The sequence below is a fragment of the Heteronotia binoei genome, chromosome 1 (genome assembly GCF_032191835.1).
Source record: "Heteronotia binoei isolate CCM8104 ecotype False Entrance Well chromosome 1, APGP_CSIRO_Hbin_v1, whole genome shotgun sequence".
Classification (NCBI taxonomy): Eukaryota; Metazoa; Chordata; class Lepidosauria; order Squamata; family Gekkonidae; genus Heteronotia; species Heteronotia binoei.
The window spans coordinates 187,884,223-188,028,401 of record NC_083223.1 but is presented as its reverse complement, the minus strand read 5'-3'; the positions used below and the strand labels follow the sequence as shown (position 1 = coordinate 188,028,401).

Here is a 144,179-nt window from a genome sequence, read left to right as displayed (position 1 = left end):
TCCAGGGACCGGAGAGGGCGGGACAACGGTGGCAAGGGTAGCTGGGAGTTGTAGTTTGCTCTCTCCCTTGTGTGCTCAGCTCTCGTCTTTCCCCTTTTGGTGCCTTCAGTCCTCGGGCACTCTCTGAACTCGGAGAGCACCCAGGACTGTAAGGCGCCGCGTTGTTTCTGGGCGCGCAAGGGCTGGGAGAGTTCTTCCTGGCCCTGCATACCCAGAAACGCGCCCCCCAAGAGCCGGCGCCCGAGGCAACCACCGAATATTGCCTTATGGATGCGCCAGCTCTGACCACTACACCAAACTGGCTGTTACACTACACCTTTTGATAAATGAAGCAAAGCTGGCAATTCTGTTTTCTGTCTCCTGAACTCTAATTTTGGAGTACAGGAAATTTCTTAGTAAGGGTAAAGGTCTGAGGAAAAAATTTTTTGCGTGGTGATTAAAGAGCTGGCTTGTAGAACTTGACATCAGCAGCACACACTTCTTAAGAGGAAGAAGGCTTCTCATTTATCCTCCCCTTCTTTGTGTTGCAGAAGAGATGGGGAGGGGGAGGGGAACTAATGCCTTTCCAGTGTTTTTGGACACCCTTGTCTTTATGCAAGCAAACAGCCCATAGTGACCTAACTTTCAATTACCCAGTTCAATTTTTTTAAAGAAACCAAAGGCAGCCTCTACTTGCTGTCAAGCGAAATTATAATTAGAATCTAATAACGAATGGAAACACAGTACTACTTCAGAAAGGACTGCCTGAAAGTACTCTGGTTCATAGGAGATGCTTGGGATGCAATAACTTACGCCAGTAGCTACAGCTGTGGATATCCTGTAAGACAGAACAATGAACCCCACAGTAGATTCCTTTTTTGAAGGCTTTTGTGTGAGGATTAGGGCTGATTCCGCATTTGGCGTTTGCCTCCCTTTTGCTCTGTGGTTGTTCCATGCAGGTGTGATTTCCCGATTCCGCACTAGAGGATTTCTCCTGGATTCAATTCCCAATCTGTTCCATGTGTTCTGATTCCACATTACTGCTGCTCCCAGAGTTTCCCCCACAATCGTAGCAATTTCCCCCTTTTATGTTTCCCCTTTTTTTTTTAACACGCATGCGTGTTTGCGTTACAACGTAATGCCAGAGGCATTACTGGCAAAGTCACGTGTTTTCCTTTCGCCCTGCAATTGGGAGGTTATCTAAGCCCCGGGAAATCTGAGTTGGCGATCCACCATTTTTATGCCCACATGCTGAATGTTAAGCACACAGTTTTCCATTAAAAGCTATAACAAATTACAAATAGAAGCATGAAGGTGGGGGGGGGAGATTTATGTCAAGGGTTAAGGGAGAAAGTTTCCCCAACCTTTCAAAAATATAAACCTATAAACATAATCAAATGCCCGTTCCCGTTTGAGGCCATATGGGGGTGGGGGATCGCTAAAGGTGGCAATCGTGCATCTTTAAAGTAGTTCGTGTAACATCGCTATTTATTTAGTTGCATTGTAACGATCTTATTTGGGAAAAAATTATAATAGTCAGGAGTGATTTTAATCGGAGGGGGGAAGAAAGTAATCACAATGCAATGATACATTATCAAAATCACGTGATATACCATAAAGAATGGGGGCGGGTGGAAGCAAGGGATGTATTCAGTAAAAGAAAATCGCGTTACATCGTTATATATTTTTCGCGTTTTAACGCGAAACGTAATTTGTTTTTAAAAAGTTATTTCAGGAAAATATTGGAAAATTTTCAAAGGGAGTAAAATTAAGGAAGTATGATGAAATAACTGGGTGGAATCATGGGCGTGGAATTATGTGGGTATGTTCTACTGATGCGAGAAGTTTGACAGTGCATTGGCGTGAGTTCCGCACATAAATTTCGAGCCCTGAAACCGCATCAAAAATAAACTTCTCGCAAAATGACACTGAGATGAGAGGTTACACTGCTTTAGAGGTGGGTCAAACTGCTGCTCCGGGTCAAGAGATGTGGAAACAAAGCACCGAGGCCGGAGCGAAGGCTAATGCAGAATCACTCTAGGTTTCCACAGAGCGTATTCCAGTTGAGAGAGCAAAGGGGAAGCAGTGGCAGGAGGGCTCCTGACTGAAGGCTGCCTTGAAAAGGTCAAAGGACACCCCAGGCGAGCAACCACAGAAGGGCTCTTTACCTCAATGCAGCTAGGTGTTCACGTTTCTGGCATCCTTGTCACAGGGACTACCTTTGTGTAGTGTCACTAAGTAGGTCATGTCAAGCAGATTGTCGGGAGAGCTTTGGTTGCCAGGAGCCTCCTTAATGAGATATGGATAGGCTGGATTTGAGGCCTTATGTGGAAAACTGTCGTTGATGCTGGAGAGGTTGATTGTAGTTAGGCACACACATGTTTCTCATTAGATGAGGGCTTCTGCACAAATTACATTTCAGGCATTTCCACACTCTCTTGCCTTTGCACATGGTGACAGAAGTAATATCACCTTTGAAGTGGCCACGCATTTCAAAGTGTGCAGCAGGGAGCTACAATTGAAGCATCCTGGTACAAATGGATTTTGGTGGAACAGATGCAACAAGCTGCTCCAAACATGGCTTCAGACACATGTTTTAGATGTCTGATTAAATTTCTTGGATTCTGTTGTTCCTGCATAGAAAGAATATCATGAACCTGCTGGATACAGATTTGCTGTTTTGATGGGCTGACTGGTTCTGGAAAAAGGTACATGTGATGCAAATATGACGGTAGCAAGAGGCTGCTAAATCTATTATCTCTCCTCTACCCACCTGGATGATCCTTGCAAATGGAGCTGGATTCCAACTTGATAATTGAATCAGGTGCTGCCTCTCTGGGAATAAGGTACCAGACAGGACCAGACCTCCCACTAGGTGACTTATCGCTTAGGGTGCAGCCAGTTCAGGGGTAAAGAATTGGACCTGCTGGACTGGCGGGGCTTTCTTCCTGCTTTTGCACCCTGGGGTGAAAAAGCAGGAAAAAGATCTCCCCCCACCATGCCTCTTGGAGTCTCTGAGAGGTGCAGCAGCTGCCCAATCTCTCCATTCTATCCTGTGAGCCCATAGGGCAGAATGGAGAGATCGGGCTGCCTCTGTGGTGAGACCCTCCCACTAGGTGACTTAGGCAATCGCCTGGGGTGCAGCCAGTTCAGGAGTAAAGAATTGGATCCCTTGGACTGGTGGGGCTTTCTTCCTGCTTTTGCACCCTGGGGTGAAAAAGCAGGAAAAACATCTGAGTCTCTGAGAGGCACGAGTGGCAGTGCTTTCTTGTTGCTTTTGCACCCTGGGGTGCAAAAACAGGAAAAAGATCTCCCCCCACCATGTCCCTTGGAGTCTGAGAGGTGCAGGCTGGCAGGGTAACCCCTTCTCTAGGGTTGGGTTGCAGCAGCTGCCCGATCTCTCCATTCTATCCTATGGGCCCATTGGACAGAATGGAGAGATCGGGCTGCCTCTGTGGTGTGACCCTAGACTAGGGGTTTAGAAGAAAAATTGCAGATTTATACCCTGCCCTTCTTTCTGCATCAGAGACTCAGAGTGGCTTACAATCTCCTTTATCTTCTCCCCCCACAACAGACACCCTGTGAGGTGGGTGGGGCTGAGAGGACTCTCACAGCAGCTGCCCTTTCAAGGACAACCTCTGACAGAGCTATGGCTAACCCAAGGCAATTCCAGCAGATGCAAGTGGAGGAGTGGGGAATCAAACCCGGTTCTCCCAGATAAGAGTTGACGCACTTAACCACTACACCAAACTGGCTCTCTTTAAAGTTTAAAATCCCTCCTCTAGTTTTACGCCACAGCTGCCGCCCAATTTCTCCATTCTATCCTATGGGCTCATAGGATAGAATGGACTCCATAGGATAGAATAGGTTATCAGTGTGGGGTGGGGCCTTGCCTAGGGTGCCAAACAGTCTAGGTTTGGCCCTGGTACTAGAAAAACATTTCTGTCATTGCAATTCAATAAAATATACATTTTAACCAGTGCACAAATATCCTTTCCCATTTTTACCTGAGTTTGTGAAAGCCAGTGAAATTTGTATTATTAAGACTAGTCATGTACAGCATCTCTGCCACCAGCCTCACAGACTTTGGCCACGATCACATGAAATAATTTTACACAGTCCTGGGATGAAGCAGGAGAATCAGTTTCTGTTTAAACAATTGATACTGAACGCCCAGGATATAATTTCAGCTTTCAGAGCTGCTGTGTGTATAAATGTGTGTGCATGGATGTGTTTTCACAAAGGGGCAATGGAATCCTCTGCAAAGTTTAAAGACCCAGTTCTAGGTAGATCCAGGGCTTTAAGGGGGAACATGATGGAACAGAGTTCCAGAACCTCTTCATGGAAACTAAATTCTCAACAAATGTTTAAAAGTTCATAAGGGGCACCCATTTGTTTCTCCTTAATTTCCCTCTTGAGAGCTCCAGCACCTCTTTTTCCAGACCTGAGGCTGAAATGTATAAAACAAGTAATCATGAATCCACCAGAGTGGTCCCACAACTGGAAATCCTTCAATCCAAGCAAAAACTCTGTAGATACAAGCCTGTGTGTTTTAGCTATATTTTTATACTTCATAACTATAGCAATTTTATCAATATAAGCCGGAAAGAAAGCAGCAGCTCTCTAGAATATAGGAATGCGAGTCTTACCTGGTAACTCTACAGGGTAGACATCCAGTTTGCCTGACATTTGAGTGGCAATCAAGTGAACTTAATAGTGGAAGGGCCAATAATAACTGGGTTGAGATTGAATATTCGTGGATGCTGCTGTTGTAAATCATTACAAGGAGCGGTTTCTTCTCTAGAAAGCAGAATAGCAAACTCTGGGATGAGACAATAGAAGTAAACCTCCAAGTGATTCCACTGCTTGCAGTTTGAAGACTTGCTCTGCCACTGATTCGCAGTCTAGTCTTAGTAATTACATTTCTTCCTCTCTTTGCATGCAGTTTATTTCCTTCCAAGCGTGTGATAAATAATCCCAATTCACTCTGAGCTGTGTTGAGAAACATTATGGAAATATCAACGACATTTGCAAAGTGTTTTTGAGATCCTCTGACAAAGGCTAGATAGAAGGGCAAAATGTTATTAGATTGTTAATTGTTGAATGTAAACAAGAGGCAGCCTAAGGAATGTGGCTCAGCTACATGGCCTAATTGCCAGGCTGACTCATGTCATTATTTTGCAAGAATGATTGCTGGCAGTGACACAGTGGGGAAGGCATCATCTTACCCAGCTTTGAACTAAAGGGGGAAAGCAAATTCTTGGCCATTGAAGGAAGCGGCAGCAACAATTTAGCTCGTGCCACAAAACTATGGGAAGAGCAGTCATTAAACTGATCTTGCTGAAGCCTGAAGGGCCACTGGAGGCCCTGTCTGGCTGGAAAGTGTTGTTAGCAGTCCTTAGGATCATCTGAATTTGTTCTGCTGGCTCATTCGGAACCTGAAGATAGAGGGAAATATTAAATGCACTATTTTTAACTAATGGCAATTGAGGGCTATCTTGGGATTTAAATGCCTATGTTTTTGTGCAGGTTCATAGATTCCAACTAGAAATGTCAATAAGATGGACTTTTCTAAGATTGACCAGAGTAATACCTGCCTAATCAGTTGGCAGAATTAGAAGTTGTAAAAATACACAAGGGAAAAATGCTTCTGGCTAGATTGTGTTTTGCAGTTCATTAGAGTTACTAACTCCGGGTGGTGGCTGGAGATCTCCTGGAATTAAAACTGATTTCCAGACAGCAGAGATCATTTTCCCAAGAGGAAAAACAGCTTTCGAGCGTAGACTCTATGGAATTATGTCCCCACTGAGCTCCCTCTACTTGTCAAATTCCAACTTATTCAGGTTCCGTGCCCCCCAAAACTCAGAAAGTTTTCAGGTAAAATATTACTCCTATTTTTCTTAGATTTCTTTTTGTCACTTCTGGAGCTTCGATCTAAATCTGAGTTTTCCACGGCGTTAAAGTCTCCTATAATACAAACATTCTCATATTGAGCATTACTTACTTTTGAATGTAATTCTTTAAAAAACAATCTTTGATTCTCATTTGGTGCATACAGATTAACCAGGAGGAACTTTTTTGAGTCCTTTATTATTTCAATACCTTGCATTCTGGCCTCTTTGCCCTCAAAAATTAGTTCCGCTTGCACTCCTTCTTTGACATAGGTCACCAACCCTCTCTTTCTCTTATCCTCCTCCGAGGTGATTACAGCTTTGCCAAGTTTTTTATTATATAAAAGAGATTCATCTTTTTTCCTCATATGAGTCTCTTGGACACATACAATATCTGCCTTGAGTTTAATTAATTGTAAAAAAATTCGTTTCCTTTTTCTGGGCGAATTTAGACCATTTACATTAACCGAGATAATCTTTAAACTGTGTGACATGATATTTTCTTACTTAATCTCTTGAGTTCTTTTTTTTTTCTGCGACCTTGTCTCCCTTTTTGAGTCTTCCGCTTGTGGGACCTCTTCCCTTTCTTCTAAATCCAATAACTGATGTTCTTTTTGTGGGTCTATTAGTACTAACTGCGTCTCAGACTGGTTTAGATTTTCCCCCCTAAATTTCCCTTTTTGCCAATTGGTACTATACGTTCTAGTAAACTCCTCCAGTTTAGCAGATGAATCTATCCTGAATCTGTTATTTACATACGTGAATATCATACCCTCTGGCACCAACCACCTATAAGAAATTCCTTTTCTCTGTAAAGCCAGAGCCAAATGCCTGTACTCTTTTCTCTTCGATCTAATCAACCAAGGAATATCTTTCATCACCTTTATCTTAATTCCTTTTATAATTAACTGCTGGTCTCTGGTTTCCCGCCAAACTTTTTCTTTTACCATCCTGCGGACAAATCTCACATGAACCTCTCTGTTGAGACCATTCCTTCTAGCATGGGAGGTACTAACTCTATAAACCCAATCTATTTCTTTTTCGGTTTCAGTCTGATCCGTCGACAAGAGTTCCGCAAATGCCTCACTCATTAGTGCTACCAAATTTTCATTCTTTTCCTCCGGTATATTTAAGAACCTTAAAACATACTCAGCTTGGCCCATTTCCATTTGCATATTTTTTGTCTCTAATTTATCCTGATTTCCTTCAAGTTCTTCTATTTTGCCTTCCAGTAGTTTAAGTTTACCATCTATAGATTTAGTCACTTTTACTACTTCAGTTATATCTTTCCTTGTTTCTCCAAATTTATCGTCAAGGCTTTCCATTTTGACTACCACTCCCTCCATCTGTTGTGTTAAAGTTTTCTTCATTTGATTTAAAGCTTCTAAAAAGTTCACTTGCATATCTTTTAATGCATCCTGTGATAATGCTGCTCCAACCGCCTTAGGTTGTCCTGGCGAAAATTTTACCTTCCCTGCCTGAGACATTGTCTTTATAAATTTCACTAAGCAATTTTCCTTATTCTCTTGTATCTTATTTCTTATAACAATCCGTATATTCAAAATCTCTACAGCAATCTTCCACAGTTGCTAAGCTAAAGTTATTGTACCTCTTATGGTCTCATAAACTATTATCAAATCTGTAAACACAATGGGCACAGTCCCCCCTACACTTAGAACAGCCCCAGACCTCAAGCAGTTTCTCTAAACTTTCTTCCCGTCTTCCCCTCTTTCCCTCTTTCCACTCTACTGAGGCTTTCACTTCTAACACAATCAATCAGGAAAACCAGTCCGCGAGAAAAAACAAACAACAAACTTAAATGAGTCTTCAAGCCTCCAAGTCTTCAACTCTTTCAAATCTCATCAGTCAACAACTATCGTCCTTCGAGCACTCCCTCCAACTTGCCAGATATTTCTTGCAGTTCTCTGTCTTTAATCTGTCAAATTCTACGCAGCGCCATACCGTTTTGCGCCGTGTTATCAGTTTGCTGTTTTCACCGCACCAGCGTCAAATACGCCAGCGTAAGACGTCGCTTCTCCAACCGACTCTCTTAACCCTTTGTAATCAATATTCACGCCTCCTCGGGGGTTCCAACAATAGACGAATGTTCTCCCGTTCGATTCCCGGCACGCAGTAATAGCACCACTGTCGGCTCTCGGTAGCTCCTCTCGAGTTTCAGCCCTTTGGGACTTCAGCCGCACCTCCTCTCTGGCCCCCGAGCCGGTCGCCGCTGCCGCCCTCCTTCCACCCGCGCGTCCGCGTCACCTCGTCTGGGCTTGGCTCGGCTCTCCAACTCACCCCTCCTACTCTCGGAGCCCACGGACACAGCTTCCAGTGCACCAAAATGAAAAAAGTCCAGCAGAAAACAAGAAATCCCCTCCGGGTAAATACTTAAGTACAATTCTCGGCTCCATCAAACTCTCCTCAGTCGCCGTCCACAGTTCACCTCCGTAATCCGGTGGCTGGGGCTAACTCGCCTTACGCGCATTCCAACCTCGGTGTTTGAAGATAGGTAGAACACTTGGAGGCAGCCGATTCAAGCCCCCACTATTCACCACGCTCTTCTTACACACCCCCTCCTCCAACTGGAGGTCGTGCAGACCCTAAGGCCCCCCTAAAAGGTTGGAATCTCGGCTCGTCCTGAAGAGCTCTCTCAGAACGCTGCCGTACCGCCCCGCCGGAACCGGAACCCCCCCCCCCCCCAAATCTCTAGGAATTTCCCAAGCCAGAGTTGACAATCCTATGACTGAATGTTCTTGCATGAGCTAATTTAGTGTATATACACACATTTCTGGCATCACACTGGAGATGGCTGCCTGCATTTATCGTACTATATGCATATTTATTGGGTGTTTATTAAAAACATGAAAGATCACAATATTAAAAAGGAGTTTTAGAATAAAATCAAATATACTAAACATTAAAACAATTTACAAAACATGTAAACATACAGACACAAACAGAAAAGTTAGTGAGGAAATGCGAACATAACAAAAGTCTTCACACAATGGAGGAGGCCAATGATTAAGGGGGACAAGACAAATCTTTCTGGGGAGGGAATTTCACGGTTATGATGCCACACCTGAGAAGAGCCTTTCCTGACCCCTTGTCCAGCATCAGAGAAGGCCACTTGTCTGGCTTCAGATGATGAGGGCATCTGAAGCACAGTATCTGATGATGTCTGAAGTGATCAAGTAGGTTCATATATGAGTAGACAGTGTTTAAGGTATACTAGCCCAAAGCTGTATAGGGCTTTAAAGATCAAAATCAGTACCTTACATTGGGCCCATAAGTAAGTTTGAGAAGCCACTCTAAGTGGAACAAATCTGGAGTGATATGCTCTCTATGACCCACTCCAGGCAACATTGTTACTGCAGCATTCTGTACTAGGGATGGGCGCAAACCAATAAATAAATTGTGGTGGTTCATTTGCAAGACTGCCTGGTGGACCCTAATCTGTAGAACTGGACTTGATTCCCCACAAGAAGTCAGCTAGGTGACCTTGAGCCAGTCACAGTTCTCTCAGCCACACCTACATCAGAGGGTGTCTTTTGTGGGGACAGGAAGGAAAGGCAATTGTAAACTGCTCTGAGACTCCTTCAAGTAATGAAGGGTGGGGTATAAAACCAGCTCTACTTCTTCTTCCAAAATTGCCATTTACAGAATTATGGGAAGCAAATTGGCAGAAGAATAGATAGGAGTGGAGACACCAGCATGACTGTACAATAGCATGAAAGTCAAATGGCAGGGGCCTAGGGAAGCATTCGCTGGCAGTGTAACAAGCTGAGAGAGACCTTCCCTGGCACAAAGAAGCTCAGCAATAACTTTATCCAATCTTAGACCTTTCCTAAAGATATTTTGACTCTATTCCAATAATGTTTCACTCCAGGGTCCTGTTGCCCTGCCACATTCCTTTTAAACAAAAGACACCATAGTGACATCTAGGGTGGCCAGACCGTCCCGGTCTCCCGGGACATTCCCGGATCTGGCCACCCAATCCCGGATCCCGGGCTCCCTATACCGGGACCATTAAAGGTCCCGGTTTAGGCAGCCCAGGAGCCGGTGGGCCGTGGGCGCGGGCGGGGAAGGCGGGGAGTGAGGGAGGGAGCGTCCCTGCGCCTGCGCAGGGCCCCTGCGCACGCGCAGGGACGCTCCCTCCCTCACTCCCCGCCTTCCCCGCCCGCGCGCGGGGCCGGCAGCGGTGGGGGAGGCCTCTCCGCGGCCTCCGCTGGTCGCTGGGGGCCTTCCAGAGTGTCTGGAAGGCCCCCAGCGACCAGCGGAGGCCGCGGGGAGGCCGCGGAGCACCCGGCGCTGGTCCGGGAAGGCCTTCCAGAGCCTCTGGAAGGCCTTCCCGGGCCAGCGCCGGCCAGCGAAGGCCTCCCCGCGGCCTCCGCTGGTCGCTGGGGGCCTTCCAGAGTGTCTGGAAGGCCCCCAGCGACCAGCGGAGGCCGCGGGGAGGCCGCGGAGCACCCGGCGCTGGTCCGGGAAGGCCTTCCAGAGCCTCTGGAAGGCCTTCCCGGGCCAGCGCCGGCCAGCGAAGGCCTCCCCGCGGCCTCCGCTGGTCGCTGGGGGCCTTCCAGAGTGTCTGGAAGGCCCCCAGCGACCAGCGGAGGCCGCGGGGAGGCCGCGGAGCACCCGGCGCTGGTCCGGGAAGGCCTTCCAGAGCCTCTGGAAGGCCTTCCCGGGCCAGCGCCGGCCAGCGAAGGCCTCCCCGCGGCCTCCGCTGGTCGCTGGGGGCCTTCCAGAGTGTCTGGAAGGCCCCCAGCGACCAGCGGAGGCCGCGGGGAGGCCGCGGAGCACCCGGCGCTGGTCCGGGAAGGCCTTCCAGAGCCTCTGGAAGGCCTTCCCGGGCCAGCGCCGGCCAGCGAAGGCCTCCCCGCGGCCTCCGCTGGTCGCTGGGGGCCTTCCAGAGTGTCTGGAAGGCCCCCAGCGACCAGCGGAGGCCGCGGGGAGGCCGCGGAGCACCCGGCGCTGGTCCGGGAAGGCCTTCCAGAGCCTCTGGAAGGCCTTCCCGGGCCAGCGCCGGCCAGCGAAGGCCTCCCCGCGGCCTCCGCTGGTCGCTGGGGGCCTTCCAGAGTGTCTGGAAGGCCCCCAGCGACCAGCGGAGGCCGCGGGGAGGCCGCGGAGCACCCGGCGCTGGTCCGGGAAGGCCTTCCAGAGCCTCTGGAAGGCCTTCCCGGGCCAGCGCCGGCCAGCGAAGGCCTCCCCGCGGCCTCCGCTGGTCGCTGGGGGCCTTCCAGAGTGTCTGGAAGGCCCCCAGCGACCAGCGGAGGCCGCGGGGAGGCCGCGGAGCACCCGGCGCTGGTCCGGGAAGGCCTTCCAGAGCCTCTGGAAGGCCTTCCCGGACCAGCGCCGGCCAGCGAAGGCCTCCCCGCGGCCTCCGCTGGTCGCTGGGGGCCTTCCAGAGTGTCTGGAAGGCCCCCAGCGACCAGCGGAGGCCGCGGGGAGGCCGCGGAGCACCCGGCGCTGGTCCCGGAAGGCCTTCCAGAGCCTCTGGAAGGCCTTCCCGGACCAGCGCCGGCCAGCGAAGGCCTCCCCGCGGCCTCCGCTGGTCGCTGGGGGCCTTCCAGAGTGTCTGGAAGGCCCCCAGCGACCAGCGGAGGCCGCGGGGAGGCCGCGGAGCACCCGGCGCTGGTCCGGGAAGGCCTTCCAGAGCCTCTGGAAGGCCTTCCCGGGCCAGCGCCGGCCAAGGAAGGCCTCTCCGACGCCTCCCTGGCCTCGCCGCCGCCCCCGCCGCTGGACTCGCCGCCGCCGCCCGACCCGCCGCCGCCGCCCAACTCGCCGCCGACCGCCACCGCAGGTAAGGGGGCCGAAAGCGGGGGGGGGCGGCCTTCCTTTCTTCCCTCCCTCTTCCCTTCTTTCCTTTCTTCCTCCCTTCCTTCCCTCCCTTCCTTCCCTCCCTCCCTCCCCTTCTTTCCTTCCCTCCCTCCCTCCTCCCTTCCTTCCTTTCTTTCTTTCTTCCTTCCCTCCCTCCCTTCCTTCCTTCCTTCCTCCCTTCCCTTCCCTCCTCCCTTCCCTCCTCCCTTCCCTTCCCTTCCCTCCTCCCTTCCCTCCTCCCTTCCTTCCCTCCCTCCTCCCCTCCCTCCTCCCTCCCTTCCTTTCTTTCTTCCTTCCCTCCCTTCCCTTCCCTTCCTTCCTTCCTTCCTTCCTTCCTTCCTTCCTTCCTTCCTTCCTTCCTTCCTTCCTTCCTTCCTTCCTTCCTTCCTTCCTTCCTTCCTTCCTTCCTTCCTTCCTTCCTCCCTTCCCTTCCCTTCCCTTCCCTTCCGTTCCCTTCCCTTCCCTTCCCTTCCATTCCCTCCTCCCTTCCCTCCTCCCTTCCTTCCCTCCTTATGTTCTTATGTGGCGCAGAGTGTTGGACTGGAGGGGCCACTGGCCTGATGCAACAGGGCTTCTCTTATGTGACACAGAGTGTTGGGCTGGATGGGCCACTGGCCTGATCCAACAGGGCTTCTGTTATGTTCTTATGTGACGCAGAGTGTTGGACTGGATGGGCCACTGGCCTGATCCAACAGGGCTTCTGTTATGTTCTTATGTGACGCAGAGTGTTGGACTGGATGGGCCACTGGCCTGATCCAACAGGGCTTCTGTTATGTTCTTATGTGACGCAGAGTGTTGGACTGGATGGGCCACTGGCCTGATCCAACAGGGCTTCTCTTATGTTCTTATGTGACGCAGAGTGTTGGACTGGATGGGCCACTGGCCTGATCCAGCAGGGCTTCTGTTATGTTCTTATGTGACAATACTGACTTTGGTGGACCCAAGCACTGATTCAGTGTAAGGGAGCTTTGTGTTTGTGACTGGAGTGGACAATACTGACTTTGGTGGACCCAAGCACTGATTCAGTGTAAGGGAGCTTTGTGTTTGTGTCTTCTGGTGCAATTTTGTTCTCAGATCCTGTATTTACTTCATCAGTATATGGGATAAGGCACTTTCTCAACTGTGCTGCATAATGCAGCCTATTTATTTTGTCCTGTTGGCTCTGTTGGCTCTATCTGCGCCACCTTCATCACTTTCGGGGTGTGGATCCCCCAGTGGGGTGGGCTCCCGACTCCCTCCGCCGGCTGTTTCTGATAGCCCTGCGCCCCCTCTTTCATTTGATATGTGTCCCGTGCGGGTGCCACCCTCCTGCCGGGAGATGCCGCAAAATGAGCCCCCTTGAGGCTTATGGCGGCAGGGCTCGGGGGAAGCAAGCTAGACTGCTGTTCTTTTGAGGGGTTATAGAGTGTTTCGAGCCCCTCCCTGTGGCATCGGTCCCATCGTTGTGGGACCCAGGGGGCCGGCGCAGCGGCCCGCTGAAGCAGCCTGTCAGTCACTTCCGCATCTCGACCTGTGTTATTAGTGACAGGCTGCTTCGGCAGGCTGCTGCGCCGGCCCCCTGGGTCCCACGACGATGGGACCAATGCCACAGGGAGGGGCTCGAAACACTCTATAACCCCTCAAAAGAACAGCAGTCTAGCTTGCTTCCCCCGAGCCCTGCCGCCATAAGCCTCAAGGGGGCTCATTTTGCGGCATCTCCCGGCAGGAGGGTGGCACCCGCACGGGACACATATCAAATGAAAGAGGGGGCGCAGGGCTATCAGAAACAGCCGGCGGAGGGAGTCGGGAGCCCACCCCACTGGGGGATCCACACCCCGAAAGTGATGAAGGTGGCGCAGATAGAGCCAACAGAGCCAACAGGACAAAATAAATAGGCTGCATTATGCAGCACAGTTGAGAAAGTGCCTTATCCCATATACTGATGAAGTATATACAGGATTTGAGAACAAAATTGTTTCCGGCGGTGATATTTGGGGGATTTTTGGGGACGTCACAGGAAGTGCTGTGAAGTCACTTCCTGTTTCCGGCAGTGGCATTTGGGGGAAATGATGCCATTTGGGGGAAATGATGTCACAGGAAGTGATGTCACTTCCTGCTTCCGGCAGGTGGCGCGGGGGAAATGATGTCACAGGAAGTGATGTCACTTCCCGTTTCCGGCAGGTGGCGCGGGGGAAATGATGTCACAGGAAGTGATGTCACTTCCTGTTTCCGGCGGTGGTATGACGTCGCCGGAAGTGACGTCGCCGGAAGTGACGTCACTTCCTGTTTCCGGCGGCACGCACGCTTCGCGCGCGCGCACTCCTGCCTTCCCCCCCCCCAAGGTGTCCCTGGCTGGCCTTCAGACATTATGGCCACCCTAGTGACATCAGCCTTTAATGAAGTTCTGTGATTGGTATCATTTGCCTTCACTTAATACTGGGTTACATAACCAACTAAGGCTACCTTTCACACACTTCCTTTCCACTCCAAGCTTTCCTCCTAGGGGCCAGGAAGTCCCTCTGACACTCCCCTAAACTCATTAGCATTGTCCATCTTCTAACGAATAGGAAATAGGAATCATTGCTACTCTTATTTCTCATCTCCTGTATCTTGATGCAATAATTCTCTGAATCTCATCTATCTTTCTGTACTCAGTGTGTCCTCACCCTTGCATGGCAGCTTCCATATTCTTTTCTCCAAAACTTTTCCTGGATCTCACCTTGGGAGCTGATTTTTTGATGTTATTTTTAGCAGTCTGTGATATGTTTTTATGGTCTATGTTTTATGTTGGGCTGTGTGGAGAAACACCATTTTGGGCCTGTGTTTGTCTGGGAGTTGGCTGGAGGAGTCTGTCAAACTGGAGTCAGGCTTTGGCCTAGTCTCTTTCCCCTCCCCTCCTGTCTGGAACCAGTCATTCTGAAGGAAGCCTTCTACACGAAGTCCTTGAGGCCTGTCTCCCAGAATGCTGCAAGAGATAGACCAGTTCCTGGGTGGGAACTGCAATTTATATTGGAGATTTTGGGTGGGAAACCTTCAGTTAGAGTTGGCAGTCAGTCAGTTCAGTCTTTGAGTTCAATTAGCTCAGAAGGTATGGTCAGGCTTGCAACAGTCCAAGTAAGGTGCCTGCCCTGCATATAATCTAGTTAGAGCAAGTATTATAACAGAGAGCAGAAGGAGTGTTTTCTTCCCTACTATGATTTGTTTCTTCTATTCACTATTTTAAAATGCCTGCACATAGTTATATCCTGTAAATAAATATTTTGTCTGTTTAAAGTGGAGTCCCTCTGTACCACATAGTTCCCCCAACCGCTTGGAACGCTAGTAGTGGGTTGCGGAGTCCCTAGGGTGGAGAGAAGTGACACAGGCTGGTTGCCAACTTTCCAGGAGAGCCCCAAAGATTTCTAAGCAGCCCCAAGAAGTGTTCTTAGCGAGTCCAGAGGCAGGTTTAGGAGGCTGTCCCGCCTAACTAGAGCCCAGAGAGGGACTGGTGGCAGTGAATACCCTGAGACAGCAAAGTGGAACAGTTCTTTCAGGTCAGTATACCAGGAAGAGCTGGGCAGGGCTGGGGCCAGCTAGCAGATGCAGGACCAGTCCGCTACAGGCTGTGTTTGCAATGCTGGATTTAATTAGTATCTTAATGCTTCATTATTATCTTGTAAGCCACTTTGGGCAGGTTCCTGGAGAGGTGGCATGACATTTTTCTAAATAAATAAAATACAATAAATATTTTTAATTTGGGTCTTCATGTAGATCCCCTTCTCTGATCTCCCTATTTCACCCCCCCCCCCTTACCCAAATAAGCAGTCTCCTAATTAGTTGGGGGAATTAGCAACGGAGACAAGGTAAGAGATAGATAACTGGGATCTCTACCAATGTATACCAGGATTTTTCCCTTTTAGAGAAATTCAAATAAACCAGGCAGATGTTTAACCAGAAAGGTCTTTATTAAAATGAAAATAGAAATGCGCAAAACATACACACCACACACACACACACACACACACACAAACCATACAAGAGGTAACTAGAAAAACAGGAAGGAAATGGGAAAACTTTTAAGGGAAGGGTGATATTTACCAATCTTGAAAAGGTCCATGGAAGCAGGAGCGCAAGAGAGGAAAATGGCCAGCATTTTGTTCTATGAAGGAGAGAAAAGAAATCTACAAATTGCGAATGTGTATGGTCACACAGCAGACACACTACTGCTGTGGCAGCTGATTAACATATTTATAATGCAAAACGTATCCTCAGGCAGAGAAGACATGCTTACCAGAAAACAGTGACTTAATGTTTTTTTTGAAGGTAGACAAAAAGGTATGAAGGGTTGATGGCTCTACAAGTATTGAATGGGGAGGGCAATTGGAAAAGACAAAAAGATTTAAGCATTGATTGATTGTTGCTTAATCAAGAAGTAATGCATGATGAGAACAAAGCAGGAGTCAAGTTTCACCTTCAAGACCAACCAATTTTTATTTAGAATGTAAGCTTTCGTTCTAAATAAAAATTGGTTGGTTTTAAAGGTGAAACTTGACTCCTGCTTTGTTCAACTGCTTCAGACCAACACGGCTGCCCGCTTGGATCTATCTGCATGAGGGGAAGTGAGGCTGGGGTATTAATGTGATTAGACTGAGTAGGGTTGCCAAATCCAATTCAAGAAATATCTGAGGACTTTGGGGGTGGAGCCAGGAGACTTTGGGGGTGGAGCCAGGAACAAGGATGTGACAAGCATAATTGAACTCCAAGGGAATTCTGGCCATCACATTTAAAGGGACAGCACACCTTTTCAAATGCCTTTCTTCCATAGGAAATAATGAAGGATAGGGGCACCATATTTTAGGGCTCATAGAATTGGACCCCCTGGTCCAATCGTTTTGAAACTTGGGGAGTATTTTGGGGAGAGGAACTAGATGCTATACTAAAAATTTGGTGCCTCTACCTCAAAAAATAGCCCCCCCAGAGCCCCCAATACCCGCAGATCAATTCCCCATTATTCCCCATGGGAATCGTTCTTCATAGGGAATAATAGAGTGTCCAGTAGATATTTCCCTCCCCCTCATGCTTTCTAAAGCTGGGGGGGGGGGAGCACCTCCAAACCTTGGAATCCCCTGCCCCCTCCCTCTCTCTCACACACAAATACTTACTACATCTTATTCCTGCAGAATATTCCTGCTTGCTCTGAAAATGAAAGCAAAAGAAAGGGAGGGGCTATTCTCTGAGGAAACTTACTGATCCTTTCCCATGAAGCCCTTCCTGTTTCCTGCTCAGCCTTGTGTATATATATATATTCTGTTTTCTGCTGGTATGCTATGCTTATACACAAAGAATGATTGCAGATACAGTCATTGATTGCTTTATTTGTATGTTTACTAAATTCAATAAAAAAGTTTTTGGACATTAAAAAAAAAAAAAAAAGATACACATTTTAAAAACTGTTTGCAGGTTTCTAAACCTGCAGGAGCTCTAAAACTACAGGATGACTGTGGGGGTGGGGCTTCCCCCACCGGCCAGCTGGCTGGGGGTGGGGAGAAGCCTGTCAAAATGGGGATCCCCCGCTGGGACCTGGGGATTGGGAATCCTAAGACTGAGTGAAACAATAGGTCCTGGACATTGTTCTAATGTCATGTGTCTCTCCAGGGCAAGGAGGGAATATAGCCGGCCAGCTGCTCTGACTTGTGTTCTTCAGAACCAGATCTCCTACCACTGTAGGAAAAGGAATTCCAGACTGAAGATCATCTCTCTGTGGGTGCATCCCAAACCTCCCCAGCCACTCCACTTCTTCCTCTCAAACTACTTAATGCCTGCTGAAATCTCAACAGAATTTAGCACAGGATTTCAGTGCCGTAGCCTCCTCAGGACTCACAAAAGCAGAATACATTTTGCAAAAATACACACATTTCTGTCTTTTTTGTTTAATGCAGGCTGGACAAAGATTTCTGTTTTCCCCAGGCATTTTGAAATTGTTTTCCTATCTTAGTTCATTTTGGCCCAAGCACTACCCTGTGCTTCAAATATTGGGTTATATGGAGGAGTGTCATGGGTGATGGCAAAGGGGAGCTGCTGGTCATGACAGAGCCTGTAGCCGGCCCCTCTGAAGGCACAGAGACAGACAGTTGGCCACTGCCACCCACATTCCCTGTACCTGAGAAACTGCAAGCAGATAGTCCTCTCGACTCGCCCCTGTGGGTGGCTCGTGTAAGGGAATGACTCCGCCAAGACATGGCAACCTGGCGCCAAGATGCGCAGCTGTGAGTGAGGCACCCCCTCAACCCAGAATTCTAACAGGAGCCTGGCTGCTCGCTAATTAGGAACAGCGGTGGCAAGCCATTTAGCTCCTTGCTCCGGGCTGAGCCCTCTGTGGAAGCAACTAGTCTATTTTGTGACTCGCATCCACTTTGGTTTGCCTTTGAAACCGATCCCTTAGCTTCTTGACTCCTAGCTTCGAACGACCCTGCTCTTGGTTTGTGCTTTGGACTTGCCCTCTTGGTTCCAGTTTGGTGAAGTGGTTAAGTGTGCGGATTCTTATCTGGGAGAACCAGGCTTGATTCCCCACTCCTCCACTTGCACCTGCTGGAATGGCCTTGAGTCAGCCATAGCTTTCGTAGGAGTTGTCCTTGAAAGGGCAGCTGCTGTAAGAGCTCTCTTAGCCAACCTCACAGGGTGTCTGTTGTGGGGGGGGGGAGGTAAAGGAGATTGTGACCGCTCTGAGACTCTGAGATTCAGGGTATTGGGCAGGATATAAATCCAATATCTTCTCCTCCTCCTCCTCCTCTCCTTTTTGACTCAGACCCCAGCTTGGACTTGGTCTTTTCCCCTGCCTGTACCCCAGTGTGTGACAGAGCAGTGTTTGTTCCTATATAGCTATAAATTGCCCCTCTGCTAGAGGACGAGTCTGACTGCTTACACCTCCAGGTAACCCCAGCTCTTCAAGTTTGTTCAGGTCTAAGGTCCACTTGGGTCATTGTTCATCCAGATTATCCCATCTGATTTCCCCATGCACAGTCATACCAGGACAGGGAATATAATCTGTTTGTCTCTTTGCTTTCTCTCTATTTCCTCACCTCTTTGTCTTGGATTTGTATATTATATAGTGTATGTGGGAATTTGGAATATTTAAATTTATTTTGGGATTTCTAATATTTAGTATTTTAATGTTATTCTTTGTGAGTGAATTTTATAGCCTGCTCAATAAATGATCTGTTTTCCAATATACTTGAATTCCAGTGCTTTTTCAAGACTTGTCTTTATCTCTTTATTTTGTCCCTTTAGGATTGTCGGTGCATCACTGCCCCTTTTTATACCAGTGTGAAAACCTTAACTTGTAGCTTCTTCCCAGAAAAGATAGCGAGAGGTGCTGGAAGTGAGGTTTGTCTCTTGCACTTGGCTTTCCCAGAGTGAATTTAGACTCAACTGAAGAGTGGGTCTTATTCATGTAGATGTGTGTCTAGATGTGTATCTTCCTGACCACACATGCTAACAGTGCCTGAATAGTGTTCAGGCAGGGAGCATGCCTTTCCCAAGACTAAAGCTATGAATGTGCTGAAAAACCACAAAAGAGACCTATAATATATATTGCTTTGTTCTCTCCAAGAGATTATATTAATAAGCTTTGATTCTATTAAGAAAGGACTTTTAAATTAATTTCCTTATTTTTTTTCTGGATTGGATACCCATTGAATCAAGAGATACATCAAGCAGGGATGAGATGGTGCCACATTGAACTGTCAAAATGCTCAGACTCAGCAAGAAAGAGTTGCTGATGTTGCTGTGCAACTCCCTTTCACAGAACAGCATGGTGAATTCCTGTTTTCTAGTGGCTGCTGTAGCCTGAAGTTCCTTTCATTCCCTAAATCAGTAAGTTTATATTACAGAGTTAGTAGGCTTTAATATGAAGTATCTTCTTCCAACTTTGGTCTATACATCTATTGTGTATCTCCCCCACCCCCCCAGAAAGTAATTTAAAAGTGTATTTGCATATGATTGTTTTTCATACCCAAAGCTATCCTTTTATATAGGGCAGGGGTGGCCAACAGTAGCTCTCCAGATGTTTTTTGCCTACAACTCTCATCAGCCCCAGCTAGCATTCCCTGATATAGGGGATAGACTTAGCAGCAGTTTTAATGTAAGTTCTTTACTTTGCAATAAGCTTGTCAGACCAGCAAAGCCACAGTTTCATTCTTATGCATACACAAATTCAAGCCCAGCCTTAATGATTTCTAGGGATGTGCATGAACTGGCTCACAAACTAAAGTTCCTGGCAAATTTTGGCTGGTTTGTGAATGGAAATTTGTGGCAGGTCAACTGGCATGAACTTTCAAGTGTTCATAGTGGTTATTGAATGGATACGTTTCCAGACAGACTGTCTCCACTCAGTCGATTGGTGCATTCACACACACTAAATAACATGCTTTGCAGCTGGATTTTACTGTGTAAGAACAGCAACATCCACTTGCAACCAGTCACTGAGTGAACATACCCAATAGTTACCAAACGTCAAAGCAATGAAGGAGGAGGAATTCACCAGCCTGTGAATTTGGTGTATATAGCTTTGGCGGTGTGTGTGTGTGTGGTCAACTGGATACACTTTTGAACCTATGCCTGGCATTTCTCCCAAAAGTACTTTTCTGGGGGCATCTTCTTTGGAGAGTCATAACTTGGACCCCCTAAATCCAATCTGCACATAACTTGGAAGGCTTGTAGAGGAGCATCAGGGAGATAACTTTTGAGTTTGATGTCCCTAGCTTGCACAGGGTCCATTCTATACACTCCTGAACCTGCATCTGTCATTTTCCTAGAAAGCACTTTCCTAAGGGAGACCTTCTTTGTGAGGGCCATAACTTGGACCCTGTAAATCCAATCCTCACCAAACTTGGAGGGCAGGTAGGAGAGTCAGCCAGAGATTCCCTGTTTGTCTCTGGCATACTGGGGAGCTGTTCTACCATGTTATGAACTTCATGAACTGAACTGGTTTGGTGCTAAAATGTGCATGAAGATTTGTGACTCACAAACTGGGCACACCAGAAACCATTAACTGAAATAAATCACATTTTCCCTGTTTGTGCACATCCCTAATGATTGCTTGTTATAACTGAATCCACACTTTCCAAGAACATTAGGGCTTGCAACACTTCTGTGGGACAGATGCTGCGATCAAAGGAATAAGTCTCACTGAATAATTTGGGACTTCTAAGTAGACCTGATTAGGAGTGTCCCCTGTATAGGTCAGGAAACCATGGCTGTGGTCAGACAGTGTGCTATCTTTTTGTGACCACACCTTTTTTGATCCAGTTTTTTTTAATCCTGGGGATTTTTGATCAAACATCCAACTCTCTGCCCTCTTCATGTGCACTCACCCTGGTTGATGACTGTCCAAATCTCCACTGCACAGCATCCATGGAGTGGGCTGCCCACGACATTTTTTTTTTTTTAAAAAAATCAAAATCATGCATGCACAGAAGCAATCCAGGAAGTTAAGGCCGCCAATATCGGAGACAGGGACAGTTACCACCCCTTTCCCACCCCAAAAACAGGAGAGAGGGAGTCTTTGGTGGGAGTTGTCACCAAAACACAACTCCTGATACTGACAGAATAGCTCAGGATAAATGTGCACTTATGCGCACATCACTAACGGAAGTTTTTAAAGTGGTGACCAGATGGAACTGTGTGCACTGCTTCATTTCATGGTAGGGTAATCAAACATCCAGAAATGAAGGGTGAGTCCATAAAGACCCATAAAGACTGGACTTTCCCCAGTGCCTAAGAACTCTGGCTCAAAGACAGATGAGTACAAAGTGCCAGTTACTGGGGTATGGGAGGCAGATGTTGCTATTTGAACCTGCATTTTAAATTCTCAGGGCAATGGCAACAAAGGCTGTTTTTACACTCAGGGTTGATTCTGATTTTATGAACCTTGAATCTGCCTGCAGAAAACTCCTGTTCACTCTTGTAAAATGAGGAGCAACTCTGGAGTGAAACCACTTTCAGTGCCAATTCAAGAAAATGAGTTTAGATGATTTAAGATAATTCAAAGCAAGACAGAAGTGACTGTGGTATGAAATGTAGATGAACATTTTAAATGCACACCGAGAGAGGATCTTCTGTCAAGTGCAGAAACAGCCAAAGATGGATCTAATGTCTTACTTGACTGCAGCCTATGAATTGCTGAAGAAGATTGGGGTTAATAGCTGAGTCAAGATTCTGCAAATCCAAACCCCTCAGTAGAGCAAATGTGCTGTATTGGCTTTGAAATAGATCCAGGATGGTCAAACTTGATTAACATAAGAGCTACATAGAATAAATGTCAGGTGTTTTAGAGCTGCAAGACATGAACATCAGATATTTGAGGGAAGGAAGGAAAATAAATGGGATGGAGGAGGAAGGGAGAGGTAAAAAGAAAGCAACTTTAACTTTAAATGCATTCTGCAAGCCGCCGACTGGCTTGGTGAAGTGTTTTAAAGAGAGAAATGCTTTCTTTGAGTCAGCCAACAGGGTGGTGAGGGGTTTGAGAGCCACACAATATATGTGAAAGAGCCATATGTAGCTCTTGAGCCACAGTTTAGCCATCCCTGAAATAGATGGTCATGCAAAATCAACATCTTCCCCTACATGAGCTTTTTCTGTCATTGCTTCCACCTTGTGGAATGGCCTGCCTGAGGAGGTCATAGAATCATAGAGTTGAAAGGGATCTCCAGGGTCATTTAGTCCAACCCCTGCACAGTGCAGGAAATTCACAAATACCTCCCCAGTGACACCTGCTTCACACTCAGAAGATGGGGGGGGGAGACCCTCCAGGATCCCTGGCCAAACCATCCAGGAGAAAAATTGTTGCCTGACACCAAAGTGGTGAACTGCATTTCCCAGGGCGGGGCGGTGTAAGAAAGGTTATAGAACAATTAATAATGGGAGTTTAAATAGTTTGTGAAAAATCCCAATACTTATGCCTAAGTGTCAGGTTTTTTCACAAAGGGTGTAAGAAAGGGCTGCGAGAATTAAGCACTGATGCAGCTCTTCCTGCCCTCCTTCTCATGATCTACCGAAGTTCACAGAATCATGAGCAAGACCTTTTAAAGAGATACTTGGAAGCATTAGATGGTTCTTTGCATTCTTGCCATGAATCATAGAATCATAGAGTTGGAAGGGACCTCCAGGGTCATCTAGTCCAACCCCCTGCACAATGCAGGAAACCCACAAATACCTACCCCAAATTCACAGGATCTTCATCGCTGTCAGATGGCCATCTAGCCTCTGTTTAAAAACCTCCAAGGAAGGAGAGCCCACCACCTCCCGAGGAAGCCTGTTCCACTGAGGAATCTCTCTAACGGTCAGGAAGTTCTTCCTAATGTTGATTTGATTTCATTTCAACCCATTGGTTCTGGTCCTACCTTCCAGGGCCACAGAAAACAATTCCACACCATCGTCTATATGACAGCTCTTCAAGTACTTGAAGATGGTGATCATGCCCTGATAAATATTTTTGAAAAAGCTAGACAAAGCTAATAATAATAATAATAATAATAATAATAATAATAATAATAATAATAATAATAATAATAATAATAATAATAATTTTTTTATTTATACCCCGCCCTCCCCACCGAGGCAAAGCTGAAGTGAAATGAGGAATCAAAGTACTGCCTCGTCACTTTGAAGATTTTCATGCTTGTTGCACATTTTGGAGGATTTTACTGGCCTTAGTGGCTTACTGAAATTTGACTTGCCAACACAGCTTATAGGAAATTGATTTGGTCTCTTGTGGATATTACTAGCATGAGTTTGCTATTTGAATGTATGTAAAATTTATGGGTCCAATTTGTGCTGTTTCTATCTCTTGTACTATGTTGTGATTTAATTATTTGTAATTTATCATTTATTTTATAATTCCTTCTAAGTTCACAGGATCAGCATTACTATTAGATGCCTCCTAGAATCTCTTTACAAACCTCCAGGGAAGGAGAGCCCACCACCTCCCGAGGAAGCCTTTTCCACTGAGGAACCACTGTTAGGTTCTTCCTAATATTTAGCCTGGAAACTCTTTTGATTTAATTTCAACCCGTTGGTTCTGGTCTGACCCTCTGGGGCCACAGAAAACAATTCCACACCATCCTCTATATAACAGCCCTTCAAGTACTTGAAGATGGTGATCATATCACCTCTCAGTCATCTCCTCTCTAGGCTAAACATACCCAGCTCTTTCAACCTTTCCTTGTAGGACTTGGTCTCCAGACACCTCACAATCTTTATTGCCCTCCTCTGGATATGTTCCAGCTTGTCTATATTGTTCTTAAATTGTGGTGCCCAAAACTGAACATAATACCTGCACTCTCCTGGCCATCCTCAAACTATGCAAAACTGAACTATTCAAGAAGGTTTTCTGCACAGGTAATAAGGCTGCATATCACAAAATGGTTTCATAAACCCACCTGGATAAATGAACAGAACTTGTGGTCTTTTCTGCTATATATAGCATATTGTAAACAGGACGCTGTTATGTAATTTCTGTACTGGTTAATGTCATATTAACACTTACACTATGCTCCTGTTCTTTCTGGTGGTTTCTAGTCTTCTAATAATCTAATGATTCACTATAGCCCATTACTCATGCACATCTTGCTGCAGATTTTCAGAGCAGTAAGCCTTTAATCTTGACTTTGGATTCTTAAACACCATTCTTTTTCCTCTGGTGTATTTATTCTGCAGCTACAATTTTTAAAGCACACTTTTCTAAATCAGGGTGGAATGTTACTTGTGAATTGTGGGGGGTGGCATCCAAAGTTTTTTTTTAATTACACAATTGCCCTATTGCAGCTGTGCAGTAACATCGAGCAAGCACCTTCCATTTAAACCATTCCAGATTTTGCCTGTGCATTTTAGCATTAGTTGGTTGAATGAAAGAGAATGAAAGGGATGCAGGCAAAAGGGGGAAACCCACTGCTGAAGCTAACCAGATTTTTTTCTGAAACTGACAAGCAGCTGCAAAGCCCTGTTTTTCATATTGCACTTGGGGATTCTCTGCTGTGTTATCAGTCACTGTGAAAAATGGGAAAGAGTCACACAGTCTCATAATATGGGAAAACATGCTGGGTGTACAAAATACACAGTAGAACCCACTATCACTGGCATTGCAAGCTATGATCATAGCTTGCAATTTGTATAGGGGTAGAATCCTCTGGCACAAGTTCTGGAGGGCTTTTTTAGTCTTGTGCCACTAAATTAAAAGGGGGGAGTAGTTTTGGCAATGCTCTAACGCAGCTGCATAGTAATGCTAATTTCTTGCCCTTCCTTGCAAATTTGTGTGGTTTTCTCTTTGTGATTCTCTAATTTGACCCTGCAGGCTGGTTGTGATCTTTGCAGTTTTTAAAAGCCTGTCCTGTGCAGATTGCACTCTTCCTCCAAATGGATCAATCCTAAACCATTCTTAATTTCAGTGGTTCACACAAGGTCAATGTGGCTCAGCTGCCATTCCAATGTTAGGGTTCCAGAGATTGCCAAAATGGTTCCTCTCCAACTTTGTTCACTATAGCATTAAAGGGGAAAGTGTTTTCAAAAGCTTTAGGCCTTCCATCCCAGTGTCTCTCTCTATCTTTACATCTCATGTCAATTTAAATCTGCATTGATGAATCCCCTTTATTTTGTCTGCATGCAGCACTGAAATCCTTTTTTTTTTGCACTGGAGATGCTGCCATTTTTCTCCTCTCCAGTCCCCCTTTCAAGTCAATACCAACAGGGAACTGAACCTCACACAGCTCCTTTTAAATTTCCCCCTCTCATTTTTTAAAAAAAATTCAGTGACCAAGACTAGTCTCATATCACAAGACCCATGCCACTTGTAAAAAAAAATGAGGGAAAAATGGAGCTTGAAGGGGGGAAGATAGTGGAAAGGGCACAGTGGATGGAACGGCCTCTATGTGGGTGGAAAGTGACCTTTGAGAGATGGCAAAAGGCCAGGGAGGAATCCAAGGGGATCTGTAAGCTTTTGAATTCCCTTTGGCTGGGAATCAAACAAGGGAAAAATCATCACAAAAACACTCTCAGAAAACCTGGGGAAGCAGTGACCAGAAAGTGAACTGAGTGCTGAAGGGAGGAAAATCAATGCAGAATAACAAAGAAAACCCAATGGAAGTGCACAGTGAAAGCAAGGAAATAATAGGCCTATGTGCATAATAGGCTATTGTGCATAATATGTGCATAATAGACTCATGCATAATAAGCCTATGTGTAATCTGCCTTGAGTTCATGTGAGAAAGGTGGTCTACAATAATGTATTTTTTTTTAAGTTGCAGAATGATGAAAGCGGATGCCCACCTTCCAGCTTTGTTGCCATGCATGCTGTTGATCCTTCATGCTGCTGTTGCTTGGATTTCATAGCTTTCAGAACTTACCCCTTTAGGGTTACCCACCCTCTCTCATATTAGATTTATAACCACCCTCAGTTGGGCTCAAGGCAGTTTACATCAAAACACCACAAAGATCAGAAATACAAAAAAAACATTAAAACATTAACCTAAAAAAAATTAAGAATCCTAAAAAATTCTTAAAGATGGCATCAAAACCAGGGATATTGCTATCTCATAGTTTTCGAAAACAGGCAGAGTGTCTGCAAGGATAGAAGTCTGTGTGGTCTTTGCACAAAAGTCAAGTCTGCCAATGTTCAATGCCCCATGTGCGTTTGTTTGGATACAGGTGTGGGGAGGAGTGCAGCCCAGCATTCCAAATTGCAATACATGTGAAACTTGTGTTTCAGTGCTAGTGTACTGTGCCTGTTACGTTCCAGTGGTAGGTGTCATGCTCACTTAACCTACTGTTGCACAAACTAGTACAGCAAACCTGACTGTGTAAATATTTTGTGGGAAGGCAACATGGAAGCAACAGACCATTTAAGAACTGTAGAGAAACATTTTTTAATCTTGATATTTCCATTATAGTAGGCATATCTTATTTGTAATCAAGTAATGCTGATAAATTTGAAATATTTTTGCTTTAGTTTATAACATCCTTATATATAATCCGATACTTTAAACTCTGGTCTGTCATCAGTTTCTGAGATTTTGGCCAAGTAGGCATGGACTAATGTCTCTTCTACTTTCAGATGGAAACATTTGATTTAAAAATAGCCTGTGTAAAGCTGTAGCTAAGGTCTCATACTGCTCTCCTCATGTCACCAGAGGAAGATATTATGTTAGGGCTTCTTGCTGCTGGTGCGAATTTAAAATGATGTTGATTTCTCTTCAATTGCTGTGTTGCCTGCTTTTGGGTGTTTGCAGACTCGCTGAGCCATCAAAACCCAAACAATCAGGGAGCCTGCCAAGATTCCAGCTATGGCTGCCACAATCACAGCCCAGGAAGGGACCACAGCTCTGTTGTTCTCTGATGTGCTTCCTGAACTCTGCCATCCACTGTTCCTTGATGTAAAAAGAAAAGGGTGTTCCTGGAGCAGAAAGAGATGGTTTACAGAATATTTATGGGAGAAGCATTCAGTCTACATGCTACATGCTATTCATTCCATTAGTAATAATACCATCTCCCCCTAACATCCTCTGATCTTTTCCCACTGGTACAACTACAAGGCTCCCCTATCTTAACAGTTTCAAAAGCCATAAATATATCTATTCCTTTGAAGTCAGGCATCTGCTAGATAATCTGCTTTTAGCACATTTATTTTAACTCTTCAACTGAGAGCATGCAACTCTAACAAATTGTAGTGAAATAGAAGAGTTTCCCCCCAAAGAGAATGAATGATTTAGGAGCTAAATGCGAGTAAATAGCTTTCCCTTAAATATTGGCTTCTATACTTTTGCTTGTACAGCAAAAGAAAGAGCTGCTGTAAATACTTATGGGGTAAAGGGCTCCACTCCTCACCCTCACAAATATTTGCAGAATCTCTCATAATTTTCACCCATCAAAGCCCTACCTTGAGTTCTGCTGAGAAACAAAACTCACACCTTCTGTGGCTGGCTAGCTTCCCTCCTTCCTTTTAAGCCTCTCCTTAAAAACTATTTTTATAGTGTCTTCCTTCAACCTGTCTTCTAATCCTTACTCTTTAACTAGGTAAATATACATGTGATTATACTAGTTTACTTGCAGACATAGTTTGTAACTGTTCTATCTTATTACAAGAGGGAGGAGATGTGTGCTGCTGGGAATAGGAGTGGGGTGCTGACACACAGGGATTCAGGCCTATGGAGCAGGGTCAGTCAGCCAGCCAAGGAAGCTAACAGGAAGATTGGAGATTGATCAGCTCACTCAACAAAACCTACCTTTCAGGGTTATTGTATGAAATAATAATAATAGTATTGTGTTGTGTGTAGAATAGCCAGGAGAACCTAAGATTGTCTGACAGCCTGAAGTCCCAGCTCTTTTAATATTATGCACCACTAGGTAGCAAGCTAGACTTATTTTGGGGGCTGAGATAGCTCTGATAGAGCTGTGACTGACCCAAGGTCACCCAGCTGACTTCATGTGGAAAAGTGTGGAATCAAACCTAGTTCTCAAGATTAGTCCATCGCTCTCAACCACTACACCATGCTGGCTCTCACTGTATGGATAACACAAAGGAAGAGTCATGTATGCTGCACTGATTTCTTTAGAGGAAAGATGGCATAAAAATGTGATAGACATTATAACAGGCAGGCATTCTCCTTGCATCTGTAGGACTGCCCAGCTTAATATTGCCTTCTGGGATCCTGCCCCTCCCCTTGCTAAGTCACCTCAAGAATGGGACCGGGTTTTCTGTGTTACAGTGAAGTTTCTACAATTTTCTTCATAGCTATAATCTATAGAGCATGCTATGCCCAAGAATCTGGGTGCATCCTTATCAGATAACCCACAGGTGGACTAACTGAGGGGGAATCAATATTGCACAGGGCCTCCTTTGATCCAAAAGGCACAGAATAGTAGATGCATGCAAAATGATGGATTAATCATAAGAATGCACATTTCTACTAATGGCACACTAACATGTTCAGACATAATTTGGGAACTACAGAATTGGTGTATCCATTATGGTAGGTTATGGTTCTCAAGGCACACTCCAGCTCCCTCTTGTGGCACACTAGACTGTCTAAGTACCCGATTCAGGAATCATTGACCCAGGCAATAGGAACACCAATACAACTGAAAAAAGGAGATGGAGGCATGGGAAGTATGTGGCAAGAAACTGAAGTGAGCAGGGTGGGGAACTGACTTTTATATAGTTATCTGAAATACTGAACCCAACCCCTGCCTGATGTTTGGAATCATATTTTGACAGTGTACTGTTGCTTACTGAGGTTGGACATGTGAGCATTGACCTTTCATAAGTAAAGTTATTGTAGGACTGCTTCTGTCCAACTGGCTCCAGCTGAAAGAGAGCAAGAGAGAGAGAGAGAGAGAGAGAGAGAGAGAGAGAGAGGGTTTACCATTGCAGTGTACTTCTCATAACCATCACACAAAAATTTACAATCATATCACACTTCTAAAAATACATGTCCCTGCTATTATTGAACTATTTTATCACTACATTTACAGTCTTATAATATTCTCTTTATTACTGTATCCTAAAATAATGCCTTAGAAAACATTAGAAACGAAGTAACTTTTCAAGGGTCAACAAACTAGCTTCATATTTGTATAACCTTATGTTGACTTAATAAAATCTTGAAGTAACAACATATGTATTTGATAGTATGGATTGGCTAATTCTATGTATTTTTACTGCTTCCCTATTGAATTAATTATATATGTATCACCAAACGGAGAGGGGGGGGGTCAAGCCCACTTTCAGTTCCAGTGCAGTTCTGCATTATATGCCCCTCCCCTATGACTGGTGAGAAGTTCAAGGAGTTCTATCTGAGTTTGGTTTTCTTTTGGTGAGAAACCATTGGAGACATGTAGCATCACTGGTATTAACATATGTACAAGTAGTGCTTGGGTGGAGACAAAGAGGAAATTCTATACGGCAGCAGTTCTACTATCCCATATCTAACTTCCAGAGACAGAGGGACCCGGAATCACAAGGTACTCCCTGTCAGCAATTCACTGCTCTATTTACTTCTCCACCCATGCTCACATACCTGCTGCCCAACCTCCTGGTGGTGCCTCGAGTTTTCCCAGAATTAGAACCAGGGCTTTTTTTTAAGCAGGAACACAGTTCCAGCTGGCTTGACATCAGTGTGTATGTGTGACCTAATAAGCAAATGAGCTCCTGCTGGGCTTTTTCTACAAAAAAAGCCCTGATTAGAACTGATTTCCAGACTGTGGTGGTGTGTTCAGAGTGGGAATCCCTTGGAGAACACCTTCTCTCTCCTCAGATAGGTCCTTGAATGAGAAGGCTAATTTGGAAGGCCACTTCATGCCAGTTGTCACGAGCTGGGGCCAGGCCAGGCAAAGTCCAGGGGCAGTCCAAGGTCTGTAGCTGGTGAGCAAAGAGGGTTCAAAGCGCCAAAACCAAATCACAGTCCAGGTATCGCAGGTCAGAGGTTCAGAAGCCGAAGTCAGGGGGTCCATAAGTCAAAGCCAGAAGCCGAAGTGGATGCTAGAACGTCAGGTAAGTGACTAGTTGCTTCCACAAAGCCTTCTCCCAAAGCCCACAGCTATATAGCCCTCTGCTGTCTGTTGCCCATTTGGACTAATTGCTGACTCAGAGGGCGGCCAGGATCCTGCTGAGACTCAAGCATCCTCACTCCTAGAGGGGCCAGGATCCTTTTAGAACTCAGGGCGCGTCTTGCTCGTGAGCATGCCGCCCTCCTCCGATCCCTCAGGTCCTGACGAAGGCGGTCACGCACACAAGCCACCCGAGAGGGCGAGGCAGGGGGCTTGGATCTTCTCCAGTAGGAGGCAGGGGCACTGGTGCCGGTGGCAGGGGCACAGTTTCTTCTTTGGAACACCCTTCCAGAAGCCATAAGGGCCCTGCGGGATTTGTCTGCGTTCTGCAGGGCCTGTAAGACCGAACTGTTTAAACAGGCCTTTGCTGTTTGACCGAAAAAGGGCTGCCACCGGACATCTTATAGAATGCTGGCGATCACAGTCGAGAATTCAATACCGCCTATACTGTACTGAAACAGCGCTATAGAATGGCTTTAAAATTGATATAAGTAAATTATGGTTTTATATGTTTTATTGGATTGATTGTATTTTATGATGTTGTAAGCCGCCCTGAGTCCACTTGCGGAGAGGGCGGGATATAAATTGAAAGTAATAAATAAATAAATAAATAAATAAATAAATAAATAAATAAATAAATAAATTCTGCAGGCTGAGCTTCTTCTGCAGGGTCCCCAGCACCCATGACACTAGTTAGCTCCTCCTGAGGAACTATATATACAGTAATCAATAAATGTTAACATTCTTTTTCTCACTGGCCCTAACTTCCCTGAGCTGTGTCACTTTTGACCAAATCACAGTGATAGACTCCTTCACAGTAATTAGACAGCAAACCCATAACCCTGCCATCTGTGGGGTGGCATAAACAGGGCAGAACAGCAACAAAGTATGCTGGAGGGACAGAATATAGCAAATACCCTCAAACATTCTTGAATCTTGGATGGAAAAATGTGTGCAGGCTGAAGGAGAATTACACTTGTGCAACCTGAACTTATCCAAGTTTACTTAGGAAAAAAATCCCCAATTACAATGGGAGTTAATCAGTGTATGGAGACTTGCAGTCTTTTTCTTAACTCCCCAGAGCTAGCCCATAAGGCAGGAAAGAGCTGGCTGCTTTCCAGAAGGTGATTCAGCATCCCATTTTATTCTCTGTACAAGCCATGAGGCTTAGGAAGTCCCTCCTCCAAAACAGGGTCAAAGTGTAAACAAGGAATGAAATAAACTCTGCCAGCTGGCAATATGGCCATTTTTATCAGCCCTTATAAGGATGCAGTTTCAGCAGCCTGAGTAGAATCCCTGACAGGGAACAGCCAGGATGCCTGTAAGTGCACACACAGGGAGGTGGGAAATGTCTGCCACAGGAACTACAGAATGCCTGCGGGACATTCATGGCGCAGCTCTTCTCCCTCCCTCCATGCTAAGGAAATCTGAGCTAGGTTTCATCTTGGAAAGGTCTATGAGATGTTTCAAAGCAAGCTGAAGAACTGCTGCTGTCCCCTTCTACTCCACAAGCTGTGGAATTGCTGCTCTATCTACCTGCTTGTCACTTCAAATAGGAAAGAACAGGAGATCTTTTGTGGGGCTATTTGGCACAGGCCTGCGGTCACTTTGAACAAGGAGTGTGCCCCCCCACCTCAAACCAAACAAGCACTCCCAGTTCCTGATTTGGGATATATAGTTAAGCAAGTCATTACAGAATTCTGTATTGCAATATTTAGCACCACGTACAAAACAGTTCTAAGGGCTTTTTTAGATGATCTACTGGTCTTATCCATGGTGAGGAACAGGAGGGTGGAGAAGTATGTCTTACTTCCCTAACAACTGAGCACACTCATCCCACCTCTGAAGTCAGTGAGCACCTATGCATTTGCACCCAAGCAAGGCCAAATTCAATGTTAATAAATTCCATAACTGCAAATGAAACCCTCCATTTAATCTGGGATTTTGACCATATATACAAAGCCTATATATATTGTTTTTGCGAAGTAACATGCATGGTTGTCTGCTCACATTGGAGGGTGGGTGAGCACACAGGGTCACGGGCAGGGAGGTAAGGCATACTTCTTCCTCATTCTCTTTCTTTCTCTGTGTAGGGCTGGCATATTCCCAGTTTCAAACATCTGCCAGTCTTCACTTTTGCATCATTGCACCAGTTTATGAGAAGTAGAGCAGAAGATAAGCAGAAGTGTTTGATTTGCATTTTACTTGGCCTTGTTTTCTTCCCTTTTATCCCATCATTCCCATTTTACAGGTCACAGGCTGAGGAACAGCCACTTGCCCAAAGCCAGTTGAATAAGTCCATTGCTAGGTTAGGACATTGAATCCAGGTTCTATCTCACAGTTTTCTTTAAATACTACTAACCAAGACAGGCTGTCATGTAGCCTACATCTTTGGCTAACAAGACTCCTGCATGCACAGACTTTTCTCATGAGGCATGACATGGTACACTGACAGAGAACAGAACAGCTTAAAAATCCTGGGAAGGACAGAAAAGTGGCTGGCTGGAACAGCTGAGAATGTGCTGATTTGACATACTCCCTCTGCAGCCTTGGCTGGCAGAGCTCCGGACGGAATTCCACTAGAGTCTCCAGCGTTGCCTGACCCAGAAGAAGCTCAGGAGAGAGTGGGGAAGGGGGGGGGAGGGGGCTCCCATTGGTCTCTTTCTTTTACTCCTTGTCTAAGAAAGTGTAGTTTAAAATTACTCCAGCAAATCAAGAAAAAACAGAAAAACAAGAATGTGAATTCTGAAATATACAGAGAACAGAATAGTTCTTCCCACCCAAGCAGAGAACTGTAGAACACACAGCTTGTTAGATCCAAGGCAATGCTATGTTTTGTCCAGTGACTACAGATACAATTTTGTTATTTCAGATTTGATTGAAAAGTAAATTCAGTTTCTGGCAGTGTGACTATAATGTGCATCAGCTAGGAAAACAAATTTGACAACCTGTGATTATGCATTATTTTAAGGGCAGAATGTGACTTTACCAATAATGTATTCATTTGCTTATTTTGTTATATTCTGACATGCTGCTTTTGAAATGTACATGAAAGCATGTTAAAGTAAAAAAAAAATCTTTACATTATTTTTTGAAACATATCCCTAAGAAATAAACAATACCACAATCATGTTAAAAGACTTCATAGTTGTCCTGTCTTAATAGTGACAACAGCAGGTTTGCCATTTTTCTAAAAACCATCAGCATTTAACCGATGAGACTGACCCATAACGAAGATCCAGTTCTGTACACCAGCGGTGGCCAACGGTAGCGCTCCGGATGTTTTTTTGCCTACAACTCCCATCAGCCCCAGTCATTGGCCACGCTGGCTGGGGCTGATGGGAGTTGTAGGCAAAAAACATCTGGAGAGCTACCGTTGGCCACCCCTGCTGTACACTATTCATTCTAACAGAATGAAAAGATGGCAATGGAAATGGGGTCTCCACGCTGTACCATAGTATGCTGGCCTAGCAATGAGAATGCACACTTTTTAGTGTCAAAATTGCCCATGGTAGAGAGGTTTGTTTCACTGACCATCAAAAATGTACACCAGCCACATTACTTGTCATCAGGAATCCATGACCGTGCATGTTATATGGTGAGTGATTGTGCTCAGTAGCATAAAGCAGTAAAATTAGAGAAGTTACTCTTTTCATTGCTACACTTGAAGGCTCTTCCAGTGGGAGGTGTTTCTAAGGCCCACCTAGCTTTGAGCAGGGGAGGGGCATTCTCTCCCATTTAGTCAGAAACTTTCCTCACTCTAACTGCCATGAAGCTCACTGGAAAGTTGTGCCTCATCTCCTGCCATTATTATGCAGGTCATCACTGCTGCCCTTAATTTAAAATGACAGGCACCCCAAGTCTCCCTTCTTTAAATATTTTATATATACCTAATTTTATATGCTTCTTGAATGTTATAAATGTTTTACTGTTTTGGTGTTCACTGCCTTGGGGACTCAATTTGGGTGGAAAGGCAGCATAGAAATGTTTTTGAAAAATGTAATTGAAAGAGCTAGAACTTCCCCCTCCCCAAGCTAGTGGGCAGCCAGATACTGTCTGTAGCTAAGGTATTTAGGTCCCATTTACGCTCATTTTTGATTTCGTGAGCTTCCCTCTCATTTTATGAGTGGGGGGATCTGCAAAATTTAATAGCTCTCTATTCTTTATTGGTGTATCTGTTATGCAAAGCAGACCCTGTTTCACATCATCCTTAATGGCTCATCTAACTTTTAAGGGATTCAGAGCTCTTCAAAGCCATCAGTCTCTGCATTTAACCTCATAGGGGTTTTGCCACCGAGTTCAGGCAAAGAGAAAAGGTAGATTGAGACCCCACTTTTCTGTTTACATAGCCCCACTGCATGGATGTCACATGCAAATACAATTATGGTGTCCTGATATGCAGCAGTTCCATAGCATTATCAGCTGTTCTGTGATATATCTGCTGTGTGCTTGGACTGATTCGCCATATTTGTGTTGGAGTGAGTGACTCAGCATGCCTGGACATTGGGGGATGCGACATCGCTCTGTGTGTATATAGAAGATATTTCCTTGAATGGGATGCCTCTCTTTGTCTTAACCTGGGAGCTGCCCTCTGGCCCTCCTTCCCCTCTCACTTTGTCCTCTCACTCTTTTCACATGGCCTTCCATGCAGACATCTTGTAGAGACTGTGCCCTCATATTCCCATACACATGATGCTGGCCAAACTGGCCATTTGTGATAGGGAAAGTACTCTTTTGATTTGGCTTCTTTCTCTTCTTTTGACTGCATCTTTCTCTTCTTTTGACTGCAACCTGAAAGTGAACTGAATCAACTTTAATAAATGTAAGTTTACCTTTTTCACAATATACTTCTTGGGAGATTTATTTACTCAACTCAGTATTATGTTTTTATCATTGGACAAAATACTATATTAACCAAACATCCCAATAATACCCACCTCTGGGAAGAAAACAATTAATCATAGTAATGAACGAAGAGAATATGGAACTGAGCTGTTGCTGTTACCTACTAGAATTGCTGAGGAAGGTGGAAGTTGCTGCCACCCTCAGGAGAGCCCAAGAGGATTATCATCTGCTACACAGGACTTTAAATAAGTGGATCTTTCCTTCTGTTCTTTTATTGTTCTGGATTTTTGTCTCTGTGTTGAATTTCACTCCTCCTTAATTCCAGTTTAACTAAGAAAATTGATTTGTGAATTGGCTCATGTGCTATTTTCATTTTCTTTACAACTTTTGCGTCTTTTTAAACCTCTGCAATATCTATGCATATATGCATGTTTATAAAACACCACCAAAAAAGCCAGCCATGCTGCAATCATATGATTGCACTAAGATTTTTCACAGCTGACATGGTGACCCTCATGGGGTTTTCAAGGTAGGAGACATTCAGAGGTGGTTGCCTGCCTCTGCATCACACCCCTGGTATTCCTTGGAGTTTCCCATCCAAATACTGGCCATGGCTGACCTTGCTTAGCTTCTGAGCTCTGATGAGATCAGGCTAGCTGGGGCTATCAGTGTGTTTAGGAGTCATTTCATAGAAAAAGAGGTGTCAGAGCTCATTAGCACAATTCATTTGCATATGCCATGCACCCCTGACATCACTGGAAAGTGTACAAAATTATATCAGCTCAGCATCTACCTTAAAATGCTTCTTGAATTATAATTGTCATAATAAAACCTTACCCCCATTACACATTTCAAATTACTTTCTCCTATGTGGCATGATGAAGATTTCCATCTGTCTGCTCTGTATGTTTTGGTTATTTTCCCATTTTTTGTGGGGGAAAATATTAGAAAGTTTGTCAAATCTTAGAGTTCAGCAAAATTCTCACAGGGAGGTTGAACAATGGAGCCCAGAAGCAAGTATTTGGGGGTGGGGCTAAGAAAGAAAGAAAGCACAATAAAATTTAGAGGTTCTGGAGCTCCACTCCTTTGAACTCCTGCCCAAAATGAGGCATGAGTGTGTTACATGCTCATAAAATCCCATGCACTGGTGAAAACCACAAGGAAAAAGAATTTTGATACAACTGCATATGCAATCACATCAATAATGGAGATGTTGGCATTATTTCATCAATATGCATTTACATATCAGTAGCACAGTTTGAATTCGGAAATGTGGAGAAACCTCTCCTCCACTTTGAGTTTTAAAAGTGTTCCTCTCCCCCCTCCTCTGAATAGCAGGAAGCCTCTCTCAATAACTTGCTAAATTCCAGCTATAGAAATGCTAATGCCTGGCTGTGGGAGTTCACTGAGGAATCTCCAGGAGGCTCCTAGAGATTTCCCAGAATGCCTTCCAGGAGGGCTTCCAGGATGCCCCTGGGTGGACCAAGTCAAAAGAAGTGGAGATAGTGAAGTAAAATGGGTGGAATCAGAGGTTCAATAAAAGTGCTTGTTCCCAGAAGGAAGTCTAAAACCGTTTTCCCACACAGCTTACCTCGGAGTGATGTCCCTCTTCACTGTGCAGCGTCTGCTTGGATTTCCCACCATCTGCTCCGCAGAAGCAGGAAGAGCTGCGGCTTTTGCGTCGCTAACGTAAACTGGGTTTTAGCGATTTACATTTGCGACGCAGAAGCCCCAGCACTTCCTGCTTCTGCAGAGCAGATGGTGGGAAATCCAAGCAGACGCTGCGCGGTGAAGAGGGACGTCACTCCGAGGTAAGCTGTGTGAGAAAACGGTTTATATGTTGGTGCTGGGCCTCAAAAGAGAACAGACTACTAAGCTCTGGTCTGCAGGTCAACAATCATCTTGGATCTTGGGGTTTGGCTGGCTGGGCTGCAGAGAGCCTGAGGCAATGAAACATCTTTAGAACATTCTGTGAGTACCTACTCGAATTGTGACATCTAGTTAGAGCAAGTTTCAGAACCAGGAAAAAAGGATGCATTTATGACCAAATTTTCTTTGTTCTTCTGGTAGCTGTACTAAAAGTATACTTTTTCTCTTTTTAATAAATATTTTACTCTTTGATGCTGGTAGTGTTCTCTGAACCTCATGTTTTCCCCAATCGCCTTAGACTGCACTGCTTTAAGGGGGGGGAGTGAGTGGGATGGGGGAAACCAAGCAGCTGGCAACTGGCTATTCCCCCAGTGGCACCCAAAGCTGTGTAAAGTGTCCCTATGGTGACCTGGCACAGGGCAGCAGGAGACAAAGAGGTATAAGGCCTCAGACTGGTAAGGGAAGTTGTGCAAGCAATTCTTTGCAAACCGGGAGGTGATGGTAGCAGCAGCTATCCTCAAGAGTCCACAAAGGATCAGGCAGGATATATGTGCAGTAAAAAATAAATAAATAAAAGGAATAGTCCCCTCCAGGAGGTGGCAACCCAAGGGAGGGGGTTGGCAGAACAGGGCCATGCACAGTCAGGCAGGTCTGTTCCATCTCAGGAAGTCACAAACAAATTCAAGACTGTTTGTGATGAGCTCAAGGCCGAGGTCAGACGCACATAAACTGACGAGATGGGCATGGATGAAAACCGGATGCATGTCGGATTTTATGCGGTTGTCTGCACTGCCACGACTGGGACTCAGACTTTTTTGATAGTGCATTAAATCCGGACCAATAATGCTTCCAATGATTCCCGCACGTACTTTCAATGTTTGAACGCTCCATCATAGCCGACTTATTGCGAGCGCACATCCGCTTCCCTGCGAGAGCCCACTGCAAATGACATCATTGCACCAGCGATTGTGTGATCATTAAATCTGGTAACTGCTTCTATGCCCGGTAACACGATCAAATTATGTTTTAATTCCTGTGCAATATTTCCACTTTTCCCTGCACGCGTTGTGCTTGGATTTGGAGGTGCTTAAATGGGAAGGGGGGGGGAGGAAGATCATCTGTCTTTGCTGTCTCCCCGCCAGGTGGGGAGATGGCAAAGGCAGTTCCCAGGCTTCCCCCCTTCCTTTAAACACCCAGGCGGGGTGAAGGCAGATCGCCCACCTTTGCCTTCTCCCCGCCAGGCAGAGAGGGGATGTACTAAAACGAATGTCAAGATTGCCCACAGGAAACAATGGGAGAGCCTGGATTTTCCATTGGATATAATGGGAGGGAAGATTGCCAATTGACTTACATGGGCTCCATTGAAATACATTGAAGCACAGAAATGGCTGCAACAAAAATATGGAATGGATCTTCCAGGAAAGTCAACACAATGAACAAGTGTCCTGGAGATGGGCAGAGGACTTTTCCCTTGACAATCCAGTCTTGGAGGTGGGCAGAGGATATTTTCCCTTGAAAATCCAGTCCTTGAGGTTAGCAAAGCACCTTTTCACTTGACAGTGCAGTCCTAGAGATGGGCAGAGTAGCTTTTCCCCTGGCAATCCAGTCCTGGAGGCTGGCAAACTACCTTTCCCCTGGCAATCCTGTCCCAGAGGCTGGCATTGTGCTCTGTCCCCTTGCAATTCAGTTCCAGAGGTTGGCAACCCTCCTAGCAATTCAAATCAAGAACACCTGTGCCAGTTCCAGGGTCTGGAAATCTGGCCTTCCCCTGGCAATCTGTGCCCAGGACACTTGTAGCTTGACTTTCCTGGAAGTGCCCAGGGCACTAGTTGACTTTCCTGGAAGATCCATTCTGGATTTTTGTTGCAGCCATTTCTGTGCTTCAATGTATTTCAATGGAGCCCATGCAAGTCTATTGGCAATCTTCCCTCCCATTATATCCAATGGGCAATCCAGGCTCTCCCATTGTTTCCTATGGGAAATCTTGTCATTCATTTTAGTACATCCCGGTGAAGAGACAGCAAAGAGAGTTCCTGTGCTTCTTCTCCCCATTTAAATATTCAGGTGGGGTGTTTAAATGGGGGGAAGGAAGATGACACGCCTTTGCCGTCTCCCCACCAGGAGGAGAGATGGCAAAGAGAGTTCCTGTGCTCCCCCCCATTTAAACACCACCGGGTGTTTAAATGGGGGGGAGGGGCAAATCGCCCACCTTTGCTGGCACTTTTTTTTTTTTTTAAAGCCAAGCACTATATCATACAGTACTGCGCTTGTGCGAGTGCGGAACGCCATCTCATAAAACGAGGTCCAGTTGAGACCTCTGATCAACCAACAACAGGACCAATGTGGCTTAGAATGGAAGGATGGAGGGATGTCTGATCAGGAAATTCATTGTAAAAAAGCTGTGGAGTATAATAGCAACGCGTTAGGGATGGATTTAATGGTGAGTGTGACCACGGCCCAAGTCTGGTTTATTCTTGGGCTCACCTGCCCTTTCCTCCTTCCTTCTCCCCTCACATGCAGAGCTGAGACTGAAGATTTCCTAAACCAGGAAATGTAAACCCAGTTGTGACATCTGGATTGGGGCACTTGAGCAACCTGGATTTTGCTTCTTGCATGCAAACTGGGATCCCAAACCAAAGTACCCATATTATACCTCCACATTTTTTCTGCAGGCAATTAATAGTTCTGAAGGCAACTGGCGTCAGGAAAACAGCACATAAGAGAAAATTAATTATACTTGATAGGCTGTTTTAGTTGACTTTAGTTATCAACTGCCTTTCGATGCAAAGGTGCTTAAGACAGTGCACCAAAATAAAACCAATCTGTATTAAATATATAAAATCCCCACAGACTGATACAAATAACCAAACAATACACCAAAGGATGAACCCATAAGGTAACCAGCAAGCAGCAGATACTGTTCTTATTAATCTAATCCAAAGACCTTTAGGAAAAGTTAAAATCATGAAAGCCTGAAGGATGGTGCCACTCTTGGCTCCTTGGGGAGGTACTTCTATAACTTGGGGTGGAGAAGGCAGCTAAAAAAGCCCTCCCTTGGGTCTTGGCCAACCTAATCTCAGTTAAAGCTGGTTCCACAGAAAAGCACAAGGCTGGCAGATACCCAGGGCACTTGGGGCAGGGGTCCTCTGTCCTGGTGCCTGCCAAGTATTTCAGACAGGGGAGTAAGGTGGAGCTCTTGCCAAGCAGGGCTTCTGATTGGTCACAGGAGATCTGATTGGCCATGAAGATTAAAATACTGGTGGGGTTATTTTGCAGCAGTTGTCGCCACAGTTTTAGTTTTACTCTCTTTCTCTCACTCCTCTTTCTCAGTGTTTTTTTTTTTAAATTATTCTTCTTGTTCTCTGCACTTGGGTTTCCTCTGTGTGTATATGACTGGTTGATTCTGCCTCCCCTTGGTGGCCATTTTATGGTTGTGTCCACCAATCTGTATGAGAATCCCACAGTGCCCACAAGCTCAAAAAGATTGGAGACCCTTGGTTTAGTGTGTTAAAGCTGTTAAATCTTTCAAAAAGTGGGAGGTCACTTCCCAGTGCCATGTCTAAAGTGGCCCTTCAATTTCTAAACTCTCTCCAGTACACTCTGCCAGGAGAAATGCTTTCCAAGGCAGCTAATAATATTATTGATGTTTCCAAGTTTCTGTGTGATAACAAATTAGAACTGGGCCCTTTTTTGCCACCACACCCACTGCAAGCATTAAATATGTAACAGTTTTTAAAGAGCTTAATGTGAGCCAAAACCTCAAACCTCAAATCGCTTTTGAATGGCAGGGTTCAGCCCTGGAAGCCGTGAAATCATAATACAATTATAGTAACTGTTTGCAGAGTACTTTCCATCATCATTAAGTAATCCTAGCCAGTCCCTTCCTATAATGATTCAGTGCTAGGCTTCCACGCAGAAGGTATAGCTCTCCATAGGCTTGAACTCTTGACAGCTGTTCTTACCATATTATTCCAGAGTGCTGTGGCCATGCTGGCATAGCCTCTTGCAGAGAAATGGAAGCAGTCCACAGCGAAGAAACTCAGATCTGGTTTTCCATCCTGTGATTTAACACAAAATGCCTCAATCATATGAGCTCTAGGAGATCCTTCATTAGCAAGGTTCTGGCATTTCTCATTTATATTTTTAGCTCATTGTCTCTTGGTGCTCAGCCAATAACCAGTCAACTCCTGTCACATAATTATTCAGCATAAAACCACTCCTGTAGCAACCACCATTTAGGCATAGCACTCTTTTCTGGTATAATGTCAGTTTTAGACTAGTAAGGGTGATGAGTTGTGGTGGAGTTAGACTGAGAGAGCCACAACTTTTTCCAGCTGGCATATATGACAAATGGTTACCTTTATTCTTCATATGAGCTGTGCAATTACCCTGTGGCCAATGGCCCTATACCCTCCAGGGATACCATAGTGTAGCAACATTGTCAAAGATGAGGCAACACTCAAGAGATGCCATTTTTATTGATTACCTCAGTTCCAACCAGCAGTTTCCAAGGTTAATATTTGCTCTGCAGCCTGGCTGGTTTGTTAATCTAAATGATCACCAAAATTGCAGCAGAGCTGCTGGTGCCTGTCCATTAAACAACCACCAATGTTTCAAGTTAACTGGACCAAGGTGAACAACAAATGTAACCTACAAGAATCTAACCCAATGTTGAACAAGAGAATCCTCCATGCCAAAGCCAATGTACAACCCGTGAAACAAAGGCTAGGTTGAACCTGCTTGAACAATGTTGCAAGACCAACAAAACCAATTTCAAAGGACAGAATCAACATGTAACCCAAATGACAAGCTGATTACCAAGCCCTGGGAAGACAGAAACTTAAAGGAAATAAAGCGGGGGGGGGGGGGGAACTAGTTCTGGGAGCCTTAAAATGCTGGCTCCTGATAGTCCAGTAATTCTCAGGACTCCCCAGGATTTTGGAGGACCCATTTCCCAGTATCCCATAAAATCCTGGATACCATCTGGAGACCTGAATATATCAGGAAAATGATGATAAGGTATTTTTTAGAAATATATGCAGATGATATACCCAAATGCACATCTTTAATTGTAAATACAGAATCACTGGTTTAAAGAAGACATGGGGTGTGCTTCATTGTGTGCTTTTCTTATTCACTTGCCATTGGGGTAGCCTTGGTCTATCTCCCTTTCATAGATTGGCTCGTCTGAGAGAGTGTGAGTGCACACCTTGCCACTGGACTAAAAATTTGTTCTACTGCTTCAGACCAACACGTCTGCCCACCTGAACAAGAGTGCCAAACGCTAGAAAGAGTAATAGAATCATAGAGTTGGAAGGGATCTCCAGGATCATCTAGTCCAACTGTTGCACAATGCAGGAAATTAACAAATACCTCTCCCCCGCCCCCCACAAGTCATTTGCTGCATTCAGCAATCAGGGACAGAAATGCCTATGGAAGACAACTTTTTATTCTCTTGACTTGAATGGGCAAGGAAGAAACAGCACACTTCTTTCACCCACTCACCCACCCCCTTCTCCATTTCTCCCTGGGCTGGATTGTGACTGTGAAGTTAGTGCCCCTGTGAGGAAAAGAGAGAGGCAGTTTCCAAGCAAGACTCAGCCATTCAGCTTGCATTCATGATCTGACTATGGAAACAGAGGTAGTAAAATCCAGTCTGAGTTGCCAGATGGCCCTCTGTAGTCTATGGAGTTAAACGGCAAGCCATAGATCTAACAATTCAAATGTTAACGCTGACATTTATTTTAAGACACAGATGTTACATTTTATGATGATCTGAATATCCAAAATGTGCCTTGAATTTTTAGCATATGTTTCAGACATTTCCTTATGTGCACATTTTTCTGACCAAGTCAAGCTACATCAGATCAGTCAAACAAGTTTCTGGACCTGCTTTTGAGAACAAGACACTGAGCTCTTCGTGAATTGCTTTTTATGAACGGTGTCTACTGACTAGGCTGCTGTAGCCCAAACCACCTTGATCTGGATTGAACAAAATACAACCATAAACTGTAACTGTTGCTGGAACGATCCAGGGCTAGTGACAGCCGCCATCCCTCCCCAATTTCCTTTGGGGACCCAGGAAATTGGGGCTGGGGGCAAGTGAAGGGAGGCTTACCTTTATAGACCAGTAGTCTGACTCAGTACAGGGTAGCTGCATGTGTACCCTTGTTTCCTGAGCAGTGGAAAAATAAAATTGGTTCTTCCCCCAGTATGGTCGCCAAGTGCAATCCACTTAATTTGTCTTATAGAGCAAAATGAGAGTCACTGACAACTGGTCATGTTTGTATCTACACTTGACCTTAGCCAAAAGGCTAAGTGCTGTATCTGCAGCACTCTATTTCATAATTTAACTAGTCATAGCATGCATTTCTTGTGTAGTCATGCTTGGGTGTGACAAAGAGACAGACATTTGGGGACTGACTATTCTACCTAGAGACAGAGAGGTATTTTGCAGAATCCCTTTCATACAAGTTAATGCACAATGTCATAATGATGATGCAATCCTTATCCTGTATATTTTATACCGTAGGTAGCAAATGATGACTTACTCTATCCAATGGCATGTTGGTATTTTGGAAAAATGGCTGCACAACAATGGCAAAATCTTCCCGCTTGTCATAGCGACTGCCATTGATCATCATCATGCTTCTCTCCTGTTTGTGAATGGGAGGAACAACATGAAAATGTCTCTCTCCTCAAGTGCAAAACAGTCCTTGTATGCAATAACATGGTGGCCTTTCTCCACTTTTCTCTTCAATGTATAACTGTTAATTTAAAGCAATCAGACTAAAGGAAGGTAGTGACAAGGGTCAGGAAGATGGCCATGGAGTGAAGAAAAGGAGAGTAGGCCAAGAATAACTCAACCACCTCTGTTGTTGATTCAATGTTGTTAGCCACCCTGAGCCTGTTCCAGCGGGGAGGGTGGGATATAAATATGAAAAATAAATAAACAGGCATCAGTGTGGGAATTGTGTTGTCTAAGTATTTGTAATACAAGAATTACTTACCCAGGGTTTTTGCAAGGATCAAGAAGGAAAGGAGATGATATTTATTAGGTCCTTGCAGATCTACAAGGTAGCCTATAAATCTAACTCCCTCACTGTCATCATCACCACATCTCAGATTTCTACACTGCTTCTCTGCAAGGCATTTGAAGCACTTAACCATAAAACCACTGAATGCATATAAAAATACCATCAATGAGTAAGACTAATTTTAAAAACTTTAATAATATAATAAAACAATTCCAGTTCTGCTCAGTAGTGGTTGTGTTCAGCTGCAGTCACAATCAAGGCAAATGCCTTCCAGAAGAGCTTTGTCTTCATCATTTTTATAAGACAGAAAGAGTCAAAAGAGGTCATACTGGTAGCGTTACCAGATGTCTTCTTTTTAGAGGACACATCCTCTTTTTTTGGCATCTGTCCTCTTTTGGTTTCTTTTTAAAAAACTGATGAAAATATTCTCTTTTTAGGCTGGAAGGCTAGGGACATCCCTAGTTTTAGTAGCAATGATCACAGCTTAAGTAATGTGGTATTTAAAATTAGGTTTGTCATAGTGATCATTTATTTGAAATAGTCATTTGGGAAATAAGTCCTCTTTTTTGCTTTTCAAACGGGGTTCCACTGCCAAGAAGACTCAAGGTGTCATCACTTCCTACTGTGCCTCAAAAAATAGCCATGAAATTAAAAGACGTTTGCTCCTTGGGAGGACAGCTATGGCAAACCTGGGCAGTATAATAAAAAGTAGAGACATCACCCTGCCAACAAAAGTCCGTGTAGCCAAAGCGACGGTATTCCCAGTAGTAATGTATGGCTGTGAGAGCTGGACCATAAGGAAGGCTGAGTGCAGAAGAATAGATGCTTTTGAGCTGTGGTGCTGGAGAAGAATCTTGAGAGTCCCTTGGACTGCAAGAAGATCAAATCACTCAGTCCTAAGGGAAATCAACCTAGACTGTTCCCTGGAAGGTCAGTTGCTAAAGCTAAAGCTCAAATACTTTGGTCACCAAATGAGAAGGGAGCACTCACTGGAGAAGATCCTGATGCTGGGAAAGACAGAAGGCAAAAGAAGAAGATGAAGAAGAAGATATTGGATTTATATCCCGCCCTCCACTCCGAAGAGTCTCAGAGCGGCTCACAATCTCCTTTACCTTCCTCCCCCACAACAGACACCCTGTGAGGTGGGTGGGGCTGGAGAGGGCTCTCACAGCAGCTGCCCTTTCAAGGACAACCTCTGCCAGGGCTATGGCTGACCCAAGGCCATGCTAGCAGGTGCAAGTGGAGGAGTGGGGAATCAAACCCGGTTCTCCCAGATAAGAGTCCACACACTTAACCACTACACCAAACTGGCTTCCCCTGAAGAAGGGGACGGCAAAAGATGAGATGGCTGGACAGTGTTACTGATGTAACAAACACGAATTTGAGCAGACTTTGGAGGATGATGGAAGACAGGAGAGCCTGGCGTGACTTTGTCCATGGGGTCACAAAGAGTCGGACTCGACTGTGCGACTGAACAACAAAAAACTTAACAGGTATCTGCTTTCCATGCAGAAGATTCCTGGTTCAATTCTTGGCATATCTAGTTAGAATAAGAATCACGTAGTACAGGGGTGGCCAATGGTAGCTCTCCAGATGTTTTTTGTCTACAACTCCCATCAGCCCCAGCCAGCATGGCCAATGGCTGGGGCTGATGGAAGTTGTAGGCAAAAAAACCCAACTGGAGTGCTACCGTTGGCCACCCCTGACGTAGTAGGTTTTATGGAAGACCTCTAGATCCTAAAAGCTGATGCCGGTTAAAGTAGGTACTATTGATCATAATAGACCAATGTTTTAACTGAGAATAAGTTGGTTTAATGTTTTCACATGAGGTCATACTACCAGTCTCTGTTGAAACCTGAATTCAAAACTCAAGTACTTTCACTATGGTGACACACAGACTTCCCATGGGGGATACAAAGGTCTAAATAATTAGGTCCTTACTTTACCTGAAAATCTCTGTTCACTTTTTGCATTTCTTGCAGTTGTGAGGAATTTTCCCAAGGGTTTAGAAAGCATGGACACAGGCTTCTGAAAGACAGCAATGTCCAAATCAACAGCTGTCCAAGATAGTTGGCACAGTTCAGTTAACAAGAGCTTAATAAGAAAATAAAAACTAGATAATCTATGTCCCAAAATCAGATGCTGTGCTTGTGCAACAACTGTGTAAACTTGAAATACACAGAGTTTTTAAATTTTTAAATTTACTATGGCGTAATAATGAACTCATCAGAAGCATGTGTTTAGGACTAATTTCATCCTGTTTCATCTGTGCAATTGCATTTTTTCAATTTTCAAGGCAGGTGAGATTGAGCTTTGGTAATTCTTCACCTCCTGTTACCGACTCCCATTTCCTCACCCCACTGGGTACCTGGTGGTCCACTACCCTTCAGGAACACTGTTTCAGGGGCACAGAAGGATACAGTAGGGGGGGGGGGTGATGGAGAAATTGGTGGATGAGCTCATGATGTGCTTACTGCAATCAAATTTTACATAAAGGAGATACTGCAGCCAGGACTCCACATGCTTCTCATACAGGCAAATGTGCAAAGATCCAGCAGTGTTCAGTCACTGTGGATGAGACTTTACCTTGTTACTAATATCTGGACAAAAAAAAGGGAACCCAAAACTAATCTCACTTAAATGGCTGCAGCTCTAATGGAAATCAATGCTAACTGCTCCTATATGAGTAAAAGAAAAACTGAACCCAAAATCCTCATTATAATTAGAGCATCAGCTGCTTCACAGCTCCAAAATTCAATAATATCTGACAAGGGACAAGTTTTTAAGTCTGTAGCGGCTGCTTTATGAGTAGCAAGGATATTGATTAGCCCTAAAAATAGCATTCAGTAGAGACCAACATATGATCTGTTCACTTACTCCCCTGAAAGAACACATCCGGATGTTTCCCTTTCTATCTGACGCAGTCCAGTGAGCTCCATTATCTCTACCACGTTGACAAAGGCCCGAGGCAGCTACAGGGATTATAAGAACCAGGTATATTGATGCACAGATCACAGGACAACACAGAGAGGTTATGCACAGAAAACACCAGTCTTCATGCAGTGGGCAAGGAACCATGGAAAGGCTAGTGACAACTGACCAATGTACTTCATTGGCATAATATAAAACAAAGAAATACTCTGAGCTTAGTCACAAACTTCTAGAATTAAGTCTTGACCAGTTGTTGTTTTTGCCATAGATGTTCATGCTACAACAGACAAAACCAGAACAGGGTGCATCCATATAATTTGGTTTTGAGTTCTAAATATGATATGAGGTTTGCATTATTATCTAGAGTCCAGACAATTATCATTTTCAGAATTTTACAGTTCAAACTTCCTTTGCTGCAGTTTCATAAACAACTCAGCTGATTTCCTCCAGCATTACAATGCCAGAAAGCTACTTGAGACATGTGAAAAACTAGTATTGTCATTGAAAGAAAAGATGCCCAGTGGTAGAACATATGCTTTTCATGCAGAAAGTTCCTAGTTCAGCCCTCACCATTTACAGTTAAGGGAACACAATATGGAAGATCTCCAGCTGAGACTCTGGAGAGCCATTGCCAGCCAAAACATACATGAATGAACTTGATATAATAATGGTTTGCCTCACTTTAAGGCATCATCATCTGATTTTTGTCCTTATTGAGCCTGAGAGAATAGCTGAGGAAGGGGAGGGGGAAACCATCCAGCCATACTTGCTTTTGCAAGTGGTAATGAGGACTGATGGCTCTAAGGCATGTGGGTGTTACTCAGAGAAAATCCTCTCCCAGCACCCAGAAACCCAGGAGGGCTTCCTCTCTTAAGATAAACAACAAACATTTCTCTCAAGGAAACCTAGTATATACACATATTTTAATAGCTATCATCCTGCCCCCCCCAAAGCAATACAGCACTGAAATAATTACCTAGAAATGCTATACTACTTTGAAGAAAAACAGTTTGAGGATTGTTTATGGTGTGTGTGCAAGAGAGACATACCAAGAATCAAACATAACAGATTTTTTTTTCTCAGAAGGCATCACATCAAACTTTCTGTCCTCCAAATAATCTGATTTCTTAGATTCTGATTTAAATGGAGTTGATTGCCTATGTTTTTCAAATATAGCCTCAGTTCCACTGGTTTGTTTTCTTTATCACCTCCCTCCCTTAAAAAGTCCTTAATGTGAGGCATCCTGTCCAGTAAAGTCTGGCATACTGCTTCTTGTTATCTGTCTATTCACCCTCTGGCTTTATGGCATGTAGGGAGATTTCAAGTTGGATTGCATGACTGGTAGAATCTGAGATTGTAAATTTATTTTAGCTTGTTCATTGTTTTAATGCACACAAGTCTAAAATTTATAGTTGAGTACAGGGATCCCTAGTGTGGTGACCACTTCCTTCATCCCCAAAACCAAAGAGCCAGTCCTGACTTCCCTCCACCTCAATGGAGTAGAAGGTGCTCCAGAGCAGCCCAGAAGGCAATATTTTTGTGTTTGCAGACAGCACCAATTTAAAAACTTTGTCTCCATGATAGGGGGGATGCTTAGCTTGGAACTTGCCAATATTTTGCATGGCCATCCCTGTTTTCAAAGTTCCGAAAGCATCTAAGGTTTGGGGCTCTTGCTTTAAAGACTGAAGATGGATGAAAGGGCATAAATGGAGATCAGCACGATTAGAGCTGCTCCAGCCATCTGTTTCTCACAAGCAAGCAGGCCATTGTTTTGCATCAGAATCTTTGGAACAAGTAATCATTATTAGTTAACATATCCCAGGGACTGAACTCTGATTCTAATTAAGCCCTGAAGAGTGTAAATGTGTCAATTAAATTGCTAATCAGTATTGCAGAATTATTAATTATCCTGTTGATGGAAGAAAGTATCTTACAGTATAGTGTGTGAGGTAAGACAGCAAAGGCACAGTGGGTGAGGAACGTCAATGTCTTGATTTGACACTGACTGTATCACTTTTCATGCTGCCTGTAATGACCATTTACATGTGAAGAGATTACAGAGGAACTAGTTACCCACATAATTTTTTTCCTGGATGCAACATTATGGCTGAGAATTTAGATTCCCACTGTGTCCTGCCCACATAATTGCCCGCAGTTCTAACACAAGTAAAAGTGATCCTATGGATCTCATGAATGTACACCATTATGTCAAATTGATCCTCATTAAGATTATATATGACTGGTTTTTGCTAAGCAACATACATTTAATTTCACTAGAAGAAACTTGAGACAAAAACAAGGAATTAACAGAACTTTTTGAAATGAGCATGGCAGGAGCAGCATCTGAGACATATGTTCTTAGGGTATCCAGATATTATCTTGTGCAGGGGTTCAAGTGCCAGACAAGTGCCAGATCTTCTCCTGTCCCAAGCCACAGTTCCTGCTCCCTTTTTGCTTCCCACTGTTGCCACAACCAGTACATTTATTTATTTATTTATTTAGAATTTATATCCCGCCCTTCCCACAAGTGGCTCAGGGCGGCTTCCAGCATTAGATCCAACATAAATTAAACAATATTTAAACATGTAAGGGAATAACTTTAAAACAGATAAAACAGATAAAACCATAAAAATTAATAAATATTCCAATATATACAGAGATCTGTCAGGTTGCATTAAAATTCTCAAGCTAGGTGTAGGCTAACCGGAAGAGGGTTGTTTTACAGGCCCTGCGGAACTGAACAAGGTCCCGCAGGGCCCTCACCTCTTCCGGTAGCTGATTCCACCATGTAGGGGCCATAACAGAGAAGGCCCTTTCTCTTGTAGCTTTCAAGCGGGCTTCTTTCGGCCCAGGGACAGTAAGGAAGTTTTGTGATCCCGACCTCAGTACTCTCTGGGGAACATGCGGGGAGAGACGGTCCTTCAGGTAGACAGGTCCCAAGCCATATAGGGCTTTAAAGGTGATGACCAGCACCTTGTACCGCACTCGGTATATCACTGGAAGCCAGTGCAGAGTCCGAAGACCCGGCTGAATGTGCTCCCACTTTGGGAGGCCCAATAACAGCCGGGCTGCGGCATTCTGCACCAGCTGCAATTTCCGAGTTCGGGACAGGGGCAGCCCCATGTAGAGGGCATTACAGTAGTCCAACCTCGAGGTGACCATAGCATGGATCACTGTTGCTAGGTCGTCGCGCTCCAGGAAGGGGGCCAACTGCCTTGCCCGCCTAAGGTGAAAAAACGCAGACTTGGCAGCGGCTGCTATCTGAGCCTCCATCTTTAAGGAAGGCTCCAATAACACCCCCAAGCTCCTGACCTTGTCCGCCGCTATCAGCGGCGCACCGTCAAAGGCTGGTAGGGGGATTCCCCCTCCCGGGCCGAGGCGACCCAAGCAAAGGACCTCTGTCTTCTCAGGGTTAAGCTTCAGCCCGCTCAGTCTGAGCCACTCAGCCACGGCATGCAATGCCCAATCTAGATTTTCCGGGGCGTAGGTCGGCTGGCCGTCCATCAGTAGATAGAGCTGGGTGTCATCAGCATACTGATGACACCCTAGCCCGTACCTTCGGGCAATCTGGGCAAGAGGCCGCATGTAGATGTTAAATAACATCGGGGAGAGAACCGCCCCTTGTGGTACACCACAATCAAGTGTGCACCTCCGGGACAGCTCCCCCCCAACTGCGACCCTTTGTCCCCGACCGTCAAGGAAAGAGAAAAGCCACTGTAAGGCCAACCCCTGAATCCCTGCGTTGGCGAGGCGACCCTTCAGTAGCCGGTGGTCGACCGTGTCGAACGCAGCCGACAGGTCTAACAACATCAGCACTGCCGAGCCGCCCCGATCCAGATGCCGTTGAAGGTCATCCACTAGGGCGACCAGCACCGTCTCCGTCCCATGTCCCGGGCGAAAGCCGGACTGAAATGGGTCAAGGATGGAAGCATCCTCCAGGAAGGTCTGTAGCTGCATCGCCACTGCCCTCTCAATAAGTTTGCCCAGAAAAGGCAAATTTGAGACCGGCCGATAGTGTGCCAATTGGGCCGGATCTAAAGATGGTTTCTTTAAGAGGGGGCGGACCACAGCCTCTTTGAGCGGCGTCAGAAAATGCCCTTCCGTCAGGGATCTATTTATGATATCCCGTATAGGATATCTAAGGTCACCCTGGCAAGATTTAATAAGCCAGGAAGGGCATGGGTCCAGTTTACAAGTAGTTGGGCGAGCAGATAAGAGAATCCTGTCAACTTCCTCCAGGCTGAGGGGGCTAAAGCCGTCCAGCATATAATCCGAAGACAGACTCGGGGCCTCGATTTCGCTAACTGTCTCAAAATTGGCAGGGGGGTCGGGACGGAGTGACGCGATTTTATCCACAAAAAATTTCGCAAAAGCCTCACAGCCTATTTCCAATTCAGTAGAATTTAGTCTGCCTTGCGGCAGCGTTGTAAGTCCTCTAATTATGTCGAACAATTGTGCCGGGCGCGAAGTTGCGGACACAATCTTAGCCGCAAAGAACACTTTCTTTGCAGCTTTGATTGCCATCTCATAGGCCTTCAAACTCTCTCTATAAGATGTTCAGGTCACTTCGTCTCGAGTATGCCGCCATTGCCTCTCCAGTTGTCTGAGTCCTCGCTTTTGTTGCCGCAGCTCCTGGTTGAACCAGGGCGACGGCTTCGAGCGGGGACACAGAGGGCGCTTGGGTGCGACCTCCTCGATGGCCCTGGAGAGCCCATCATTCCAGGACTCTACCAGATCATCCAGGGAGTCGCCAGCGGGCCAGGTGTCCCGAAGGGCCGTTAGGAACCGTTCCGGGTCCATCAGGCTCCGCGGGTGAGCAAAAATACGCTCTCCGCCTAAACAGGTTTTGGGTGACACCCCCATACGAGCCTTAAGGGCAAAGTGATCTGACCATGGCACTGCTTCCATTGCAATATCAGTCACTGATATTCCGGCCGCAAAGACCAGGTCCAACATGTGTCCCGCCTGATGAGTGGGCGTTGTAATAACCTGGGAGAGTCCTAGTGTCGCCATGGATGACACCAGGTCCGTCGCCTGGCTGGAGGCCGCGTCGTCAGCATGGACATTGAAGTCACCCAAGACCAAAAGCCTTGGGTGCTCCAACTCCCAGCCCGCCACGGCCTCCACCAGGGACGGTAAGGCGCTGGCCGGTGCGTTAGGCGGTCGGTACACTAGCCAGATCGCCAACCCCTCCCCAACATCCCACATCAGGCCAACACATTCTATGCCTGGAATCTCTGGGGCCGGAAGAGCCCTAAAGGAGTAAGCCTCTCTTATGAGAAGTGCCACCCCTTCTCTTTCTACATCTACTCTCTTTCCTCAACTGCTGTACAAGAAGGCACAATTAAAGTATAGAAGAGAATGGACACTATGCAGAACCAGTCACCTGCTATCTAACTGCCATTTGCTGCCAGAGGAAGAAGCTTTCAGCTACACAGAGATCTTGAAGATACCAGCAGTGGAATCCTACAAGCTCTTCCTTTGGAGAAAGCCACACTGAGTAGACTACAGCAGGATTCTGAGTTGGTCTGTTAATATTGCTCTCCAAGTTATTTGAGATGAAGATAATCCTGCATTAGATCCTCACAACTTTCCTGATCACAACTTATCAAAGTCATTTGATTACCCTTCATATGTGACTGCACCAGTGCCAGCTATCTGAAAGAAGGGCTTGAATGAAACATGACCGTGGAAACTCTGTCAAGGGTGAGAAATATGTAAGTATGGTTGCCAAGGTCTCAACCTTCTAGAGTGTCTTAAAATCTTACCTCTTCGTAAAGGATATCAAGGGAGTCTTGGAGGTGTTGTACATATTTTTCCACTGAATAAGTCTCCTGCAGAAAAAGAACACCGGATTATCTATTTCCAGCAGCACATGAAAAGCTGTAAATGACAGCTACCCATTCCTCCAAAGAAACCAGATGGGTCCATTGCATAGCATCTGACTCAAAAGTACTACACGAAGACATGCCTTCTACTCTGGGTGATATTTTTGGAACAAGGTATTCCTAAAGTATTTTCTAGTTACAGCATTACATTCCCTTTCTTGCACAACTATATTTTAAAAATACACAGTCTGATATCTGAATCAGTTGAATCAGCAATATTTTACTTGTACTCAATTATGTGAAGAGAACTAAATCCTCTCTACACTGAGACACTGGCTCTGGTTACAAGAACTGATATCAACTTCACAGTATAAAACATTACTCAAAATTCTCCTTATTGGTGGTGAATTGGAGACAGTGGCAGATTTGAGTCAGTAGAGTGAGCCTTCCCAGGTCAAAGAGCCAGTCTGGTGTAGCGGTTAAGTGTGCGGACTCTTATTTGGGAGAACTGGGTTTGATTCCCCAATCCTCCACTTGCACCTGCTGGAATAGCCTTGTGTTAGCCATAGCTCTCATAGAGGTTGTCCTTGAAAGGGCAGCTGCTGTGATAGCCCTCTCAGCCCCACCCACCTCATATGGTGTCTGTTGTGGGGGGAGAAGATATGGGAGATTGTAAGCCGCTCTGAGTCTCTGTTTCGGAAAGAAGGGTGGGGTATAAATCTGCAATTCTTCTTCTTCTTCCTCCTCACTTCCATTATTACCTACCTGTCTTTTCACTCTACCTTCGCTCACAACCATGCCAACCTTGAGCAATGAGTAAGAACAACTGAGTTCTGCTTACTATGAGTAGGCCCAGGGTACAGTGACCTAGTGTGGTTTGTCTGATGACTGAGTTTCTTGGCATGCTATGCACACAAACACATACACGGTCTCTCTTAACCAAATACAGATACAGGTGCAATGCACACATGTTCAAAATAAACACAATGTGAAAAAATGAAATAGAACAAGAAAGATCATACAGGAGGTGGCCCTCCATGACTGTCACTCCTGGCTGGCCATTGAAATGGTCTTAAAATCACCATAGCAACAGAAGTATCATTGAACAATATTGGAAGAATGTTCATTTCCAATGGTCAAATAAAAAGTGAAGCTGAAACTTATTACTTGCATACTAAGCCAACTATACTTCCAGGGGAATGGTACATACCCTGTCTAAGCAATACTGACACAGATCATTGCGTCCAATTAAAATGGTGACTAGCTTCCAGTCTTCCTTGTAGTTGATATCCTAGTGAGACACAAGAGAAATACAGCACAATATTGTAGAGCACTTGCTTGGAAGAGCTAAGAAAGGAATGAGTGATATGGTTAAACGGGTTTCAGTCAGACTTTATAGATTCTGCTGCCTGGACCTGCCTGGAACTGTCTTGCAGCTGAATTATTACAAACTATAATTAAATTCATACAGAACACAACATTATGGTTTAATTTTTGATTAGTGCAATTGTCTGAACACAGATCACTACTATAGTTAATTAAAGAATTTTAAAACCAGGATCTGAAATCACAATTTGAAATTGGTTTATTAAACATAGTGAGTTTCATCTACTGTTTAGTGAAATGTACAAATGTACACTCCCCAGCTTAGCTCTGGATTATTTCTTGGCGGTATTCCCACATACTCCCAGGCTAAGGCAATAAAGCTAGCACTTATCAAGGCAAACCAAGATTTGAGTGCTTGTCTTGAGTGCCCCAAACCTGGCATCATAGAGTATCTACAGTTAAAATAAACCATGGTTTCACATTCTGTCCACCAATATCTAGAATACCAGGCAGAAGCACTTGCATACACAAATAATTCCCACTAAAGGGAAAAACTTTGAGCATGGATCCACAAGTCAATGTTTCTCATGTGACATATGGCCATTTAAGTTACAAGCATTGTCTGAAATGCCATAACATCTTCCTTTTCTTTGCAATAGCTTTTTCAAGGATATATTTCAAACAAGGGAACTGCTATATGCTTGTTTGCATGATTATTGCCAGTCTGAAAGAAGGAGTCAGTCTGAAAGAAGAAGCAGCCTGGCCCCTGATTTTTGTTTGTTTTTACAATTTTTAGTTGTATTAAAGGGAGAAAACTAGAAGACATACAAAGAAAGTAAAACTTCCAAACCAGATACCATAAAATAAAGGGAAAGGGAAAGGGAAAAGTTAAGGGGAGGGGGATATAAAAGGCTTCCAATTTTCTCTATAGCAAATATAATTTTGATTGCAAAATTTTCCTTGCTTATAATTTCAAACATGAAATCTCTCTCTTTTCATTCCCCTTAGGCATATTTCTTATTCCACCTCCTTTTACTCTCCACCCCCTCTTGGGGGGATCCCCTCACCCCTGATGTGATGTAATGACACTTTAAAGACGCCATCAGGGTTTGTAATTTTTAATGTTGTACATCACCCTGGTGATTCATCAATTCATCAACTGTAAATAATAAGTAGTAGTAGTAGTAGTAGTAGTAGTAGTAGTAATAATAATAATAATAATAATAATAATAATAATAATAATAATAATAATAATAATAATAATAATAATAATAATAATCCTTTTCATGCAAAAAGTCAATGAGGGGTTTCCAGTCTCTAATAAATGGCATAATTGTCTTTCACCTAACCGGTATTGTAAGTTCAGCCATAGCTGTATAGTCCAACATCCTCTCTAATCATTCTTCTACTGTAGGTATTGCTGAAAATTTCCATTTTTGTCCTGGTTTTGTTCATCATCCCCTCCCTTTTCCAGATTTCCTTCATTTAGTCAGACAGCATCTGGATTGCTTTCCTTGTACTACCCGCAACCAAGTCTTTGGCAAACCCTCCCAATGATCTAATAAAGCAACATAGCCTATGCAAATCAAACAAATCTGCAACATTTAATTAATATTACACAATGTAGATTGGTTGTGAAATTTGTGGCAGAATTAGTAAGCCAGGGACAGAGAAAACACTGGGCTCTGGTTACAGCAATAGTACCTGAACCACTCAAAGAAATCACTCACATGTAGACAAACATTCAGGGACTGAGAGTGGCTGTATTCAGCAGATTAAAAAGTGAGGCGTTTGCATTGTCTGCAATGGAAAGAAAGAGGACTGAAAGCAAATTCTTCTATTCTGGCAGGGTACTGGGGGCTGCAGTGAGGAGCAGTATAGGAAGAGCCACAGTAAAAGCTAGGTTTTATTTGTCTATGACAATGCAAACTGCTCCTCATCTGAAGGGAGAACATTTACAGCTGCTCTGGGCTTGGTTAGCATAAGCTCTTCCTGCAGGGCTCTATTACATAGAAGGCTTCAGTTCCAAAAGGATTTTGGAGCAGGCAGCTGAGGACTGGACAGAAAGCATGGAGCTCTCCATTTGCACTGGGACAGAGGCAAGCGGTCGCAGGATGTACTAGTCATAATTTACTGAGAATTCCTGCCAACTGACCAAGAATGCTGAAAGGAAATGGGATGCCCAAAGGAGTGGACCCTGGGATAAAATCAAAAGTCCCAAGATAGGTGACTGAGCTTAATGAATGCCAGCAGCTGCTGAACCTACGTCATTGCCAGCCAACAATAGGGGCTGCTGAGAGCCATAGCTCAGTGGAAAACATTCTGTAACATGCAGTACAAAGAGAGGAATGGGTAGGCAGCTATTTTTAGAAGAGTGAGTTTACATAACAACCATCATCTTCGTTGTTGGTGAATGTGTCCTGAAGAAACCGAAGGCCTGGGGATCACTAACGGGGCTGCATTCTTGCCTCATTAATAGGATTTGTTTCCCTGGACCTTGACTTCATTTCACATTCACTTCAAAGGGGTGCCTGAGGTGTGACGGCATAATTCCCCTCTGTTTCAGAAGGCCGGGATCAGGGTCACCTAAACCTGAGAGCCATTCTGGCTTTTGTTCAAATGTCAGCTTTTCCAGTCAGCTGATCCCTGAGAAAGGGGAAAATGCAGAGAGGAAAACAGATTGCTAATCCTCATATTAACAGAGATGACTAATAATACACAAGAATCGACACCCAAGGTCAGCTCTTGGCACCTGTTGCCAGATTTGAGGTTCTGATTGTTTTAGGGTCACAGAAAATGATCTTTCTGTACTCTGAGGCCCTAGGAACTCTGACTACTTTTCTAGACCTTGGGCCAAAGGATTGTTTTATCATGCTCTATTTTGAGAAGGGGTAATAACATAATGCCTCTTCCACTTCCTCTGCAACTCAGGCAACAAATCTTACCTAAATAAAAAGGTGCTTCTGAAAGATGCTCAGACATTTCTCCCCAGGAAACTGACTCCTGCAAATGTGGGTCAGTCTGCTGACAACACATGCCTTGCTGCACAGGCAACATTACTAAGACAATGTTGCCTATCAAAGTCAGAAATCAAGACAGATCCATTCTGCTAGCAGAGGCATTTTCATCTAGGAACCTCTGTCTATGCAAGATGCTCTGAACATCTTGTGAAGGTGCCTTCAGCTACAGGGAAGTGCTTCTACTAGTGGAACAGATCAGTGGGTTCTAACCCAAGGACAATCTCATCATAGATTTCTTGGACTGTAGCCATGAAGGGTTTTACATCATGAACAATAGCTTGATTTGCACATAGGGTTCACTCCTTATGTTAGGGAAACAATAGGCCTTTTAGATTGCTGTGCCAGAAACTGCTGTACCAGAGACTGCTGGATATTGAGAGACAAGTTTTGGACTCTTGTGAGGAAAAACCCCTTACAGAACATCGTAGTCACCAACTTGGTTGCCAGAGCACCTGGAGAAGTAGCTCACACACGCTAGCCAGAGAATGTGAGTAAACCTATCCAGGAGCGAAAGGGACTTATGCAGTACTAGCAGCCACATCGCTACGGAGGCACTTGAGACTGGTACAAGACTGCGCTGTCAGGAGCTATCCAGGCGAACGGTTTTGAAGCACTGACCATGGAATCCACCGTGGAGGGCTAACACCACACGCAGCCATCTTCCTACCAGGCCAGGCTCCATTCCAGCGAAGCGACCGGCTCACATACTCGCCAGATGTCACCTGTGATTGTAGGCAATCAACCCATCCCAGGCGTGGCTAATCGCCCAACCGCCACTGTCTTTGTCCAGTGGAACTCAAGACAAAGACTGGCACCAAGAAGAAGACAGAAGAAGAGGAAGATCATCTTCAGCCAGAGCCAATTTCCTTTGTGTAAACCGGGTGTTACCTTAGATAACAATTTGGCCCTCTATTGTCATCCTTTTAGATAAGCATACCTCCACCCAGTGATTTCCCCCATTCTTCTCTTTATTATCCCCTTGGAGCATCCCCATCCTGGTCCATTTCAACCTGAAAGTTCACTCAGGTATCCAGGATCCAAGTCTGTTCATTGGTCAGAAATGGACACCCAATTAAGTGACACCAATGAACTTTCTATTGGTTCTCGCAGTAGTCCAGCCCTTATGGTCACTGCAAAGCCTCCCCTTTTTGGGAGGTCATGCATCAGCTGACCACCTCCCTCCTCCCTTGTACCTCCCATCCCCTAAGGGCTCAAAATAGTCCTTATAACCTGTGGACTAGCTACCCACAGATGTGCTTCTAGCAGTATCCCAATTCCGCTGTCTAGATCCATCCCCGATTCCTGATCAGTTTTGGGCCCCCTCTCCCACTTCCTCGCTTGTCGCCATTGGAGCCTTTTTAAAAGACTACGATCGGTAAATATCACCCTGTTCGTCTACCCATGTGTTCCTCTATAACTCTATCTATTTTTCTTAGGACTGTATGTATGATTTTATGAGTATTTTATCTTGTATGAAAGCCTATATTTTTCTGGAATAAATTTTAATTGTTTTACTTAATTAGAGTCCCTAATATTTTTAAGCATTAATTTCTGGACGTGGAATCCTGTAAACACAGGTAAAAGATCCTGATGAAGCCAGGTGCCCACCTGACAATTCCCCAACCTCGTTTTGAGGGCATTTTGGCTTACACTCTCTTGCAAATAGTGTAGTACCAGCTTATTGGCTCCAGCTCCCTATTCATTCCACTGAGTTCAGTATTCTTCCTTCAGCAAGCCTTCATGACAGATTTTTGAGAACTCCTCATCAGGAAAGATAATGTCCATGTAGGGCTCCTGAATTTTTATCTCATGTCTTGCTATACTGTAGCTTTTATTGGGATTCACTTTAGTGTAGTGGTTAAGAGTGGAGAACTCTAATCTATAGAACTGGGTTTGATTCCCCATTCCTCCACATGCAGCCAGCAACTATTTCTCCTGGTAAAGATACTGAGGCATCCTTCCACACCACTTTTGCTATCCCAAATCAACAGCCTCACCTCCATGTACACAAACTGCAGTTATTACTGTCTAGATGGTTGACACTGGATCCATGTTCTGTTAGTGAGCTCACATTTTAAGAGGGCAGGTTCTTGGGAAATTATGTGTGAGAAAAACTAGATAGATATGTTTAAGGATCATCTACATTTCCTGTCCTGAGGGTTCAATTTGTGCAGCACTGGGGATTTAACTCTTCTCCTAACTTCAATCTCCCCCTGACCTCTGATTACAATTTGCCTCAGCTGATCTCATGGCTGCAAAGATCAGTTCTTTTGGAAAAAATAGCTACCTTTCTAATGCCTATATAGTTAATCACAGGATATATACCAGCTATGAGGAGACTGTGAGAGACTGAGTAGTACAAAAATGGTGATGGTGGTGGGGAAATTGTCAAGTCCAGTGCTAGCCCTGCTACTAGGCAAACTAGGCAATTGCCTAGGGTGCCAGCCTTCTGGGATCACTGAATTGGGCACCCCCCATGTGACTCGGTGAGGTTATCAGTGCAGGGAGAGGGCATCAGAAGTTAGCCTTGCCTAGGGTGCCAGAGAGTCTAGGGCTGACCCTGGTCAAGTCTCATGAAAGAGCTTCAATCTGACTGAGCTCCCTTTCTTCTATCTAATGCATGTTTGTCCTGCCCTTCTTCCAAGGTGTTCAGCATGCATGATTCTCTCCTCCTCAGTTTTATCTTGACAACAGCCCTATGAGGTAGGTCAGGTTGTGAATCCCCCGAAGTCAACCAGTGGGTTTCATGGTTGAGTGGGGATATGAGCCTGAACCTCCCCACAGTGAGGATCTCACTTTTTAATTTAAAAAGTAGGAAATCCTTTTGTCACAGAATCACTCCTTGGGCTTGTGAGGTGGAAGGAGGAGCAGGAGCCCTCTTGATGGATTGATCCTAGGAAACTTCTTGTGAGAGAAAATGACACTTTCACTTGAAAGGTGAATAGTTTTATTCTCTACCTCACCCCCCTTCCAGTGCAGCCTCCTACATTTCTCCAAAGTTATCCTGGAGCCAATTTTGGAAGGAGGGAACATGAGGAGTTGCAGATGGTAAAAATCAGCACACACACAACTCCCATCATGTGAGTGGAAATGCCTTCCTCTCATATGGATCCAAGTCATGCTGCTGCATAGATGGGTTTTGTTCATGAAATATTACACTGATGTTGATATTTCAGGTTTGGAAAAATTTTGCCTGTAGCAAGTGACTTGCCTGATTTGCTTATGCTATTGCAGCTTTCTGCAGTACTCCTGACCTCTGCTTTTTGCACACTGTAGTGTAGATCAAATGAGATTATCTTGATAGGAAGGACTGACTCTCTCTCTCCTTTTGCTATCTTCCAGCTTCAAGATGTTAAAATTTATTATACATAGCAAAGTCGAAAATGTAGCCCAACTCGTATCTATAAAAACAGCAACAATAGCTGGTTATGCAAATCATTCAGGCATACAGTAGCTTAATCTTGTCTCCTTCACCCTTTGCACAAACACATATAATGCAATAAATCAACCAGAAGAACACCACCAACTTCTTGTAATGACCTGAGATCTTAACCCCATTATCAATTTATGCATTCTGCAAGTTTAAGAAATATAGAACATGCCTTTCCTCTTTTAAAATGCTAATAGTAAAGATGAACCCATTTCAGACAGCAAAACCAAGTAGTGGTTGAAGGGTTAAACTTCCTCTTCTTTCCTCTCCTTGCATGGCCCTGAGACAAACTGAGATCACATGAGTCTCTGAAGGGACCCAGACTGTCATTTTTATTTTGTTGGTTTAAGTTACTCATAGCGTGAACTGCAGTTTTTCTCACCAGTTTTCCATAAGTTTTGCACTTACCGGACTGCTTTTCATTAGCTCTACCAGTTCAAATGCTTGGGCTGAGAGATTCCTATGGAGACAGGAAAGGACACCATGCATGAATAGAGTTGCCAACTTGGCTTGAGAAATTCCTGGACATTTAGGGGTGGAGCCTGGGAAAGATGGGGCTGGGGGCAAGGAGGGATCTTAGCAGAGGTAGTGCCTCAGATGCCACTTTCCAATGTAGCTATTTTTTCCAGAAGAACTGATCTTTGTAGCCATGAGATCAGTTGCAGTAGAAAAGAGCAAGAGTCCAGTAGCACCTTAACGACTAACAAAATTTGTGACAAGGTATGAGCTTCTGTGAGTCACTGCTCATTTCTTCAGATACAGCTAGAATATGAGTCCATCTGTCCTTATACCTGAGAGTAGAGTGATTTCAGATGCCAAATGATAATGGCAAGTGAAGGCATGATTGAATTAGGTGTGATAATCAGAGGGGTAGTAAGCGTTGGTAATGAGACAGGAAACCTAGGTTTTGATTCACCCCAGAAAGATGCATTGTCTTGAGCTTAATTACCAGTTGCAATTCAGCAGTCTCTCTTTCTAATCTCTTTGAATCTCCTTTGTACAAGAACATCTTCTCTTAGATCAGCAACTGAATACCCTAGAAGGTTAAAATGTTCCCCCACTTTTGAATGCTGTTTTCTAATGTCAAACTTATGTCTATTTATTCTTTGTCATAGGGACTGGCCTGTTTGTCTGATGTGCTGACACATGATGGTATAAATCACATTGGAGGATGTGATTTCACATCAGAAGCATGAACTTGAGATGGTATGGGTGATGCTGCTGAGCCCAGTGATGGTGTTTCCAGGATCTATACGAGAGCAAAGCTGGCATCTTGGTTTGATGCAGGCCTTGGTATCAGAGTCCATGTTACTGTTAAATAGTTTCTCATTGCAGGTGAGAAGCTGTTTTAGGTTAGCAGGCTGTCTGTAAGCAAGAAAAGTTCATCTCCCAGTGCCTATGTGAGGGAAGTGTCCAGCATGGGTTGTAGGCAGTGTTCCTTCTAAGCTGAGTTAGTATGAGCTAGCTCACAGTTTTTTAGCCTCTGGCTCACACATTTTTGTCTTAGCTCAGGAAGAATGGCCCCAGAGCAAACTAATTTTTATAGTAGCCAAATCACTCACTCACAATTTTAATGCTCACAAAACTTCACAGCTTAGAGGAAGCACTGGTTGTAGGTTGTTAATAATACATTGAACTGGCTTGAGTTGTGAGCTGTATGCAGAAGAAGAGTTGGTTTTATACTCTACCCTTCTCTACCCAAAGGAGTCTCAGAGCAGCTTACGATCACCTTCCCTTCTGTGAGGTATGTGGGGGGGAAAGAGCTCTGAGAGAGCTGTGACTGGCCCAAGGTCACCCAGCTGGCTTCATGTGGAAGAGTAGGGAATCAAACCCAGTTCTCCAGATTAGAATCCACTGCTCTTAACCACTACACCAAACTGACTCTCACCACCAGTGGTGTTCTGTTGTCATTTTCTTTGGGCTTGGCTTGTAGCAAGCTGTCCTTGGATGTCATTCTGGCCTTTCCAATCATGTTTCTTACCAAATCAGGATGATATTGTAGTTGCAAAAATGTCTGCTGTAGATCCTTCAAGTGAGTATCTCTGTCTGAGGGGTTGAAGCAGATGTGACTATAGTGTAGGGCTTGGCTATAGACAATGGATTGTTTGGTGTGGTGGTCAGGGTGGTAGCTGAAGGCATGTAGATATGTTTGCTGATCTGTTGGTTTCCAGTATAATGTGGTGCTTACGTGTCCCTCATGTATCAGTCCTGTGGTGTCCAGGAAGCTTATTTCTTGTGCAGAGTAATTCACAGTTAGATTGATGGTGGAGTGGAAGTTGTTGAAATCCTGGTGAAATGTCTCAAGGACTCCCCCCCCCCCCCAAGCATCCAGACACTGAAAATGTCATCAACAAATCTTAAGTATTGGAGAGGTGACAATGGTTATTCAGAAAACACTATTCTAGATCTGCTATGAAAATGTTGACATGCTGTGAAGCCATGCGAGTGCCCATGGCTGTGCCACTGACTTGAAGGTATAAGTCCTCACCAAACCTGAAGTAGTTGTGGGTGAGAAAAAGCATGCAGAGTTCAGAGGCAAGATCTGGTGTGGTGTTGTCAGGGATGATGTTTCTAATGGCTTGCAGTCCATTCTGGGTTTCTTGGCCACTGTGTGACACAGAGTGTTGGACTGGATGGGCCATTGGCCTGATCCTTCATGGCTTCGCTTATGTTCTTATTCTTATGGGGGATGTTGGTGTACAGAGACTCAACATCCATGGTGGCTAGAATGCTATTTTCTGGGAGATCATGATGGGCTGCAGTTTCCTCAGGATGTCTATGGTATCATGGGCATAGCTGGGGGTATTTATAATACATGGTCTCAGGATCGAGTCCATATATCCTCATGTTCCTACAGTGATGGTACCTATGCTCAAGACAATGGGACATCCAGAGTTGCCAGTTTTATGTATCTTTGGCAGGAGGTAGAAAATGTCTGGTTGAGGTTCTCGGGGTATATCCATATAAATTTATTCCTGCATGCGTATTGGTAATTTCTTCATGATTTTGTTGACTTCTTGCTGGTTTTCATGTGTGGGGTCTGAGGAAAGAAGCCTGTAAAAACTTATATTTGAGAGTTGTCACTTAGTTTCTTGTGTATAGTTTGTCTTGTCCATTATGACAATGGCTCTTTCCTTGTCAGCTTGTTTTATTATAATATCTGGATTATTTTTCAGGCTGCTTATGGCAGTCAGTCAGTCAGTCAATTATTAATGCCTGAAGACCAAAAGGTTGTAAGCATACAAAAGGATTATGTTAATATACAGACAGCCACTTATGGCAGCTGAGATTGGATCTTTACCAGTGTTTTTTGTTGATTATTTCAGCTTAGGCCTGGTGGTGGAAACCTTTATACAGGTCCAGTGTGGTGTTGTGGCTTTCAAGGGGAGTCCACATGGAGTCCTTCTTTCTATACTGTCAAGTGGGAGCTAACTGGTCAGTCAATCTTCATGGAAGGGTGAGGAGATAGCTGTTTGGCAGCAGATTGCCTGTCCCAGCATGTTCTCTTCTGTGCTGCAGTGACAGTATTCCTCAAGCATAAAAGGCAGAAGGCCTCCAAGTCTCCACAGAGCTGCATTGTCTGTGTGGATTTAGTGGGGCAGGAGGCTAATCCTCTTGAAAGGACAGATTCCTCTGCTAAACTGAGAGTATGCTGGGAAAGGTTAACAATATTGCTGGTAGGGCTGTTGTTGTGACTACTTGTGGCTTGTAATTATAAGGACAGATGGACTCACATTCAGCTGTATCTGAAGAAGTAAGCAGTGACTCATGAAAGCTCGTACCATGCCACAAATTATGTTAAGTCTTTAAGGTGCTACTGGACGCTTGCTCTTTCTCACTGTTAGTTACAGACTTACACAGCTACTCATCTTGATCTGTCTCCATTGAAGGAGATCAATTGTAACTCTGTGAGTTATCCAGGTCTCACCTGGAGGTTGGCAACCCAGTCTGATCAATCATGAAACAAGAGACATTTTTCTTAAAAGGAAAATGAGTCATGATCTCACACAAATTCTGAGCTGCAGTGTCACACTACTCACATAAGTGGATCTATTGCACAAACAGTTCTTTGTCCTTGTCTGCTAGCATTTTGTGGGTAAAAAAAATCTGCCCAGTTCTATCTTATATTCCCTATAAGCAGACCTTCTCCCTATCAGGCAACAGCAGTGATGCTAATAATGTCAAAACCACCAGCAGCACTCAATTTCACTAGGCAATGGTGTCATTTCATGCACATTCTAGATTAGCTGTTATATTCGACCAGCTTTTCCACTCTTAAAAAGGAGAGGGGAGACGTCCTTTTGACCCCCAAACAGGCCATGCTTGGGATCATAGCATCTGCATGGACAAAAGCTCAGGGAACAGGGGCTGCAGTAAAGAAGGAGAATTATGTGAGATGGAGTGAAAAAACTGGCTGGATCCAACCCACTGGCTGGAGGTGTTTATACTGAATCAGACCGGCAGTCCATCAAGGTCAGTATTCTCTATTCAAACTAGCAGAGGCTTTCCAGGGTCTCAGGCAGAGGTATTTAACCTCACCTATTCCCCCTGTTCTTTCAACTGGGGATACCGGAGACTGAACCTGGGATCTTCTGCATGCCAAGCAGATGCTCTACCACTGAGCCTCCAACTCAATGTTAATTGGAATGCATTTTCTTCATGTTTGCTCTCAGCTTCATTTTATGAACTATAGGACTTTAAAAGTCAATGCTAGCACCCTGAATAGAGCCTGGAAGCAAATTGGGAATCAGTGTAGCTGGAACAAGACTGGAGTAATACGGTTGTAGGAACATCCAACCACTACAATCATCTTGCTTTGGTGCACCCACTATCTGAGTAGACAACCAAAGAACAGGCCTTCTTAGTCATGGCACTGAAACTTTGGAACTCCCTTTCCAGGAAGACTTGTGAGTCTCTATCATTGACTTCCATCCGGAGGTGAAGGATTTTTTTTGTTCGGCATCCCCCTTCTAACTCCTATTAGCCCTCCTTCCTGTTTGTGTGTCCCTGTTTCTGCATTTGGCTATCGCTTACAGAAATTATTATTTTTTTCCTTGTTAAGTCTTGTTGGCCATGGAGTCATAAATTTATTGATATATTTATTTAAATCAATTCTATGCTGCCTTCCCACCCATTTCAGGAAACTCATGTCAGTAATCATTAAAACATTTCAGGCATTAAAAGCACTAAAAATATAAATACCACTTTGGAGCCAACAAAACTCTACAAGGAAGGAAGGAAGGAAGGAAGGCAAATAGATGTGGGAGGGAGGATAGAGGGAGAGGTGGAAAGAAGCAACTTTAACTTTAAATGCATTCTCCAAGCCATCATTTAGCTTGGCTTGGAGAATTGATTTAAAGAGAGAAATGTTTTCTCCAAGTCAGCTGATGGGGCAATGGGGGCTTTTAGAGCCACACAATATGTGTGAAGGAGCCACATGTGGCTCCCAAGCTGCAGTTTGGCCATCCCTGGGCTAGGACAATCTGCAAAGCACCAGCCTGCCAGCCCTCCAGTCTGCCTGCCAGAGCAAAGAAGTTCAGATCAATTATAGTTGCTGAAAGATTGGTTCTGACAGACCACATTTGAAGGGAAAGCTTTAAATTCTCAAGGCTGTGCTTAGAAGTACTGTGCTATTTCACAGCCACGCTGCCTAAGCTGTAACTCCCTCCGCAGTCAATTTAGTGCTTGGCGAAAGGTGATCGATTGAGGAGCTCAGCCTCTAGGGCTGCTAAATGCATTCAGACAGGTACAGCATTGTAAAGGACTTTCTGGTGAGGGTTTATCCTTGGATCCTAAGGTCATGCTTATATCCCAGAAGGAAATGAAGTGAAAAACAGAGGAATCGAACCAGAGAATTATCTATGAAAACCTCAAGTGAAAAATGCAGTTAACTGAGCATGAGTCATTTTTAAAGTTGTGCTCCATGGAAATTCATGAGGCATGGGTGCATGAGGTTGGTTAAAAATGAATCACACTTTCATGGGCAGTTCATGGCAGTTACTAGCCTGCTCTTCAGAGATCTTTCTCACCCTTTTCTGAAGCATATGAGGCAGAGCTCGCTGCAGCCCATTCTCATACAAACTGGCATTTCATTTTCCACCATCAGGGGGGCCAAATGGAGGAAAATTATAACTGAGTAGAGTTACCCTGTTTTAGCTGTAAAGAAAAAAGTGCCCCCCCCATACAGCAGCCCCCTCCTTGCCAAGCAGAAGTAGTACTATATCCACATTCTGGAATAGTGTTCTTTGTAGGTAGGATTGCCAGTCTTCAAGTGGAGCCAGGATATCTCCTGGAGTTACACTCCTCTCCAGATGACAGAGAGCAGATCCCCTGGAGGAAAAGGTCCCTTTGGAGGATGCTTTCTATGACATTATGCCCTGCTGAGGTTCCTCCTCTCTCCAAACTCCTAATGAGGAAGACTGGTACCAGGACTAAGCCCCAAAACGTCTTTCTTTTCCCCAGCAGACCTAGGCAGATCCCCTGTACAGAAGAGGAGAGTGTACTTAGATTCAGCAGAGACTCCCACACTGCTATTGAGCAGGGATAGCACAAGTTATCTCTTTTCCAAGAGTGGGATTAACTCAGAACACCAGCTATAATCATTGTCTGAGCCAAGCTTTTGCCAGAGGAACAGGTTTGTGAAAATAACTAATTGGGAGCAGAAATATAATGGAAGGGAAAGCACAGACATATTAATGGGAAAAAATCCACAGAGATGGGAATTAACTGTGTGTGTGTGGGGGGGGGGGGGGTTGCTTGGAAGGGCCTAGGGTCCTGATGGCCCACAGCATGGGGCTTCTTTTTCCCGAACCCTGCCAATTAGTGTGTGTGTATTCACACCCAAACAAACAACATACATACAAGATTCAGAAAACCCTTCCATTTAGAGACCATGTTAAAGAATGGATTTTAAATAATGGGGATGCCCTTGGTATGGCGAGGCAGTTAACAGAGCAGATGGCATGCTGGGTGAATGGAAGCTGAACTTCTTTGTAAAGAGCCAGATTAAAAATCTTACAAATGTGATCCTATTGGTACAAGAAGGGAACACAATGAGGCCCCATAATAGGCTCTGCAAGAGCAGTTAATACAATGAACAACTCATATAACAATTAACTGAGGCCCTCTGCTTAACATGAAGGCTCACTGGTTCTTCATTCCCCTGCCCAGGAAACGATGCTTACTGTGCTGTGGCTTCTCCCACTGCTCTGTTGAATCCTGCAGTTTCCTTCTCGGTGCCAGTAGAGAAGCCAGAGAGGTTTGGATTAAACTTTTTCAGAATATCTGGCAGAGAAGGAGAAATTCAAGGTAAGTCTCTGTGCAACGAGCAAGAGCTGCTGTTGACTCCCATAAGTCATTTTGCAGTTAAGGCACAAAGACCCTGAACTCTGCAGCCAAGTAACCAACAGCCAACTTGTGCTTAATAAGTTTGCCCATTGTTGCAGTGGAAGAAATATTGCCTGACGGGACAGAATCATCTCTACCAGTTTTCTTGGTCATTTATCCCCTATTACTCGCTGCAGAGCAGCTGTTAAACTCTAAAATGTCATGTTGAAGGTTTGGAATACATTTTTACATTTGAGATGCTTTCTGTAAAATGTAACTGGTCGAAATCAATGTATTATATTATTTATCCAAATGTTTCTACCCCACCTTTCATCTTGGCTCAAGGCGAAGCCTCAGGGTTTCCAAATGGCACAGTGACTATATGTACTGTGGCTGTATGTTTGCAGTCAGTAGCACACACAGGACGATGTGATGGTTACAATGTTAGACTAGGACCAGGGTTCAGATCCCTGCTAACTAGAAAGCCTTGGACCAGTTCCTTTCTCATTTTGACCTACTTAGCAGGAGAGAATGAAGGAGAATGGAACCATGTATGCCACACTGAGGTCTTTGGTGGAAAGATGGGATAAAAATGCGATAGACAGATATTCACCCTGGGGACAGGTTCAGACATTAGATTCTTTTTACGTATTACAGTTTTACTACACAGACTTCCTTTTTGGATATAAAAAAGAGCACCATCTCTTTTTTAAAAAAAACGTGTTTATATTGATCAGGCAGCCACTGATCAGATCAGCAGCCTGATCAATGAATTGCTATGCTCACATTGCCTTTCAAAGGGTACAAAGCACACATTTTCTTACAGAATGAAGGAAGAATGTAATGTGTGAAGCAATTCTAATTCAACTAGAGATCCAAGCTGACCCAAGGATTTCAGCTGCCCAGGGCAAATTCAAATCCATTCTCTGAATTTCACTGTGTGCAAAGCAGATTAAATGAAAATAAGATGAACAAGAATTCACCAGAATGTAATATTTTAGTTGTAATTTCAGCAATTTCCCTATCACTTTACCATGCTCCAAATCAGTTAATTAGGATGATATGCTGGCCCCAGATTCCTGGACATTAGAATCCCAATTTCACCTGTAAGTATATACGGGAAAAAATGGATCGATCCCAACATAGAGGAGTGACACTTTCATTAATGTACCTAAATATCTGCGGCATATTCCTCTAGAATTCAGCCAGATAAGGTGGTCATCAATTTGTTCCTCTTTGTTGGTTGCCCTGCTGTGATTTCTTAACACTTGCTCCAATACAAGATCTTTACTCTTTCACACTTTGGTACATCTTGGGATACTTACTAGGTAAAGTAGTATGACTCTCCAAGGTCCCGTCACTTCCAGCACTACAGAAAGGGGCATACATCAGTCAGTGGCATTAACACCAAATCAAAGACACCCCCTTTGTCCTAGAATCACAGCATGGTGCTGCTGTATTAGCAAGGGAGGGGGGAGCAGAAGAATTCAGAAAGGAAACAAAAAAAACAAATCTGTGAAAAAGTCTCAAATTAAAGGAAAGCATAGAAGTAGGACAGCAGCTAAAATAGAACAGGCTCTGAACAAAATACATCATTAGAAAAGTTGTTCTGCAAGGTGAAGCATGTAGCACACACATACATCTGATCCTACTCATCTGATCTTGCCTATAAAAAAGCCCCCCCCCCCACTCCCAGATGTTCATTCAGTGAAATCAAAGTGCTTCTATGCTTTCCAATACATACCTGGAGTGCAATTGTTGGGTTTAGGAAAGTGAACCAATACATTTAGGACATGAACTGACCCATATTCCCACCCTAAACTCTTAATGAATTCCACTGTGCCACATGTGCATGCCTACATTCAACAATAATTTCTGTGCAATTTCTGATTCATTTCCTACATACAATTGACTTGAGATCTAAACCCCACAATTGACTTGAGATCTAAACAGTTGAAGTGCTCCCAATTCACAATGGTATCCTAATAATTTTCTTGGTCTTAGTTTTCCACTTAGAACTAATGTTTGCCCCACAGGTGCCAGTATGTTCCCCTGTCCAAGGCAAATAGTAGTTACAGAGGGGAACATGCATTGTGGGAAACAGTGTGGAGGGCAAAAAGGGTCTCCAGAGCTCTGAGACTTGCTCCTCTCTCACAACTGCTTTTCACCTTCAAAAAAACTGTAGATCCTAATTACTCTATAGATAGACATCACCAGACATAAGAGTTAAGCAAACTGCCTATTACCATTTCATAACCCCCCATACCATACTACCATTCCTCCTGGACTTTTCATAGCCTCAGAATAACTTCTAACCCAGTGGCGTAGCTAGGGCTTTTGGGGCCCGGGGCCCAAGATTTATGTGGGCCCCCCTATGTGTGTGCACGCCTCCAGAAACAGGATATGATGTCACTTCCGGTGATGTCACTTCCACAAGATGGCCACCACTTGCGAGGGATCCCTGCTGGAAACAGGAAGTGATGTAACTTCCCCAAAATGGCCACCACTTGTGGGGGGGGAACAGAAAGTGGTGTCACTTTGGGGGCGGCACCCCCCCCCCCAAGATGGCATACAGTGTCTCATTCACACATATTGTGTGGCTCTCAAAGCCCCCACTGACCTATTGGCTGGCTTGGAGAAGGCATTTGTCTCTTTAAATCACATCTCCAAGCCAAGCCAGCAGGCAGCTTGGACTTGGGAGAATTCATCCAAAGTCAAAGTTGCTTTCTTTCCACTTCTCCCTCCCTCTCTCCATCGATTTGCCTTCCTTCCTTCCTTCCTTCCTTCCTTCCTTCCTTCCTTCCTTCCTTCCTTCCTTCCTTCCTTCCTTCCTTCCTTCCTTCCTTCCTTCCTTCCTTCCTTCCTTCCCATTGCTGAAGAGCTACAGAGCATGACATGTGAGAGCCTTGGTCAATGTCTTAAACTCCTTCAAGAACTAATTCTGGTGGTAACAGCCTTCTGTAGTCAGTTAATGCAGGCATTTTGCAACAAGCTTTTAAGAGCCAGTGTAGTGTAGGGATTAGAGTTTCAGACTAGGTTTAGGAAGGAAAAGGAAAGGTCCCCTGTGCAAGCACCAGTCGTTTCCAACTCTGGGGTGACGTTGCTTTCACAACGTTTTCACGGCAGACTTTTTTTACGGGGTGGTTTGCCATTGCAAAGGTTTAGGAAGACTCTGATTCAAATCCTTCCTCTGCCATCAAGGTCACTATGTAACCTTGGGCCAAATATACTCGCTCAGTCTAGCCTCCTTCAGAGGGTTGCTGAGAGGCTGCATTCCAAAGAAGACCAATGCAATTTGTCCTGAGCTCCTTGGAGGAAAACAAGATAACACAGTAGGTAGATCGTGTGATGGCCTTGGCTTCTTTTTCTGTCAGCATCTCATTTAGAGCCTTTCCATCCTTAAACTATCAAGGGTGTTCCAAGTTGGAGGGAATTCCAAACGGGAGGAGCCACTACTAAGACAACCCTATCTCTAATTGGCCACCCACTTCACCTCTGCAGGTGAGGATAGAGCAGGGTTTGGGCAGAGGATCTTAATTAGCAGACTGGACAGTGCAAGATAAACCTTGACCACATAGAAAATCAGAAAGGGAAGCTCTGTGGCAGCATTCAAACCCTGCTCCTTTCTCATGCATATTGCCCTTAGGATAGGCTCTCAAAACTTTGACTTTCCAGCCTAATTGTTTAAAGGGAGGGGACATGATTCATTTAGACATTTAGGGTGTCTTAGAGCTGTAGAAAAGCTGCCTGTTCTTTATTATTATTTTCAACCTTTGTTTGTATCTTGCCTTTTTCCCCAGTGGGGACCTGAAGGGGCTTATATTATTCTCCTCCCCTCCAATTTATCCTCACACCCGCTTGCGTGAGAGAGAGGGGGGAAAAAGGGGGAGGGGGGGGAAGGGAAGGGAACAAGGAGCCCCGACGTGCGCCCGCGTGCCCCTCCCCACCACACCCCCTTCCAAGTTCCTCTGCCGTGCGCCGTGTGCACCCCCTCGCTGTCGCCGTCCACTCCCCTCCCCCCGCCGCGGGAGATGCCCGAGAAGGAGGCTGGTGCACACGCGCGCCTTCTGAGGCGAGGGAGCGAGGGAGGAGAAAAAGCGACGCGCCTTTCAGCCGCTTGCGTGAGAGAGAGGGGGGGAAAGGGGGAGGGGGGGAAGGGAACGAGGAGCCCCAACGTGCGCGCGCGCGCCCCTCCCCGCCACACCCCCTTCCTCCGCTATGCGCGCACGCTCCCTCTCGCTGTCGGGCGCCTCCATTCTTTTTCTCCCCTCCTCGCAGCGCAGCAACACCAACACGGCCATTGTTTGGGGGCCCCCCTTGCCAATGCGGGGACCCCCAGACCTGGGGCGACCCGCCCTTCCCGCCCCCCCCTCCCTACGCCACTGTTCTAACCTTGATCAATTTAGATATTATTTGAGATAGAAGTGTGCTCATTAAATAGATAAAATACTCATTACAGACAGGAAGATTTCTTGGATGGGTTAGGGTTAATAACTTTGCTTCTTGGAGAAGAACAAGTGACTTAGGTATGAGGATGGGCTCAGAGATGTGGCCTTCTTATATATGTTCTGCTCTCAATTTCATCTCATTCTCAGTCCATAAACGAGATACATGTAAATTCAGTGGAGCTAAGGATAAAATCTAGCAGAAGTTCTACCTCCAGGAAAATCCTCTCCAAGGTGTTTTTAGATCACTCAGTCCAGTTGCTTGGGCTCCTACTGCAGTCTGTAAGGGACAAAGAGACAGAATATTTACAAGCCATACAATGGTGAACAACAGGAAGCAGTGATGTAGGAAAAGCATTTATCTCTCCCAAGAGTTAATGCTGAACATCTGGAGGGCTCTTGTTTAACACCAAAATTTCTTAAGAACAAAAATTGTCAAAGAGGTGCAATCTGGACTTCATTCACACAGGCTTCCACTGCACCTGTCTACAACTGTCCCCAGTTGTTCTTTTTTTAAACTCTGAAGACTAAAGGTCAGCATTAAATTGCAATCAACCTGATACTGATTTGCAGTAAGCCGTCCTTGTAGACAAACCATTAGGATGAAATTCTTTCCTTCAAGCCTGGCTCAGTTCATTAGTAGGTCATGGGGATGCTTCATCTTGGTGAATGAGGGAGATGCTAACTTTTGGAAGCAGCTCGTGGATTCCAGCATCTAACCATGGTGCTCATAGTATATTCTGTGCATCCCTACACATATCTATATATTATTATATTACTACATATGATAAAAGCCAGTGTGATACAGAGGACTGAGCATTGTTCTAGGACAGGGTTGCCAAACATGCAGTTCGGGGGCCAAATTAGGCCCCCAGAGGTCTCCTATCAGCCCCCCAAGTAACTGGCTGTCATCTGCTTCCTTCTCTCTGGGAAGGGAAGGAAAGAGCCAGAGCTTTCTTTGCTCAGTTCCCTGGATCCCATGGAGAAATAAAAAGAAAGCATCTTTAAGACCAATGAGTGCTAACATTTTAAACACGTTTTAAGTTTTTAAAAAATATATATTTGTGTTTGTCTGTATTCTTTATAAAATTTATCTCTCTGCTACCTAATCTTAAATAGGTACACACATGGCCCGATCCGACCTAGCTTAGCCCAACCCAACATGGCCCAGACCAACAAGATCTCATTTATGTCAGATCCAGCCCTAGTAACAAATAAGTTTGACACCTCTGTTCTAGGATATAGGAAACCCAGTTTCAAATACCCTCTGCCATGAAGCTTGTGGGTGAACTTGGGCCAGTCACTATCCCATTATGCACTGACAATTTACTCTGGAGAATCTGAGCAGCCAAGCCTTTAAGTTTGACTTCAGATCTGTGTGCCTGCTCTCTGCATCATTCTTTCTCTCCTGTTTATTTATTGTGTATTCTGTGCATGCATTCTGCATCTACAACCAACCTCCCATTTTTTGGCTTAATTGGGGAACGTCACTTGTGTTTTGTGTGGGGTGGTGGCGTCTAATTGCCCTATTGAACCTATGCAGTAGTATCCAGTAAGCATCTTCCATTTAAATCCTGCTTGCTCAGTACCATGAATGAAACTGACACAGGGAAACAGCCACTGACTTGGCCAAGTGTGTGCACAAGGGATGGGACACACTGCAGCCTCTCCTTTCTTTTCTCTCCTTCCTAGTGTCCCACCCTCTTTGACTCACTGAACTACTCTGGACATGGGCAGCCCATAGAGGGATGTGAGCTCAGCAGTTGGCTGGCTGGGTAGAATGTTTGCAAAGCTTTGATTCCCATCCCATCCCATCCCTCTTTTAATCTCATTTCATTTCAATCTCATTTCAATAGCATTTTGCACAGATGCTCCCCCCCCCCCGACATGTCACACTGAAATCCTTCATTCACTACTGGGGCAGGAGGAGGCTTGGGGGTGTGATGTGGAGGACAGAAGTCATCTCTTAGTGCAACCATTCTGGATTTAAGAAATTGAACATTCAAACAAACACCACAGCATAACTGGAAATAATGTTTCCTTGCCTTCCATGCCTACTCTTGTGGGTGGGTGTGCAGAAAACCTTTGGTGCACGTGCCCCGACCCAGCTGCCGTCCACCAGATCTGATTTAGTTGATTCAAACAGAAGCAGCACATCATTGTTGCCATCAACTTGCCTTTTATGCGAGAGCCTCCATCCCTCTTCCTTCACCACAGAGCCCCACCATTCCTCCCCTGAGAGCCGAGCCAGAGCTGAGTGGGCTGAGGCTTCCTCACTCCCCTCCCTACATTTGAAATTGACACAGTGTGCCAGAGAGAGTCCCAAGCAAGTGGCCTGTTGGCTTTTGTTTAGGCAGAGGCAGAGGGATCAGGGAGAACCTGGTGGGCTACAGCACCATAGATGGAAGAGAACCTTTTGCTACAGCACCACAGATGGGATGAGAGCAGCGCCAGCATCTCCCTACAAGGCTTCCTAAAAACACTGGAAGATAGCCGGGCTCACCTGCTGCAAAGGGCTGCACCCCTGCTTAAGAGTCAGCACCTGTACCCTGGGCTTCTTTGTCTTTGGCTGGCTCTACACCCCCCCCCCCCAACCATCTACCAGCTGCTCAACCAGCAGGGAACTAAACATTGCACCACTCCTTGCAAACCATCCCCCACATTGCATTAATTCTTTTATCTCTGCAGGTGTCCATTAAAAATTTCATTTTGCTAGACTGATGAGCTTGCCAAAAATAAAATAAAAAAGTTATGTGAGGGGAGAATAGTCTGTACACCAATGAAGGGAGAAGATGGCAAGAGGTGCAAGGTGGGTGAAAAGGCTCTCTACATTCTGTAAAAGGGCCAAGGCACTGAGCTTACCTGAAACAGGAATTGCACTCCATTCCAGAAAGAGCCCCTTGTTCTGTACATCCCTGGTTATTGAAAAACTCATATGAGTAGACTAAACCTGCTTCTTTTTTTTAAAAAATTAAAAGATGGAAAACCTAAGAAATGCTGGAACTTCTACACTGATGAAGTGGTGGTGGGGGGACTAACAATGCTAAATTGGCTACTCCAGATTAAGAACCTCCTGTTTCAAAAAACATGCCCAGAGTGAAATTGACCAATAAGTTGTGGGAGGAAGAACCTCAATGTGGGCATAGAAGTGGCTTCCTAGGGGCTGGAAAAGGGGGGAAATCTGAGGTAATATATGTGCTTTTGAATTGACTTTGGTTTGGAAGTGAAGAAAGGGGGGAAAGCTGCCACACAAGCACTGTCAGAAAAGCTGGAGAAACAGCAAATGGATAGCGCATTGAGAGCTGAAGGGATAGAAATCAGTGCAGAATTGGGGGCGGGGGGGGGGGGAGATGGACAAGCAGAGTGAAAGTAAGAGCATATGCAAAATGAAAAATGAAATGTAACAGAGATCCACAGTGAAAGTGAGGGAAACCACTGGTGCATAAAGGGCCACTCTCTAACCTACCTCACTGGGCTGCTGTAACAATAAAATGGAGGAAGGGAGAATGATGTACAATATCTTGAGCTCTTTGGAGAAAGGGTGGGACAGTGTATTACACTGATAAATATCTACAATATTGTAGATTATATAGAATGGACTTTCACTTTTGAATAGTTCACAGTTGAATATAGTTGTTTCAAAAGCTACTCCCTCTTCTTTGCTTCATCTTAAGCTTCTGTGAATATAGGACTCATGCCTGGAAATGTTCTGTTAAAAGGACCATTGCTGCAAGGTGACATAGTAGACTGAACAGACGGTATCCCAGATTTATACTTTTTATTGGAACAACTGTGTTGGGTGTGAATTCTTCTTTGCTGAGCTACAAGCATTAACTTTCCACTGGGTATCAAGTGACAACATAGCACTGCTGGGGAGCAGAAAATTGCCCAGTAGACAGCCTGCCATGGACCTACCGTCAAGGAATCACCTAGTGCTGCTATCACTTGGATGTCAGCTGGCCGCAGCTTGTGCACTAGAGAAAGAAAAAAAATATGGCCGAAAGGTGTCATTAGTATGATATAGGGAACACATGAATGCATCAGGGGGTCATGAAAAGAGAACTTTAATTTTTATAAGATAAAGACGGCATCCTTCAGATATAATACAAAACTCTCATTTATTTTAACTACATTTAGTTTGTAAGATCAGGATTTGGCTCATAGATGATCATTCAGATGTTGGTTTGCCTTCGTTCCTCTCCCCCTCTCCCCTGCAGATACCCAGCAGGTGTCCTAGCTTAAGATGCAGAGATGATGATAAACATAAATGGATGATAAACCAACTTCAAGCCATAGTTTCAGATCCTGGTTGAAGTTTGTAGAATAGCAAGCATTGGGAAAATCATGCTAACCCCATAATTAATTAAACCAGGGTTTCCCAAACTTTTCCCCTTGTGGCCCGGTTATTTTTACACTTCTCCTTTGTGGCCCCCTAAAATTCAGGGGTGGAGCTGGGAGACTTTGGGGGTGGAGTTATGTCACTTCCAGGTCAAGGGGCAAGTGATGTCACTTCTGGGGCACACTGAACCAAAACTTTACCTCTTCCTGTGATGTTACTTCAGAAGAAACAAAAAGTGGTTTTCAATACAGGCTTGGAAGCTAATTTATACCATTGATTTATGAGACCAATAGTCTCCAGAAGCAAAGTGATCACTTGGTCACATACCCCACACAGCAGTCTATATTTCTGATCAGCATGAAGCATAAGTAGATAATTGAGGAATGGGGACAACAAGACACTGGCCCTTTTCACACTTACCAGTGGAAGCCGGAAGGGAGTCGGTATTGTGCCGCCTTGCAGTAATCCGAGACAGGGGTGGGAGTTTTCAGACACATGTTTTTTTTCCCGGTAGGGTTCCGTGATTGAAGCAAGCCATTTCACACTGTTCCACTTTTATCTCGCTTCCACTAGCACCAGCCGTTTTCGCCTGCCGGCGCGCGATCTCCGGCTTATTTTTGGGGGGGGAACGTCGGGCAAAGATCGCTATAGCACTATAGCGCTATAGCGTCATATCACAACAGCACCACCAAAGAGATGGCTAGGCTCCATTGAGATAAGTTACCAAGTTTCAGCGGCGGTGATCTCTGGCATCTTAATGGAACCCAGGCATCCCTATGGTGATGCTGTTGTGACATGTCGCTATAGCGATCTTAGCTGATGTTCCAAAAAAAAGCCGGAGATTGTGCGCTGGCGGGCGAAAAAGGGCGCGAAAACTGCTCCCGGGTTAGATACTGGACATTTCACACAGCACCCCATAGCGATTTCAACCCGGAAGGAGGGGTTGAAAAGTGGAAGAAGCTGCTCTTTGTTAGTAACGACTCAAGCATGCCTCACTACCGGGACAGCCGCGGGACTGTGTGAAAAGGTGAGAGTATTCCGGTAGCAGCCAGTTACTGAATCGGGTCTGTCTGAAATGCCAACAGAAACCCGTTACTGTTCAGTAACTGACCAGCTGCCATACCGGAATACTTAGGCTGTGTGAAAAAGATCACTGTGCATTAGAAAAAATTTGAGTCTTGTGGCACTTTTAAGACCCACAAATTTAATTCTGGGTATAGCTTTTGTGTGCATGCGCACTTCTTCATTCTACTCCTTTATTCTGTTGCTTCAGACCAACACAGCTGCCCACCTGAATCTAAGATACTCTGCAGTAGGCTAACAATTAAGCAAAATGACAAGAAAAGAGGCTTGCTAGCAGAGGGGTTTGGATCGTATTTCCCGACAGTAAACCTGGTACCTTTCTAGGAGGTACTTTTAGTAAGCTTCCCTGCCCACAATATACAGCAGCTTCTCTGCTAAGAGCTTTACCCCCCTGACATACACACACAAATGCAGCCAGCTTCTACTAGTCCCATTTTAGAGAGGCAAAAACTGAGGCAAGCAGCTAGGTCAAGCCAACACTGAGTCCACAGCAGAGATAGGCAGACTTGGAAACATTGCCCATTAAAGTGCTGTCTGATCCCACAACTGTACTAACTGCTCTTAAGATGAGGAGGAATACCCCTTGGGTCACTTTCTCCAGCACCTTTGCAAAGAAAAGGAGCACTACTTAAGAGTCTTTAAGACTGCCAGCTTCAAGGGAAGGGAGAGGTTCTAGTCAAGCTTTCTGCAGGTGTGCTAGTTTCCCCTTTAACAGAGAATGTATTAATAAGAGAGCTTGGAACAAAGATCTCCACCTTCTGCTATTATAAGAGACGCTTTTGCCTCAGGAGTCTCACCACCTCCCTGTGTTTACATATCCCTCTGTGCATATCAGGACCCCATGCAGGCAGAACTAGCTGGGAAGCTGTGGGAAGAGGCAGCTAACAGCTTCCCCACTCTGCAAAAGTCCAACCACGGGACTCCAAAGCAGCTGGTTCTTTTTCTTGAGCAGAAGAAGGAAGGCTCGGTTGAGATCAGGAAAGGAAAGCAAGCGGGAGATTTCTGGAAGTCGCACCTACAATTGTCCACCCAGGAAGTGCACAGACACCAGCACAGCCCTATTGACCTGCCTCCTCTTGCCATGCATCTCTGACTGGTGCAAACAAACTGACCCAATTTTGAATTGCTTTGCCAGATCAGCCCTTCTCTTCTTCCTCCCAAAGGGAAGCGGCACTGCAAAGTGTGTCTGCAAGGCAGTGGCGAAGAGGGAGCATTTCCTTCCATCTTAGGGAAAACCTTCACCCAACAGTTCTTTGGAAAGGGAAATGTGTGCTGGGACTGAATTCTAGGGAGACCGTTGAAATTCCTTTCCCAAAGCCTCGGACTGATGCCGCTCATGTGGGCAATTCCTTGCACGTTCTCCCCTCCTGTCTTTCATCTTTAGTTCACAAAATGTAGGGGGGGGGGAAGGGAAAGGGAGAGAAAAGGGAGCTGACAGAAAGAGAGAGAAAGAGGGCAGGTGGAGAATCTCACCCAATGCGGTTTTGCAGAAAGGCCCAGGAATTATCTTGCGTGCATCCACACTCGCACACACACAGACAGCGGCTCCACCAAATGAAACCACTGACAGCCCTGAGCCCAGGTCCCTTTTGCCCTCAAATCTGCTGTTGCAAGACTGGGAGGGATTCATCCTGGCCTTTCCCTTTCTCCCTCTGTCATGCATATATATATACACACACAGGGCTTTTCACAGTGGATGAAGGTGCAACAACTGCAACTTCAACTTGTACCCAAGGGCTCTGGCATTGAGAGAGAGAGAGAGAGAGAGAGAGGTGGGGATGTGTGCAAGAAAAAGATCCCCCCCCCCCCCCCGCGACCAGTCCCAGAAGCAAAAGGGACAAACAGCAGCAGCGGCTGGCAACCTTAAAAACTCCTGCATTTCTCTTCCTGCCTTCCTTTCTGACTATAGCGGCTCCAAAATTCAGGGCTCGGGGCTCGGTTTCCTTCTTAGTGCTCTCGCTGTACGGCCCCTGGGAAGGAACGAGCCAGGGATCCTCCTCCGTATTTGCTTCTCCTCCTCCTTCCTCCTTTGCCGCTGCCGTCTCCCCCTCTTACCTCCGCCCCTCTCAACCATTCCTACCCACAAGTAGTGGTGAAAAGAAGCCCAGCAGAGGTTATCTCGCCCCCTCTTTGAAGGTTGCCGAGGGCAGCATTTGATCGCCGAAAGTTGCAGTTTGTGAAAGTTTGAGTCCTGTGACTCCTGTAGCTATTTAATGAGAAGGGGAGTTGGGGGAGGGTCCTTCGTTTGACACCTCTGCCTTAGAAACTGACCAGGGGACCAACTCAGTTCGATTTCTTGCTGTAGCTAAGGCGGCTACTTCTTGATGAAAAGAGCTGCAGACGTGCTCGCCCCGCTTGTCAGCGTCGACAGCTGGCTGCCCAGCTCCCTTCTGCATTTTTGCTACTACAAGCGAGAGAAGCTGCTGCCCAGCAGCAAGCTTCCCGAACTCGATCAAGTTTCTTGTGGGCTGCAATGGGAGCTTTTCAAGATCGCCCTTCGCCATCTCCAGAGGGAGAGGGAAAGAGACTTTCCAGAGGATCAATCTTGATGCAAAACACTTCTTTTGTTGTTTAAACGCAGCTGTTGTCTTTAGCTGACGATTGCCCTAAGGCTGCTGGGGGCGGGGCTAGCTGAGGCTTTTCTTGCGACCCGGTATTGATACTAGCAAGGACCGGTAGTGGGTCCTGACCCACCAAATGGGAAACGCCAAATTAAACTATAGTTTCATGTGAATCAAGTTTAAATGCAATGTGCTGATCAACAGTGCAGAATTTACTTGCTAAAGAATAAAATAAACTTTTTTCATGAAGCACACTTTCCAAATCTTTTATTATCTTTGTTGCTGTACTCTGTTTAATTCTTGCTTTGGGGGCAATATGTTAGGCTGCTTAAATTCCATGAAAATTGATAGAATATTAGCAGCCTGTCTGTAGAATTTCAGCCCTTATCTCTGTCCCTCTCTCTCTCTCTTGGCTTGACTTCGCAAAGGAAGATTTAAGAAGGGTGCAGTAGTCCACGTCTGCTGCAGGCTCGCTGGTGGCTGACAAGACCAATGCGGGACAGGCAGATCCGGCCACAGTGGCTGCAGGGAAAAGTCTGATTTGGGGTTGGTGCTGTAGCAGTGCGATTCTTCCTCAATCTCCTTTTGTTCTCAAGACCAGCTATGCGTGCGTTCTCAAAGGAAGAGACAGCCTGGTGGATGGTGTGCCTCCATGCTTTGCGATCTGAGGCTAGGTCAGACAACAGCCCTAAGAGCACTTTTGCCATGATGCACAGACTCCTTCCAGAGCTGTGATAAGTCCAGTCTTCATTTTCAGATAAGTTTATAGTCCTCATGGATGCAACAGGGTATATGAAAACAAAATCATAAAAGATGCAGAATGATTAAATATAAAATGCAAACAGAAACTATTATACTTGCTTATACATTCCTTCCTAATTGTTCAGTTACTAGAACATTGATACTTTTTAAAAAATTAAACAATGAAACCTTGTTTTATATTTGTCTATACATGCCTTGTTTCTCACCTGAGGTGGGGACTTCTTTGGATGGTGTTTGTTCAGGGCATGACAGGTCACTACCCCAGTTCTTAAAGACAAATCACAGTAATGGAAACTTATTTATACATAGATTGAACCAATTAAAGATCCAGAACAGATTAGTGTAGAGGTGATCAGATTATGCCTGAGGACTACATCTAACCTATGAGATCATTTCATCAGGTCCTAGAGCTGCTTAATAACTTGGAGCATCAGTTTCCTGGACTTCAGCACTGGTTACCAGGCTAATGCTTCTAAAAAACTGTTGAACAGCTCATCAGCCCAGAAGCTCCAAGAGGTCCAGAATGCAGTGGAGCAAGTCCTGACAGGAGTGCCACAGATAGCACATGTTCTACCCGTGCTGTGCCAGCAACACTGGCTTCTGGTTGAGTACTGAGTCAGATTCAAGGTTTTGGTTGTGATCTTTAAGGCCTATTTATGGGACCGCCTCCTCCGCTATGTTCCTGGAAGAGCATTACACCCCACTGGTTGAAACCTGCTGGTGATCCTTGGCCCTAAAGAGCTCCGGCTGTCCTCAATGAGCGCCAGGACCTTTTCAGTCCTGGCCCTGACCTGGTGGAATGCTCTGCCGGAAGATACTATGGCCCTGTGGGATCTTCTACAATTTTGCAGGGCCTGTAAAGCAGAGATGTTCCACCAGGCTTTTGTTTAAGGACAGCGATGGTTGCTAGGCTGGCATCCTTCCCCCTCTGCACCTTTGAGGGGAGTTTTCTGCTCCCAATGTGGCGTCTGGAAAGCAGGAATTGGTAGCACTTTATAACAGATGGTATTTGGGTTTGTAATTTGTTCTTAATTAACTGATTTTACTGCCTATTGTATTATTTTATTATTGTACATTGCCTAGAACCTGAAACTAACTGGGGCGAGGCAATTAATTAAATTGAATTGATGATGATGATGATAATGCTGAAGATCACAACAACAATTTAAGACTAGGGATGGGCATGGTCTGGAAAAATGTGGTTTGTGGCCGAACCATGAACCAAACTGGGAAGTTCATTGGTTCATTCACAAACTGAACCAGTTCATAATCCCACAAACTGCATTGGAAGGGGTTACAGAAAGCCTGCCCCCCCCCCAAAACAACAACAGCTGGGTGATGAGAAGCAGCCTATTCCCTGCTACTCAGCTGTTTGGGGCTGTTTTGTTTTTTTCAGCTGTTTTTTGGGCCTTCTGAAAACCCCATTGAAAGGGACTGCTTTAAAATTTACGGTATTTGAAGGTTGTGATGGTAGACCCGTCAGGAACTTCAGTTCAAGAGCCACAGAACAGGCAAAATTCATTATGAATTTTGGTTTGTGGTTTGGTTCATACCCATCTCTACTCAAGACTAAGCCCATTGCATGGATTGGACTAAATTCTGTACAGGATTGTACTGTAAAAACACAATATTATATATTGCAAATTCCCCTGAAGAAACTGGTTGGGCTGTTGGCTAAATGCATAAGGAATTTTAACTGTATTTTAAAATATATTTTTACTCTGTTTTGTACCATTAGCCTTGGCCTTATTTTTTAAACTTCTCTAAATTCAACCCTAGGTGCTACTGCTTTGAAAGGAAGACCTTGAAGAGGGAAATTAGTTTTTTAGCCTTTTCCATGGAGAATCACCTCCCACATATCCAGCCTCCATACTTTGGTATCAGTGCCTGTGCACTAAGAGACTTCAAATTACTGTCTTTACCCTTTGCCTTCATGATACCAAGTTACAGGCTGTTACCAAGTTGTAATTACCACTACTTATATTGTACATAATACTTTTTGAACATGCACAGAGCTTTATCATCTTTATTTTGTTTGGCCGCAAAACAGCCTTGTAATGAATGCACTATTATTTTTGTTTTACAGATTAGGAACTAAGGCTGGAAGATTCCATGTTCACCAGAAAAAAACATGACCCATAACATGACCTCCTGAAATGTTACACATACACTAAAAAAAATATTACTGAACGTACACTACTTGTGATTTGTATGTTAGATGACACACAAACACCCTTTCTTTATGGCACATCTTGGGGGGTGGGGAGGTGGAACTGGTTTTCCTTTGGGTAAAAACAGTAGCAGTGCCTAAGGTCATATAAAAATGAAGATGTGAAAAATGAATCCAGGTTTCTTCAGATACAGATACAACTTCCTATTTGTTGAGAAATCCTCATCCAGCGAAGCACTTGCCTCATTTTAATGAGAACAAGATGACCCTTTCTTCCTGTATCAGAGCTCCAGAGGAGACATCTGTGTACATACTGCATATAAACAGTTATCATCATTAATAATTTCTACAGTACTTTTTAATGTGCTTTTCAAAGAAATTGCTTCATTCATAGGAAATAAAAGGTCATCTGGAGCAACACAGCATTTTTGCTTCACTGCTGATGAAATCATACCCAGCCTTCCACCCACCCCAAACTGCAAATGGCTGGCTTGGATGTGGCATTTTTCACTTGAGAAACTCAGTACAGGGTGCAGCTGAGAGTAATGACAGCCTTATAGCCTTAACCTTTTCAAAATGGAGGAATTGTTCTGGAAGCACCCTCTCTGTGTTCAGTCCCTGATCCTCCCCAGGGACTGAGCTCCGGAACAAAATATTCTGCAAGTCTGAAGCAGATGTCAGTTGAGCATGGTATTATTTGTGTCATGTCACCAAAAGCCACCCCTCAATCCTCCTAGCAGTTCTGCATTTTTTTAAAAGTTTACTTTTTTACTTAATTAGTAATGTGATAAATGGACAGGCATATGTAAGGGCATTCATGCAGCACTTCTGAAAATTAAAAAGGCAGATAGCTTGCCTGAAGCATGGAGAAAGGGGCAAGACTGACAGCTGAGCCAACATCTGAATTTCTCGAATGCATGTCTGTCATTTCACTTGCAAAGTCTGGCTCATCCTGTAGCTCAGGGACAAACTGTAACTTCATTTTATACTAAGATGTTTAAATATATTACAGAAGTGGGAAGTGCTTCAGCTTGAACAGATGACAGAGCTGCTCAGTGGACATGCCAGGAATAGAACCCTGAAATTCTTAGTACTCTGCTCATGCACCCAGCCATCCACAACTCCTCTCAGAATCTCTTTCTCTGACATGATATACTGCCACAAACTTCTTTTAAGTGTCACTAGAATGTTGACATTTTATATGCGACCTGCTGCAATCCACACTACACTTCAGTAAGGATCACTTGCACTGTTGACAGAAGCCACATAAATAACAACCACTCAAAACAGGTGCTCACTCAGAGGTGACACTCCTTGCGTTTTCAAATGAAAAGCTGGAGCCCTACATTTTGGATTATGAAAATGCACATCCCAAGCCCAGCATGCATCTTTTTTGATTCTTCAACCAATACACTGCAGTTGTAACATAATACAGCATAGATAATATCCCCAATTTTTAGGGAGGTGTCAGTCTTGCCCTGACCTGGATAGCCTAGGGTAACCCAATCTTGTCAGATCTCAGAAGATAAGCAGGGTTGGCCCTGGTCAGTATTTGGATGGGAGACACAAGGAATACCACGATCACTATGCAGAGGCAGGCGATAGCAAACCACCTCTGAATGTCTCTTGCCTGGAAAATCCAATAGGGTCACTATAAATTGGCTGCCATTTTTTTTTTAAAGTAAGTCTTGGCTTGAAAACTAAAATGCAAGCTGACTTACATTCTTATGCTGGTGCACCCATATGCAGTGGGCCTGTCCCCAAACCCATATCACCTGTAAGCTCTGTTAGCTTTAGGTATCTAATATGAAAGTGAAACCATCTTGTAGATAGCATTTTTGCTCACACATGTAATATGCAGTTCATTATAAGGGAATCACCTGATTGGGCTTCTTTGTTGGCTCCAGAGGTGAATACGTGTAATTGCTGTTGTTGTAGGTTGCCAAGAAAGGTTGTGACTATAAAAGAGAATGGAAATATATGTGAAGCAATATCTTCACGCATGGTAGCAGGTCAGAGATATTTGTGGGTTTATCTAGTAGAAGGATACTTTTATTTTTCTTGATATGGGACATGCTGATGTAAACTGAAGTTCCAAGCCCTCTTCCCCTCAAAAGGATATTTGGTGCTGTGTTCAGTGATGAAGATATTAAATCTCAGCAAGAACTGTAACATTCCTGTCCAATTAATGCTCAGGGCACTCTGAACAGTTGTCCAAATGGAATCTTCTCAAATCTGCTGCATGAAACAACAGTTGCATGTCACTTCATGACAAAGCCTGCATTGTGTCACTATATCAACTTGCTTTTATCACTGTATCAACTTGAATTTATGTTTTAAATTGGTCACTTTATTTTACTGGCTTTAAATTAAAATTATGTCCTACTGCGAACTCTAGAGACACATTAACTGTTGTTGGCTGCCCTGAGCCTATCAGGGAAGGGCAGGATATAAATTTGATAAAATAGATAAAATAATAAATACATTTTAAAAAGAAAGGAAGGAATAATGGAAGAAAAAGAAAAAGCAGTTATCAGGTAGCTATAACTGAAGAAGATATTGGATTTATATCCTGCCCTCCACTCCGAAGAGTCTCAGAGCGGCTCACAATCTCCTTTACCTTCCTCCCCTGTGAGGTGGGTGGGGCTGGAGAGGGCTCTCACAGCAGCTGCCCTTTCAAGGACAACCTCTGCCAGAGCTATGGCTGACCCAAGGCCATGCTAGCAGGTGCAAGTGGAGGAGTGGGGAATCAAACCCGGTTCTCCCAGATAAGATCCGCACACTTAACCACTACACCAAACTGGGCATGGTTGGGCCCCCCACATATGTAAGATGCTGTTATAGTTTCACTGGTACAAAACACATTTACTGCTATCACAGCTGCACATGTCTATGATAAATTCAATACTCTTTGTTCTAAACAAGGACATTAAATCAAAAGTCCTAGTATTAACATGTGCATTCACCAGACAAGGTGAATACTACACTATGACCAAGGCAGGAAAATTCAAGATTAGTTCCATCATGCAAAGCAGCCATTTTCTCCTGGGAAAGTGACCTCTGCCATCTGGAGAGCAGTTGTAATTCTGAGTGATCTCCAGTCCTTACCTGGAGATTTGGCAACAAAAGTGAGACTCACAGAGAGTGGGGGAAATAAGGAAGACACTGCTCCCATGAAAATCATCCTGATTTAATAGTTAACACTTCAAACACACAGAATACTTTAGAAACACAAATTTACTAATTTCATTCTTGCACAAACAGTAGAATAATTAATTAACAATCCATGGAACATCCATAAGGCAGAACAGGTAAAGTGTCAGACATATAACACAAAGTCCTTAGTGGTAGTTAACAGGCAAGTCCATTCAGCCATTTACTCTATTCACACAAAATGGATTCCATTCCATCCACTGAATAAGAGGATTCTGCTCTGGACAGGGTGAATACTTCAGGCATACAGCCGCACAGCTAACAAGTATTTCCAGAATATTTAGGATCCCGTTTTCAGAAGAAACTGTATTATTACAAAAAGATTTCTCATAGATCCTATACCTCTTTACACTTCAAAGTTTCAAGCAGGTTCTTAGTTGGTTGTTCTGTGGATTGTTAATTAATTATTCTACTGTTTGAACAAGAATGAATATTAGTAAGCTTGTGTTCTGGCTATTCTCAGGGTGTTTGAAGTGTTAAGTTGAGTTACAGAACGATTTTCACAGGGGCAGTGTCTTCCTTATCTCCCTCACCTGGAAATTGGCAACAATGGTTCCCCAGGAAGAAATGGCTGGTTTGGGAGGTGAAGTCTATGGCACTGCACTTGTCTGAGGTCCCACCCCTCCTCAAACCCCACCCTCTCCAGGCTCCACCCCTCAAACCTATAGGAATGTCACAATCTGGAGTTGGCAACCCTATCTCCTTCCCAGCCAAACATTTACCTACCTTTATCTGCCCCTCTGACTTCAGCTTTCTACTTTCTTCCCCCTCCCTGCAGGAAAAGGACAGTCTTTCTCCATGGGGGGGGAACCAAAGCAGCTCACATCATTCTTTTCTCCCCCTTTTGATCTGGACAACAACCCTATGAGGTAGGTTAGGCTGAAAGTCTGTGACAGGCCTGAAATCACCCAGTCAGTTTCCACAGCAAGAGCCTGGGTCTGGCAGACCCTGATCTGAAGTGCTAACTGCTATGTCACACTGGCTGTCATAGAAGAAGAAGATTGCAGATTTATATCCTACCCTTCTCTTTGAATCAGAGACTCAGAGTGGCTTACAATCTCCTGTATCTTCTCCCCCCACAACAGACACCCTTTGAGGTGGGTGGGGCTCTCACAGCAACTGCCCTTTCAAGGACAACTCCTATGAGAGTTATGGCTGACCCAAGGCCATTCCAGCAGCTGCAACTGGAGGAGTGGGGAATCAAACCCGGGTCTCCCAGATAAGAGTCCACACACTTAACCACTACACCAAACTGGCTCATAGGGAGGCTGCTGCTAGTCAGACCTAGTTAAGTTATGTCAGTCAGTCAGGTGACATCAAGTCACACAGAGGGTGTTGTCAGACCTAGGGGAGCCAATGTCCAGGTAGAACCTGAGGATCTCCTGGTATTACAACTGAACTCCAGACAACAGATCTCTTTCCCCCTGGAGAAAACTGCTTTGGAGGGTGGACTCTGTGGCATTATATTCAGCTGAGGCCTCTCCGCTTCCCAAACTCTGTCTTCTGTAGACTCCACCACAAAATCTCCAGGAATTTCCCAGTCTGGAGCTGGCAACCCTTGTCAGGACTGGCACCAATGAGTTTTCCCTCAAAGGCCAAAATAGTCCTGGAAAGGACCTCCCCCCATCTTTTACTGACAGAACCAAGCTTGTTTACCTAGCAACTGCTACTGCTTAGCAGCTTCCCCAGTGGCTCAGTCCTCATCTGTCCTGGGACTGGAGAGTGGGGTTGCTTTTTGAGTGACATGCACTCAGCCAAAGGGAGGGTAGGTGAGTCATCCCAAATATGGTTAGGTTTTATATCTATAGGATGAGTAGCTCCCAAAGTTTCTCAGCCCTATTTAATTAGCCTCTAGCTTAAAGTTGTTAATCAATAAGGAAGTTTCTTGCTGTCCTTCATGCAAAGTCCCTTCCAATCAAGGGGTGAGATTATTTAGAATCCGGGGCAAGGTATTTTGGGTTATAATCTTATAGAATAAGCTACCCTCTGAGAACAAAGCTTGTACACCACATATGGATTTTTTTAAAGCTTGCTTTTAAAGTGTATTGATAATAGTTTCATTACATTGGATTCAGAACATGAGAGAACAGAAGCTTTCACTGGGCATACATGGCTGGCCATGCATGGTTTGAAATGGGCTCTCTAGTATATAGTGTGTGCCACTGATGGAGAAGGTAAAGGCTTTGGCATTCACAAAATTTTAAAAATCAAAATAGGGTGTTGCTAAAGTTAGAGGTTGCTGAATGGCAACTTTGACATAGATGCTACATAGCTGCATAAGAGTCACATTTCTCAAAAAGTGAGGTACTGTACTGTACAGAAACTGTACAAATAACTAGTATGGTCAATGTGAATTGTGGGATAAGTTGTGGAAAGTTAAATCTGCCCTTGTATCTGTCTGGTAGTATCTCCTGGCAGCCGAAGTATTTTATGTATATAAAATACTTCAGAATTTGACTGAAGGTGCCATTTCTAATATAAAATTCCTTCTAAGGGTGTTATATGTTGGTTGCTGGAGACCTTGACAGCAGATGATCGCACAAGAACTCAAATACTCAGGAATGAGAGAAGCTCCAGGCATTTGTTGTTGATACTCTGTTTTCCAATAATATTACCTCTCATTTAAATACACAAAATATTCATTCCTACAAACATTTCTGGTTGGAAGGTTGTACAATATTTACCGGAGTTGGACAGCTCAAGGTAATGTTAGCCATAAAGTCAAAAGAAACTGTTTTCTTCCCTAACGGTTGAAGCTAGAAAACAAAAGAGAAATGATTATATAATTGTATGGTTGCACCCTTGTCATTTATAAATAATGTATTTAACTAATTCTGAATATGGCCCCAGAGAATGCATTTAAAAATCTGCAAACTGGGGCCAGGTACAAAAAGGAGAGATGTTTCTACAAATCGGGGGTGGGGGGGGTGGCATCTTCAGTTTTTTAAAATGGAGGGAATTAAACAAATGAAAAAAACTTTAAAATGTGAAATGACCTCATGATATCTTGGCAGCCATTATGGATTGCATAGGCAACTGCAGAGAACATCAACAATGTCTGTCTAGAGTTGTCTACAAAATCCCAAATGGCTGCTGCAGTTTCATTTTGAAACTTTGGGCGAGTTGGGAGGGCAAATAGAGTGGATAGGCAGGGATGGCAGGAAAGAGAAGTAGATATGGAGGGAGGGAAGAAAATGGAGCATGAGGGCTGGAAGGAGGGAAGGAATTTGAGAAAAGGGAAAAGCTGCAAGGGAAAAGGAAAGGTTGGGGAAAAGTGGCAGCTGCTTGGGAAACTGAGACAGGTAAGTGGGAGGAAGGGAAAGATATAGAGATGGGAGAGAAGCCATGGGGGTACAAAGGGGAGAGAAGGAGAGAAAGCAGAAGCAGCATTGGGAGAATGATTCTTCTAGGAGTCCTTGTTGGTCCTCCACTTGTAATTAAAAATTCTAAACTGCATCCCTACAGCAATTTGAGCTGTAAGGCAAACCAGCTCTGTTTCTGTATTCAATAGACTGCCTCTGAAAACGAACTAAAATGCTAGGAATGTAACCCAGTAACTGTCTAAAAGGGCAGAGTGTAAATCTTTAAAAGAGCAGCTACATCAAAAACACTCTAGAAACAATAAAAGAGAAAACAGGACATTACAGAACATAGGTGAGCCTTTTAGATCAAAGCTTCTTGTTTTGGAAGGTATAATCTCTGCAATTCAGCCCCAATTGAAAGGTGACACCAGAGCCACCTAAAAATGAATCCTCCATTTCCATATCGCCATTAACAGTGGAGTGAGAGAACAAGACTTTACAGATTCTCATGCTACTTCAGATCTTCTGCTTTATCCTTATCATTATTGATAACTGGCTATTTTAATAAAGACTCAAGTAAATCGAGTCTTTTTAAAAAACAGCCACTTATCATTAACAATCAGATGATTTAAAAACAGATGATCCAAAGCAAAGGATGAAAGAAGAATGATTTTGTTTTGGACTTATCATGGAGCTATGGTAGCAAAGCATTCCTTCCCAAGCAGTTTTCATGTTGTGATTTGATGCCATCACATTGAATCTTCATGCTTCTCTCAGGGACTACTGAGAACATAAGGTGTAGGGATTCATATCTGATGATCTCCATCTATGTAGTGAGAACTCACACCTACCTACAGCTAAGGAAATGAAGATGTGTCATGAGGAGGATGTTTTCAGAGGTATCTTTGTGGTAACCACAGCAAGTGTTCCACAAAGTCTGAAAACAAAATAACTTATGCACACATCAGACTTCTCTCTGCACATACTATAAAATAATGATACTCTGCATCATTCTCCTATCACAAATGGGAGAAAGACACGTTTTACTACCAGGACTGTATACCTTTCCTAAAAGACGGATAAACATTAGTACACTTCATATGTCTTGAAAGATGATGTCTTACCATGTTGTTCCAGAGTGCTCTGGAGAGCTGAGAATGTGATTTTTGACTCAAATGAAAACAATCAGGTGCAAAGAAAGAGATATCTGGACGATTACCCTGAATTGAAAGAAAACATGCATGAAAAAACTCTTGAGCACCCCTGAATATAGTACTCATATATTTTTAGAGGTGAATTGTGTGTTAGCCTAAAACACTTTAGTCTTACAGCTTTCAGATAGATTTGCTGCTACAAGATCAAACTAAAAGGATCCTAGGAATTTTATCAGTTCACAAATACTGCAAAAGAGCACTACATACCTTAACTGAGCTATTTCTGCATGTAGATGTGTGTGGAATATTAGACCTTTGACCTGATCTAGGGTTGCCAATCCCCAGCTGCGGGCAGGGGATCCCCTGGTTTGGAGACTCTCCCTCCACTTCAGGGTTATCAGAAAGCAGGGGGAAAGAGGAAATGTCCTCTGGGCACTCCATTATACCATATGGAGACCGGTTCCCACAGAGTATAATGGAGAACCAATCCATGGGTATCTGGGGCTCGGGGGGGGGTGTTTTAAGAGGTAGAGGCGCCAAATTTTGAGCATAGCATCTGGTGCCTCTCCTCAAAATACCTACCACATTTCAAAAAGATTGGACCAGGGGGTTCAATTCTATAAGCCCCCAAAGAAGGTGCCCCATCCTCCATTATTTTCAAAGAAGGGAAGGCATTTAAAAGGAGTGCGGTCCCTTTAAATGTGATGGCCAGAACTCCCTATGGAGTTCAATCATGCTTGTCACAACCTTGCTCCTGGCTCCACCCCAAAGTCCTCAGATATTTTCTGAGTTAGACCTGGCAACCCTAGACCTGACTGTTCTGTGAGCTCACATTCTGTTGACCTTCCAGTTAGCTATAATCACTATCTATCTGTTATATAAGGCTGTAGCAGACTTGCACAAGCATGTAATCCACAAGTATGTAACCTCAGTAAGAAAGGTGGACTGTAAATAAAATAAATAATAAATGTGAAGCTGGAGTCTGAAGGAATCTGTTGGTATCACAATGTTATTACATATTTGACTTCAAGATCAGGATATCAGGAAATTCTGATAGTTATGCAGATGTACAAAGAATCTGTGCAAGGTAAAAATCCACATTAAACCCAGGACATACCTGAAGAGGCAAGCTGATGGTTCTGAGGAAAGGCTGAAGTACTACTGTAAAATTATCCTGGGTGTCATACCTGCCCGTCTCCACCAGTTTTTGTATGCTGCTCTGTGATAGGAAAAATAAAGGGCATCCTTCAGTTTCTCAGCCTATTTTTGGAGGTAAAAATCTATCATATTTTACCTCACCTTCAGGCAGTGTACATGGTCCCACTTCCCTTTTCCACTTCAGCTTTAACAGCTCTGGGAGATAAATTAGGCCAAAATCCACCCACTAAGCTTAATGTCTGAGTAGAGATAGCCTGAAACCCTAACCAATGGACCAAGCTGGCTCTCACATATCTTTAAATGCCAGATCAACTGACAACAATTGCAAGCATGTATTGTCTGTCACCTTTGGTCCAAAATACCCATTGACTTTTTTAGGTGGCTTCATTTCAATCAAGCCAATGGGAAGAAACAAGGAGATTGTACTGGGTCCAGAGATTTTACTGTCTGACCTGAGTCATAAGCAAAGGCTACTCTTAAATTTATAATATTCTGAAAGATATTGCCTGTGCATTTTCTCTGTCCAAGAAAAGGATTTATTTGTTAAGTATTTAGTATTTTCTTAAAGTCTTTGTGTTTTAAAGAAGCCGGATTCTTTATGTGTGACAACACACCAGCTATACACAACAAAGCACCAGGCTCTACATAGCACCAGTTATAACATTTAAGATGATTCTATTGAAAAATTAATATGATTTAAATCATGCCAAAGATGCGTGAGCAGAATGGGTTGGATCCAGCTATCTGTTCATGTAAGGATTGTAGATCTTCACCCAAGTATCATGTATCTTCCCTGCCTTTTCCTCCAACTAGCAGTCATTTCCAACCTTGGAAAGTTGATTCCTGGGGTCACAGGACTTGCATGGAGTAATCCCTGAATCGGTCAGTGGTTGCAGTTGAAGGGGGGAAGGTGATTGCTCCTCACTCTTCCACCAGAAGAGACAAGAAATTCACCCCCTTCTCCTTGCCCACTGACTCACATGCATCAATATTCCTGGGGTCAGAAATGGCAATTGAGGACAGGGGAAATCAGGGAAGATCCTTGGCATTGTTTGACATTGTTTGACATTATCGGATCAAACTTTATATACGGTGGTATTTAGATACTTCTAGACATTGCAACAAAGTTGATTCAAGTATAGAAATCTAGTTTCAACAACACACAAAATGGCAGCAAACAGATGTACCTGATAGGCTTTGACAGCTTCGCTCATCATCATTAGCTCAGATGAACCTTCTTGAATAGGAAGAATACAGCTACAGTATTCTCTGTAGATGACATAAAGAGGAAAGTGCAAGCAGGGAACAGGCCAAACACTATGGAATTTTTTATAAAAAACACACAATAGTCCTCCTAATCAGTTCCCTGCCTGCTCTTCTCTTTACATAAGAATGGGCAGGGGAGATGCCAGTGGTATAAATGTGGATGAAAAGCTTTGCTGTTCCACTTGTGTCACTAGTTAGGACCTTTACTAAATAAACTTGGTATGAAAATAAAAAATGTATAAAAGATTTTTTTGTTGTAGTTTGCTAGATACTAATGAAGATCTAGATGTAAAAACCCATTTTGAAGTTCCAGTTTGGTGCCAACAAACAACACCCAGTTTGTTGAATCATGTGCTTTTGAACAATTTTGATCAAACCATAGTTTAGAAACCACTGCTTATTGTAACATCTGAATGCAGCCATTGATTAGGAAACACACTACAAAAAACAAGCAACTATAAAATATCATGTTGTAGGAATCCCATGGAAAACTAATCAACAGAGTTGGCTCCTACAGAGCATTTCCACAGATGGAAAGTATTTACATCCTTAGGTTATGACTTCCTCACTTTCCCCCTCCTGCTGTCCCACAAATGCTTCCCAAAATGCTGTTCCTAGGAGGTAAAGGACGCCCAGGAAGAGCAAAAGGAGCAAGCTAGAGATCTGCCAAGGGAGAAGGAATTCATGAAAATCATCCCCCCCTCCACCAGTGTGCAAAAATCCTCTATGAGATGCAGCTCATATAATTGTACTGTTTCTTGTTACCATCACAAGAATCCAAGAAAGGCTAAATATTATCTACTACTTTCCCCACATCTATGATCTGTTAACTTGAGGCTCAGAAGAAAAACCATGACCTGCAAAATGACTTATTGAGGCTACCACATATGGATCACTGTGACAGACCCTGCTGGCTTATAATTACACTGTTTTAAAGCATCTGGCACAAAGTAGTTTGGAAAGTTTTTGTATGTTTTTTGCTATCAATACCACTTTTGCCATATTCAGGTCACTTAGGAGAAACTGAGCTTCACAGTGAATGTGAACCCAATTAGGAAACAGGCAGGATTCTTTCTACCCATTTACCATAACCACAAATCCCTGGTGTCACCACCATTTAAAAGGTTTTTTTGAGGTTAACAAGAATGTGATCCAGTAGACATTATATATTTGAACTTCCAAAAGGCTTTTAACAAGTACGGTACGTCATCAATGACCTGAGTAAGCTTGGGAGTCACGGGATAAGATGACAGGTCCTTTTATGGATTACACATTGGTGAAGCAGCAGAAAGTAGACAGAAGGAATAAATGGACAGTTCTAGCAGTAAGCAGGATCCTACAAGGATCAATATTGAAACCAGTGCTACTTAATTTATTCATAAATTATTTGGAATAGGAGATGAGCAGTGGAATGGCCAAGTTTGCAGATGATACCAAATGATGCAGGCTGGTGAAAACTAAAGTGGATTGTGAAGAGGTACAGGAGGATATATCCAAATTGGGTGAGTGTGCAGCAATGTGGCATATGAAGTTGAATGTTGGTAAGTGCAAGATGATGCACATTGGAACAACTCCCCCCCCTAACTTTAACATACGTCGAAAGGATTTAATCTGACAGAGACCAAAGAGATCTTGGGGTTATAGTAGACAGTTCAGTGAAGATATTGACTGAGCATGTAGCAGCAGGAAAAAAGGCAAACTCAACACGATACACGATGGATTGAGAATACAAGGATAAATATTGTACACCCTTCAGAGTCAAAGTCTGGCTTTATTTGGAATACTGTGAATAGTTTTGGTAGCCATGTCTCAAAAAGGTCATTGTAAAGCTGGAAAAAGTACAAAAGGTGGGAACTAAGATGATCATGGGCTAGAGCTCCTTTCTTATAAGGAAAGCAGTGTTATAGTGGATGGGGAATTGAATTCAAAAGTTGCCAGAATTCATACTGACATCCATCTAGGGTACACAGAGCATCCAGACAACAAACAGTAGCATCACAATCATGGAACAAGGATCTTACACTCTACAATCCATTTTGTAGGGTTTTAGCATTGTTTCCAGTGGTATCAAATGCATAACTGAATAGCCTGGGCAAAAGAACAATTTTTAAAAAATCCTTACTCTGCAACGTATGTGGAGCATGGTAATTGGCTCTCCAGAAACAGTTGCCTCAAAGGAAGAAAGTCCATCACTTCAACAAGATTAACCAAAGTTCTAGGTACCTGACAAGGAAAACAACTTTGATTATAAGAAGCTGGTTATACAGACAGCTGTATATGACAGATGGCTTCCATATGCTCCTAGTTCTCCCACAAATAGCACTGCTTTGGGGTGGGCACTTCCACATGAGCAGGTCTTGCAACAGCCCAGCTTCTGGGGGTATAATATAGTGGGTTCTATGGATCGATGAGTCGAGGTGGTAGTGAAACATCAGCTCTTTATTGATTACATAAACCGTTTTTGCACACAGCTCACCTTGCAGTCACAATCCTGTTCCCTCCGCAGTGTCTGGTCGGATTCCCCACCATCTGCGCCGAAGTTACAGGAAGTGCCGCAGCTTTTGCGTAGCAAACATAAACCGCTAAAACCCAGTTTACATTTGCGACGCAAAAACCGCGGCACTTCCTGTAACTCCGGCGCAGATGGTGGGAAATCCGACCAGACACTGCGGAGGGAACAGGATTGTGACTGCGAGGTGAGCTGTGTGCGAAAATGGTTATTGTAAGGCTAAGCATGGGACTGAAGACTGGGCCCACAAGGCCATCTTATATACATGTCAGGGTTCCCGTGCAAACACTCTATCACTCCATTCAAACCAGCAAGGGGCCCGTGATTGGAGCGGGGCAGCAGGAATTAGGATCCTGCTGCCCATTGTTCCCAAGTGCCCAAGCTCTGGTCATCTGACTCCAATAAGCCAGGCAGGAACACCCAATTCAGTTCTCACATGAGTCCACATACATAACAGCGGTTTTTCTTAGGTTGTTTGCATTTCCCTTCAAACCAGTCTTACAACAAACTTTCTGAAAGAGTACACTCAAAGCAGGTTTAGGGAGACTGGATGGGAGGGTGGAAATTTCCATACCTACCATCAACATCGGGCAATGTTTCCCTTGTGCTCACTATTTCTGCCCCACCAACAGTAAGGCTTTTTAAAATCAGTTCTTAAATCAGCTGATCTGATTCCTCCTCCTCTGACAAGACTGAGCTTAGTTCAGAAGGGGTCAGGGTCATAGCCAGGATTTCAAATTTGGTGGGGCCACAGGCACGATTTTTTTTTGTTGAGGGGGGCCAGTGGGGCCAGGCTCTCAGTGTCAACTCTAAAAATATCCCGTGAATGCCCCTAAAAAAACCAAATGCCATGTTATCCCTTTTATTATCACAAAATTATGCTCAAGCTTTCATCTGCCTCTGCACTTTTTTATCAGGTTGGATGGTAAGGAGGAGGGAGGAGAAAAAAAAGGGTTAAGGTCTCTTGAACAGACTGGCAGCAAGCAACAAGGGACTGAATGGTGGGGCCAGAAAGGTTACACAGGGGTTGATTTGTGGAGGCTGGACCCCCCAGGGCCCCACCATAACTTCGGGCCTGGAAGGGGTCATAACAGCAACAGGAATTAGCAGAAAGGGACATCATCCCCATGTGGAAGCAATCAAAACCAGACTTTATCCCCTTCCTTCTCCCTGTCCAAGTAGCTCTATTGATAATTCATTTGTAATCTTGTTGGACCTGATTCTTCCCTATCCCCAGTGCTTCATGTGGAAGTTTTCACAGCACCAGAGGAAGGCCAAAAATAATGGCTAAAATTAGTGCTGATAAGAGATGTCACAGGCGCCTCTTAGAAATAACTGGTGACAAAATGACAGAGTGACATAACCATTAACACTCTTAAGCTAAGCAAGCAAAGAGTACTCCAAGCGCATTTTATCATTTGCAGAATATTGCCACAAACACCTAAAAGGTGAAGCCCTGAAGTGCTTGCCACATACAATTGACTGTGGGCAGGAGAAGTTGTGCAGGGATATGGCCTTCAGAAGGGTCAGGAGGAAGCCATGCTACCGTTTTGAAGGCTAGTGATGTACTCAGAAGGGGAGAGGAGCACTCATTTTTCAAAGAACAAAGTGCACAGAGGCAGAAATGAGGGTGTTCTCCAAACTTTGCCTTGCAATTTGCTGTGTGGTCTGTGGTTTGACAAATATTACAAACCCTTGTTGGCTATCAAATGTGAAGCAGCTAGTGATGATGAACATCATCCATCCACTAGGGGCTCACAAGGTTCCTACAGACTTTATCATGAAGATTTTGTTGGTTTGCTTGCTTGCTTCTTTATTTAGACATATTCAGCCCTCCCTGTGGATGGGCTCAGGGTGGAACACATCAAGAGAAATAAAATACATATAATAATATAACAAGATTTAAAACAAGTAGATAATACAATGCAAAAACAGCAAGCAATAAATAAACATGGACATGATTTTGATGGATGTACCTCTGCAATCAAATATGCTAAAACAGTTTACCTCTCAAAACTGCCTTCCTAAATGTGATGAGTGAAGGCCCCTCCATGCTACTGTGACAGGCCCTTCCAAATGATTGGTCTCATCACAGAAAAAGTCCTGACCTAGCTTTTGCCATACGGACAGTCCTAAGCAAGGATACCATTAGGACAAGGCTGTCTACAGAATGGAACTGGTGCTGCTCATTCACACACACACTAAATGAAAGAAGGCTCTTCAAGGAGCTACCACCTACCTCTGCATGGAGAATGTCAAGTGCTTTTTGAATGCGGCTTGAAAAGTTTGCTGCTGAATAGTGATTCTGATAAAAACAAGAGAAAGAAAGGGGAGGTAATAATAATAATAAATTTATTTTTATATCCCGCCCTCCCCTGCCAAAAGCAGGCTCAGGGCGGCTCACAGACATGGTACAACCATGATTTCAATAGAATACAATCAACAATAAAACAGATTAAAATACAATTAAATTACATTTATAAATTAAGTTAAAATTAGATAAGAAAGCTGTTATGTGTTAGTAATTAAGGTGCTACAATTCACAGACATGTATAAGATGGCTAGAAATCAATTTATCCGGGTTCTATCTTAAAAGCGAGCTGAAAGAGGGTGGTTTTGCAAGCCCTGCGAAACTAATTCAGGTCCCGCAGGGCTTGCACCTCCTCTGGGAGTTGATTCCACCATCGGGGGGCCATTGTTGAGAAGGCTTGCTCCCTTGTTGTTTTCAATCTAGCCTCTCTTGGTCCAGGGATTTTTAAAAGGTTTTGGGAACTGGATCTCAGTGCTCTCTGGGGAACATATGGGGAGAGGCGGTCCCTAAGGTAGGCAGGTCCTCGGCCATATAGGGCTTTAAAGGTAATAACCAGCACCTTATAACGAACTCGATACATAACCGGCAGCCAGTGCAGCTCCCGCAGCCTAGGCTGCACATGTTCCCACCGAGGTAGTCCCACTAACAGCCTGGCCGCCGCGTTCTGCACTAACTGCAGTTTTCGCGTTCGGTATAAGGGCAGCTCCATGTAGAGGGCATTACAGTAGTCTAGCCTTGAGGTGACCGTTGCGTGGATCACAGTTGCCAGGTCGCTACGCTCCAAGAAGGGAGCCAACTGCCTCGCCCTCCTAAGGTGGAAAAAGGCGGATTTAGCAGTGGCAGCTATCTGGGCTTCCATTGACAAGGAAGACTCCAGTAGCACTCCCAAGCTCTTGACCCTGTGCACTGGTATCAATGGCGCACCGTCAAAGGCCGGTAGGGAGATCTCCCCTCCTGGCCTGCCGCGACCTACGCAAAGGACCTCAGTCTTCGCTGGATTCAGCTTCAGTCCACTCAGCTTGAGCCAGCCAGCCACGGCTTGTAACGCCCGGTCCAGATTTATAGGAACATCGCCAGTCCGGCCGTCCATCAATAGATAGAGCTGGGTGTCATCAGCATACTGGTGACAACCCAGCCCATACTCCCGGACAATCTGGGCAAGGGGGCGCATATAGATGTTAAACAACATCGGGGAGAGGACTGCCCCTTGAGGCACCCCACAATTAAGTAGGTGTCTCTGAGACAGTTCCCCCCCAATTGCCACCCTTTGTCCCTGACCTTCAAGGAAGGAGGAGAGCCACTGTAAGGCTAGCCCCCGAATTCCTGCGTCGGCGAGGTATTAAAACTGGAAGAGCAAAAGTGGCCTCCTGCCTTGCCATCTCCTTGCCCATCTCACTGGCACTTGAAATGTGCCCAGTGTTTTCTAAGGGAAACTACCTTTACCCTATCATGTCAGGACTGCTCTGCGTGCTATGATTTGTAATGATATGGAAATGCTCCTACAAATCAGGAATTAGGTATGGATATGAATGAGTGGTTCTTGGAGTTGCTTTGTATCTGTTAGCAGTGGAAGATGAACATATGATGTTACTAGTCAGAAACCTGTGCTTTGCTACAGCATTTAACTACTTTTAAAGTTTAGTTTTAGGAAGCATGTTTTTGGAAGATTTATAAACTCAAGTGCCATGCTGACTGTTATGAAAAATGCCTATTCTATTTTAGAGTTGACTTCCCCTTTTGGTCTGCACAACCACCCTGTGAGGTAGATTAGGCTGAAAGTCTGTGAGTGGTCTGAAAGCACAGTGTGGTGGACCAAAGCAGGAGGGTAGCAACTTCAGCAGGGTATAATGACACAGAGTCCAGTCTACAAAGCAGCCATTTTCTCCAGGGGAGCTGATCTCTGCCATCTGGAGAGCTGTTGTAATTCTGAGTTATCTCCAGCCTTCACTTGAAGAGTGCCAACAATGGTTCCCCAGGAGGAAGTGGCTGGTCTGGAAGGTGGAGTTTATGACATTGTGTCTGTCTGAGGTCCCACCCCTCCTCAAACCCCATCATGCTTCACCCCTCAAATCTCCATGAATCTTCCAACGTGGAGCTGGCCTTCGCAGCAGCAGTAGCAGTTGAAGCAGTGTTATTACATAGGTCCGGTGGTTGGGGCTGAGCATTGATGAGTCAGTTAGTGTTAGGGAATTCTGTTTGAAATCCTATTTCTTTATCTCAAACAGTGCGATGGATCACTGGATTAAATAATCATTGAGAGGCATTTAACATGAAAAAGCAAAAACATATTTATTACTACAGGAAAAGTGTACTGGGAGGTGAAAATAGCAAACACTATAGAACTACATGCTTACACTAGAAGATCATGTGCTTAATGGAAGACTACTTCCTCCTTCTTCTTGAACTCTCTGCCTGAACAAAGGAAGTCACCTGATTAACTGACCAAACAAACAAAACAGGTTTATCCCGCTTCTAGACCTTGATTAACAGCAGTCAGTATCTTCTTCCCAGGTCAAGCAGACAACAGGGAATCAGGCACAGTGTTAACCCTATAATGACTGGAACTTTAGAACATTGCAAAGGACATACAGAACAGATACATATTTCCAACACCCCTTTTCAATGCCTAATGTGCAAGTCATTATACATTCAATAGTCATTACTCATTATTCACTGTAACATTCACATCAACTAGATTCATCATTTCACATAAACGTTCAAATCTAGCATAAGGTAATGGCTTTGTAAGTATATCAGCTACCATAGCTTCTGTACAACAATATTCTATTTTAATCAGCCCCTCCTGGTGTAGATCTTTCACTAGCTCACATATAATAATAATAATAATAATAATAATAATAATAATAATAATAATAATAATAATAATAATAATAATAATAATAATAATAATAATATATTTTATTTATATCCCGCCCTCCCCGCTGAAGCAGGCTCAGGGCGGCTCACAACATATAAATTACAGTTTGCAATATAAAACATCAGTACAATTAATACATAGTTCATTTAAATAAAACCATCATAATTAAAACCATCATTTACAATTAAAATTAACATTTGCGGTGCTATAGAACTACTCCTGGCTGTTCCACTTTCTCCTTTACATATAGCAATACAAGCTTGATTATCTTCAAACATTACAATAGGTACAGGTTCTTTTATCTTGAAGTCTTTCAGCAGATGAAAAATCCATTCAAGTTCACTGCAGGCACTGGCTGCTGACACACAGGCCGTTTTCGCACTAGCGTTTGCTCCGGCGTAGCGCCCCATTTACCTCCGGATCTTCTCTTGGATTTCGCACATGTTGCTCCGGCGCTGCGCTTTGCTCCGGCGCTTCAGGGATTTTACGCCGGAGTATGTTTTTCAGCATGCTGCCGGAGTTTCTGAAAACCTCCGGATCCACTCCGGATCCACTCAGCGGAGTTTGCTGTGCGAAATCCATCCACGCCGGATCGACTGCTTTGTGGGCGTCACCCTCTCCCTTTCTGTCCTCCCACCCCATCCACCCGCTTGGCCAATCATCAGCCTTTCGCGGTGCTTCCCCAAAGTGCTGGCACGGCCATTTTTTTTTAAAAACTTCACAGTTTTGCGTAATAGCGATATTTCGAAATTAACAAATAGAAAAAAAAACCCCTCCTGGAATAGCCTCAATTGCCACTTCAATTGGTTTCGTTAGAATTTTTTTTAATTATTATTGACTTTAGTTGCGTTATTTCGCTGTTGCGTTATCTCGATAATGCGAAAACGACCATTGTTGGGGGGGGGGGGAAATCTAGTGCCGGTGCGGGCCAAAGCGTTCATGTGTGTGTGTTTTAAAAAGGGAATGCCTCCCTCAGCTGTGCCACCAGGATTTCTGGACCTGCACAAAATCGCCATGTATAAAATGGGAAGTTGGAGTCCTGCATTCTTCTCCCTGGCTAAATTCCGCTCGGTTAGAAAATAGACGCGACCTCGCTCTTCACACGCACCACAGAAGGGGAAGGAGAGAATGGAGCAAGGGGGGGGGGCTCTGGCAGCAGGAATCAGTCAGGTCCCCGTTGCAAGCGCCAGCCAGGGAGGGGAAAGAGAGCGGAGGAAATTTTTTGGGGGGGATCTAGTGCTTCAGAATTTGGGGGGGGGGGGAATCTAGTGCTAGGATTCTCCACTGTGAATGCTTCCGTTAATACATAAAGGGCTGTGGAGGATTCTACAGCTGCAGCCAATCCATAAGCAGCAGCAGCACACATGATGCGGTTTGTCCAAGAAAAGAAGGGAAGTGAACAGCTCGATGTTATGTTAGTACGTCATTACGCAACCAGACTTGCGCTTAAAAAAAAAATGATTGACAGGGCATCGAACTCAAGCCGATGCCAGTGGGAAAACGATTTGAGCCGGGGCTTCAGGGAAGGCGACTCCGCAAAGAGTCACTAGTGGGAAAACGAGAAAAATGATCCGGACATAATTGCGCCGCGGAATAAGGGGAGCAAACGCTAAGTGCGAAAACGGCCACACTCAGCTTCTGCTGTAGATTGTGTCACTATAGTCTATTTTCTGCTAGTCCATTCTACAAGTCCATTTCCGTAGAACAAGTATCCGCTGGTTGATCTGTAATTGCACGATTCTTCTGCATAGTTGGTATCCATGTATCCAACTAGTCTGGGATTCTCAGAAGGTTCAATGATCAGTCTTAAGTCCATAGTCCCTTTTAAGTATCTGGCAAGTTTCTTTACTGCATCCAATCATGGTGATTAGGCGAACTTACTTTTCTGCTCAGTATTCCAACAGCAGCTGTTATATCAGGTCTGGTAGTTTTACTCAAGTACAGGAGTTTTCCTATAGCTTCTCTGTACTCTTCAATGTCTTTAAGTAGTTGACCACCCTGAGCTCTCAGGTATGCAGGTTCAAGAGGTATCTTAGATTCTTTACAGTCTTTCATGCCAAGAGATTCTATAAAGTCCATAATCTTCCGTCTTTGGCACAGTTGAAAGGTTCCATCCTCAAGTCTCTCAATCTGTATTGCTAGATAGTGTTTAATATCTCCAGGTCTTTTGACTTCAACCTCTTTGTTCAGCTTTTCAACAATATCTTTAATGTCCTCTTTGTTCTTACAGCTCACAACCAAATCGCCAACATAAACCAGAATGTATTGATATTCTCCATCTTTGAATCTAGTGTACATGCAGGGTTCAGCTATACTGTACTATATTAATACAGCACCATGAAATGTTTTAAATAATTTAAATATGTAATTATGTTTTATATGTTTTATTGGTTTTTAATGGAAGTAATGTGATGTTGTGAGCTGCCCTGAGTCCGCTTGTGGAGAGGGCGGGATATAAGCTTAACGTAATAAATAATAAATAAATCATAAATAAATAAATTTCCTTTGCTCAAATCGTTGCTGTAGTTGTCCAGTTATTTTGTCATACCAACTTTTTTGTGTTTAAACAATTTATTGGTAGCATATGGTTACAAAACTTAACAATTTCTTAATTTTTTTTTCTCGCATTAACCCATATGACATTTCTATCCCCCCTCCCTCCAATGTTGACTTCCCCGAGGTTATAAATTCAAAATCAATATTAAAGGCACTTCTAACTGCTCAAAGTTCAATGTATATATTCTTGTCATACCAACTTTTCACAGCTTGTTTCAAACCATACAGTCCTTTGTTGAGTTTGAAAACACAGTTCTCTTTGCCAGGGACCTGAAAACCTTCAGGTATTTCCATATAGATTTCCTCTGATAACTCACCATTAAGAAATGCTGTCTTAATGTCTAGATGCTCTATGAGCATATCTCTAGATGTTGCCACACTCAGTAGTGTTTTCAGTATAGCACTATTGATAACTGGTGCAAAAGTCTCTAAATAATCAGTTCCAAATTCTTGTGCATAGTCTTTGGCTACTAGCCTTGTTTTGTACAAGTCTATAGTTCCATCATCTCTGTACTTTATTTTGTAGACCCATTTGCATCCAACAGGCTTTCTTCCTGCAGGTAGCTTTGTAAGAGTCCATACATCTTTTTCATAAATGTATAGTATCTCTTGTTCCATTGCTTGAATCCATTTCTCTTTTTCTTCATTAGGTAAATCACACACTTGTTTCCAGCTCTTGGGTTCCTCTTTAGGTTTCACAGTCTCTATAGATCTCACAGTGTCACAGTATCCATATTTCTGTGGTGGTTGCCCTTTTGTGCTCCTTTCTGATTGTCTTAAAATGAGTGGTGGTTCTGTTGCTCCCTGCGGTGCGGTCCCCATTTTCCCTTCTGGTTCAGTAGAGTCTTCAGAAGTTAGACCTGCCGGTTCACCGGTGGTCACTACAGGTAACCAACTATACCAATCTTCAGAAGCATCATCAGTAACAGCATCAGATTCAGGTACACAAGTTGCTTTAGGCAAATTACTGTCATCCACAAACACAACATTACAATGTTTAGTCTTATTCAGCTTTGGATCTTAGACTCTGTAGGCTTTTCCCACTGAGGGATATCCTACTATGAACCCAATCTCAGCCCTTTCATCAAATTTCCCTCTATTTTCTCTGGGAACATATGCATAGGCTTTTGCTCCAAAAGTTTTGATATGCTTCAGTCCTGGCTTCTTGCCAAACCAAACCTGGAACGGAGTAATTCCTGTTACTTTTGAAGGTATTCTATTGTGAATATACAGTGCTGTATTTACAGCTTCAGCCCACAGGCCTTTAGGTAATCCAGAATGCATGAGCATTGCTCTGGTCATTTCCTGTAACACATGATTAACTGGAGAGCCAGTTTGGTGTAGTGGTTAAGTGTGCGGACTCTTATCTGGGAGAACCGGGTTTGATTCCCCACTCCTCCACTTGCACCTGCTAGAATGGCCTTGGGTCAGCCATAGCTCTGGCAGAGGTTGTCCTTGAAAGGGCAGCTGCTGTGAGAGCCCTCTCCAGCCCCACCCACCTCACAGGGTGTCTGTTGTGGGGGAGGAAGGTAAAGGAGATTGTGAGCCGCTCTGAGACTCTTCGGAGTGGAGGGTGGGATATAAATCCAATAAAAAAAAAATGATTAAGTCTTTCTGTACTCCCATTCTGCTGTGGAGTGTATGAGACAGTCACTTTGTGTTCAATCCCTTCTGCTTTCAGAAACTTCTTAAACTCATTATTGCAATATTCACCACCTCCATCTGTCAGCAGACTTTGAGGTGCACGCCCAAATCTGTTTTTAACCATGGCAACATATTCTTTACATTTATCAAGAGTCTCATCTTTTGATTTGAGCATATGGACAGTGCTATATTTTGTCTTCGCCTCTGTGAATACTTAAAAAAAATTATTTCTCCCAATTGAAGCTTTTATTGGCCCTACAACATCACTGAATATTATTTCCAAAAACCTTTCATTATGCACACTACTTTTTCCACTGAAGCAAGGTGCAGTTCCTTTTGCTCTCAGACGAACATCACATCTTTCCTTGGATTTATCACAATGCACAACATCAAGTCCACAATCCTTTAGCAACTTCTCAACCCTTTTCATGCTTCTGTGTGCTAACTTTACATGCCAAGCATAAACACATCTCCTATGGTAACACTTTCTGCCTTTAGTCTGGCAAACAGTCTTTTCCACAACATCAACAGCATCTGACCTTTCATTTAAGCCCATAATATAATGAGCTCCATTTTTTTCATCCAGTTTAAAACTAATTCCAGAATTCTTCTGAATAATTTCACCATAATCTCCTTTATCAAGATATACAGCATAATTATTTCTTATAAGCACTTGGCTTGAAAGTAAGTGCTCAATTCAGGTGCATAAGCTACATTTTTCAATCTTACTGGCATTAAATCTCCATCAGTGGTAAGCAATTTCATTTTGATCTCACCCACACCACAAACTTGTAAGGGTTTCTGGTGGGCACCTATCGTTTCAGGTCTCTGACTTTCATCCAACTCTGAAAACATGCCTTTATATCGACAAATATGCATAGAAGAGCCGCTATCAATCAAAAATCTTCCTCTTTCACCAATAAAATTCACATTATTAACATACATAGTACTTTCTCTGTTCTTTTCTTTGTTTCCACCTGGGCCATGTGGCTTGGAAAATTTTTGCTTTAAAAATTTCAGGCTGCTATTATTTCTATGGGCACGGGATGGCGCCCGTGTTCCCTCATTTGAAACATGTGCTTTAAAATTGCTATTCCTTTGTTCAGTATCCTTGTTCCCAGATCTGGAGGCTGCTTCCTCCTCGATAGCATTTAACAGGCCTTCCAGACTCAAATCCTTTTGCAGTCCCAAAATTGGTCTTAATTGGCTTGTAGCTGTTTGGTAGAGCTTTTAATATAGTTGAGATTAAGTCTTGTTCTGCAATAGCCTCACCAAGCTCCTGTACTCTGGATTGCAAGCACATAAATTCCTTCAGACGTTTAGTCACATTCTCCCCTTCTTGCACCTGAAAACCAAATATTTTGCCCTTTAAATCATGAATAGTGCTTATGGGAGTTTTGTTATATTTATCTTTAAGGCATTCAAGCATTTGTTTTGCAGTTTTAAGAGTGTGCAATTCAGGAATTTCATATGCCTCAAGAGATTCTAAAATGAGAGTTTTTGCAAAACCATCTAGCTGTTTAAAGTTTGATTTTTCTTGCTCATTCTCAGGGGGATTTTCAGACAAAACTCTTTCAGCTCCATTAATCTCAAGTCTTTGCGTTAGGAGCGAGAGCCAGAATGAGAAATTATTCTTAGTTAACTTCAGGGTACTAAATCCTGTCACTGGTAGGTTACTCACGGTACCCAAACCAAGATTTGCAGTGGCTGTTCCTGAAGACGTGGAAACAGAAGATCCAGTGGCTCCTCTCTCTGGGTTTGACATTTTTCACAGCAATCAGGCAGGGCAGGGTTAAAGATTCTTCCTTCCTCACTGGAGAGAAAAGGCAGCTGAATGTGCACACGTGGTTGCAGCAAGGCTCTTCCGAGGTCTACTATAAATGGGCAGTCTTCGCAGTGGAGGACGGTAAGCAGTGGGGTGCCGCAGGGCTCGGTACTGGGTCCCATGCTCTTTAACTTGTTCATAAATGATTTAGAGTTGGGAGTGAGCAGTGAAGTGGCCAAGTTTGCGGATGACACTAAATTGTTCAGGGTGGTGAGAACCAGAGAGGATTGTGAGGAACTCCAAAGGGATCTGTTGAGGCTGGGTGAGTGGGCGTCAACGTGGCAGATGCGGTTCAATGTGGCCAAGTGCAAAGTAATGCACATTGGGGCCAAGAATCCCAGCTACAAATACAAGTTGATGGGGTGTGAACTGGCAGAGACTGACCAAGAGAGAGATCTTGGGGTCGTGGTAGATAACTCACTGAAAATGTCAAGACAGTGTGCGTTTGCAATAAAAAAAGGCCAACGCCATGCTGGGAATTATTAGGAAGGGAATTGAAAACAAATCAGCCAGTATCATAATGCCCCTGTATAAATCGATGGTGCGGTCTCATTTGGAGTACTGTGTGCAGTTCTGGTCGCCGCATCTCAAAAAGGATATTATAGCATTGGAGAAAGTCCAGAGAAGGGCAACTAGAATGATTAAAGGGCTGGAGCACTTTCCCTATGAAGAAAGGTTGAAACACTTGGGACTCTTTAGCTTGGAGAAACGTCGACTGCGGGGTGACATGATAGAGGTTTACAAGATAATGCATGGGATGGAGAAAGTAGAGAAAGAAGTACTTTTCTCCCTTTCTCACAATACAAGAACTCGTGGGCATTCGACGAAATTGCTGAGCAGACAGGTTAAAATGGATAAAAGGAAGTACTTCTTCACCCAAAGGGTGATTAACATGTGGAATTCACTGCCACAGGAGGTGGTGGCGGCCACAAGTATAGCCACCTTCAAGAAGGGTTTAGATAAAAATATGGAGCACAGGACCATCAGTGGCTATTAGCCACAGTGTATGTGTGTATATAAAATTTTTTGCCACTGTGTGACACAGAGTGTTGGACTTGATGGGCCGTTGGCCTGATCCAACATGGCTTCTCTTATGTTCTTATGTTCTTACTATGTAATCCACAGAAAAAGGGTTAAAAGACTCTAAAAATTCTCTTTCTAGCACATCTGAGGCTTTTAGACAAAAGTAGCAGTGTTTCCAGATTGAGACAATCTGAATTCAAACCTCATTTAAGTCAGAACGCTCTCAGTAAAGGCAAGAGAAAAAAGGCGTCGTTTTAAAATTGAGGTTTGTCTGCACAGCATAGCAGTTTTTTGCCTATTGCGTTCTAAATGCTCTCAAAGGCGATCCAGATTTTAAAAATCATTTAGAGTTCAAAAAAGAGTCCATGCTACAAGCTACCAGCTTGATGGCAAAAACCAAGAACCCTCTGCTCTGCTATCAATTTTGTTAGGGAATTCTGTTTGAAATTGAACATATGAACATATGAAGCTGCCTTATACTGAATTAGACCCTTGGTCCATCAAAGTCAGTATTGTCTTCACAGACTGGCAGCGGCTCTCCAGGGTCTCAAGCTGAGGTTTTTCACACCTATTTGCCTGGACCCTTTTTTGGAGATGCCAGGGATTGAACCTGGGACCTTCTGCTTCCCAAGCAGATGCTCTACCACTGAGCCACCGTCCCTCCCCAATTCTATTTCTTTATCTCAAACAGTGCGATGGATCACTGGATCAAATAATCATTGAGAGGCATTTAACATGAAAAAGCAAAAACATATTTATTTCTACAGGGAAAGGGTATTTATTCTATGACTTATATCCCGCCCTTCCCATAAAATGGCTCAGGGCGGCTCACAACAAACGATAAAACAATACACAAAGTGCAAAATTGTTACAGTTAAAAAGTCAAAACATTTAAAAACCTTAAAATCTTAACATTAAAACTATGCCGTATATTTCACTAAAGTCTGATAAGCCACATTAATCTAGTCAGGCGTAGGCTAGCCGGAAGAGGCTTGTCTTACAGGCCCTGCGGAACTGAGTAAGATCCCGCAGGGCCCTCACCTCTTCCGGCAGCTGGTTCCACCATGTGGGGGCCATTGTAGAGAAGGCCCTGTCTCTGGTTGTCTTGAGACGGACTTCTTTGGGCCTGGGGATGGTGAGAAGGTTTTGCGTCCCAGACCTCAGTACTCTCTGGGGAACGTGTGGGGAGAGACGGTCCTTCAGGTAGGCAGGTCCCAGGCCATATAGGGCTTTAAAGGTAATAACCAGCACCTTGTACCGGACCCGGTATATTATTGGAAGCCAGTGCAGAGCCCGAAGACCCGGCCGAATGTGCCCCCACTTTGGGAGGCCCAATAACAGCCGGGCCGCGGCATTCTGCACCAGCTGCAATTTCCGGGTCTGGCACAGGGGCAGCCCCATGTAGAGGGCATTGCAGTAATCCAACCTCGAGGTGACCGTAGCATGGATCACTGTTGCTAGGTCGTTGCGGTCCAGGAAGGGGGCCAACTGCCTTGCCCGCCTAAGATGAAAAAACGCGGACTTGGCAGTGGCTGCTATCTGAGCCTCCATCTTTAGGGACGGCTCCAGTAGCACCCCCAGGCTTTTGACCCTGTCCGCCGCCATCAGCGGCGCACCGTCAAAAGCTGGTAGGGGGATTTCCCCCCCTGGACCACGACGGCCCAAACAAAGGACCTCTGTCTTCGCAGGATTCAGTCTTAGTCCACTCAGTCTGAGCCACTCAGCCACGGCCTGTAGTGCCCGGTCCAGGTTTTCTGGGGGCAGACCGGTCGGCCGTCCATAAGTAGATAGAGCTGGGTGTCATCCGCATACTGGTGACACCCCAGCCCATACCTTCGGGCAATCTGGGCAAGAGGTCGCATATAGATGTTAAATAACATCGGGGAGAGAACCGCTCCCTGAGGCACTCCACAATTAAGTGTGTGCCTCCGGGATAGCTCCCCCCCAATTGCGACCCTTTGTCCCCGACCTTCAAGGAAAGAGGAAAGCCACTGCAAGGCCAACCCCTGAATCCCCGCGTCGGCGAGGCGGCAAGTCAGTAACCGATGGTCGACCGTATCGAACGCCGCCGATAGGTCCAACAGCATCAGCACTGCCGAGCCATGCCGATCCAGATGCCGTTGAAGGTCATCTACCAGGGCAACCAACACCGTCTCCGTCCCGTGACCTGGGCGGAAGCCGGACTGGAGTGGGTCAAGGACGGAAGCGTCCTCCAGGAAAGTCTGTAGCTGCCTCGCCACTGCCCTCTCGATAAGTTTGCCCAAGAAGGGCAAATTTGAGACCGGCCTATAGTGTGCCAGTTGGGCCGGGTCTAAAGATGGTTTTTTTAAGAGGGGACGGACCACAGCCTCTTTGATAATGGGAGGTGAAACAAGAAACAATATAGAACTACATGCTTACACTAGAAGATCATGTGCTTAATGGAAGACTACTTCCTCCTTCTTCTTGACCTCTCTGCCTGAGCAAAGGAAGTCACCTGACTAACTGACCAAACAGACAAAACAGGTTTTCTCGCTTCTAGACCTTGATTAACAGCAGTCAGTATCTTCTTTCCAGATCATGCAGACAATAGGGAATCAGGCACAGTGTTAACCCTATAATGACTGGAACTTTAGAACATTGCAAAGGACATACAGAACAGATACATATTTCCATCAGTTAGAACATCTGTTCATCTGTCTGCAGTCTCCGATATTCACTTCAGAACCCAGAGCTCCACAGCTGACCAATCAGAGAGAGATGCGTGCAAGCAGGCATCGGCCTGCCAGCCACACATCACAGCTTTACCCCTATGAGAAAACACATCTTACCATACTCCCCAAAATTTGGGTTTCTAGGTCCAGGGGTTTGGACAAGGTGTTGATGAGTCAGTCACTAATTTTTGGAATGTCACAGTGTTCAGCTTGTGGGAAGGACACACACACAACCCCCCCCCCCCCAAAAAAAAACTAGGAGGCTGGCACTTCTAAACTGAAACAAAAAAAGAGGCATGAAGGCAATGAACGTCTAGCAGGAACTGGCTGAAACTACAATGCTATTGATGGACTTTTCATGATTTGGTGCAGGATTAACAGTTGTACCATCTGCTTTGGAAATCTGTGATATTCACTTATTTTACACATGGTCCAGGCCCGTAGCTATGAGGGGGCCTGTGGGGGAAAAGTCCCCTGACTGCTAGGCAGGACCCCCTTACTTGGGGCCCCTAACCAGCCTCCAGTGCCTTGGCTGCATCTTTCTCCATTCTGCCGTCATCATACACCATTGCTTCTGCTTGCTTAGGGGACGTGATCATACACAGTTGCTTCTGCTTGCTTAGGGGCCAAAAGAATTCTCTGACCGCTCAGCAAGCAGACACAACAGGGCACTTTTAGCGCTCAAGACTGAAAGTTAAGTTCTGTGTTGCTTCTGCTTCCTTAGGGGCTGGAAGAAATCTCTGACCCCTCAGCAAGCAGAAACAACGGGGCACTTTCAGTGTCCAGGACTGAAAGTTAAGCTCCCTGTTGCTTCTGCTTCCTTAAGGGCTGGAAGAAATCTCTGACCCTTCAGCAAGCAGAAACAATGGGGCACTTTGCCCAGGACTGAAAGTTAAGCTCAGTGTTGCTTCTGCTTCCTTAGGAGCTGGATGAAATCTCTGACCCCTCAGCAAGCAGAAACAACGGGGCACTTTCAGCGCCCAGGAATGAAAGTTAAGCTCTGTGTTGCTCCTGCTTCCTTAGGGGCTGGAAGAAATCTCTGACCCCTCAGCAAGCAGAAACAACGGGGCACTTTCAGCACCCAGGACTAAAAATTAAGCTCCGCCTTGGGCTGACATTGGGCTAGTGGGTGCCTGCAAGAAGAGGCCATTCTTGCCCTCAAGTGGGGCGGCGGGGGTTGGGAGCAGATGGTTCCATTGCAGGCTTTCTCTGCCCAACAGGGCAGGGTAGGGTAGACTGACACACACAAGTGGAGGTCCCGGCTGCAGTCCGGGACTGGGGATCAGTGGAGTGGTGATGTTCACCTGCAGGGGTTTTCTGGCCTAGTCTCGCGGGCCACCCGAGTAAGGGTGGGAGCTGTGCTTGGGCAGCCTCGGCTCGCCCTCCGACAGAAAGAAATCTGAATCGGAGGTCTTGTAGCCCCAGTAGTCAGTTGCAACTTGGTGGCGCCTTCCACCCCACCCCCCCTTGTCCCGCCGGGCTTGCCTAGCTGGATCATGCTACAGGTAAGGGCAGGCGGCCATGCGGCACGTATCTAAACCTCTGAGTGGCTCCCCACCAGAGCTGCTGGAAGAGGGGTGGAAAGGGATTACCTTAGGGCAGCTGTTAGGAGGGGGGAGGCTGTATGGCAGCGAGCTGGCAGCTTTCCTCCTCAGCTGTGGTAGGAGAAAAGGCCATGGAGGTTGGGGCCAATATGTGCCCCCTGAAAAAAAATCAGGACCCCCCGAATCCTTCAAATCCTGGCTACGAGGCTGACATGGTCACCAATGCTTTTACAAGGTCTGTGCAGTAAAAGGAGCTGTGGGAAGGAAGACAAGTTGCCCTGGAAAGTGGGACTCTGTTGGCCTGCTGTGCTTGCCCTACCAATGGAATCACCCTGCCAGTGATCTGGGTGAAAGGTGATAGCCTTGCAACCTGGGCTTTTTTTGTAGAAAAAGCTCAGCAGGAACTAATTTGCATTTTAGGCCACACACCCTTGATGTCACCGGAAGTGACATCACCCGTTCAGTAGGTTACTTTCTGCATACTGACACAGAACAGTACAGTGCCATTAGCTGCATTTCATGGATGTGTGTTCTCACACAGTCCAATGAGAGACCTTGTTTCGCCCTGGCCCAAGATATGGCCAGAGAGAGAGAGCCATAGGCAGTGGAGCAGTCAGTGGCAAGCCCAGCTTTCCCAGGAGGGGGTGCTCATGGGTGGCTCTGTATCTCTTGCTGTCTTCGCAAGCCCACTGGAGGCTGGAGGCAGCAGAGAGGATGCAGCGCACAGTCCGGGAGCGTGTGGCTGCCTAGTGCCTTCCTTCTGCCGGAGACCTTTTTTTGAGCTGGAGCTCTGGCCAAGCCAGCTGGAACTGCATTCCTGTGTGTTCCTGCTCAAAAACGGCCCTGCCCACAACACATCACTGGCCAGGGATGCAAACAGAATTCCTACATGTACCCTGCCTTGGGGGAATTGTTCCAGTCTTGGGGGCCTGGGGTAGCTTTACTGCCAGTTCTCCATGCTGATTCAACCCCCTCCCCCAAGCAGCTCCTCCTTTAGGGGTAATTTCTGCCTGTACACACACACACACCCCTTCCTTTCTCCCTTCCTTTCTGTTTGTTTCCATTTTTGCCAACTTGGAAAGAGCCCCACTCACTTGACCAGGCCTGGGGCTAGGGGTGCCTGAGCCCCTAGGCCGAATCCCTGACCTCCGCCCCCCACCCTAGGGTTTTTTCCACGTGCACTCTATGTGCGGGGAAGGGATGGCGGCGGGCGGCCATGAGGAGGTGAACGACTCCTTCCTGGTCCTGGCCAGAGTGGATGAGTTGGCCTTCCTGAATGTCAGCTTTCTCCTGCTTGGCCACTCTGGACCTGGTAGAGTAAGATCAAAGCTTCCAGTCATACTCCTGCATGCCCCCGCTCCATTCTTTCACCCCTCTGGGTGATCTAGCATATGGCCTACAGGCACGCCCTGGGTGCTTGGGTGAGAGGATGGCCATCAGGCAGGGTTGGGCTTGCTCCACAGCCAATCCAAACAACATCAGCCTCACCAAAATCCAAGCCCTTTGGCTGCTGACTAAGTTCCGTTCCCCCTCCCCCCCCCCACACAGCCCAGAAAAACCAAAAGCAAAATTTGTGGCAGGATATAAGCTTTTGTGAGCCACTGCTAACTTCTCCAGATACCTTCATTTAGGCTGCATTCGGGTCATCACCTAAACAATTTTTTTTTTTTTGTAAACCCTTGGGTGAGTCTTTAAGGCTCCCCAGCAAGCCATAGTCTTGAGTATCAGTCAATATGACCAATCTTTAAGATATTCCTTATAACTCACAATGTCTTTGCAATAGTTGCACAGATCATGGATTCCAATGAAAATAGTTACGATCTTCCAGTCAGTGTCAAAGTTGATTCTCTAAACAAAACAAAGAAAAACACACAGAATTTCTGGCTTATCCAGACAACTATACCTAGGACTCTTTCATGTACTGTCAAGAAAGCAAACTGATGAATGTTCATAACGTACCGAGTCATTTTTCATTATTTTCATGAGTTGCTTTGTTTGGTCTGACAAGTTCCTATAAAAAAATGACAAATGGTGAATTAAGAATATATATTTGGCACTCAAATACATTTAGGTTAGAGCAGAGGGGTCCAGCTCATTTGTTACAAGGGCCAGATCTAACATAAATGTCACTCTGTTGGGTCAGGCCATGCATGCCGTAAAATGTAACATGAGGTACCAGAAATATAAACTTTACAAAGGTGATTTCAGATGGCATTAGCAGGTAATAATAATAATAATAATAATAATAATACTTTTTATTTATATCCCGCCCTCCCCACCAGGGCAGGCTCAGGGCGGCTCACAACATAAAAATACAATATACATCAACAGTTATACTTATAAAATCATCATTAAAACAATTTACAAGTTATATTAAAATTAACATTATGGTGCTATAAACATTAAATCTTCAGTAAGGTTCAGTAGCTAAAAACATATCCAGCAGCACTTTCTTAGCTTGTCATTAGTTGAAGGCTATTTTGAAGAGGTAGGTCTTACAGGCCCTGCGGAATTGATCTAAACATCGTAGGGCCCGCACCTCTTCTGGGAGTTGATTCCACAGCATTGGAGCTGCAATGGAGAAGGCCCGATCCCGGGTTGTCTTCAATCTGGCCTCCCTTGGCCCAGGGATATTCAGCTGGTTCTTTCCAGCTGACCTCAGCGCTCTCTGGGGCTCATATGGGGAGAGACGGTCCCTCAGGTAGACAGGTCCTCAGCCATATAGGGCTTTAAAGGTAATGACCAGCACATTGTAACGAACTCGGTATACCACTGGCAGCCAGTGCAGTCCGCGCAGCCCCAGCTGTATGTGCTCCCATCTTGGGAGCCCCAACAGCAGCCTAGCCACCGTGTTCTGCACCAGCTGCAGTTGCCGAGTTCGGCACAAGGGCAGCCCCATGTAGAGGGTGTAGCAGTAATCCAGTCTCGAGGTACATGACAGTAGCAGGCCTGATTGGATTAGATGTGATATGCAGAGGGGTAGTAGGCATGGAGATATCAGTGTTGGTAATGAGACAGGGAACTTAGGTCTCAGTTCCATCCAGGAGGGTTCAGTCCAGGAGGATGCAAAGATTAAATGGACATACATCTGACATTAGAAATCACAACATTCAGTTGCTGACCTAAGAGTAGTAGTACTCTTACAAAGGAATTTCAAAGGGAGATTAGAGAGACTGCTGAATTGCAATTAACAGTGAAGCTCAAGACAATGCATCCTCCTGGACTGAATTGAGAGCTAGTTTTCCTGTCTCATTATCAATGTGTGCTAAAACAAAACAAAAACAAAAAACCCTAACTTCATTTAGCATCTGAAATCACTCCACTCTTCAATATATAAGGACCAATCCAAGTGTTCTACTTCCTAATCAGGGTCTTTTTGAAAGAAAAAAAAATCCAAATGAGAGCAGAGAAATCCATTTTTAAAAAAAGAACATTTCAGAATAAGAAAAATGTACATTGTGCTTATCAGAAGAATCCATCCATCCACACACTCACCCTCCCTCCCCATAAATAAGAAGTGTGCTTGCACACAAAACTTATACCTGGAATTAAACATTGTTGGTCTTGAAACTGCAATGGGATGGGACCCCATCTTTGTTTTTTTCTCTTTCCTCTCCCTCCCTCCCTTCCTCCAAGAGGAGGACCAGCCCCAGAAAAGGAAGCAGAAACTTTTTTTGTGTGTGTAAGGTAAGGGGGGGGTGGGGGGAGGCAGGCAGGCAGTCAGGAAGTAAACAGCCACTGAGGGAGCTGGGGGAAAGCTACCTACTGTGCAGCTGCAGCAGTAGCCCCAGAAAAAGAAGCAGGAGAAGGAAGTTGTTTGGGGGATGGATTTGAGACTTGTGTGGGCTGGATGTGGCCCATGGGCCACATGTTCAACACCCCTGGGTTAGAGTGTCAGACTAGGATCTAGGAAACCCAGCTTTGGATCCCTACTCTGCCAAGGAAGTGCACTAGGTGACCTTGGGCCATCACACTCAGCATAACCTAGCTCCAGGAGTGGATGACAATGTGGCAAATGAAGTTCATTGTTGGAAAGTGTAAGGTGATGCACACTGGAACAAAAACAAAAAAACCCTAACTTCAAGAATATGCTAATAGGGTCTGAATTTGCTGAGACCAAGGGAGAAAAAGATCTAGAGGTTGTAGTAGATAGCTTAATGAAAGTGTCAACCCAGTGTGCTGCTGCAGTGAAAAAGGCAAACCCTGTGTTGGGGATTATTAGAACACAAGAACATAAGAGAAGCCATGTTGGATCAGGTCAATGGCTCATCCAGTCCAACACTCTGTGTCACACAGTGGTCAAAAAACCAGGTGCCATCAGGAGGTCCACCAGTGAGGCCAGAACACTAGAAGCCCTCCCACTGTTGCCCCCCCCCCGCAAGCACCAAGAATACAGAGCATCACTGCCCCAGATAGAGAGTTCCATCGATACCCTGTGGCTAATAGCTACTGATGGCCTCTGCTTCATATGTTTATCCAATCCCCTCTTGAAGCCATCTATGCTTGTAGCCACCATCTCTTCCTGTGGCAGTGAATTCCATGTATTAATCACTTTTTGGGTGAAGAAATACTTTCTTTTATCTGTTCTAACCTGACTGCTGAGCAATTTCATTGAGTGTCCACAAGTTCTTGTATTGTGAGAAAGGGAGAAAAGTACTTCTTTCTCTACCTTCTCTATCTCATGCATAAGCTTGAAAACCTCTATCATGTCACCCCCTCAGTTGATGTTTCTCCAAGCTGAAGAGCCCCAAGCACTTTAACTTTTTTTCATAGGGAAAGTGTTCCAACCCTTTAATCATTCTGGTTGGCCTTTTCTGAACTTTTTCCAATGCTATAATATCTTTTTTTGTGGTTTGGTGACCAGAATCATACACAGTACTCCAAATGAGACCGCACCATTGATTCATACAGGGGCACTATTATACTGGCTGATTTGTTTTCAATTCCTTTCCAAATAATCCCCAGCATAGTGTTGTCCTTTTTAATTGCAGTCGCACACTGTCTCAACATTTGCAGTGAGTTATCTACTACCACTCCAAGATCTCTCTCTTGGTCAGTCTCTGCCAGTTTGGACCCTATCAATGTGTATTTTATATTTAGGATTTTTGGCCCCAATGTACATTACTTTGCACTTGGCCGTGCTGAACCTCATTTGCCATGTTGACGCCCACTCGCATAGCCTTGACAGATCTCTTTGGAGTGCCTCACAGTTAGGAAAGGGGTTGAAAATAAAACAGCCAATATTATAATGCCCTTGGATGAATCTATGGAATATTATGTGCAGTTCTGGTCACCACATCTCAAGAAGGACATTGCAGGTTTGACAAAAGTATAGAAGAGGGCAACAAAGAGGATTGGGGGTTGGAGTACCTTCCCTGTGAGGAAAGGATGAAGAGTCTATATCTTTTCAGTTTAAGAAAGATAAGACTGGGGAGGGGATGGAACATGATAGAGGTTTATAAAATTGTGCATGGAGGTGGAGAGAGGTTATAAAGAGAACTTTTCCTTCCTCTCCCAAAATGCTAAAACTTGAGGTCATTCAATGAAACTGATGGGGAGTAGTGGACAAAAGGACATTCTTCTTTACACAGTGAGTGATTAATATATGAAATTTGTTGCCAGAGGATGTAGTGATGGCTGCAGGCATAAACAGCTTTAAAAGGGGATTAGATAGATTCATGGAGGATAGGTATATCAATGGCTACTATCCATGGCAACTAAAGAGTGGTGACTAAATTTCTGAGTCATTAAACCTCTGAATACCCATGCCAGGAGCCAACATCAGAGGGAGGCCTTGGCCTCTATGCCCTGTTGTTGGCCCTTCAGAGGAACTGATTGACTACTGTGTAAGGAAGGATACTGGACTAGATGGACTACTCATTTGATCCAGCAGAGCTCTTCTTATGTTCTTATCTCACTGGGTTGTTGTGAGAATAAAATGGAGGACAGAATAGTATAAAGCCACATTGGCATCCCCATTAGGGAGAAAGTTGTGATATAAATGAAATGAAATAAATAAATCCTAAAAACACATATGTAAAGTAAGAGCTGGATATTCCCATTTTTACCAGCAGATAATATGGTTCCAAACAAGATACGTTACTTGCCCAACCCAAAATAGATCACTTGCATAAATAAAACTTGAGGCTAGACTTCCTTTGACCTAGAAGTGTACTTTAACTATAAGACCATTTAGGCTGTATTGCCTTTGTTTATAGCTGGATCAGGAAGATAAGTAAAGAACCCTTCCTAATAGTTAGAGTGGTTCCTCAGTGGAACAGGCTTCCTTGGGAGGTGGTGGGTTCTCATTCCTTGGAGGTTTTTAAATGGAGGCTAGATGGCCATCTGACAACAATGAAGATTCTGTGAATTTAGGGAGAGGTATTTGTGAGTTTCCTGCATTGTGCAGGGGGTGGACTAGCTGAGGTCCCTTTCAATTCTATGATTCTACAACCCATTTAAGGCATCAATTTAACACTGAAAATAATATGACTCATTTCTAGCAGCAAGAGAGCCTTAAACCATCAAACATGATCAGATACTGTAGAGCTTGCACTGTATATTTGAACAAGCCTTTGTTATTTTCAAGGTAAAGTGAAGAGTCAGTATTGTTCTGCCATTTTGCACACAAATATTTTAGTCAGGTAAAGAAAGAGTTAGAAGAGATGATAGCTTGAGCTGCAGCAACTTGGTAGAACAACCCGCCCTTCCCGAGAGAAATTTAAGCAAAGCAGAACTAATAAGAACAAAAAGATTATGTGACATACAGGTTTGGTTTTGCCTTTCCCTAATAGTAGCCAATATACCTATACACTTGCACACACATGAATATGAATAAATGATGGCAGCATGTGAATGAAGAAGTGTTTGAGCCCCCAAAGAGGACTGAGCTACCCTGTCTGGTGGTGTTTATGTGAGTGACAGAGAGGACCTGGGATGTGAAATGGTCGTGGCTGTCTATACATTTTAAAAAGGCAAGACGGGTGGTGAATTGCCAGCCTGGCTACCTATAACTCTGAATCTGTGTGACAGAAGTTGTTGAAGGTGGTAGTTAGTGAGTGAAAAAGCTTATCATAGATTATTAGTTTTTGACTACCTAGGCACTATGGAATTAAATAAAAATGATACTCAGATGCTGACCATCTAAAAAGACATCAAGACTAGATTAAGGCAAAGGGATTGTGAGGTAAGAAGTAAGAGGAAGAGAAGGATCACAGAATCATAGAGTTGGAAGGGACTTCCAGAGTCATCTAGTCCAATCCTCTGCACAATGCAGGGAATTCACAAATATCTCCCCCACACATCTCCAGTGACCCCTGCTCCATGCCCAGAAGATGGCAAAAACCACCAGGATCCCTGGCCAAACTGGTCTAGAGAAAAATTGCTGACTGACCCAACAGTGGCAATCAGCATTTCCCTGGGTGTGTAAGAAAAGGCCACAAGAACTAGGCGCTGATGCAACCCTTCCTGCTCTCCTTCTCACGATCTGCCTAATTCACAGAATCACCATTGCTGTCATATGGCCATCTAGTCTCTGCTTAAAAACCTCCAAGGAAGGAGAGCCCACTACGTCCTAAGAAGGTTCTGTTCTACTGAAGAACCAACTCTAACTGCCAGGAAGTTCTTCCTAATGTTTTGTCAGAAACTCTTTTGATTCAATTTCAACTGGCTGGTTCTGGTCTAATCTTCTGGGGCAACAAAAAAACCATTCTGCACCATCCTCTACAGTCCTTCAAGAACTTGAAGAGGGCAATCATATCACCTCTCGGTCATCTCCTCTACAGGCTAAACATACCCAGCTCCTTCAACCTTTCCTCATAGGACTTGATCTCCAGACTCCTCACAATCTTTGTTGCCCTCTTCTGGACACGTTCCAGCTTGTCTGAACTGAAAACAGTACTCTAGGTGAGGTCTAATCAGAACAGAGTAAAGTGATACCATCACTTCACATGATCTGGACACTATATGTCTGTTCAGGGCCAGCGCGTGGGGTTCTGCTGCCCACTCCCCCTCCAACTGGGAAAAAGTTATGTGTGCACGCAAAGCGCACAGGCGGTGTGATAATCATGTTGGTCACTAAAGCCCTATTGTTTCTGGGCGCTGAGGGGACGGGGGAAGTTTCCCGACCCCTCAGCGCCTAGAAAGAATGCATGCTGCTTTCAGTCCTCGATGCTCTCCAAATTCAGAGAGTGCTGAGGACTGAAAGTGCCATTGTTTCTGGGCACTGAGGGGCCGGGGGAGTTCCTCCGACCCCTCAGCACTCAGAAAGAACACACACCACTTTCAGTCCTCAGTGCTCTCCAAGTTTGGAGAGCACTGAGGACTGAAAGCAACATTGTTTCTGGGTGTTGAGGGGCCAGGGGAGTTCCTCTGACCCTTCAGCGCCCAGAAAGAACGTTCACCACTTTCAGTTCTCGGCACTCTCCAAGTTCAGAGAGTGCCAAGGATTGAATGCGACGTTGTTTCTGGGTACTGAGGGGCCAGAGGAGTTCCTTCAACACCTCAGTGCTTTCAGTCCTCGGTGCTCTCTGAGTTCGGAGAGCACAGAGGACTGAAAGCGATGTTGTTTCTGGGTGCTGAGGGGCTGGGGGAGCTCCTCCAACCCCTCAGTGTCCAGTCAGAGGCTCAGGGACTGCGTAAGTGGGGAGGGGGCACCCGCCTTTCACCCCTGTTGGGAGCTGGTGCCCTAGGCAATTGCCTAGGTCGCCTACTCCCACATGCCAGCCCTGCTCCTGTTGATACAGCCCAAAATTGAATTTACCTTTTTAGCCACTGCATCACACTGCTGACTAATGTTCAGTGTATGGTCCATTAAGACCCCTAGATCCTTTTTACACATTGTACTGCCAAGACAAGGAGAGAGGAAGGTAAATCTGAAAATACAGATATTCAAAATATCTGAAAATACAGATCAAAATATCTGAAAATACAGATATTCATCAACTGCTTAATTTAGAAGGAATCCTGAGATATAAGCTGAGAAGACCAAAAGGGGTGGCGATAAGAAGAGAAAGAAAGAGGAGAAATCCTGGATTTTGTGAGCGTTTAAGGAACAAAGGAAACATGAAATGAAGAAAAGAGCAAACAAGGAGGAAAGCTATGATAGGGTTGTTGCGTGAACAGATCTGAAATTGACCTGAACATGGTAAAGGAAAAGGAAGCAAAGAAAATAATAAAGAGGAAGATGAGGTTGTAATTTAAAGTCAGGATTTTGATTTCAGGGACCAGGATCCAAAGTATGTCCATTCACAGACAAGTCTTTTCAGTTCTACCTTCTGGCAATCACTGCAACAAGCTCACAATTAAGATTGAGGCCCTTCTTGAGAAGTACATCATGATGTATATAGAAGCAGCTACTGGAAGGAAAAGTCAGTCACTGCCCCCTCCCTAACACACACACACATGTACCACTACTTCCACTCATGTATAGCTTTGTGAATGCAAGAGTCTTGAGTAAGTGAAACAGCAGACACAGCAAGACAGACAATGAGATCAGAGGAGACCAACAGAAGACACTACTTTTTTTTTTTAAAGTAACAATTGTATTTTATTCAAGTTTAAACACATCAATATTGTTAAATGTTTATAGCCTGAGGAGATCAGAAATCTGAGTCAGGCTGGAGCTGGGGTGGCCTAACTGTGGCTCAGGAGCTACGTGAGGCTTTTGCACACAAATTGTGTGGTTCCCAGAGGTCAAGGAGGAACTTAATGCAGGCTTACTTTCAAGTAAGCATTCTTAGCATTGGGAATTCAGTCAGCCTCTGAGCGCTGCTGACCCACAAGTACGCAACTATTTCCACCATGTGTGAAGCAGGAAAGGAGGAGAAAATAGGTAGGTTTGCAAGCTCTTCTCTTCCACCACAGAGATTGCCCAGAGACCTATGCCGTGGTCAGACATGTTTTAACATCTGACATAGTCATTGATGTATGTTGATTTTTAAGCACATGTCCAGGCAGCAACATCTGGGAATGTTCTTATGTTCTTATCTTCTCTTATGTTCTTATCTTCTTCACCCAAAGGGTGATTAACATGTGGAATTCACTGCCACAGGAGGTGGTGGCGGCCACAAGCATAGCCACCTTCAAGAGGAGGTTAGATAAAAATATGGAGCAGAGGTCCATCAGTGGCTATTAGCCACAGTGTGTGTATGTGTGTGTGTGTGTGTATATATATATATATATATAGCCGCTGTGTGACACAGAATGTTGGACTGGATGGGCCATTGGCCTGATCTAACATGGCTTCCCTTATGTTCTAATGTTCTTATGGGAATGGTTGGTGAGTCACAGGTAACCCATCCTGCCCTGGCTCAGTGTTAGACTTATTTGACAGTGCATAAAGTCTGATCCTAAACACTTGAGGACAGGGCATGAGTGGATTTTCCCTGTTTGATCACTCCAGCATCATCAAGCTGTTACAATTTGTGTCCCTGTCAATTCTTGATCAGCACCATTTTGTTTTTAATCTTAGTAATATGCGCATAACTGCATCATTGGTGAAAGTTGTCAGGGACCCATAGGTGCCTCATACACCATAAGAGATGCATTTTGAAAAACTGCAAATGCTTTTTTCCAATTTTACTTTTTTTTAGGTTGAGATTTGTGAGTAAATCAATCATTGTTTAGTCCACACTCCTGGAAGTGTGTGCACACAAAGCCAACATAGTTTATGTGCATGTGCCAAGGCTTTTTTTAAAAAAAGAAAAGAAAATGCACCAGGCCAGGCCATCTGATCGGTCAATAATGGGATAGGCATGGCCAAGGTAGATTACAGTTGGGATGTAGGATTGAGCAACTGCGTTTCAAATAAAGATGGATGAAAATTGGAGCGCCTTGCTGACGAGTTAAACAGTGCATCTGACCACGTTCTTAGAGTAGGGAAAGAGAGTGCAAGAGCCAAGGAAGCCACTGGAAGGAGGGATGGAATTAAACAGGGCAGAGCAGGGTTCCCCCTTAGTTTCATAGCTCATAGGAGCTGTATTTACTAACCTTGGGGGCAAGGCAAAGAGAGATGCATAAAGATGCAAATGGTGACCAGTGATTTATATGGTACATGTGTGTTTCCTCCTCCCACTGGTGCCAAAAAAATAATGCCCTAAACTTTCCCTATGCTGGTTTTATGGAGACTGTTATTCCCAGCTTTGTTTTTTTTAAAAAAAGTCTCCTTCTAGCATGGTCATGTTGTAAAATGCATACATATGTATTTTATCTTTCTGTGCAAATAAAATATTAAGAGTTTTAATAAAGACATGTGTAATATTTGTTCATGTTTTGTGGTTCTCAAACACCTGACATTTATTCTATGTGGCTCTTACATTAAGCAAATTTGGCCACCCCTGGGCTGGAAGAATGCTCCACTCTTTCTCTTCTCATGTCCCAAAAGTGACTTCATTCCATTTCTCCTTCAGCTCACCCTGCTTTAAAAGAACTTGTAGAAACTCCATTTCTAAATCGTAGCCATATCTTGATTGAACCAAGCATAAGACCAGCAAAGACAGCACAAAATCTGTATCTTAAAACTCTTCCTTGAAGTACTTATTTTACCATTGTGATACTGTAGTCAATAAAGAAGAGTTATATTAGAAGTGCCTTAAGAGTAATGGAAAACAGAACAACAAAAACTTTTTAGCCTTCCAGGAAGTTTCAGAGTTTGGAATTAGTTGAAAACAATATGGTTTAGTGGTTAGTGTGCTTGACTAGGCATCATGCTATGAAACTTACTAGAGAACCTTAGGCCAGACATTCTTTCTTACCCTAAACTAACTCACAGGGTTGTTTTGAGATAAAATGGTGGAGGAGATAATCATGTATGTCACCCTGAGCTCACTGGAGGAACAACAGGATTAAAATGCACTAAATAAATGAGTTGAAACTCTGATAATCCAGAGCTTATTTTTTTTAGCAAGAACGCACAGGAATGCAGTTCCAGCTGGCTTGGTGTTAGGGTGTGGCCTAATATGCAAATGAGTTGCTGCTGAACTTTTTCTACAAAGAAGTTCTGTATGAAACAATGGCAATGTTATGGGATGTTGTCTGATATGCAAATGAGTTCCTGCTGGGCTTTTCCCACAACAAATGTACATTAAGTACATTTTGCTGTTTCACCAACAGAAGGTATGGTGTGAAATCTCACATGCTCCTTGGGATTATCAGTCTTGATAGGACTTCATATCAGCAGCAGTAATTAGCTGAACCAAGTAAAGCAGTTATATTCCTTCTGCTGGTGTTGTGTGCAAATCCAGGAATCATATGATGTTTTAATCTCAGCCAGATAAACTTGCAGATAAAATGTGGTGAAAATAAATTGCAATAAGCTTGCTTTCAAGAATTCAGGGACATTACTATAGTATATGCATGTTTATAGACTACACTTTGGTAGGGAAAACATGTCCTCTTTCTCTTCCTCATGTGCTAGATCTTTCTCAAGCAGATAAAAGTTAAAAATTCAGGAAGTTCAGGAGAAGTTTAAGAAACTTGCTTCATATTTTCATATAATGATTGCAGGACAAAAATGCTGCTAGAAAAATTTAACTCTGATCCTTGTGTGGATGATGTTCTGGTTAGGCTGAGAAGCTTGATTCATCTCACATCTCTGGTGGACTGAAACTCTTAAGCAAACTTAAATCCTTCTATGTTGTCTGTTGAAGGCAAGTGTGTTTAGGACTGCACTGTTGGCTGTTCTGTTACACCATCATGAGAAAAAGTAGAACAGCTAGATTCTCATGCAGTGGCACCTTTGAGACCAACACAAATTTTGGGGTACAACCTTTAAAGAGTCAAAACTTAGTCTATAAGGATGTCTCTATGAGAGCTAGCCTTCAAATCTCTGCAAATATTCTGGATATGGAAAGAAGAAAGACTGAGTGTGCCCTCTCTCAGATTTGAAGTCTGACCTTTGTGTATATACTCCTATGTGCAAACTGTGCCTTGCAAAATGGAAACTACAGATCATGTGTCAGACCTTACAAACATGGCACCAAAATTATGGAATTCCATCTCCAAGGAAATGCATCTATTCCCCTTGATTATTGTCTTCTTCTAGCAGGTGAAGACTTTTCTGTTTCATCTGGTGTACCCTAATGGACCCTCCTTCTTGCTTGTTTTGATTAGGTTATTTTATATACGGTATGTATTTCTTTTAAACATTGATTTAAAAGTTGGCTTTAAAAACTCTTTTTAGTTGCCACCTGCAGGGCTGTAATTGGGTGTAAAGACAGCATACAAATGTTTTAAATAAATAAAATGTTGAAATGTATGTGCACAGGACCAGGTGCAGACTTCTTGACTCATTATGCAACTACAACAGTAAATTCTGATGAGGTAGAGCATACGTGGAGAAAGACATACTCAGCCTGTGCTCCTGGGACTGCACGGTTGAGAAAGGAGACTGGGTCACTTGGGCCACCTGTGCTAGTTGAGTAACCAGTGAGGTTAGTGTTGAACTCAGAAAGGATATCTGCAAGAAAAAAGAAACCATGAAAAGAAAGGGAAACTTGCTTCACAATAGCTAGGCGAAGGTGGCTGCTTCTTGCCTTGAAAGAACAGCAGCAAAGCAGGTTTGGGAAAGATTGGAGAAAACCCAGGGAGCTGCATGAATGCAGCACAGTGCTGTGGGGAAGCATGTGGGGGAATGCTTCTCAAATACATCAGGCCTGGGATAAACAGCACTGAGTTATGTGTACTGTATTAGACAGACATTGTACAAGAGGCAGAATCAGTTCACAAGGGAACAAAATTACTATCTCAAACCAACATGTAAAAAAACCCTGAAACCATGGAGAGCTACAGCCACTCTGAGTAGACCTGGGGTGGGGGGCTTGCAATGTCCAGCAATTCCATATTTTCCTAGGCTCAGAGCATTTTATATTTTTAAGTTTATATTTTTAGTTTCTGCTGTGGTGCTTGTACTTTTTCATGATGTTTTGTTTCAAAAATTGCACTGCCAAATCCTACTATTTCCCACCTTTCCATTTTAAGCAGGCAACTTTTAAAGGTGGGGGGGGGCGGGTGAGGCTGGGGAGGTGTCAGTTATCAAACACTATTAAATAAACAAAATATAGCAAAAGTGTTATTGTTTTAAGCATGTTTGTATCTTAAGATAAAAATAATATCGACTTCTGGTCTGAGAATCCAGCTGAGCTGACATCTCCTGAATAAGGAGAAACTTAATTCTCCGTTCAGGGTAGAAAGAAGCCTTTTTTCGGCTTCCTGCCTACATTTCTCAGATAGAGATTTGTCCAGGATACGTACAGAAAACTTTTAGTAGGTTAACCTTGGCTTATGAAAGATCTCGGAGGAGATCTTTCTGAGGCTTTGAGGACCGCTGAGGAAAAGTGGCGTATTCAGCATCTACAGAGGATTATAGAGCCATTTAATTGGCATAAGCCCGTCTGGATCTCATTCTCTTTTGGGACTGATAAACATCTGAATACTGAGGAGACCGAAGTTTAAGCTGCATAGCCGTTGAAAAGTATTTGATTACAATCTCTCACTCTGAGACTTTTTTAAGCTAATCTAAATAACATTGGAAGGTGGGAAAAAACGAATTACAAAGACGGGGAGGTGAGGAGGAGAAAGCCTAAAACTTGGTCTCTGTTAAATTAAGGACTTTGTTAGAATCTGCGAAAGAAAAGAGTTGTTTGAATACCTGTGGTGGCTGACGTAAGCATCGGTGTCATAGCTCTGCACTTGCAATCAACATAACAAGCACTCCAAAGATCGCGATAATTGAAGAACGTGAACTGGGGCTTAGTGAACCAGGAAGTAAAAGCTGAAGGCGAGAGGAGCAAGAAGAAAGCCTATGCTAGGAATTTTAACCATAGAGAAATTATGATCGCCATTTTGAAGAACAGAAAATTGTTAAAAACTGTTAAAAATTAATATTTAAGCCCAGGAAGGTCGGAGAATGGCGAAATTAGTCTCATTTTAAAGGGCAAGTTCTAAGCTATCAGATTTGGTGTTGGATTTAAGAATTGGAGATTTTAGAACTTTTAAAGGTTTTTTTTTATGTCAGAAGAAAGACAGACTCGTGCAAGAGCCCACTCTTTGGATAAAATGCAAAGTCAGTTTGATACCATGGAGGCTAGGATTATGAAGGGTGTGGAGAAGATGTTAACAGCTTGTAAAAAAAACTTAAGAAGGATATTGGAGATCTTAAAAAAGAAATTGAAGACTTCAAAAATGAGGTGGTTGGAGTTATAAACAGAGTCAAGGATGTTGAAGAGAAAGTTAATGTACATGCTTCCACCTTATTAAAGCTACAAGAGGTAACAGTTCATGACTGCAGATTAATGGAAACTCAAGTGTGTCTGAGAGGAGTACCTGAAGGGGAGGGAATTGATTTAATGGAATATATGGTGAAAATAATTGCTGACTTTTTAGAGGAAGATCCTGAAAGGTCCAGAAACATGTTTGACAGTATGTATAGAGTTAATTCATCATATGCAAAAGATAAAGGCCTACCAACAGACATAGTTATAAAACTAAGAACAAAAGACATGGCAGGAAAAATTCTGAATAAAAATTTTCAAAATGCTCTGACAGTGGAAGGTAGCAGAGTCAAAATAATGAAAGAGCTGCCAAGACAAGTGATAAATGACAGGAAGGAATACAAGAGACTGACAGAGAAGCTACGTGCTGATGGAACGAGATACAGATGGATAATACCTGAAGGTTTGGGCTTTGAGCTATGTGGAAGAAGGATTACAATAAGGAATGAGCAGGAGCTGTGTAGCTTTTTTGAAGAAAATAAAGACTTTGCACCATAATGGATTACAAATTACTATCTTGGAATATAAATGGACTAAATTCACCACAAAAAAGAAAAGCAACATTTCATTGGATTAAAAAACAAAAATGTAATATAATTTGTCTACAGAAAGTTCATATACAACAAAAGGATTACAAATTTTTATGGAATAAACAATTGGGATTGGATTTTTTTTCATTGGCAGAACAAAAGAAAAGGGGTGTGGTCTTCTATATTAAGGAACAATTAGAACCAAAATTGATATTTAAAGATAAAGATGGAAGATATGTAGCAGTGGAAGTAATGATGGATGCAAAGAAAACATTGTTACTAGGACTATACGCACCTAATGGAGCAAAAGATGCCTTTTTTAAAGACATCAATCGACAGTTAGATGAAGTGTCCTATGACCAGATCTTGAAGATGGGTGATTTTAATGGAACAATACAATACAATATAGATAGGTCTGGCCAAAAGGGCAATAATAAAGAAGGGAAACTGCCAAAATCTTTTTTTGAGTTGGTTAAACAAGAAAGCTTGGAGGATATTTGGAGAAAATTTAACCCTGAAGTAAGAGACTATACTTTTTTTTCAGCAAGTCATAATACTTTTTCTAGAATTGATATGTTATGGGGCTCTAAAAATTTGGGCCTCATAACTAGAAAAGTAGAGATTCTACCAAAGATATGTGCAGATCATAATCCAATATTTTGGGCTACAAAACTGCAAAAGAAAACAAGAAGATGGAGAATAAATGAGAATTTGCTACAAGATAAAGATACTGTGACATTTCTAGAAAAAGAAACCATAGCTTTTTTCCAAATAAATGATACTGATGATATAGAATTCCAGACGCTTTGGGATACTTACAAAGCAGTAATGAGAGGAATATTGATTACATTGAATAATAAAAATTACATTGAATAATAAAGATAAGAGGGCAAAAGAAAAACAGATGTTGGACATTCAAAATGAAATAAAGAAAAAAGAAGGGGAACTAAGAAAAAGACCAGGGAAAAAGAAAATAATAAGGGAAATTACTATATTACAAACTCAAGTGAGACATTTGTTGAATAAAGAACTGGAATTGAATCTGAAAAGTTTGCAACAGAAATCATTTGAAGGTGCAAATAAAGCTTGGCAATTGAAGAAAAAGAAAGAAAATAAAATTATTAACAAAATTGTGGCCAGTGGGAAAAAGATAGTAGACCAAGAAGAAATCAAAAAGAGAATTTTTTAACTATTATGCGAATTTATTCAAAGGTGTGAAAAGAAAAAAAGAAAAAATGGAAGAGTATCTACGAAATATTAAAATAGCACCTTTGACTGAATATATGAAAAAGATTTTGAATGATCCAATAGAAAAGATTGAAATTGAAGCAGCAATAAATGTAATGAAAGTAGGTAAGGCTCCTGGACCAGATGGATATACAACTAAATTTTATAAAACTTTTAAAGATGAGTTGGTACCAAAATTGCAAAAATTGATGAACATGATAAGAATAAAAGGGAAAATTCCAAATACTTGGAAAGAAGCTGTAATCTCGTTGATTCCTAAGGAAGATAGGGATGTCACAAATGTAAAGAATTATAGACCAATTTCATTATTAAACAATGACTATAAGATATATACAATCTTGGCAGAATGACTTAAGCAATATTTGATTAACTTTATAAAGGAACATCAAGCGGGATTTCTCCCTAAAAGGCAAATAAGAGACAATATAAGAACTGTTGTAAATAATGTGGAATATTATGAGAAACATCCAGAAAAAGAGGCGGCGTTATTTTTTGTAGATGCAGAGAAAGCCTTTGACAATCTGAACTGGGACTTTATGTTTGCAGTAATGGAAAAAATAAATCTTGGAGAGCATTTTATAAGAATGACAAAAGCAATATATATGGACCAACACGCAAAATTGTGTATAAATGCAGACCTTACAAATGAAATGAAGGTGAGCAAAGGTACAAGACAAGGATGTCCGCTTTCACCATTGTTGTTTATAATGACTCTTGAAATTTTGCTAAGGCACATACAAGATGATAAAGAAATAGAAGGTCTGAAAATCAGAGGATTCTTTTATAAATATAGAGCGTTTGCGGATGATATTGTGTTCATAACTGAAAATCCGATACAATTGATACCTTTGTTGCTGGCTAAGATAAAAGAATATGGAGAAATGGCAGGACTTTATATAAATAAAGAAAAATAGAAATTTTAATGTAAAAATATGTAACTAAATAAACAGAAAGAATTGCAGAGTTTGACGGGATGTGAAGTTACCTCTAAAGTTAAATATTTAGGTTTAGAAATAACAATGAAGAATATTGACTTGTACAAAAATAACTATGAAAAGTTATGGCGTAAGATGGATGAAGACATGGTGAAATGGAACAGACTTAATCTGTCCTTGTTGGGTAGGATTGCTGCAATTAAGATGAATATTTTGCCAAGAATAATGTATTTGTTTCAAACTATTCCGATTGTGAAAGATAGTAAACAATTTAATAAATGGCAAAGGAAGATCTCAGAATTTGTATGGGCTGGAAAAAAATTAAGGATTAAGATGAAAATTTTAACAGATGCTAAAGAGAGGGGAGGATTTCAGCTTCCAGATTTAAGACTATATCATGATGCAGTTTGTTTGGCATGGATAAAGGATTGGATGATGTTGTTAAACAAAAAACCTTTATTGCTAGAAGCTCATGGAAACAAATTCGGCTGGCATGCTTATATGTACTATGGGGAAAAAAAGATGGATGGTTTTTTTTCTCACCATTATATTAGAAATAATTTGTTAAATACATGGATAAAGTACAAGAAATATGGTGATGAAAGAAAGCCATTATGGATAGTACCAGCAGAAGTAATAAAAATAACAGTTGAATCTGATGAAGAGAGAGGGTTGTCATATAATCAATTACTAAAGATCCAAGGTGATAAAGTTGAATTAAAATCTGCTGAAGAGCTAAGCAACAAGTATGACTGGTTTCAAATGCAACAAATAAAAAGTCTGATGGAAAAGGATATTAGATCTGAAGGAATTAGATGTGAACAAACGGAATTGGAAAAGGTTCTGTTTGGAGATAATGAAAAATTAATATCGAAAATGTATAAATTACTGTTGAAATGGTCTACAGAAGAAGAAGAAGTAAAATCTCAAATAATTAAATGGGCAATTAATGTAAATAAGGAAATACAGATGGATACATGGGAATATCTTTGGAAGAACTCTATGAGAATATCAACATGTCAAAGTATTAAAGAGAATTGCTTCAAGATGATGTATAGGTGGTATATGACTCCTAAAAAACTGGCAAAGATGAGTAAAAAGATGTCGGATAGATGTTGGAAATGTAAGAAACATGAAGGTTCTTTGTATCATATGTGGTGGACTTGTGGAAGAGCGAAAAAGTTCTGGCAGATGATACAACAAGAAATATCTAAGATTCTGGGATATGACTTTAAGAAAGTTGCGCAGACTTTTCTGTCGGGATTACAACTGGAAAAATTTCCAAAAGAAGATAGAACTTTAATTTGGTACTTGCTCTCAGCTGCTAGGACATTGTATGCGCAGTTGTGGAAGCAAGAAAAAATACCAGAGAAATGGGATTGGATCGTGAAAGTTTTATCATGCAGTGAGATGGATAAACTAACGACAACTCTAAGAGACTATGATTTGGGAGTGTTTAAAAGGGAGTGGAAGAAATTTAGAGAATATGTAGAGAAAGATTTGAAGGTAAAAAGACATTGGACAATTTTTTAATAATGAGTATTAGAAAAAGGAAGAATATGAATTTAGATTGTTATAGTTAAAGGTACCTTTATAAGTAAACTTTAAGTATATAACTTCGGCGGGAGTCTAGTAACAGAGGGAGGGGGGATTAGAAAATATCATATGGGTCAGAGATAGTAGTGATATAAATAGATATTGTTACCAAAGATAAAAATAATATCTTTTTATTGTGTTTGTTTGTGTCCTTTATAAAGTTTATGCCTATGCTACCTGGCATTACATTTTATAAAACACATGGTCCTGCCTGACAAAGTCCCATTTATGTCAAATCCAGCCCTCATAACAAATGAGTTTGACACCCCCCGATTTAAACTATAACTGACTATAACAAAATTGGTCTGTACCAGCATTTCCTTTTCATGTGCCAATGTGGTTGTGGGAAAGTAGAAAAGTATTATTTTTCCTCCTGAGGAGGGTTGCACTGATAACCTAAGTTCACATCCAAATATCCTACCTATGCAAGACCAAGAGCTAAGGTCTCCTTATGGTCATTCCAAAGAAGTGTTAACATAACCCAAGTAGCTTAAGTAGGAGCTTTGTTTATCCCAGAACATAAGAACATAAGAGAAGCCATGTTGGATCAGGCCAACGGCCCATCAAGTCCAACACTCTGTGTCACACAGTGGCAAAAAATTTTATATACACACATACACTGTGGCTAATAGCCACTGATGGACCTGTGCTCCATATATTTATCTAAACCCTTCTTGAAGGTGGCTATACTTGTGGCCGCCACCACCTCCTGTGGCAGTGAATTCCACATGTTAATCACCCTTTGGGTGAAGAAGTACTTCCTTTTATCCGTTTTATCCGTTTTATTGTTATCCCAGGATTGATGCTGTTGAGAAGTATTCCTCCACACACTTTCCCACAGCACTGTGATGCATTCATGCAGCTCCTGGCTTTGTGCTGGATTTTCACCAGTCTTTCTCAAACCTGCTTTGCTGCAGTGTTTTGGCAAAGACCACAGCAAAGCCAGAGTTGCTGCCATACAGGCAGGAAAGTCCAGCTTTTCCCTGTCTCCTCTACACAGCAGTCATGTTCCCTTCCATAGTCCCTATGGTGGTTATTTCCCTTCATCATCAGGCAGGGTGGGGGTGGGAGCCTTTCAAAAGTTTTTTTTTAATGGTGATAGATGTAACATACCAATCTAAGGGTACGTCACTCTGTCAGTTACCACTAAAAATATCCTGGTTGTTCATAGAGATGGAGGATGCCCACTACAGGGACTGGGGCAAAGGAAAGCGACCATCTTGAAGCCCCCTTTCCAGTCTGCTGGATCAGCAGCTGCAGCAATAATGGGCCTTCCACAGTAAAGCACTGCCATGTGGAAAAGCTCCATGCATGATAGATTTTACATGCCCCTGAAACAACGGGCATGAGTTTGCAACAGAAGTGAGCTTCTGGTTGCACAATTGTCCTTATATCCATGCAATTGTGCTAAATTGATGTTGCCTTCCATGCAAGCTTCATACAATTCAAAGGCCACTGAATTGCACCCAACCCTTACACCTACTAAAGAGATATTTTTGCTTGACCAAAAAGCAGACAGTCACTAAATATAGAAAGGGATATGATGGCTCTTTTATCCAGGCTCATTTGGCAGGAGCTGCGTGAGAACATTTCTGTGGATTTCTCAGAAATATGCAACAGCGTTTGCTGATTCCAGATTACAGTCCTTCTTCACTCATTACTCTTTATGGCTATGTGCAGAGGGAGAAACAATTCATTTCACAAGTTCACTGCAGAAGCAAAACTTTAACTTACTGGATAAAGTTGTTACAGTACTTAATGAGGCATCTCCTCCGATGCTGTGACAGAAGAGAAGAAACAAACACAAAGATGGGCTCTTAGTTATGTTTAACTAATAAGGGAACAGATGGTGAAAGCACCAAAGACAGATGTCCTACTTTTGCAATAAAAACACAATGTATGTAGGGATCTTTAGACATGTTTGATCGCTCAGGCTAGAGGGAGGGAATGAAAGCAGGGAAACAAAATTTATTAAGTATGCTGTTTATGGGATGTAAGACAGCACTTATACAATCTGAGTGACCAGACAGATTCAATGACAGATAGACGGGAAAAGTTCAGCTCCAAAGAACCAAATGGGTCTATCTAATTTCAGCAAATAGAGTATGGTCCTAAGCCCACTGATGTCAATAGAGTTAAAAGGGTATGACTCTCCTTAATATGGCATTGGCAAATTCCAGAATCTCAAATACTTAATAGAACTATTGCCACTTTCACAGTAGCCTGGCTACTTGGTCAGGTTCTGTGGACCTACGATGTGAGTATGCAGTGGTGAAGGAGAACAGAAACATAGTTTGACCTTCACTTACACCATATAATCCACTATGAGTCACCAAGAAAGCCATAAATTCCCTCTTGCTAAGGAGCCTTAAGCCATTTCTTTTTGTGTGTGCCTTACCCCTCTTCATGGAATTGGGAGAGACATCTGCACAAAGACAGTGCTTACCTCCATGCCAGCCCACGATACTGCGTATTCCTGTCCAACATGTCATTTGGTTTGGATCCAATGGCATTACCAGCCTGCCTCAGAAAGAAAGGATAGGTAGATATATTTGGCTAGTCAGGTATTTTAATTTTTTTTAGTCCATAATTAAACTATCCTTTTAAGGCTTTGTCTCCTTGAACATGAGCACTTGACCTTTTAGTAGGAGGATCAGCTCATAAGAAAACAGATCCATGACATTTTGAAAACTCTAATAGGTACTGTGTACACCATGTACCATCAATAGAGTTTATGACTGCATTGTGTAGTGTTTAAAAGTGTGATCAGCATGACTTGAGATAAGGACAATAAACTGGACCATTCACTGAGAAGTTTCATTCATATAGGCCAATGAACTTTTCCACTGCCACTTATTTGCCCCACAGAGGGGATACGGACCATGGGTTGTACCACAGGCACAAGAAGGAGGAAGCGCAGTATCACCCAGTCCCCCTCCTCACTGCAGTTCTGTATCATGTGTTCATACAGGTCCTAAAATCCCCCATTCTGGAGACTGAAAGGGGCTCCTACTCCCTCATACACCAGAGAAGCCTGCTAATATCTGGCCCAATCCACACGTAGAAATATCCATAGGCCAGAATAGAGTTGGTCAGTTTTTGTAATTGACTACAGACAATTTAGCAATGGGGTATCCTCCAGGTGCTCTTGGGCTACTGATAGCTTGCCAGCTGCTGCAAAACAGTTCCTACAATCTGCTGGAGGACCCAGGGTAAGATTGTGAACAGATCTACTCCAGGTTTTTTGTTTAAGAAAAGCTCTTATTCCATAGGATCTTTTCCCATGCTGTTTAGCTGATTTATTGTGGGGGAGGGATTATCTCCAGTCCATGCCCTATTTCTAGGATAAAATAAAACTGGGAATTTTTTTTATTACGCATCAATATCTTGTATTAAAGAAAAGGTTGGTGACTCTTCATTTAGCACTTGATAGAATACAGCCCTGACCTGGATAGCTCAGGCTAACCTGACCTCATCAGATCTCAGAAGCTAAGCAGGGTCAACCCTGGCCAGTATTTGGATGGGAGACCTCCAAGGAATACCAATGTAATAACACAGAGGCAGACAATGGCGAACCATCTTTGAACACTTCTTGCCTTGAAAACACTACCATGGGGTAGGCATAAATCAGTTGTGATTTGATGGCAATTTCAGCCACCATCAGAATACAGCACAAACAGGGCAGTGCTGGCTGTCTATGGGAATCGTATAGAAGAGGGGGAAAGAGAGTAGTTGTGGCTAATAATATGTGATCCAATGCATGCAATCATCTTATGCATTAAGTATTGGACTGCTTCTTTTTTTCCATCCATAGTGATCTCTGGTTGTAGCAAATAGGCTATCCCACTGGTATGTTAAATTGCAAGCCTTTATAACTAGGCAGCTTGGCAGAAGACACATGCAGCTGCAGTGCTAAGGGAAAGGTAGCCATGTGCACTTTCCCCAAGGCTATGAGTAGTTCATGAACCTAGATTTATCCTGTGTGCAACTGCCATGTTCTGCCCTAGACTTTTAAGATAGACCAGATAATAGACTGCATCATAAACGCTCTCTCTCTCTCTCTCTCGGCTTGACTTCGCGAACGAAGATTTAAGAAGGGTGCTGCAGGCTCGCTGGTGGCTGACAAGACCAATGCGGGACAGGCAGATCCGGCCACAGTGGCTGCAGGGAAAAGTCTGATTTGGGGTTGGTGCTGTAGCAGTGCGATTCTTCCTCAATCTCCTTTTGTCCTCAAGACCAGCTATGCGTGCGTTCTCAAAGGAAGAGACAGCCTGGTGGATGGTATGCCTCCATGCTTTGCGATTTATTTTCTTTTAAAAACCCCCAGCCCTTTCAGGAATGTATTGTTATCTTCTAGTAGGAGGTTTTTCTTAATTTCTACTGACAATTTGTTTAAAAGATGTTCATCATCTTACCTTATTTTACTATGCTTTCCCACCCAGCTTGGCTAGTTGAGGGGAAAGTGTACATGTGAACTTGGTGTACCACCAGTGAGACAAAGAAATGGTCACCATAGCCAGTTCCATTAAGAGGTAAAGGATGTATATGTGTATAGTTCTGTTCTTGTGGCTGACATGGAAGAGAAGCAGGATTAGGCCCACAACATAGTGATTCTTCAAGTACAAGGACTTCCACCTACAGAGTGGAACTTTCTCATTTCCCCCTCTGGCATCTTGAAGCCCACCCCTGAAATTCTGCTTCTCAGGGAGAAGGGACCTCAGCTACAGGATTTCAGAGGGCATTTCAGGATGCTCCATTAAGAGAAAGCAAAGAAAAGCATGCTCCGAAAAAAGTTCCCGTGTCTGTGGAAATACTGTACTGGAGCCCATGGTCTCTGTTCTCACCATTTACATGTTCTACATCCATTTGTAAACACAGCAGGTGTATATAGGCAGCTCTCGTCATTGGGGACTCTACATTTTTGCAAAGTTCCTAGTTGCATGGAAAGATTCTATGCACATACAACTTGGATGCAAGTAGACTGCTCATAAAGGGACGATGTAACACATGAATGATGGGGGAAAGACAGCAGGTGTGATCTGACTTCCCCTACAGAAACTCCAGGTATGGACTGTGAAAATGGCTTCTAGAAATATTCTATTCCTCTTTCACAGGCTAGCAAATGAGCCCTGCATCCTCTGCCTAAGCAAGTACAAAGTGATTCAGTTCTCTGGAGAGGGGTGGTTGGGCGTAAAAATGCAAAAGAACAATGCTTCTTACAGTTAAGGAATCCCCCAGGGCCGCTATTACTTGAATGTCAGCTGGTTTCAGGCTATGCACTGTAAGGCAAAAAAAGATGAAGTTAAAATTGTAAGAAGAAGGAGGTTTATGTTTATCTTTCACTACCTGATGTAAATTATCCCTTAGGGAATTTCTGTATCCAATTAGTGAAAGATGAGGAACTTGCTCTAATTCCATCCCTCTCCCCAACTTAATCAGAGTTCTATAGAACAAACTATCGAGAATGTGAAGGGAGTTTGGGACACAACGACACAAATTCCTGAAGAAGAAGAAGTTGTTAGTTTTATACCCCAAAGTTGTATACCCTTCATTACCCAAAGGAGTCTCAGAGCAGCTTACAATCACCTTCCCTTCCTCTCCCCACAATGTATACCCTGTGAAGTAGGTGGGGTTGAGAATGTTCTGAGAGAACTGTGAGTGACCCAAGGTCACCCAGCTGGCTTTATGTGGAGGAGTGAGGAATTAAACCTGATTCTCCAGATTAGAGTCTGTCGCTTTTAACCACAATACGAAACTGGCTCTCAGAGGCTGAATACCATTCTGGTAGACAAGAGGCTAAACTCACATTAAAATTCTTGACAGGAGTCCTAAAGAGTAGGGTCATATCCTTCACATTCTGTATCAGTGCTACAATTTTGGACAATACAGAGGGTAGCAATTCATATTCATCAAGCACCCATATACATATTCAGATACCAGCATTCTAAGTGGAATAATATTAACAGCACTACAGTATAGAACTAAGGACAAAGTAAACTTTTTCAACTTTTTGGTATACACATGAACACATGAAGATGCCTTATAACAATCAGACCATTGGTACATCTCATAGTGACATTCCAGAGTCTCAGGCAAAAGTCTTTCACATCACCTACTATGTGAATCTCTCTTTAACTGGAGCTGCTGGAGACTGAACCTGGGACTTCCTGCATTCAGAGCAGATGCTCTGAGTTGGGTCCCCTTCCCAACAAAGTGCATGCTGCAATGTTTCTGTAGCTCTAGACAGCATAAATGGTGTGGTGTTATATATGATGGAAAAAGTGAGTTGGTGGCAACTACTGTTGTGTTTGTATAGTATGGGATGAAATAGAATGAAGTTGATTAGATCTAGAAAACCAGAGAAGGGGCAAGAATTGTCAGATATGGGGAGGAGTAAGATTCCTTCAGTGTAACACCAATCTATCTTGTTACAGCAATAATTCCTCCTCTGTAAAGTACTGGGGTCGGCGCAGTAAGAGACCAGAGTCGGAGAGTGATTTCAGCAAGCTTTACTTCAGGAACACACACACAGACTGAGCTCTATTCAAACTTCCCGCTCCTTTATACAATTCTTGCCCCCTTCTGATTGGTCCTTAACTATGTACATGGATTGGCTATTTACAGGGCCCTAAGGGCCTATCAGGGTACAGTATGAGCCTAGATGTTGATTGGCTACTTATGTTTCAATCCTTCCCCTGATTGGGCACGCTTAGGCCTTCTGGAACCCTGGTGTGGAGTACAAGCTTTGGCTTGTTCAGCTTCTCTCCAAAAGTAACAGTTCCCTCCAAAAGTAACAGTTCTCCCATTTGAGCCTAGGACACAACATCCTCCATCTAAAAGAGGCAGGACTCAGAGCACCAGACTATGCATGGAAATCCAGTATCATGTGTAGTATCCCCAGGCTTCCCTTAAGCCCAAGAAGAGGGGGGCAAAGAGAGATGGAGAAGTAGACACTCACATTGTGTCTGTATTTTAAACCATTAAGACTTAAAGCAATGAGGGTGAGACATTTGCTATTACAGAAACAGCACACTGGGGAGAATAAGCCCACCTCTGCCAGGGCTCTAACCCCAGTCTAGATTAGGGTGGTTTCATGGTTGCTTCTTAGGGACAAATAATAACATTCCTGAAGTTTCAGTCATGGATCTCCTGCATCAAATGTTTTATTTGACTTTCATATGAGAAGTTCAGTTTAGAAGATACAATGGGCAGCTGCTTTCCAATCAGCCACCGTCTCTGTTGGTCAGTCAGTTGACCGCTCCTTCACAAAGAACAGCACAAACATCATTAATTTAATTGTTTGTGGGATTTTATGTTGTGAGCCGCCCTGAGCCTGCTTCGGCGGGGAGGGTGGGATATAAATCAAATAAATAAATAAATAAATAAATAATGTGGCATTCTGGGCTTTTTATAGCGGCAGGCTGGGAGTGAACTCTGCAAATTGGATGCATTCATATATACCAGGGGTGGCCAAACTTGCTTAATGTAAGAGCCACATAGAATAAATGTCAGATGTTTGAGAGCTGCAAGACATGAATGTCAGATGTTTGAGGGAGGGAGGGAGCAAGGGAGGGAGGAAGGAAGGAAGGCAAATAGATGCGGAGGGGGAAAGAAAGCAACTCTAACTTAAAATGTATTATCCAAGCTGTCAGCTGGCTTGGTTTGGAGAAGTGATTTAAACAGAAAAATGCCTTCTCCAAGCCAGCCAACAGGGTAGCGGGGGCTTCAAGAGCTACACAATATGTGTGAAAGGGTTGCCAGCCTCCAGGTAGGGCCTGAAGATCTCCTGCTTTTATAGCTGGCGAAGATCAGCTCCCATGGATTGAGGACTCTATGGCATTGTACTGCTGAGGCCCCTCCCCTCCCCAAATCCCACCCTCTCCTGGATCTACCCCGCAAAGTCTCCAGGTATTTTCCAACAAAGACCTGGCTTTGGGGAAGTGTAATTACTGGGACTGGATTTGATTTCATCAAGGAAAGCAAGAAAAGGGAAAAGAAAGAAATCTATCAACGGTGTGGGAATGTGACCAAAATTTAAACAGATGGGCACTGGCATTCATTCTGCATCCTGTTCCAAGACAAATACAAAGAAGAACACATAATCCTTATTCATTGATAAAGAAAGACTGTTGGCAGATATTAAAAGCATTTTTTTTCTCCATCCAGTAGTAGTCTGCAATTTCAGGCATTATTATCCTATAACGAAAAAACTAAAGCATACCTTGACAAATTTTATTTGACTCTTAGAGTCAGACCCAAAATTTAGGAACCCAACTCATTTTTCAGTCTTTGAGGTTTCATATTCTAATAACCATATTTTCTCTTGTAAGTCGGATCCAACAGGCTCCTGATAAGCTAGAAGAACTGCCAACATGCTAGAAAAGTCTTATTGAAAGCCAGATCTGACAGGCTCTTGACAAGCTAGAAGAGGTCTGTAGGCCTACACTGGGGGAACACAATCATGGAGGGGAAGCATTGGTTTTTCACTGCCATCACCACCACAGAGCAGGCATTAAAATGATACCTAGTCCATATCTTGTCAGATTCATTACGAGTCATTCTCCACTGTCACTCTTCATCTCCCTTTTCATAGCTGGCAACCCTTCAGTAAACCAAGGTGCAGCCTGAGCTCTAAGACCCGAGAGAGGACACCTAGGAGCAGCTGTGTCAAACACACAGGTTATTTCCTTATTCCAGAAGTCAACCAGGGCATCAGCAGGAACACCAATTGTATCAACAGGGAAATCTCCTAAAGCCAAAAACCCATTTGGATCCATCTTAATCAATCCCCCTCCCCTGCAGAATTTTGGTATCCCTGTATGTCTAACGGTCTCCCAGGAAAACCAGCTGAAGGATCCTCAACATCTCTTAGACTACTTTGCCAGCTTAGGCAGATGACAGTAAGGCAACTGGACAAAATGGCATCCCAATTGGGTGGTCCCAATAGACTATAGCAATAACCTCTCACCACCTGCCAGGCCTATGCTGATGCAACATTAGCTACTCCTGGACACAACAGCTACCACAAAACCTAATCCTAACCTCTTCACAACTTCTTGTGATTTTTAATGCTATGAGAAAAGTGTTGTGTTACATAAGCACGGGACCCATGAGGGCTAATGGGAGAAATCTCATATATCTGCATACTCTCTCCATTTTGCTTTTTCTCTTTGCCCCCTGCCCAGCAATGTATGCAGCAGGCCTCTTTCTCAGCCGCCCACCTACTTATCTTTTTCCAGTTTCTCTCCTGGTAGCCTCTCTCGCCACCCACTCAACTCACTTAGCCATCCACTTATTCTATTCCTCTCTTTCATCCTCTGCTTTCCCTTTCTACCTTTTACCTTAATTACCTCCTATCTTTTACCTTCTTTTAGGCTATATCTCTCTCCATTCCTGACACGAGGCTTAATATCATCAACACTTAAAGGTGCCACTGGACTCAAACTTTGTTGTATTGCTTCAGAACAACAGGGCAACCCACCTGAATCACTGTTGGTTGCAGTTTGTGTTGCAATTCCCAAAATGACCACTGAAATATATGTAATCTCAGTGACATGCTTTTCTTTAAAGAAGCAGACAGTGCTTCTAGGAATTTTGTAATTTTAACTTCTGAAGGTTTTTTTTTAAACATTTCATATTTTTTTCCTGTAAGCCTGTAGCTTCTCCTGGAATTGTAGAACAATACCCCATCTGTCCTTGGATTCACTGTGTGGATTTTTTTTTATCTACATGGTATGCCCCAGTGCAGAATTAGATATAACAAGCGGAAAACCCACAAGAACTTTCTGCGGTCACTTCATTATCACCTTCCCCATGCTATTTCCTCTTTCTCTCCTCCTGGCAGCTCCCCATACCCTCCCATTTCCCTGCTTCTTCTCTCCTTCCCATCCACCAGCCTTTATCTGCCCCCATCTTCAGCTGTCTCCTTTCTTCCCCCTGGCAGCTTCTCCCCAAGAAAATTCTGTCTGAGTTGAATGATGCTGGCTGAGTGAGGCTCACTTGTGCAGTGGCAAACTGGCATAGACTTGTGAGTGTACCTCACTTTCCCCTGTATTCCTTCCCTACAGTATTTCCTCTTTTCCTCTTTCTGGTAGCCCTCATAATCTCAACCTTCTCTGCTTCCTTTTCTCCCACCCACCCACCTGCCTGCCTGTTATTTGTCCCCATCTTCAGCTATATTTATTATTTCTTTCATATTCTAGCCTTTCTCCACAATGGTGACACAAAGCAGCTTACATCATTCTCCTCTCTTCCATTTTATCCTCACAACAATGCTGTGAGGTAGGTTAGGCAGAGAATATGTAACTAGCCAAAGGTCACCAGTGCACTTCCACAGCAGAGTGGGGATTCAGATCTGAGTCTTCCAAATCCTGATCTAAAACTCTAACCATTACTCCACATTGGCTTTCATGGGACATGTTAGCCCTGGACTACCCACCCCCCCCCCGCCACCATCATGGACGTTTTCTGGCCTTTATGCCAGGCTCACATGGACTTTCAGTTATAATTGATTATAATCATTTGAACTCATATGCCCACTACACTTTGAACACTCAGTCCCACTGCATTATAAGCAGGAGTTGTCTTGTAGAAAAATAGGAGGTGGAGCTCATCCAGGAATTGTTATGCAGCTGCACATACTATTCAATGGACGAGGTGGAACTCTCAGAAGGAGCTCTCACTGAATCCGAGGCCTGATTATAAGCGTCTGGCCCCTACGCCACCCCCAATATGGACATTTAACCTTTATATACTATGCAGCAGTGTTTCCAGCAAGGCTCCAGCCAGCTTCCTGCCTGTGCATGTTATTGTGTGACTGTTTATGCCTGCCCCATGAAGACGACTCCAGACTGTGCTTCCCAGACAAGCTGCTCAGCCCTGTAGACAGCAACCACACTCCTATCATCCAGAAGACAATGTCAGAAGCAACCCTGATATCAGCCATGATCCTGAGATGTCCCCAAAAGACAACACTTGCTTCTGCAAACCGCCATGCAGAGGAAATGTCTACACCATGTACCGCATTCCAGAGGCCAGCCACTCTTTGGAAATGTAGGCTGTTTCCACAGTTGACAGAAGATCCTCTTTTGGTGCACATTTAAAATGTTCATCTACATTGCATATCACCATCACTTCTGTCTTGCTTTGCATGATCCTAAGTCGTCTACACTCATTTTCTTGAATTGGCACCAAAAGCAGTTTCACCCCAGAGTTGCTCCTCACTTTACAAAAGTACTTTTGAACAGGAGTTTGCTGCAGGAGGATTCAATGCAATTCAGATTACGTATAAGCAATCAGAATCAACCCTGAGTGTAGAAACAGCCATAAATGCAGAGACCAATGGTCAACGAAAGAACTGGTGTAACATCTTCACATCTAACAAGAGATCCTTCCTGCTGCCCATCAAGGCAAGCTTCTTACACAATAGAATGTTGTTGGAGATGATCGTCTATCAACTACTTCATCCTGTCACATAGACCTTCTTCATTGTTTCAGTCAAGGTGTTATTATAGGGAACAATTTGGCTTTAGACTGACCATTCAAATTTCTTTGTTTTAAAGATGGTTTGCTCTCGGTAAAACCATCATCGCCCATTAATCCTTTTGTTCAAACTCCTGGGAGTCATCTCCAGGTTTATGTCATCTGCCACATGACACTGTCTCAGGACATGAATTTGGCTATAAGAAGGCCAGGTTTTCGGCCAGTCAGGTGTGTACCCCTACCTTGCTGCCAGAGCCACTCCAAATATCCTTATCAGTATTGGGCCCATTATTACAAGTAAAGCTGGTCATCTCTTGCTCCCCCTCCCCTTATTGTCTTCGCTAGAGTATCGTTTTTCTGCATCATCAAGAGGAAAAATATAACCCTGTATGTCTTCCCGTATATGTTTCCCTATCAATTTCCTATTTTCCACCTATTTTCCTAAGACTGTATGATTTGCTTTTCCTTGTGTGCTTGAGAATTTTTCTATTAAAAACCTATTTTTGGAATACTAATCTCATTATATAAGAGGGCTCCTGGGTGGACTGACTCCTGTATACACAGGTTATTGACCTTGCTTAGTTTGTCATCTTTGCCCGCCTAAATAATTTTCCCTTACCTTGTAGAGGGCAATTTGGCTAACAGACAGCTGCTATTTTAAAAGTTGCAAACAGCTGGGCTTGGGTATGTTAAGCAAGTTGCATTGTAGTGAGTAGTCCAGTTGTTGCCACTGGGCCTGACCTCAAAGAGTCCACCCTCAGAGACAAAAACAGCCTTGGAAAGGCTGCCTCCCTGCCTGCTTTTTACTCAAAGAAACCAAGGCTTGAATGCTG

The 144,179-nt window shown here is 43.8% G+C and overlaps 2 protein-coding genes across 2 annotated transcripts; both read right to left on the bottom strand.

Annotated features, from left to right (window-relative positions):
- Nucleotides 1–26,544: 26,544 nt before the first annotated feature.
- LOC132587164 (phospholipase B1, membrane-associated-like) lies at nucleotides 26,545–91,005 on the bottom strand. Its single transcript, XM_060259395.1, has 17 exons — nucleotides 90,851–91,005; nucleotides 89,109–89,180; nucleotides 85,092–85,169; nucleotides 81,248–81,308; nucleotides 76,212–76,270; nucleotides 72,509–72,576; nucleotides 69,177–69,220; nucleotides 67,710–67,809; nucleotides 60,934–60,985; nucleotides 53,960–54,040; nucleotides 52,690–52,755; nucleotides 46,868–46,962; nucleotides 45,937–46,018; nucleotides 43,505–43,609; nucleotides 40,916–41,011; nucleotides 28,924–28,998; nucleotides 26,545–27,087 (listed from the first exon to the last, which is right to left on the bottom strand). Exons 1-17 carry the CDS (start codon nucleotides 90,851–90,853, stop codon nucleotides 26,866–26,868), a joined length of 1,359 nt encoding a protein of 452 aa, XP_060115378.1. The 5' UTR covers nucleotides 90,854–91,005; the 3' UTR covers nucleotides 26,545–26,865.
- A 932-nt stretch (nucleotides 91,006–91,937) lies between these two features.
- Nucleotides 91,938–137,144, bottom strand: LOC132575509 (phospholipase B1, membrane-associated-like). The gene is made up of 10 exons (XM_060244351.1): nucleotides 137,086–137,144; nucleotides 134,312–134,385; nucleotides 133,600–133,643; nucleotides 125,635–125,743; nucleotides 114,247–114,298; nucleotides 114,055–114,135; nucleotides 98,053–98,118; nucleotides 95,427–95,527; nucleotides 93,226–93,307; nucleotides 91,938–92,099 (listed from the first exon to the last, which is right to left on the bottom strand). The coding sequence occupies exons 2-10, from the start codon at nucleotides 134,350–134,352 to the stop codon at nucleotides 91,938–91,940; spliced, it is 738 nt and encodes a 245-aa protein (XP_060100334.1). The 5' UTR covers nucleotides 134,353–134,385; nucleotides 137,086–137,144.
- Between the last annotated feature and the right edge of the window lie 7,035 nt (nucleotides 137,145–144,179).

Excerpts from the sequence above, each read along its gene's own strand:
- LOC132587164 (XM_060259395.1), bottom strand. Across the intron at positions 43,610-45,936 it reads AAGTGAACAGAGATTTTCAG|GAGAGAAGCATGATGATGAT; the intron begins GTAAAGTAAGGA and ends ATTCACAAACAG. Across the intron at positions 27,088-28,923 it reads TGCTCACATGTCCAACCTCA|GAACACCCTTTTCTTTTTAC; the intron begins GTAAGCAACAGT and ends TTTCTGCTCCAG.
- LOC132575509 (XM_060244351.1), bottom strand. The coding sequence starts at position 134,352 with ATGTTGGACAGGAATACGCAGTATCGTGGGCTGGCATGGAG. Across the intron at positions 125,744-133,599 it reads TACTGTAACAACTTTATCCA|ATATCCTTTCTGAGTTCAAC; the intron begins GTAAGTTAAAGT and ends TTTTTCTTGCAG. Across the intron at positions 92,100-93,225 it reads AAGCTGTCAAAGCCTATCAG|AGCAGCATACAAAAACTGGT; the intron begins GTACATCTGTTT and ends TTCCTATCACAG.